At 49.7% G+C, this 144179-nt stretch overlaps 1 long non-coding RNA gene across 1 annotated transcript; it reads right to left on the reverse strand.

The window, feature by feature from the left end:
• Nucleotides 1-53847: 53847 nt before the first annotated feature.
• LOC140384801 (uncharacterized) lies at nucleotides 53848-101223 on the reverse strand. Its single transcript, XR_011933138.1, has 3 exons — nucleotides 101095-101223; nucleotides 61131-61282; nucleotides 53848-54376 (listed from the first exon to the last, which is right to left on the reverse strand). It is a non-coding gene; the product is annotated as an uncharacterized lncRNA (long non-coding RNA).
• Between the last annotated feature and the right edge of the window lie 42956 nt (nucleotides 101224-144179).

A 144179-nucleotide genomic window follows, 5' to 3' on the forward strand; every position in this document is an offset into this window, starting at 1 on the left:
GATTTTCATTTCATTTCATTTCAAATGGCTTTGTAGTCCTTCTTGGTTTGGTATCTAAACTTTTGTGATCTTGTTATTTCTTAAAATCCTGGCTGGGATTCTCCTCTACCCGGCGGGACGGGGGGTCCCGGAGGGATGGAGTGGCCTGAATCACTCCGGCGTCGGGCCGTCCCAAAGTTATGAATTTCTCCGCACCTTTAGGGGCCAAGCCCTCACCTTGAGGGGCTAGGCCCGCGCCGGAGTGGTTTGTGTGCTGCCGGCCGGCGGGAAAGGCCTTTGGAGCCACGCCAGCCGGGGCAGAAGGGACTCCGCCGGCCGGCGGAAGTCCACGCATGCGCGGGAGCGTCAGCGGCTACTGACATCATCCCCGCGCATGCGCAGGGAGGGGGGGTCACTTCTGCATCGGCCATCGCGGAGGCTATGGCTGAGGCAGAAGGAAAAGAGTGCCCCCACGGCACAGCCCCACCTGCAGATCGGTGGGCCGCCGAATTCACCAGCACTGAAAATTCGGCGGGGGCGTGAATCGCGTCGCGCCGGTCGGCGGCCCCCTCCCGGAGCCCGCCCGCGCCGCTAGTCCCGGCGGTAAGGTAGGTTGTTTGATTCACGCCGGCATGACAGGACTGGCATGACAGCAGCGGGACTTCGGCCCTTCGCGGGCCGGAGAATCGCTGGGGGGGGGGGCCCGCCGACGGGCGCGACGCGATTCACCCCCCCGCCGAATTTTCGGTGCTGGTGAATTCGGCGGCCGGCGGGGGCGGGATTCATGCTGCCCCCCGCCGATTCTCCCCCCTATATCAAACACATCTTTTCCACATCTTTATGAGCATCGTCAATTATCTCGTTCCACTGAAGTTTCATAGTTTGTTCTAACTTCAACTCTTTGCATAATTTATGAACTATATCAGGCAAGTCCCCATCAGATTTTGAGTGGTCCACTTGCCTCTATTCTAACTCTAAATCAACATGATTAACTGCCTGCTTAAACATAGTTGTAACTACATTACCATCTCCACAAGCCAAATCATTGCCCACAATAACATCTATCCCTCCAGTAGGTGATTTCAGAACAATTCCTACTGTAACAATTCAATTTACAAAGTCACTTTGTAAAGTAACTTCACACTAAGAAATAGTTTTATCCCTTCCATTGATATCCCTTATTCACACTTTTTTCTTCATTAAACTATCTGAGACGCAAATTGTAAAATCAGCTGCCATCAATATCTCTCATAGTTTGAATTTGTTTATTTAGTATGTTCACTTCTCTCTTTTGAAGCAAAACATCCGGAACTGTCTGTCTTCTTTCACCAGCACTCAAATAATTCTCTAGACTATTCGTAACCATGTCCCCGTTTCTCATAGATTCTGAGGGAACACACTTCACCTGTACCACTGATACAGTTTTAACAACCATTTCATTTTCTGGTGCTACAGTTGATGCTACTGCAATTGGTTTCCCATTTACTTTCTAGCAATCTGCCCGAATATGTCCCACCTTGTTACAATGGAAAAACGTAGGCTTTCGGATAACTTTTTCAATCTCAGCACTTTTCTTTCTGATCCAAGGTGACATTTCCTGACCATTCCCATCTGCCCCTTCTCTTGCTTTGATGTTTGTCTTCCTTTCCCCTTTCTACTTTCCACCCTTCTCTGGTTTATAATGATAACAGAAAAAAGGGTTGCTTCTATGGACCAGCGCATAATAAGCAGCCATTTCTACTGCCTGTCTAGCTGTATCAACCCTCTGTTCTTCTACAATAGTCCTAACCACAGAAGGAAATTAATCTTTCACTTGTTCCAAGAGAATTACTTCCCTAAGAGCTTCGTATGCTGTCTCTGGTGGAGCTGAAGACCAGTTCAGCTATGATTGTATTGAATGGTGGAGGAGGCCCCGACAAGACATGCCGTCTACTCCTGTTCCTATTTCTTGTGTGTTCACGGAGAACAGGCTTCCTACCCACTCCAGTCACGTGCCTATTTCACCTTCGCCACTTGGTCCTCAGCTGCCGCCTGTTGCTGATGGTCTCCCAGTTCTTCCCACCAAACAGCTCATGGGTCAGCTCAGCTGTGGGTGGGTCAAGCTGTTTTAATCGGACATATTCTCAGACTCCCCAGGTTCCACCCCCACCCTATTACTATCCCAGCCAAAGTGTAGGAACATGAACCAGAAGGAGTTGGAGAAGACACCGTTTTTTGCCGTTATTCATTCATGGATGTGGGCTTGCTGGTTAGACCAGCATTTGCTGCTTATTCCAACTTGTCCTCGAGAAGGTGGTGATGAATCACTTTCCCGAAGCACTGAAAAAATGAAATGAAATTCGCTTATTGTCACAAGTCGGCTTCAAATGAAGTTACTGTGAAAAGCCCCTAGTCGCCACATTCCGGTGCCTGTCTGGGGAGGCTGGTACGGGACTTGAACCGCACTGCTGGCCTGCCTTGGTCTGCTTTAAAAGCCAGCTATTTAGCCCTGTGCTAAACCAACCCCTATACTGCAGTCCATGTGTTGCAGATACACCCGCAGTGCTGTTAGCAAGAGAGTTCCTAGTTTTTACTTTTAACTCAGAGATGGTGAGGGAACTGCAAAACAGCTTCCAAGTCAGGATGGCGAGTGAATTGGAGGGGAACCTGGAAGCGATGATGGAACCAACATACCTCGGCATCACACGCAACAGAGGTTGTGCCTTTTGATGGTTCTGTTGAACAAGTTATAATTTGGATTGCACAGAGAAGCTTTTCAAATGGGAAAGGCTGATTGAAAAATGACTTGTACGAAGTGTGCAATTTCTGCAGAGTTTCTGTCCTGTCAGAGCTGGAATGATGGATACACAAGGGAGGGAGCGAAAGACATGCGATGCATGATAGGTGAGATCAGTGAATTTCAGCAAGGGAGCTGAAGAAGACCAGAGGCAATATTTAAACATCCCAAAGGATCCACTTTACAGCATAGAAGACAGTAAGGAACAGATGCAGAGAGCAAAGCAAGTACGGCACATCACTGATCCCCCAGCACTGCATTGTCTCAGCTCTGTTTCGTCACTCACTGGCAGCATTGCAGAGTGACAGGTGAATGTTTACATACATAGGAAAGGACAGCAGGTCCGAAGAAAAAGCTTGTCTCCTTTCAAATGGATGGTGCCGTGTTATGCTTCTTGACGTAGCATAAGCTGCTTCCTTGATGTGCACTCTGACAAAGGAAGGTTCAGACTTGGAGATAGGTTTAACACATTTATTGAACCGTTAACAATTCTCCTGCTTGAGTTTGACTCTCTTGCTAATCTAACTAAAGTAACTATATCTAACTAACCAGTCTGCTCTAATCCATGCGGTGGGTGTGATGCTTTCCTGATCTGCTCCTGTCTCTCTGAGTGTCGCCTATGGAAAGAGCAAGAGCAGGTGTCCCCTGTCCTTTTATATGGGTAACCCCCTTGTGGTCGTGTTACTTCTGGATGTGTCTTGACTGCCCATTGGTCGTGTCCTATCTTACTGACCTATTGGTTGAATGCCTGTGTGTCTTGATGTCTCTGGTGCTCCCTCTAGTGTTTATTTAGTTCTAGTGTATTTACCTTAACCCTTTGTGTATTTACAGCGCCCTAGTGTATCTACATTAACCCCCTGTGTATTTTCAGTGATGCATATCACCACAGATCGATCCCAAAAGGTGCCAACTTGCCAACCTTGTAGAATTGACTTGGCACCTCGAAAAATTAAAGATTAATCTCCTGGACTCTGCTGTGAGCAAAGACCCAGACAGGAAATTCAAAAAGCCATTAAGAGTTGATGTCCTTTCAAAAAAATTTCTTCCCAGTTCTGGTTGTAAAATATTGAAGATGGGGAAACAAAGGTTGTTTGACTGAAAGCTAAATTACCAGATTGAACTTATACTCACACTTTAATTGTCATTAACGGATTCACAAATAATAACTGTTTTATATTACATAGTAGTTACAACTTACTATTCAGCCCAACTTATCTAGGCGTGTGTATATGCCCCAGGTGAACTTCCTCCTGTTCTTTTTCATCTCACACCATCAACATGTCCTTCTATTCTTTTCTCCTTCATGTGTTTATCTGGTTTCACTTAAATGCATCAGTACTTTCATCTCAATTATTCCCTGTGGGTTACACATGCTCAACACTCTCTGGATGAAAGTGTTTCTCCTGGATTCTCGAGTGTTAGTTGTGACATCTTTTGTGAGGGCCACGAAGAATCCAGCATGAGTTTGTAGTCGAAAGAAGTAACTTTATTTGCAATTACATATATACACCAGCAGCAGTACTCCACCACTACTCTCTCCTCTCTCTAGCTGGTTCCACACGGGCCAGCTCTATTTAGGGCAGCACGGTAGCACAAGTGGATAGCACTGTGGCTTCACAGGGCCAGGGTCCCAGGTTCGATTCCCGGCTTGGGTCAAGAACAAAGAACAAAGAAATGTACAGCACAGGAACAGGCCCTTCGGCCCTCCAAGCCCGTGCCGACCATGCTGCCCGACTAAACTACAATCTTCTACACTTCCTGGGTCCGTATCCTTCTATTCCCATCCTATTCATATATTTGTCAAGATGCCCCTTAAATGTCCCTATCGTCCCTGCTTCCACTACCTCCTCCAGTAGCGAGTTCCAGGCACCCACTACCCTCTGCGTAAAAAACTTGCCTCGTACATCTACTCTAAACCTTGCCCCTCTCACCTTAAACCTATGCCCCCTAGTAATTGACCCCTCTACCCTGGGGAAAAGCCTCTGACTATCCACTCTGTCTATGCCCCTCATAATTTTATATACCTCTATCAGGTCTCCCCTCAACCTCCTTCGTTCCAGTGAGAACAAACCGAGTTTATTCAATCGCTCCTCATAGCTAATGCCCTCCATACCAGGCAACATTCTGGTAAATCTCTTCTGCACCCTCTCTAAAGCCTCCACATCCTTCTGGTAGTGTGGTGACCAGAATTGAACACTATACTCCAAGTGTGGCCTAACTAAGGTTCTATACAGCTGCAACATGACTCGCTGTCTGTGCGGAGTCTGCACGTTCTCCCTGTGTCTGCTTGGGTTTCCTCCGGGTGCTCCGGTTTACTTCCACAGTCCAAAGTTGTGCAGGTTAGATGGATTGGCCATGATGAATTTCCCTTGGTGACCAAAAAGGTTAGGAGGGGTTATTGGGTTACGGGGATAGGCTGGAAGTGAGGGTTTAAGTGGGTCAGTGCAGACTCGATGGGCCAAATGGCCTCCTTCTGCACTGTGTGTTCTATTTATGCAGGTGACTCTGCTAAAGATTTCTCCGCGCTCCTCATTGGGGGAGCTCATAGTCACTGAGGATTGTGGGTGCCCCAATAGTCCCCAGCCAATCAGGCAGATTATAACAATGTCAATATTGGTCCAGGATACTGGGGAGAACTCGCTGTCACGCCATGAGATCTGTTACCTCCAAATGTACAGCATCATGACCAAGGATCGTTCGCAATGACAAGAGATGCCAAATGTTGGTTTCACCCTCACCAACAGAGTCCCTCAGTTAAGTCTTGGGACGTGGCAGGGTGGTGCACAGTGGGAAGGGTTTTGGTCTGGAGTGACCACTGGGAGTCAAGTTGAGTTGAGGAGGATATTTGGCCGACTTTGACTCCTTTCCGCTGGCGTTAACAGAGTCAAGGTGGCCTCAAGATGGGATCAGTAGCCTCACTGCGCCCGATATCAATTCCCATCCTGAAATTAACCCAATGAAGTGTGCAGTATCTGCAGCAAGAATTAATGTGTCAAAAATAGTCTGTGTGCCTCAGGGATCTATTTGCTGCTTCATCAGTCCTGCTGATCACACGGAATGAATGATTCAAGGTGATGGATTTTACAATGAGTGGAAAATTCATTTGAGAATTTGAATTCAGTTGTTTCAAAAGAAAAAGTCTGTAAATGGAAAGCTGGTGTGAATAAAAGTTACCTGAAAGCTGTTGGATCTTCAGAAACATCCGACTGATTCACAAACGTCCTTTGGGGAAGGAAATCTGGCATCCTTTCCCTGTATGGCCAATACGTGACGCCAATCCCAATTACTTACCCTCTGATGTGCAAGGTATATTCATTTGTATTGTTCCACTATCAGCAGCTCAACTCAAGGACTCACAGCCACCTTCCCAGGGCTTCTTTGGGATGGCCAATAAATGCCAGCCTTGCTAATGATGCCAAATGAATGGATGGAAATGAACTGGAAGCCTCTTCAAAATGGAGTTCAAACCCAAGATCAGCCATGATGGAATTTAATGGCAGAGCAGGCTCGACTGGCCATATAGTCTAGTCTGGCACCCATTTCTTGTGTCCTTGAGTTTAGTCTGGACTATAAAGATGGTTAAACCTTACAAACTCGTGGCCTCTGCCACCTAGAAGGACAAGAGCAGTGGATGTATAGAGAGTTCCTCTCCGAGTCACACACCATCCTAACTTCATAGCATCATAGAAGTAACAGTGCAGAAGGAGGCCATTTGGCCCATTAAGTCTGCACTGGCCTTTGGAAAGAGCCTACTTAAGCCCATGCCTCCACCTAATCCCCGTAACCCAGAAACCCCACCTAACCTTTTGGACGCGAAGGGGCAATTTAGCATGGTCAATCCACCTAACCTGCACATCTTTGGACTGTGGGAGGAATCCGGAGCACCCGGATGAAACCCACGGAGACACGGGGAGAACATGCAGACTCTCGCACAGTCACCCGAGGCTGGAATTGAACCCGGGTCCCTGGAGCTGTGAGGCAGCAGTGCTAACCACTGTGCCACCATGCTGCCCTTGGAACTACATTGCCGTTCCTTCACTGTCGCCAGGTCAAATTCTGGAACTCCCTCCCTAACAGCACTGTGGGTGTACCTACACCATGTGGACTGCAGCGATTTGAAAAGGCAGCTCACCACCACCTTCTCAAGTGCAATTAGAGGTGGGCAATTAATGCTGGCCTAGCCAATGACACCTACATCCTGTGGATCAATAAAAGTATCCTCAAAAATAAGTAGGCAAAGCTAAAATAAGAGGTGAAAATGCTGTAAAGACTCAGCAGATTAATCCATACCTAAAAGGGAAAAGGCAGGTTTTGACATATCGGCATGAGATCATAGAATTTACAGTGCAGAATGAGGCCATGAGGCCTATCGAGTCTGCATCGGCCCTTGGAAAGAGCACCCTACACCTCCAAACCGAACCCCGTAACCCCATAACCCCACCTAACCTCTTGGACATGAAGAGGCAATTTAGCATGTCCAATCCGCCTAACCTGCACATCTTTGGACTGTGGGAGGAAACCTGAGCACCCGGAGGAAACCCACGCACACACGGGGAGAACGTGCAGCCTCTGCACAGACAGCCACCCGAGGCCGGAATTAAACCCGGGACCCCGGAGTTGTGAGGCAGCAGTGCTAACCACTATGCCACCGTGCCGTGTGCTTCCTTAAGACCATATCCTGCCTTATAGTGTTTCTGTGTGGAAGTGGAATGGTTAAATTATATCTCTGCTTCATAATGACCTTATCCTTAATTACTGTAACAAATCCATTTAGGTTTGCTTCATCTATTGACTGATGTACAAAAAGGGGATGAAATGAATGCAGATTCATACAGACTTTGATTTTTAAAATTGTTTTAAAATTAAGCAAACAATACAGGACGTTCAAAGCCCAATCTGGGTACATGCACCGACTTAATAATATCCTTCTCCACTGACAGCGAGATATGATATCCAGATGTGGTGATGTATGATAATGTGGCAACACAGGACAAATGAATGGTTCTGGTTTAATATTGAACTAATATTCATAAAAACAGATGGAAATGATCAAAGCGGAATGCGTCACAGAGATAAGGCAGGCCGTGATCTCCCCCTTCTGTGCGAATCAACTACCAAAGACTACATTTAACTGCATTTTGAAAGACTCCATACTTCCGGTCTTCGGTCTCCTAATAATTTTGGGTAAGCCATTCCAGGAAATGGGAATATGAAGGGGAAGAGGTGATGCAGAACCGTGGTCAGATTCTAATCTGGAGTACTGTGTTCAGTTCTGGACATGGCAACTCAGGAAAGATATACTGGCCTTGGAAGGGGCACAGTAGATTCATCTGAATGACGACGGTGGCTGACGTTATAAGGTCGATTAAATTTGTTATGCATTCTCTTGACCTTGTGAGTCTCAGCGGTGATTGAGGTGTTTCAAATTTTTTAAAAGGTTCAACCACTAGAATAAACAAACTGTTCCCTCTGATGGGGGTATGGAACATAAAGAAGGTGAATCTTAAAATTCTCACCCAGCCATTTTGGAGGGAAATCTGGCTACTCGGGGTTAATTGGAGTTTTCAAGATCATTATTGATAGTTGCTCGGTGGGTAGGGGTAAGAAGTTGCATGGGGAAAGGAGGATACTTGGAGGTGTGGTGCGGATCAATCATGATTTGATTGTATAGCAGAGAAAATTTGAGGGCTGAATGGCCTCCTGTTGTTACACGTGTTTGCTTTGATAAGATGGTTATGTTTTAAACTGTCTCTTTTAATTCAAGGTAAAGTGAAGCATGTTACCTCCTACCGGTTCTGCCCAGCCATAGGCCATAGTGATCTGGCTGTCATGGGAACTGGGGGCCCTGATCAAGTCCTAATGAACCACTAATGCCATATTTAAGAGCTGAATTCAAAGGGTGAGCTGCTCGTCTTGCTAGTGCAGGCCTACTGACTCAGAGACCCTGGACAGAGGGGGAAAGTGCCCCAATAACATAGAGAGACAGACAAGAACAGCAAATGCCAGTAGCAGGGAAATAAAGGCTGTTCTCTGCTGACAACCAGGCAGAATGCGTGTGGGAGCACCCATTGTGGTCAAAGAGACATTGGAAGATTCACCCTGGCATGGCCTGGGATGGCCATGGCTTTGTTGATAGATGTTGGTTCAGGAATTCTCGGAAGACTGAGGCATACACTGGGAATTGTGACTCAGTGGAATGGGAAGCTTGTTGGATGCTCCTTGTAACTTTGAACTGGTTCTTGGAAAGCTACAATTGTGTGGAAATACAATTCTGTGGAAATACAATGTAACGTATAAATGCAGTGCAGGTTTTTTGGATGTGTTACAAAGTTAAGGAGGGCTAACTTTTATGCAACTTAGAGTATTAGGTGTCTACTAATTAATGTTTAGTTAATGTTGAGATTGGCTTGTTTGGTCACAGCAAAAGCCTGAAAATGGGAAATTTTGTCGCATGATCTTTTGAGTTGATCACTAGGAATCCAATCTCTTTTTACAAGTTATAATAATCTTTATTGTCACAAGTAGGCTTACATTAACACTGCAATGAAGTAACTGTGAAAAGCCATGAGATATTGAAGGGAACCATAACCCGGCTAATGTTTCCATGTCCAGTGGATTTAAAAGCACAGCTTCAGGTTGTGAACCATATCTCCGGCATGGTAACTATGCTGCAGTCTATCACATCTCTCCTTTAGCCATTTCAACACCATTCATTGAGCAATGTTCCCTGTGACACACAAACGGACAGAAGTGATGAGCAAGAAAAATCCTACAGGCCCATCCAACTACGTACGCTATTACGATCCTGCACCGGACCCCAACAGTATCGAGGATACTGGGCAGAAACACCAATTTGTTTTTTTACTTTTGTAAGACTGTGTGGAAAGGATATCTTGCCCCAGGAGTGATTTCTCACAAAAATATGGATAGTACATATTAAAACAAACTTTATTATGGACACAGTATTAAAATATCTTTAAAAAAAATTTTTTTTATTAATTTTTTAAAATTCTCCTCCTTTTTTACATTTTCTCCCACATTTACATCCATCAACAAACAATAATCAGCAAGATATGTCAGTCCCCACAATAACAACGATCCCATCTACCCACCAACCCCCAAACCTCAACCCGCATGTTTACATAAACAAATGACAAAAAGGAATCAGGGATTACCCGTAGTCGCCCTTAATCTTACACAGCTCCCCCCCCGCCCAACCCACCCCAGGTCTCCAGCTCCTCCCGTCCACTGCCTTTTGTAAAACTCCTCCTCCCAACCTCGGTTCCCTCCCCCCAACTTTCCACCCCGGCTAGACCACTCGGACCCTGTTCTGCCAGGCTCCGATGACCGCAGCCCCTCCCCCCACCTCACTCCCGTTCACTGGCCGGCTTAAACCGTCCAACGTGGAGACCCCCGCCCGGATCCCTTTCCCACTTGCCCGGCCCCAGGAAAGCCCAAAGATCCCCTTTTAGCACACAAACCCCGCATATCCACCTACACCCCAAAGAACCCTCATTTCGAGTGAAAGTCCCGTCCTTTCCCTTGTCCAAATATATACCACATTGGCTCCTTTAGCCTCGACACCCGCACGCAGTGATACAAGAAAGAAGAAAATACAGTCATGAGGTTACATCGGCACATGGCCATTCCTCAATTTGTCAGTTCTGCCACAGTCCTTCTGCTTTCGCAAACTCCTCCGCTGCTTCCGCCGTTCCAAAATAAAAGTCCCTGAGCTCGTAAGTCACCCTCAGCTTCGCTGGATATACAATGCCGCTCCGCACCTTGCTAATGTACAGTGCCCTCTTCACCCGGTTGAAGGCAGCCCGCCTCCTTGCCAGCTCCACCGTAAAGTCCTGGTATACACGTATACAAGCTCCAGCCCACTGCACCACCCGCTTCTGCTTGGCCCAGCTCAGGACCTTCTCCTTCACCCTGTACCTACGGAAGCACAGAGTCACTGCCCTTGGCGGCTCACTCGCCTTTGGTACAGGCCTCCACGACCGATGATCCAGTTCATATCGGGAGGGATCCTCCCCCTCCCCCAATAGTTTTGCCAGCATCGCGGCAAAATACTCAGTCGGCTTCGGTCCTTCAACTCCTTTGGGCAGCCCCACAAATTCTGTCGCCTGGATCTGTTTTCCAGGTCTTCCATTTTTCCTCGTAGATCCTTGTTAGTATCCATCACCTTACGCATCTCTTTCCCCATCGAGGCAAGTTGATCACCGTGCTGCAATAACGTCTCCTCCACTTCCTTCAGCGCCTCCCCTTGCTCTCGCACCTCCGCCACTGCGCTCGCCACCTCCGTCCTCACCGGGGAAACCGCCTCCTCCACCAGCACACTCAAAACCTCCCTCATCTCCTTTCCTCACCATCTCCATGCATTTCGCAATCTGCGCCAACTGCTTTTCAAATTCCGCAGCCATCACCTTAGTTATTTCTTCAGCCGTAAGCAGTGCGGCCTTCCCTGGTGCTCCAGCCTCCATTTTCCTTGGTGACCCCGCGGTGAACTTTCCACTCCCCGACGGACCTTCAGCTGTTTTTTTTCCGGCCGTTTTTTTGCTCACCCTCGACATTTTTCTTGGGGTCTTTTTCCCCTCCTGTGTCTTCACTGTGCCTCCTCTGTGCCTTCTCCCTGCTTCTGCTGCCTCCGTGGACCCTGGGACCGGACTTAAAGCCCCGAAAATGCCGTTCCCAAACGGGAGCCCTCCATTGTGCGGCCGCCTCCCGCCCGCCGTCACCGGAAGTCTCCGTATTAAAATATCTTTAACATCACACAAGAAAAATAGCTCATGATTACCTCTTAAACAATGCTAATTAATACCGTGACATAATAACCCTTAACTGCTACCTTTACTTCCACTCAAACAACAGAATCATATCAGATCTGAATCCACTTTTAAATACTTTTAGCAGTCCCAGGCACACTTACTTAAGATAGGCTCTTTGAGACTGTTTTAAGAAGCAGACCTGAATTCTGTCAGAACAATGAAGGATCTCTAGCTGAAGTATTCAGAAACTGTCATATTGTTCAACTTCCAAGAACTAACTGAACAATCTGTTTCTCTGTTAAAGTTCCTGGTCCTCTAACTCCTCCCATTGGTTACATCATCTTACTAACTGAACACAAAAATCTCTAATTAACTAATCCACAGGAAACCCCCTTAATCCAAACACAAATCCATTAGCCCAAGCTTTTACGATGCTTTAATTGCACCTTTGGCTCCCCAAAAAACCGAGCTGTCTTGCAAACCAAGATTTAAAAAAACACTACCGCAGCAGCCACACACACATACTAACCCAGGCTTTTAACCCTTACAGCACCAAATATATACAATACAAGATATCTGAAATTCACACATTCATCTCAGTACACAGTTGTAAAGCCATGTGTATCACGACACATCTACTCCCCATCAGACCATTTCCTGGTTGATTGGGTTTGATTTGATTGGATTTATTGTCACATGTACCGAAGTACAGTGAAAAGTATTTTTCTGCGGCTGAGGAATGTACACAGTACGTACATAGTAGACAAAAAGAATAATCAGCAGAAAACATTGACAAATGGTACATCGACAAAACAGTGATTGGTTACAGTGCGGAACAAGGGGCCAAACAAAGCAAACAAAGCAAATCCATGAGTAAGAGCAGCATAGGGCATCATAAGTAGTGTTCTTACAGGGAACAGATCAGTCCAAGGGGGAGTCGTTGAGGAGTCTTGTAGCTGTGGGGAAGAAGCTGTTCCTATGTCTTGATGTGCGAGTCTTCAGACCTCTGTACCTTCTGCCTGTGGAAGCGTCTGGAAGAAGATAATTCCTGGGTGGGAGGGGTCTCTGATAATGCTGTCTGCCTTCCTGAGGCAACGAGAGATGTATACAGAATCAATGTGGGGGTGGTAAGTTTGTGTGATGCATTGGGAAGAGGTGAAAAACAGACAAAATGATCAATTTCTGCCTTTAACAACTCTAGATGATGGAAACCTGTCCAGGAGGTTGCATTTGTTATCACCACAGCAGATGTTAACTGCTGATTAAATCGACTCGTCTGAGGGGCCATACCATTTTTTAAATATTCTGAAAACGAGAAGAAAACATACTGATCTCAGCTGCAAGAAATCCAGTAATGGGGTCCCTGGTCGTGCACTCAGAGCCTGCGCGGACCAGCTGGCAGATGTGTTTGTGGACATCTGCAACCTGTCCCTACTCTGCTCCGAGGTCCCCACCTGCTTCAAGAAGACCACCATCATACCGGGGAAAAGAAGAACCAGGCAACGGGGTCTCAATGACTACCGTCCGGTGGCCCTGACATCAGTCGTAATGAAGTGCTTTGAGAGGTTGGTCATGAAGTGCATCATCTCCATACTCCCAGAACGCCTTGATCCATTACAATTTGCATACCGTCGCAACCGGTCCACGCAGACGCCATCTCCCTGGCCCTACACTCATCCCTGAAGCATCTCGACAACAAGGACTCCTACATCAAACTCCTCTTTATCGACTACAGCTCCGCCTTCAACACCATAATCCCAGCCAAGCTCATATCAAAGCTCCAAAAGCTGGGGCTTGGCTCCTCACTATGCAACTGGATCCTCGACTTTCTGACCCACAGCCCGCAATCAGCAAGAATAAACAGTAACACCTCCTCCACAATAGTCCTCAATACCCGGACCCGGTAAGGCTGCGTACCTAGCCCCCTACTCTACTCCCCGTACACACAAGACTGCATGGCAAAATTTGATTCCAAGTCCATCTACACGTTTGCTGATGATACGACTATAGTGGGCCGAATCTCAAATGATGACGAGTCAGAATACAGGCGGGAGATAGAGAACCTAGTGGAGTGATGCAGCGACAACAATCTCTCCCTCAATGCCAGCAAAACTAAAGAGCTGGTCCTTGACTTGAGGAAGCAAAGTACTGGACACACCCCTGTCAGCATCAATGGGGTCGAGGTGGAGATGGTTGACAGCTTCAAATTCCTAGGGGTGCACATCACCAAAAATCTGTCCTGGTCCACCCACATTTATGCTACCACCAAGAAAGCACAACAGCGCCTATACTTCCTCAGGAAACTAAGGAAATTCGGCATGTCCACAAGAACGCTAACCAACTTTTACAGATGCACCACAGAAAGCATCCTATCTGGCTGGGTCACAGCCTGGTATGGCAACTGCTCGGCCCAGGACCACAAGAAACTTCAGAGAGTCGTGAACACTGCCCAGTCCATCACACGAACCTGCCTCCCATCCATTGACTCCATCTGCACCTCCCGCTGCCTGGGGAAAGCGGGCACCATAATCAAAGACCCCTCCCACCCGGCTTACTCGCTCTTCCAACTTCTTCCCTCGGGCAGGAGATACAAAAGTCTGAGAACACGCACGAACAGACTCAAAAACAGCTTCTTCCCCGCTGTTACCAGAGTCCTAAACGGCCCCCTTATGGACTGACCTGATTAATACTACACTCCTGTATGTTTCACTCGATGCCGGTGTCTATGTATTTACATTGTGTACCCAGTGTTGCCCTATTATGTATTTTCTTTTTATTTTCTTGTACTTAATGATCTGTTTGAGCTGCTCGCAGAAAAATACTTTTCACTGGACCTCGGTACACGTGACAGGAAACAAATCCAAATAAACAAATCCAGAAAGGCCTGAACTTCAGAAATACATGGCCTGGAAGTCACCTCAGTGTATAAGAGATCCTTATTCATTAATTTTATTAATATTTTCTTTCTTTTTTCACCACCCTTTCCCTTCTGTATTGTTTGTGTGTGCATGCAAGTGTATACAGAGTGGGGTGAGTTAGGAAGTAGAGGGGGGAGGGGTTGGAAAAGGGGTTGTACATCGTCAGTTACAGTTTCTCTCTGTTTAATTATAATACTGTACACAATAAAAGGTTACTTGTGTTTTAAAGTTATAAACCTGGTGACTGTGGTTTAATTTGCCTCAACCCAGGACGTTGGGCATTTGAAGTAAAATCTAATTTCACCTGCGTTGCGACTCAGCGTCAAGTGGGGCTGGAATTGGCCTAAATCAGCTGACTGATACCTCATTTGCCTAAAGATGCAAACAAGTCACTTTCCTCATGTGCAGTGGGAAAGAGCCTAAATATAAGCAGCGGGCCTCTGTTGCCTTTTCTGTGGCTCTGCTTTAACTATGGCAATCAGTGAGGTTGCCCTCTTTCCTTTGGATATCAATATTCTAATGCTCAGAGTCGCCAGGTATCAAATGATACCACCACAAGGTTCAGCCGGCTATCAATCAAAGAGCCAAACACCAGTTAGTTAGTTCAAGGTCAAGGGTACTGTATTTACACACAATTAGTCATGCAATATAAACACTACTAGTTAACTACACCAATCGACCAAGACAACCTGTACTTAACTTCAGGCACCCGGCTTAGGTCAGAGGAACAGTGGCCGCTGTCCGATTCTGGATCTATCGAGCCTGGAGAAGTAACTGCTGCTCAGCTCGGCTCATCCGTCTGGCAGCGAGCGTTGAACTTGGACTTGCTTCTGGTGGTGCTGCGATTGGAGGTGGTCGGTGCCGGGGCGCCAGGTCCAAAAGAGGCCGAACACACGGTGGACTCTCTTCTTATACTTGGGGGTTTTCGCGCTCTTTTGGGCAGCCCTTCAGTTTGGACCACTAGAAGGGCAGCACGGTGGTCAGCACAATCGCTTCACAGATCCAGGGTCCCAGGTTCAATTCCCCGCTGGGACACTGTCTGTGCGGAGTCTGCACGTTCTCCCCGTGTGTGCGTGGGTTTCCTCCGGGTGCTCCGGTTTCCCCCCACAGTCCAAAGATGTGCAGGTTAGGTGGATTGGCCACGCTAAATTGCCCTTCGTGTCTAAAATTGCTCTTAGTGTTGGGTGGGGTTACTGGGTTATGGGAATAGGGGGAGGTGTTGACCTTGGGTAGGGTGCTCTTTCCAAGAGCCGGTGCAGACTCGATGGGCCGAATGGCCTCCTTCTGCACTGTAAATTCTATAATTGGGCGATTCCTGATCATTGCGTTAGATTTGAACCAATAAATGGGCGAGTGCCTGGATGGCTGGGCGTGTCCCACGTGGTCACTGACCCCGCTGTTTACGTTTCCCTAGTACAGGGAGTGGCGCCGAAATGTCTGGGACTGTACAGGTCGCTCGTGTACCAGTCCTTTGTCTGGTGGAGAAGGGCCATCAAATTCTAATCGGCCCATCAAAATGCTAATTGGTCGGAGTTTCGATACCGTCTGGATTCCTCACTCGCAGGTATACATTTCAGGCTCTGAGCCTGCCTGAGTCTTGCTTTGTCCATTTTACCCGCTACACTTTGCGAGTTTCTCTGTTCCTGGTTGGAAGTGGCCATCCCAGATGGCTAAAGCTGTTAATTGCAACACCTTTTATGAGCACGTAGCTCCTCCAGTGCTGCCTTTCTGACCTCCGCACACTCCGGGGTGCCGATGTCCCACCACCTTTTCCTTGTTATTGGCCAAATTCTGAGGGGAGGGACCTAGGCCTGAAGGAAAGAAGGGGAGGAAGAAGGGATGCAGGCAGGGAGGAAGGAAGGCCCGTTGGAAGGGAGGGAAGGAGGATCTCACAGACTCCTCAAGCAAAAGCCTGACGTAGACAGGCTAATGATATTTTACCTTTGAGATAATATGCCAGGCACCATCATCACCATTTCTGGGTATGTCTTTCCTCCTCGGCAGGGTATACACGCCAGAGGTGGTGGCACAGGGGTGTACCATTGAAGGTAGTTCTAGCGGGAATGCTCAACATCAACTTTCGACCCCATGAAGTCTAACCATCTCCCCTTGGCATCACCATCGCTGAATCCCCCACTATCAACATTCTGGTCACTGATCAGAAACTGAACTGGACCAGTCATATTAATACAGTGGCTACAAGATCTGGTCAGAGGCTGGGAATATTGCAGTGAATAACTCACCTACTGACCCCCCCCCTCCCCCACCGCCCCCCTCTCCCCCCCCCCCTCCTCTCCCGCACCAAAGCCTGTTCACCATCTGCAAGGCCCACGTCAGGAGTGTTTGGAATATTCTCCACTTGCCTGGATGAGTGCAGCTCCAACAACACTCAAGAAGCTCGACACCATCCAGGACAAAGCAGCCCCGCTTGATTGGCACCCCTTCCACAAACATTCACTCCCTCCACCACCGATGATCTTGGCGGCAGTGTGTACCAGCTGCAAGATACACTGCAGCAACTCACCAGGGCTCCTTCGACAGCACCTCCCAAACCCAAAGCCACTACCATCCAGGAGGACAAGGGCAGCAGGTTGCCCACCAAGCCATACCCCATCCTGACTTTGAAACATATCGCTGTTCCTTCAGTGCCGCTGGGTCAAAATCCTGGAATTCCCTCTGTGAAAGCACTGTGGGTGTAACTACTCCTCAGGGACCACAGCAGATCGAGAAGGCAGCTCATTTCCGCTTTCTCAAAGACAATTAGCGATGGGAAGTAAACGTTGGTTTCGTCAATGACACCCGCGTCCCTTGAACGAATAAATAAGAAAGGAAGGAAAGAAAGAAGGATGAAATAAGGGAAGAAACAAACAAACAAAGAACATTGGAACACAACGAGGGCAGTCAGCCAATCAATCTTGCTCAACAATTCATGATGATCTGCAACAACTCCATCGGCATTCTGTATCCCTTAATACACTTGGCTCGTGGAAATCTAGTGAAACTGGATAGAAAGAATGAAAGGAAATGAAATGGTAAATGAGCCAAGCTGTTTTCCCAGAAATACCGTCTCCAGAAATCCCTCAATCCTGATTCCTGGCTCTGATTTTCCAGAGTTAGATTCTCAATTACAAGTAATCCACCCACCAATGAATTCCAGTCAAGCCGAATAATTCAGTGGGAGTAATTTTCCGACATCAGGACGCCACTGGCAAGCTTCACTCACTGGAAGCAGCAAAGGAAAGCTTAGGCAAGGGCTGCATCTTAATATTGTGACCATTAAGTTGAAAAAGACATCTGCGAATGTATGTCACAAATTTTCAAATATTCTCTTCTGGCAGGGAAGGCTCGCCTCTGGATTGGTAAACTCAAACTGTTCTTCGATATAATGCTTCAACTGCATGCAAAACCCTACCACAAAAGAGTGAGCAGATCAGATGCACCCAGGCGTGTGGAAGAAAATGAAGAAAGACTCGCATTTTTGTCGGACCTTTCACAGCTTCAGGATATCCCAAAAAACCTTCACGGCCAATCGAGTACTTTTCTGTTGTGCAATCACCGTTGTAATTCGGGACACGTGGTAGCTGCTTTGTGCACAGAAGGCTCCCAGAAACAACGATGCGATTATGAGCAGATCATCTATTTTGGTGAATTGATTAAGTGCTAATCATTGGCTAGAACACTATTAAGAATTTTCTGACTCCCCTTCAAATAGTATCCCTGGGACCTTTCATGCCCAACTAAGCGGGCAGACATGACAGCATTTTAGCATCTCGTCATCATCTTATCTCCCTTCATACAGATAGTAATGGCTTAGATATTGGGCCCAATGCTCTGGAGTGGAGTTTGAACCCACAATTTTATAATTCAGATGTGAGAAAACTACAAAACCATACAGTGCAGAAGAAGGCCATTCGGCCCTTCGAGTCTGCACCGACCCTCCGAAAGAGTACCCTACCTAAGTCCACACCTCCACCCTATGCCCCCCCTAACTCTTTGGGGCAACTTAGTATGGCTAATCCATCTAACCTGCACAGCCTTGGACTGTGGGATGAAACCGGATCACATACAAGTGGCTTTGCGTGTAACGACTGACATGGGAGGAACGCGTGTTTGATCTAGCCCCACTACTTCACAGGATGTGACATTACTGTAAGTGTTTCATTCACTCACCAAAATGGCCAATTATTTGCCTTCTCTAATGTTAGATCCAGAACAAAAGAGACTCTAACCAGTCTTCCTTCAACAAACCCATAACAGAGGGCGGCACGGTGGCACAGTGGTTAGCACTGCTGCCTCACAGCGCCAGGGATCTGGGTTCAATTTCGGCCTTGGGTGACTGTCTATGTGGAGTTTGCACTTTCTCCCCGTGTCTGTGTGGGTTTCCTCCGGGTGATCCGGTTTCATCCCACAGTCCAAAGATGTGCAGGTTAGGTGGATTGGCTATACTAAGTTGCCCTTACTGTCCAAAACGTTAGGGGGGGAGGGGAATAGGGTGGAGGGGTGGACCTAGGTAGGGTACTCTTTCGGAGGGTCGGTGCAGACTCGATGGGCCGAATGGCCTTCTTCTGCACTGTATGGTTTGATTTATTACAAAACTAAACTTTTTTAAAACCAAGCTGCAAGAACACGCACTTTGTAATCTGGAAGTTTAACTATCTGTCACTTATTAAATACCCTAGCGTGTACACACACACAAACAAATAAAGGATAAATAAATAGATTCCCTGCAGAGATTGTCAGTTCAGAAAGATTTTATGAAAACGATAAGGTTCGCAGGGTTGCGATGCTGTTGATCCGGTGCTCACTCGTGTGAAGAAAGATCGCTAGTCCCAGTAGCTCTCTGAAGGCTCTCACTAATGGAGCTTCAGCACGGAGGAGAATAGAGCTGGACCAATCCTTGGGACCTCCCTCTCATCCCAAACTCTCATGTTTCTGAATACAGGCAAGTTTCACTGAGGTGAGGATTCCCGGCTGGATACAGATAACCACACTGTTTCAGGCCAGGAAGGACAAGGGGATTGGGAGTTGGACAACTTTCCTCGCCCTTAGTTTATTCCCATCTGAGTTTGAAGATCCAAGTTCAAAACATAAAGCTCTTCTCCATCAGGTGGTTTCCAGCCATCCGCTCGGGCCTATGCCTTCAACACAGTTCGGGTCAACTACCGACCTTTTTGAAATAAAATCTAGATCAGTTTCCAAGTGTCCGAATAATGCAATGTCCTTCAAAAGAAAACATAGCTCTTGAAGAGATGCTTGTAACAGTGTAATTCCAGGTGACTATTCCCTTATTGTCACTTCTGGGGTTTGGGTTGGGTGGAAGAAGTTTAAAAAAAATTCCAAACCTGCCTCTCGACCTCATGTTTCCAGATTTAACAGAGGCGGTTTGTGGAGCGGGTGGATCAGTCAGTAAAATCTTGTAAGATGCTGCATGAATCCTTAAGAAAAAACTATTCTCAATTCCTGTTCGGAGGTTTCCCGGTGCTCAGCAATCTCAGGAAATAAAGGGAGGAGGAAAGGGCTGAACCCAAGAGGTCAGTACATCCACAGCACCGCTTGTGGGTAAGAAGGGAAACATGGAAACATAGAAAATAGGGGCAGGAATTCGACCCTTTGAGCTAGCTCCAGCATTCATGTGATTGTGCCTGATCCTCTATCTCAACACCACAATCCCACACTCACCTTTAGAGTACAGAGATCTATTTCCTTCTTAAATATATTGATTGACTTGGCCTCCACAGATTTCTGTGGTAGAGTATGCCACAGGTTCATCACCCAGAGAGTGAAGAAATTTCTCCTCATTTCAGTCCTAAATTCCTACCCTGTATTCTGAGACTGCGACCCCTTGTTCTCGATCCCCCCCAGCCAGAGGAATCAACATACCTGCACTCACCCTCGTCAGTCCTTCTGAATTCCAGTGAATGCAGGTCCAGTCGACCCATTCTCTCCTCATACAACAATCCTGCCAACCAGGAAGCAGTCTGGTGAACCTTTGTCACGCTCCCTCTGTGGCAAGTATATCCTTTCTTAGTTAAGGAACCCAAAACTTCCGCACAGTACTCCAGGCGTAGGTTAAACACTGGTTCACCCTCTGATGTTAGTTTCTCTGCTGTTTGGCCTCTCACATCTTTTGTCCTCTCTGGGGACTGCCATTAGCACTCTTTCCCCTTGGTCTCTGTGGCCATTAGCACCCGGTCTCCCTGGGTTTCTGTGGCTATGACTCATCTTTCATTCTCACTCCACAGTATAAATATTTCCCACTTTCTCTGTCTGTTAGCTTTGACAAAGAGTCATCGGACTCGAAACGTTCGCTCTTTTCTCTCCCTACAGATGCTGCCAGACCTGCTGAGATTTTCCAGCATTTTCTCTTTCACTCCAGGCGTGGTCTCACCAAGGCCCTGTACAGCTAAAGTAAGACATCCTTGCTCCTGCACTCAAGTCCCCTTGCAAAGGCCAACATACCGTTCGCCTTCCTAACTGCTTGCTTTCAGTGACTGGTGTGCACGGGCACCCAAATCCCTCTGTCTGTCCAGATTTCCCAATCTATCACCACTTAAATAATATTCTGCCGTTCAGTTTCCCCATCTGAGTGGGTAACTTTACATTTATAACTGAGCAACCTACCTGGATGGGAACAGAGTCCCAGAACGCGCAATTAGCTGGGGATTTCCCGACGCTTGGACGCCAAGAAATACCACCTATCTAACGGTAGATTGGGGGCCTCAGCGGGGAACCTGCGGCTGAGGCCACACTTAATCCCATTTTATGCACGCAGGAGCTCCTCAGTGCAGGGAGAAATCAGGGTGCCATTTTTAAGTGGCGCCCCGATCTCTCGACCCCCACCCCCCCCAACCCAACCCTCCGAACCCTCCCATGTCCCAACTAGAAGGGTGGAAGGGTGGCAGTGCCCGGGTGGCACCAACAGTGCCAAGGTGTCACCCTGCGCAGTGGGCAAACACCTGGGGGCTTCAGATCCCCTGGGAGACACCTGCGAGTGTTCTTTTGTCAGGCTGAGTGCCAAGCTGGCATTTTCCTACAGCGGGGATCAAGCCCGGAGTTTCCCTGTGTGGATGACATTGCCGAGGTGCCAGCCTGGCACTGCCAAGGTGCCTGCATTCCAGGGGGGTAACGGGGTCCACCCTCCCCTATGCCTGACCACCCAGCGGCCTCCAATGGCCTGGGAGACCCTCTCCTGCTGCCAATCCGTCGGGTCCACGTTCGATTGGACCAAGACTGAAAGGTGTCCAGCTGAGGACTCCCTTGGGAGGCCATTAGATGCCGGGAGACTGGTAGATCCTGGGTGAGTACACCTATGTGGGTTTAAAACCTGCTTAGGTGTGTGAGGCTTGGTCACGCACATTTATGGGTGGGATCCTGATTGTGACTCCTCAAGAGATCTGAATAGATCTCGCGAGGCATTCTGGCTGCCGGGAGGCCCGCAGGAGAAGAAAGTTTGGGCAGCACGGCAGCATTGTGGATAGCACAATTGCTTCACAGCTCCAGGGTCCCAGGTTCGATTCCGCCTTGGGTCACTGTCTGTGCGGAGTCTGCACATCCTCCCCGTGTGTGCGTGGGTTTTCTCCGGGTGCTCCGGTTTCCTCCCACAGTCCAAAGATGTGCGGGTTAGGTGGATTGGCCATGCTAAATTGCCCTTAGTGTCCAAAATTGCCCTTAGTGTTGGGTGGGGTTACTGGGTTGTGGGGATAGGGTGGAGGTGTTGACCTTCGGTAGGGTGCTCTTTCCAAGAGCCGGTGCAGACTCGATGGGCCGAATGGCCTCCTTCTGCACTGTAAATTCTATGTAAAAAAACTGGCTCACTTATCCATCCTGTAATATTTTGTCTGTCACTGAACTAACTGAGATCTCAGTAAATTTTGGAGTCGGACTGTGAATAAGGTTATAGATCTGAGTTCCATAAACTCTGCGGAGGATTGCTTTGTAATTCCCGTCCTCCCCTTTTTTCCTTTCTTGGAAATAATACCCAAGGAATTCCGCGTATCCCGTCCAATCCTCCGTGGAGGAGTCAAATGGGTCAATTCTCCCAGACGCATTCTGGTGGGTATTTCTTTTTTAAGACTTTGGTTAAAACATGATACGCACAGGTGTTGGGCCAGAGACAGTGCCAGGACAATTTATCCTCGTCGCCACATGTAACAATGCACTTTCAAAGACTCCATTAGAAACACAAAAAGGTCTTTATTAATAAGAATTGTACAGCAGCCTCATGGCTGCAGCTCACTTCCAAAATGTCTCTGCCTAAGAGGACCCCACTCACTGGCCCATTGGTCACACAGGCCATGTGACCCTTACTCTTTTGTTTTGCTCCCAAAGGGGCAATCAGCACAAGGGGTGAATTAGATAGCACCATAAAGGGCTGTCACTGGTACAATGGGTCGAATGACCTCCTTTTGTGGTATCACATTCTACGATTCCAGGAGGTGCATTATCTGTACCTTGGGCGAGAAAGCAAATCTGAGACACATGAGGAATCGACTGGCTTGTAAAAGATTGAGCTCAAATACAGGATGGTGAAATCATTCTTGATCATTCATGGTTATACTGATTGGGAGAATTGTGAACTGTGAGGAGGGTAGTGTAGAAACTCAAAGGGACATAGACAAATTTATGGAATGGGTGGGCAAGTGGCAGATAATGTAGCAAATTATGAAGTGATCCATTTTGGTAGGGGGAATACGGAGAGACAACACAAAATAAAGAAGACAAGTCTAAAGGGCGTACAGGAGCAAAGGGACCTGGGTGGTGGGGCAGGTTGAGAACAGGGTTAACATAATATACATTATCCTAGGCTTTATTAATAGGGGTATTGACTACAGAAGCAAAGAGGTTATGTTAAACTTGTATAAAACACTAATTCAAACTCAACTGGAGCGTTGAATCCAGTTCTGGGTGCCACACTTTAGGAAAGATATATTTCCAAGCCAGGAAGGTGAGTGGCTTGGAGGGGAACTTCCAAGCGGTGATGTTCCCAGGTATCTGCTGCCCTTATCCTTTTAGATGGTAGTGATCATGGGTTCAGAAGGTGCTGCCTAAGGAGCCTTGGCGAGTCCCTTCAGTGAATCTTGCAGATGGTGCACACACTTGCAACTGTGTGTCAATGGTAGAGGGAATTAATGCTTGTGGAAAGGGTGCCAATCAAGCGGGCTGCTTTGTCCTGGATGGTGCTGAGTTTCTTGAGTGTTGTGGAGCAAATTTTGTCACACACCTGAACGTGCCTTGTGGATCACAGACAGGAGATAGGGATGTAGATGAGCTCCATGCTGCATAATTCCTCGTCTCTGACCTGCTCTTATAGTCACAGCATTTATATGACTGGTCCAGTTAAGTTTCGCAGAGTAGATAGGGAAATATTGCTTTCACTCGTGGAAGCATTAGGAACAACAGGGCACAGTTTTGAGGTAAAGTATTCTGTAATTATTTTTATTACCACTACATAGATTCATAGAATTGCCAAAGTGCAGAAGGAAGCCATTCGGCCCATCGAACCTGCACCCACCCTCTGAAAGAGCACTCTACCTCGACCCACTGCCTCTCCCTATCCCTGCAACCCCACCTAACCTGCACATCCCTGGACACTAAGGGGTAATTTATCAAGGCCGATCCCACCTGGCCTGCACTTCTTTGGATTGCGGGAGGAAAGCGGAGCGCCCGGTGGAAACCCACGTAGACACGGGGAGAATGTGCAAACTCCACACAGACAGGCAAGGCCGGAATTAGAGCCTGGTCCCTGGTGCAGTGAGGCAGCAGTGCTAATCACTGTGCCAGCGGACCGCCAGGTGGGATGGTGTGTAGGAGTGTGTATTTGTAAAGTTATTGGGCAATAAAGTACCAATGAAATGGGCAGCCAACCACCTCACCGAATTGTGGCCCTGGTGGAACCCGGACAATGTTAATGATCTCCGGGCGGTAATTATTCAGCCGGTCGATGTCTGTTCATTTTTATAGATGGGGGTGTTTTCCTCGGAGCAGAGGAGACTGAGGGGGAGGGGGGGAACATGATTGTAGATAGATAAAATTATGAGGGCATCGATAGAGCATGCAGGAGGAAACCTTTCCCCTTGGTGGAGGGATCAATGACCAGGGGGCATGGATTTAAGGTAAGGGGCAGGAGGATTCGAGGGGATGTGAGGGAAAACCTTTTCACCCAGAACTCGCTGCCTGGAAGGATGCTGGAGGCAGACGCCCTCAGGACATTTAAGAAGTACTTAGATGAGCACTTGCGATGCCAGGACAAGTTTATGGGCCAAGTGCTGGGCAAATGGGTTTAGAATAGTTAGGGTGGTTGCTTTTGACGGACGCAGACACGCTGGGCTGAAGGGCCTTTTCCGTGATGTCGGCCTCTTTGACTGTATGACTCCAATTCCTCGATGAGGAAGAAATTTCATCGAGTTTCCACTGCTTATGTGTTTTTTCTAATGTAAGCTGCACTTTTTCTTCTTCATTTTTCTCACCCTGAAGTAACGGCATTCACTCATAGAAGACTTGAATGTAATAACATGCCTCAAGCACTTCTGAAGGAAAAATAAATGACTGGGAGAATATAGAAGATTAAGAGGAACTGGTTGAAGTGAAATGTCTTTGAGGAGGATTTCAAATAGACGAGGAGAGCTTTAGGGTGCAGACATTTAAAGATGGAGTCAGAATGCAGCAAAGTTCCCATTTCATTCTAGGATTGTTAAAAAATAACATAACACACATTTGCTCAAGCACTCACTGATCAATCTTAGACTGTTACAGCGCAACTCTGTTTAAGGCTGACATTCTCATCAGCCTCTCTGGAAGAGGCACAGTTACAATTAAATCTCTTTTGATGTTGAGCTCCTGCCGGAGGAAGGTGTTTGTTTCGGACACCTGGGGCGGAATTCTCTGATAATGGGGCTCATGTCCACACGTCCGCGAGAAAATGGGCGCGAATCACTCTGGACTGACCTGGAGAAAGTCCAGAGTGATTCTCCATTTTGCAGGGGGCCAGCAGGGGCCCTGTGTACTGCTCGCAGCTCTGGCTGATGATTTGGAGTCCTGCACTTCCGACTGCCGGTCCACGCCTTCGCGCGGCAGCGGCCCCGCGCAACATAGCGGACAAACACAGCGGATCGGCCCTGGGAATATAGGCCACCCACCCGATCGCGAGCCTGGCCGTCCTGGAGGCCCCCCTCTGTGACGGATCCCCCGCCCCCCCACCAGAGCATCAGCGGACTGAGTCCGCAGCCGCCACTCCGAGTGCCCGCCGGGTGGGACCATGAGTGACTCACGCTGGCAGGAACTCAGCCAGCTGCCGGTGGAGAATCGCCGCCGGGGCCTCTTTCAATAGCCCCCGACTGGCGCCGCATTGACCACGCGCGCACGTTTGGCGGTGATTCTCCGGTCAATCGCGGGAGCAGCTTCGGACCCGATCGCGGGTCTGACGCCCATTCTCCGCCCCCACGCCAAGCGCGATTGCGCCGTGGAGGCTCGAGGAATCCCGGTCCTGGTGCCTACTGGCCTTTTCCTTCCTGAATCCCCGTCAGGTATTGTCAGGTGGTTTGAGCTTTCATTCAGACCCGGTGGTAGTGCCATGGGTATTTTAGTGCCAGCTTTTTGAGAGTTTTGGATTCTGTGAAAGTTCTAGCTCAGCGCTAGAGGTTTTGAGGAGCTTGAATTTCACAGCTTGCTGTGGAGACAGTGGGCCGAGGTGGGGTGCTTTCTGGAAGGTTGCTAATTGCTAATTGCCATAAAAACCCATTGAGGAATCTGCCATCACTACCTGCTCCGGCTTACACATGACTCCAGATCCACAGCAATGTGGTGAACTCCTATGTGGCCAGCAAGCTTCTCAACCTGGTGCAATAAATGTTGGCACTGCCAGTGATATCCATTATGATGTTCTTGTCGGATGGCCTGATTTATATTACAAGAACACTTGTAGCTAAAGCTATAAATGATTTATTAACATTGACTATATACAAAACACAGATGAATAACTGTATGAACATGCAGAAGCAACCTGTCTCTTCCAGCTCTCCTGTCAGTCTGAGGTCGCCTGACTCTAACATTCACTTATATACTGATGAGACTCCTTTAAAAAAAATTTAGAGTACCCAATTAAGGTTTTCCAATTAAGGGGCAATTTAGTATGGCCAATCCACCTACACATTTTTGGATTGTGGGGGCAAAACCCATGCAAACACGGGTAGAATGTGCAAACCCCACACGGACAGTGACCTAGAGCCGGGATCGAACCTGGGACCTCGGCGCCGCGAGGCAGCAAAGCTAACCCACTGCGCCACCATTCTGCCCTTACTGATGAGACTCCTAGTGGTCAGTCGGTGAATTGCAACACAGCCATGATATCGCCACACCCATGTCCCAAGCAAGGAAAATACAATTAATAGACATTGGCTAGACTGTACTGTCAAATGCTGAAAGTCAGGTGATATGCTGCAGCCACCTTACCAGATTTTGTATTTACTTTTTAAAATTTGTAATATCGTCAAGCGTGTACTGGGCATGACACTGCCTATTTTACTTTGAGGATTAAGTTCCAGGACTAACAGGTAAATGAATGGTACTGTATTTGCACCATCTGGGTTTTGAGCAGTTGCTCCATTTAAAGCTTTAGTACACGGATGTTCTCTAACATTGGTGACAGGACAACACAAAGTGCTCTAGTTTCCTCCCACAAGTCCCAAAAGACGTGCTTTTAGGTAATTTGAACATTCTGAATTTACCTCCGTGTACCCGAACAGGTGCCAGAATGTGGCTTTTCACAGTAACTTCATTGCAGTGTTAATTTAAGCCTACTTGTGACAATAAAAGAGTATTATTAAAGGGGGTGAGGGAACAGTGAGAACTGCAAGGTAGCAGAACAAGTCGATAAAATCTTTGAAGGAGTATGACATGTTAGAAAAAGCACACATCTCCTTGGCTTGATTAACCATACAATAGTTTGGAAGTTTAACTAAACCTTGATAAATCGCTGCTTAAGTCTCAAGGGGAGTATTGTGATCCATTCTGGGCACTACATTTTCCATAGGATGTGAAGGACATGGAAAGGGTGCAGGGGAGATTTCTCAAATGTTGGGCCCAGGGGATGAGGGATTTGGGTAACTTGGGGAGACTGCGCAAACTGGTAATATATATACCCCGCAGCGCAGAGAAGGTTAAAAGGATATTTAACAGAAGCATCCAAGATCATGGGCGAAATTCTCCTACCCGCCCCGCCACATTTCTGCCCCGACCGGCCGGCGGGAGTCTCCGTAACACCGGCCGGTCAATGGGGTTCCCCATTGTGGGGCACCCCCACGCCATCGGGAAACCCCCGGGCGCCGGCAGAACGGAGACTCCCGCCGGCGGAGAATGACACCCCATGAAGGCTGTTGAAAGAGTAAATAAGGAGAAAATGTTTCCACTGGAAGGAGGTAAAGTGGAAAAGAGTTTTGGCACTCATACTAATTTGGCCCCCAGTAACAATAGACAAGATGTTGTTCACTGTTTCTGAAGCCAGGTACACAATGTCATTTCTATTAGAATGCAGCCTCTGAAGACTTTCTCCAAAGCGTTACAATATAAATAGTAAGAGGTCATTAAATGTGGAGTGAAATCCCTTCAGGATGCAAGTGGGGTTGGAAGTAAAACAAACTAAAAATAGTTAACATACTAAACGACGTTAGTATTCACAAGAGGAGACGTTAGCACCATACATCTTGTCAGAGAAGAATCTGCGAGTAAACCGAATGATTCAGACTGGCTGAGTGAGTTCAAAAACAAATAAAACCCCAGGGCCAAACCATAAATAGCCTTGGAAGGAAAGTGAGGCTGCTTATGAAATTGATGAGGTCTTTGGCAGAGAGCTTGAGCAAGTTGGCGAATGCGAGGAAGTCCAACTGGATTGGAACCAAGCCAGATTGATGACTGATTAAATCTTGGGAGCCAATAATTTGGATGAACGGTCATCGATCTGAAACATTAACACTGCTTCTGTCTTCACAGGTGCCACCTAGCCTGTTGAGTTCTTCCAATAATTCCTGTTGATATTTTGGATTTCCTGCTTCAACAGTGTTCCACTTCAGTCATCAATAATTAATGGTTTGGATTTATTCAGAACAAACCTGAGGATGATCTAATGGAAATGATCGAGAAGGAAAATAAATAATTTGTACTTATTTGGTACCTTTCATCATTTCTGGATATCCTAAGGTGTTTGCAGTTAATGGATGCAATGAATGTAAGAATTTGTTATATGTTATATTTTACATTTTGTTGCAGTAATGTTGTTAAAACCTTTGGGTCCAAATACACCCAGGCAGCATGTCTGCTAAAGCTGTGATTAAGGGGTTGTAAAAGGTGGGATAATCATTCATTTTAACCATTTACTTGTGTGATGAATGTAGGAATTTCAGATGGCTTCGTCCCGCCTGATGTGGTGTTGGGAAAAAGCCACTGAATCTCACAAGAAGCCTCTCATGAGATTCGCAATGCTGGAAACCTCTTGCCCTGACAGTGCATGATCCAGATCAGCATGTTTAAATGTGCCACATGGACCACCTCGCCAGGGCGTCATTTAGTACTGGTCCACACAAATATGGACCAGGTGTAACAGCACTTGAGGTGGGGGGGGGTCTCCCAGGCCATTGGAGACCCCCTGGGTGGTCAGGGACAGGATAGGGTGGCATCCTGCCTCTCCTTCCAGCACCCAGGCACCTTGGAGCTACTGGGATGGCAAGGGCCCTGCCAGGGTACCATGCCAGCAGTTCTAGGTTGTCCAGGTGCCAGGTTGGCACAGCCAAGGATCGGGTCCTGAGGGGGGGCGAAGTCTTACCATGTAGAGGGAAGGTGAGAGAAGGGGAGGGGGTGGGTTCCCAAGCTCCTCCCCAAGATTGTGGGGTAGGGGCAGGTCAAAAACTGGGGAGAGCTGAAAGGGAGGGGAAGATCACTGCCGCTTTCCAAAATGGCATCCCGAACTACGAGGAGCCTTTCCTCCAAGTGCGATCTGGGCAGAGAGAATCTCCGCAATGCCAAAAACACAGCAAAGTGCTGTTGAATAGTGAGGTGTTTGGCAGTGCTGCAGGCACCAAGACACACCTGCTAAACACACAATTCAATGGAGTTTTACTCAAGTCGGCTGAATTGCGCCCACGTTAGCACAGTGGTTAGCACTGTTGCTTCACAGCACCAGGGTCCCAGTTTCGATTCCGGCTTGGGTCACTGTCTGTGCGGAGTCTGCATTTTCTCCCCATATCTGCGTGGGTTTCCTCCGGTTCTCCGGTTTCCTCCCCCAAGTCCCAAAAGATGTGCTATTAGGTAATTTGGATATTCTGAATTCTCCCTCTGTGTACTCGAACAGGCGCTAGAATTTGGCGACTAGGGACTTTTCACAGTAACTTCATTGAAGCCTACTTGTGACAATAAGTGATTATTATTATTAGTGTAAGCCTACTTGTGACAATAATGTTTATTATTATTGTTATATTTGGTGCAGAGAGGGTTAAAAGCCCAGGTTAGTGTGTGTATGAATGCTGCAATCATGTTTTAAAAGAATCCTAGTTCAAAAGACAAGTATGCTTTGGGAGCGAAGGATGTAATTAGGGCATCATAAAAAGCTTGAGCCAATGCAGTTTTATTTAGATGAATGGGGGTTCCCTGTGGAGTTAATTAGATTCCAGATTGGTATGATGATGTAGTTGCTGGGTGAAGTTAAGGTATCAGGATTTTTTTGCAGGAAAGCAGATTTTCAGTTGTGAGTTGGGAGTTGGATGGACCTGTGAGGAGAAGTCTGGCATTTTGCACTGATTACAATTCAGTTAAAGATATGTCAGTAGAAGGATTAGCAGTCTTCCCCAGCAGTTCAGACTTCTCCGGTGAGGAGGGAGATGAAACAAGTTGAGAAGCAGCTTCTTGAGAAATACAGCGAGAGTTTCTGCATGGTTCTAACAGGATACTGGTTGTTTCTTTAAAATGGTGACAAAACATCTCTTTCAGAAAGAATTTCTCTGGAAAGCAGGTTTTCCTGGGAGCTACATGTATTTTAATAGTGGATTGAGAGCAGAGATTTTATTTTTGCTCCTTTAGTGGGAATAAAGATAGCAGTTAAGGGTTACGGTGCCACTGCATTCATTAGCATTGTTTACGGGGTAAGAGTAAGCTATTCTTTGGTATGTTGTTCAAGATATTTTACACTGTGTCAGGAATGAAGTTTCTTTTAATAAACCGTATCCTTATTTCTGTGTGAAATCGCTCCTGGCGCGAGGAATCTTCCCTAACAGTCTTCCCAACTTAACAAATTGTTTGGGGTTTCTCGTCCGGAATCCTAACGAAAACTGGGGTTCTGACCGGTACTGAACATTAATTGCGGGATTCTCCCTTTGGTGGACTAAGTCCCCACGCCCGCTGGAAAATGGGCGAGAATCACTCTGGACTTTTTCCTCGAAGGTCCAGGGTGATTCCCTGTTATCCAGGGGGTTAGCAGGCCACCGGCATGCGTCCCGCAGCTCTGCCTGCTGTTGGGGCCCTGCTGCATACGGCGGCAAGTGGGTCTGCGCATGCGCGTGGCGGCCCACCTAGGCGCGGTCACCACTGGCGTGGCGGAGCCACACCGTGGCTCAGAGGAAGATGGATCACTCCCAGATCATGATGGCACGCCCATCGGTGGCCCACAATCGCGGGCCCGCCCCGCCGCTGAGGCCCCCCCCGGTGACCGATCCCCCCCCACCAGAATGCACAATTCACCCCCGGCTCCAAGTTCCCGCCGGGTGGGACCACATGTGAACCATGCCGGCGGGACTCCGCCGGCACTCGGCCCGTCGAGTGCGTAGAATCCCTGGGGGGGGAAGGGGGGGGGTGCAGTTTCCAAAGGCCCCCGACCGGCACCGCGTCGATCGCGTGCGAATGCCGGTGATTTTCCGGCCGCTGGAGAATTGCGTGCCGGCGTGTTGGCCTGTTTTGGGTAATTCTCCGCCCCTGCGCCAAGCACGATTTTGGCGCGGTGTGTTGGAGAATCCCGCCACAAGTATTCTTGATTGCCACTGTTATGTCAGAAAAGTGACAACCACTGACGCAAACAGAAATGAGACAACAACCCCTGACATCTGGCAGTGACAATTGAGTCACGTTGTCACTCCTTATGCCTCGCAATGCAGCTGCTCCTATCTCACCCAACATCTCGACTCAGACAGGTGAGGTCTGTATAGGGACAGTGAGCTCCTGTGGCCCACAGAAGCGGGTTTAAAGGGAATAAGTCACACCTTTTTTTAACTGCGCTAGCTCCTATGAAGGAGGTAACTTCAAATGTTGACTTACGAGAAGCCAGGGAGAAGGTAAGTGCGTGGGTAAGTGGGCACGATGGGATGTGTGGGCGGGAGGGAGAGCATTTGATCTAGGCAGAGGGGGGGGGGGAAGTGCTAGGTATATCAGGTGGTCCGTGACTGGGGCTCAGGTCCTTTGGGAGAATTGTAGTCAGGACCTTTTTTTTGTTATACATTTATGGATGGGCATCGCTGGCCGGGCCAGCATTTATTACCCATCCATGAGGCCATTTAAGAGTCGACCGCAGTGCTGTGAGTGTAGAGTCACATGTAGGCCAGACCAGGTAAGAGCAAAGAACAAAGAATAATACAGCACAGGAACAGGCCCTTCGGCCCTCCAAGCCTGTACCGGTCATGATACCACCCTTGGCCAAAACCCTCATCACTATCCCTCTATGCCCATCCAATCCATGTGTTTGACAAGATGCCGTTTGAACGCTGCTAATGTATCTGTTTCCACAACTCCCCTGACAACGCGTTCCAGGCACTCAGCACCCTGGTGACCAGAATTGTGCGCACCATGCCAGCACCGATCCCTGTGGAACATCATTAGTCATAACCTTCCATTCAGAAAAACACCCTTCTACTGCTTCCCTTTGCCTTCTGTGACCGAGCCAGTTCTGTATCCATCTTACCTCCTCACCTCTGATCCCGTGCGACTTTGCCTTTTGTTCCAGTCTGTCATGAGGCACCTTGTCAAAGACTTTACAGAAGTCCATGTAAACAACATCCACCGCCCTCCCCTCATCAGTCATCTTTGTCACCTGCTCAAAAAACTCAATAAAAGTTAGTGAGGCACGGCCTCCCCTTCACAAATGACAAATTTCCTTCCCTAAAGGACATTAATGAACCAGATGGGTTTTTACAACACTCGACAATGGTTTCATGGTCATCATTTGAATTTTAGTTCCAGATTTTTATTGAATTGAAATTTCACCATCTGCCCTGGTGGGATTCGAACCTGGGCCCTCAGAGCAAGTCCCAGGGTCTCTGGATTACTAGTCCAGTGACAACAGCAGTGTGCCTTTGCCTTCACCTGATGTGGGATAGGGAGCTAGTGGGGGGGGGAGGGTTTGAGCTGTGGGATCAGTGAGAGTGTTGTGGGGGGGGGGGGGGGGGAGATCCAGTGGGGGTTCATGTGGGGTTGAATGGGCGGGGGGGGGGGGTCAGGGAGCGACTACAGGGTTTGGAGGGTAGATGGGTGTCCGATGGTTGGGTGGGGGGTGGGGGTGGGGCGGGGGGGTGGTTCTGGGGAGGTCAGTGTAATATTTACCAGGAATCTAGAAATGGTTTTAATTCATGAAAGCTTAGTTGGGCGAACCAGTGAATACTGCTGTTAGCAAACGCCCAGAGAATTCCAGCTAGTAAGTACTACAAGACAATCAGAACCATTTTAAGTTTTATTTTATTATTTCAATCACATTTCCAGAAGGTGCCCAGCGCATGGCAATTGGCCATTGGAAACTTGATCTTCCCGGGCAATTGCCATGCAAACGCTTACCTTTGAACTTCTGGGAGTGGGGTGGGGGGGGGGTGGGGGGTGGGGGGGTGGGGGGGATGTTCCACAATGCATTTTTGATGTACCCCCCCCCCCCCAGATACGGTGTCTTGGAACTTGGAAGTTACAGGCCAGGGGATTGGCTGATATTGGTGATCTTGGTTGAGGGGTGATTATTGACCGGCACACTGGGCAGCACGCCAGAACGTGTCGTCTAAATAGTGCCATGGGATCTTTTACATCCACTCAGTGAATGCCGTTGAATTATTCTTGTCAGGAAGAGCTGCTGGATTTACTTGTCTTTCCTTGAAGAGGTGATTTCCCAAGTTGATAAAATGATGTAGAAAATTTACGAAAGACTGCTACTGGGAGCCAGAGAGGGAGAGAGCAGGAGAGACCAAGAGAAACAGAGAAAGAGAAAACAAGAGTGACTAACAGATTGATAGATGAAGAGATGGATAGGGAATAGAGAGAAACAGAGGAGAGAGAATGAGGGGAGGATGTTGAAAATGAAAGGCACGTAACAGATCTGATTGTGTTCCCTTGTACTTGCAGGTATTGACCATTTGACCCAAGAGGTCCACACTGGCTATTATATCCCACACAATCCTGAGCTCTGGGACTATTCCTCGCGGTAGCATCAGATCAGAAGCATACATGATACCGACGTAATACTGGTGGTACATCACAAGATTGAGTCATTAAGCGAGATCAGCGAGGAGAAGCTTCAACCTCGTGTCGGAGTACAAGTGTGTAACTACTTGGAGGAACATAACTGCGTAAGGCATGCAATACAGTGGCTGCAGTGCTGAGAACCCCCCTCCCCACCCATCCCGTTATTCAACGTCACTTTGCCAGTTTCTGTGGACTCGGTGAGGAACTCCTCTTCGAGGTCACTTCCTGCTCATCTCACCAAGGCAAGAAGACTTCTCACGGATCGGGGCACCATTTTTAAAGGCAGCCCCGATCTTTCGAACCTCCACCGTGACCTCCGGACCCCCCCCCCCCTCCCCACTTCAATCAACTTACATCTTATGAGGTCCTCAAGCCCCCACTCACCCCCATCTCTTATGAGCAAGGCTCCCATACTCATCCCCCCTCCCTACCCCCCTACTGTGACTCTACACTCACAGCATGTTTGAATGATGCCAATGGACTAAATGACTAAATGAACTAGCGACAGCGGGATCCAGATCGCGACGCTCTCGGAGGTTCCATTGAATCTCGCGAAACGTTTCAAGCGTCGCGAATCCCGCGAGAGTCCGCTTGCAAGATTCAGCGACCTCGTCACGGCACCAAGTCGGGCGGGACGCGGCCGCTGAATCCGCCAAAGAACTAGGAGCAGGCCATTCAGCCACTTGAGTTTGCTCCGCCATTCGATGCGATCATGGCCAATCGAATCTCGGGCTCAACTCCACTTTTCGTCCGTTTGCCGTAATGGTAAATAAAGAGTAATGGTTCTGAGGCACTGCAGACTTGAACATCATACATTACGGAGCGCAGACAACCCCCGAGAACTCCCATCTAGACCCTGGACGCACAAAAAAAGCGAGTTCCGCATTCTAGTCACTTCCTGGATTAAGAAGTACCTCCTGAGCTCCCCAGTGTATTTTGTGTTGGTGACTCTCTTATATTTATAGCCCTAAGATCGACTGGAGCAGAGAGGAAGCGAAGTCGAGAGGCAAAACAAAAGACAGAGAAAGAGAGAAACACTGATAGAAACAGAAAGGGTGACAGAGCCAAATCTGATAAAATTAAATTAACCATGGTTTCATTCGAATAACATTTTACAATTTTGTTCACATTTTCTTCCAATTTGCAAAGTTCATCGGTGCTAAGGGCAGTCTGTTGCCTGTTAGATTCCTCTGTCATGTTTTATATCATTCATACAGCTGATTCTCCTCTGTAATGACACACACATGGTAAGTGAAGCTTGATGCATAATATTTAATAAGATGCTATTCACCCATATATAAAAAGCAAAGTACTAAGTGTTTTTGTTCTGTCATGCAATCATTAAGCCTTCTCGTCCTCTTACAAACTTCAGGCTTCGAAAACCAAGGTTTGGCATCACTCAAACACCTCATTCTTTAATAAGACGTGCTCGCCGCTGGTTAGGCCAACATTTATTGCACATCCCTAATTGCCCTTGAGAAGTTGTCGGTGAGCTGCCTTCTTGAACAGCTGCAGTCCATGTGTTGCAGGTATACCTACAGGGAGTGGAGCTTTGGGATCTTGGCAAAGCACCCATGACGAACAGCGATAAATATTGAAATTCGCAAGTTGTGCGACTTGAAGGGAAACTTGGAGGTGGTGGTATTCCCATACACTTGCTGCCTCTGTCCTTCGAAGCAGCATTCCTGCTGTCAAAGAGGCCTTGGCAATTTGCCTCCAATCTTAACCTTGGGTATTTTTAATTCATGCAAAGCTGAGTCCTTACCACAGGCCTCTTAATTTAAAAATAAGTGGATCAAAATTCTGTTCGGGTTACAAAGCCAATTTATGAGGAGAAGGCCATATATAAGAACATAGGAAGCAGGTGCAGGAGTCGGCCATACTGCCCCGGAACGTGCTCCTCCATTCTTTAAATTAAAAAAAAATCTTTATTGTCACAAGTAGGCTTACAATAACACCCCAATGAAGTTACTGTGAAAATCCCCGAGTCGCCACACTCCGGCACTTGTTCGGGTACACTGAACGACAATTCAGAATGTCCAATTTACTTAACAGCACGTCTTTCGGGACTTGTGGGAGGAAACCGGAGCGCCCGGAGGAAACCCACGGAGAAACGGGGAGGACGTGCAGACTCCGCACAGTCACCCAAGCCGGGAATGGAACCTGGGACCCTGGCGCTGTGAAGCAACTGTGCTAACCACTATGCTACCGTGCTGCCCACAAGGGAGGCAAGGCTTCCTTTGAGCTGGAATTGAACCAACGATGTAATGTTTCATCGCTGATCTTCTACATGCAATCCACTTTCACACCCTACCCCTGCATTGCTTGACCTCCTTGGCGTCTAAAGAATCCATCGCTCTCAGTCTTAAATGTACTCAATAACTAAAAACCAAGAGTCCTCTGGGGTAGAGAGTTTCAAAGATTCACAACTCTTTGAGCGAAGAAACGTTTCCTCGTATCAGTTGTAAATGGCCACTCATCCTGAGAATAAACCCCCTGCTTCTAGTCTCTCAACCAGGGAAAGTAGCTTTGCAGCATCTATCCCCTCAACCTATCGAAGAATGTTATACATTTCAATGAGATTACCTCTAAACTCCATAGAATATTGCGCCAATTTACCCAATCCTCTCTTAATAAATCTTCAGTAATCCCAAGTACTACTTACTGGATTGTTGCCAAGTGTTATCATCCATGATTCAGTTCAAAGAAGGTTCAGTTGACTTATCCTGAAATGAAGGGCTTATCTTATGGAGAAAGATTGAACAGGTTGGGCCTTTTAGAGGAATTAGAGATGATCCTACTGAAGCATATAAAATCCTGAGGGACTTGAACGGCTGGATAGCAGGGGCGGAATTTTCCAGAAGTTTGTGAATTCTCAAATTCTTCCAAGTGAATGATCTCTCTCAGAGCCTCATAGGCAGTTTCAACGCTCAATACTTGCACTCATCTATTTAAATTGTTATGCTTAACCCTTTCGGATTCAGCATAAATCTGCCCCTTTTGTTTCCTTAAATTCAGAAACTTTTGCTTATTTGCCTACAGAACTGATTCATATGCACCCAGAATACTCTTTTTTTCAATCTCATCATAATCCTGAGACATCCCCTTGGACAGGGAACCATAAATTTCCTGTGCTCAGATCATCAGTTCACTTTGCATGGGTAATGTCCACTTTTCCTTCGGCCACTCCATTTGAGTTGCTATTTTCTCAAATGCCATGAAGAATACCTCTACATCCTTTCCCTCAAATTTTGGTAGGGCCTGTACATATTTAAACATATCACCACAAGGATTGCACTTGGAGAGGTTACTCCTCCCTCTTGACTTTCCTCAACTTCTTTCTTTAACTCCAAGTTTTTAAGTTGATATCCTCTCCCTCTCTCCTTTTTCCTTTTTTCTTTGTTAATCTTTCCAGTTCCACGCCAAGTTTCCACAATTTAAGTTCCTTTAGAAAAGCTCTTTCCTCCTCTTTTTCCAACATCTCCATTTAAAAAAATGCCCTCTGATGCTCGAACTGCAACTGAGTTCTCTCCAGATCGGTTTCCCCACCAGAAAGCCCTTCTGATGCTACACAACCTGGACTTCTTGCCCATGGGCTCTTCTGTGGGTCAACCGGACCCAAGCACGAAACTACTACACCACATATTTCTGCATTCTTAACTTTAACTGGCACCTCTGCTTTTAATTCACTTGCCAATTCAATTAACTTGTCTTTTCGATGCCCTTGTATTGAAGCCAAAATCAAGTTCCTCCATCTGAAGAAAGGCCTGAGCAGCTTCCAGAGCCATCCTGTTTGGCTATTACAAACCTGGTGCCTCTTTGATATATACTGTACTACAAATCATCGCTACCTACCATTCCAAAAATCCCAGAACCAATCCTCCAAACTATGTCATGACTCCCTGGGTGGGTGCACGGTCAATTCTAGCTCCACTTGACCCGGAGTCGCAAAGCAGGTGAAATTAGATTTTATTTAAAATACTCGAGATCCTTGGTTGAGTCCAAATAAACTACAATCATCAGGTTTGTATTTTCAAAACACGAGTAACTTTTAAAAATGTACAATACTATAATTAAATGGGCAGAAAATGTAACTGATTATTTACTAACCCTTTTCCAACCACCCCTCCCTAACATGCCTCACTCTCTACACACACACACACATACAGACAAACAACACAGAGGGGAAAGAGGGATGAAAAGGGAAATAAAATACTATTAAAGATAACAGGGCAAGGATCGTTGATGCAAAGGAGTGACTTCCAGTCAATGTCTTTCTGATGTTTAGACTTCTGTTTTGATACTTCTTCCTTCTAGGCCTGAGATGGCATTCTCTGGCCAGGTTATCTGCTATCTCTGCAGACTCAGCGTCATTTCAGGTTGAAGGCACTCACTGCCTTAAAAACAATACAGTGGTTCTTTTGCTTCAGCAAGAAGGAGAGAGAGAGAGGGAGGGAGTGCATTCCTTTCACTTCTAAATCCTAAACGATTGTGCTAAATTCTCTCAGAAAATATCATGCAGGAACCAATCACTGACTATTGTCAGGCAGAATACTGTACCTGGCCAACCCACCGGTTGCCAGTTAACCAATCAAACCGACTCCCTCTACAACCTGGTGCTGAGGATTCTGGCTTCCACTCTCCCAAATACAAAAGCAAGCAACACAGTGTCCTGGCATGCTGGCTGTTTCAACTTTGTGCCTTCTGTTTAAAAGCACTTCCCGATTGTGGGGCCATGGACCAAAATAATACAATAAATAAAAAGAAATTGGAACAAAAGAAACAAACTCTCACAACAGCACCTTCCAAACCTATAGCCTGCACCATCTACAAGAACAAGGACAATAGGTGCAGGGACCACCTGCAAGTTGCCCCGCATGCCATCCTGACTTGGAACTGTATCACTGTTCCTTCACTGTCGTTGGGTCAAAATCCTGCAATTCATGTCATAGCAGCAACATGGGTGCATCTACATTACATAGACTGTGTTGCTCGTTTTAGCCTTAGTTTAATTGCTCTACTTCTGTCACCTTTGCTCTTGAGTCGCCAGGTATCTTTCTGATACCGCCACGTGGTTCAAGTCCGAGTAATGATTAATAATCCAACACACCGCTTAGTAAGAGTTAAATCAACGCTCATTTATTATATACAGCAATTAATACTTATACATGAATTCTATTTCTAAGCTACTTCCTACAACTAACAGGCCAATACTTAACTTTGGAAATGGCCCAACAGGTCAGGGAAATGAATGGCCTTTCGAATGGGTTCTGAGCCTGCGGGATTCAAAAGCTGGTACAGGTCGATAGTCAGGAGTGCCTATCTGGTAGCGATCATTGGAGTAAAACTTACGTTCTCTTGCAGAAGGGTCTCGAAGGGTGCGGAGAGGAGAAGAAGGGTCGATTTGAACTTGGCCCCTATTCTTATAGTCCCCAGGGGCTTCCCGCCTCTCGGGGCAGACCTTGTACCTGGTTCCAAGTGATTGGACTTGGTCCCAATCACTTGGTTCGATATTCTCCAATGCTGGAGCAATTCCTTGATCGAGGGGTGGTCGTTTACCTCTCTTTGTGTCAGCTCCTGCTGGCGCTGAAAGGTCTGGGTTGGCTTTGTGTGTCTATTTTGTATCACTTGTTCCTGGGGATTGCTGATTAATATACAGATGGCTGGGGTGTTGTTATGTTGATGGCTGCAGGTATCGATTCGGTCTGGCTTCCCCAGAGACGAATACGCTGTTTTACCTGCAGCTATTTGTTTGAGTCCTGTTGGCTGATTTTCCCATCAGCCTCTTCCGTTCGACATTTTAAATCGGGGTTTGGCCATTCTAATCGGGAGTCAGCCATTTTACATAGCTACATTCCCTCCTTGTGATCCTAACGCGAAGCGTGAAGGATCACATCATGTTTGTTACTTTCCATTCCCTGACCGGGGGGGGACACCTCCTACATGGCCTCTGCACTGACCATAGCTATGCACAAAAAATTTTAACTAACAATTCTAAGGGCGCTATGTCAGACAGGGACATGCATTACAAAATAACAAACTTGGAACCTCTAACTTATCCTTAATATACTACCCTCGCTAAACATTCTATTATCCTACCTTCCTCAATCACACAACAAAAATCACAACATTTCACGCAGTCTTTCCTGGCTTGGCAGTCAAGCTCAGGATCATACAATTTTTTTTGTTCATGAAAAAGTTTTTTCCATCTCTTTATTTACAACAACAACAATAAACGCAGGTGAATGCACTTTATTATTTTATTATAGATCGCGGGAGTCGGGGGTCTGGTCGTAACCGAACATAGGGGATCTGATCCTATATACCGGGGTTCGAGCGCGGTAGGCTCTCCTTCTCCATTTACATAGGTGCATAGTCTGCACTACACAGCAGAGTATCGCCAACGCTAACAGTGTTTCGACCACGTAGGACAGGGAGTAACAGGTCATGAACCTGGCACACCAGGAAGATTCAGTGTCGCTGGTGACTGGGCTCTGGGTACTGCGGGGCAGTGAAACATTAACGGCTGGGATGTTTGAAGTCATGGGGTTTGCGGTCACGCGCAACCAAATGTCCAAAAACAAAATGTTGATCACGATAAAGGAAGTCCTCATGGTTGTCCTCTTTCCTTCTCTTTCTTCTTTTCTCTTTATTTTCTCCGATCCTGGAGCTTCTGGAGTTCTGTAGAAACAAGCACAGTGTCTGTAACTATCTTTGTTTAATATCTAGTATGCTAGTGTGTCTGTCCTTTGGTGCCAATTATTCCCTTTATAATTGGTCACTCTGTGTGACTCCCTCATTTTTTTCCCAAAAACAAATTTTAGGACATGGCACACTTCCCAATCATGAACCAGTGCTGATTTACCATCCAAATGTTCCAGGATGTAAATAGCAGATGGCGGGCAACCTAAAGGTTCCCTAAACAAACAAAACCTTTTGAAATGAAAAATGCCAAATGAGGTGCGTTTGGGCCGCGACGGGTAAGAGGTGGATGGAGTCCCCGGGTAGGACGGCTACCAATGCCGTGTCTCCCCTTCCTGAGCGTGAATGACCAGCGGGGGGGTCCCCAGGCAGGGCGGGTCCCAAGCCGTTTCTCCACTGCCTGAGCAACCGACAAGAACGGGCAAAAATGTAGTCATCGTGGTGGGGCTGCCGTAGTGGTTCTATCCTTCGAACCAGAAGGGCAGTTACGATCGGGCTTCTGATACCCGAACAAGTATCAGCTGAAAAGCTAGTTCCTCTGAACAAGTGTGTGGTCTGTTGACCAGTATCTGCAGATAAGCTAGTTCCGCTGAACAAGCGTCTGGCAGCGGTGGGTCTCTGAGGGCAGGTCCTCAGAGGTTTCTGCTGAATGGGCGTGTGGCAGTGAGAAAATTCTCCTGTCGGACATACAACATGTAACAAACTTACAAACAACATAAAACATTCTGCAGGTTCCATCAGAAAGGACAACACTTTTCCCAAGCGGTTCCTTTTAAAACATCATCGGGACACCTCAGTTCTCTGTTGCGAACAAGGTCGCAAAGGGGTTGGCAGTTTGGGAGTCAAACCCGAGGTCGTCGCCTTCTCCCGGGTGCCAAACTCTGGAGTGGATTAGGGCTGAAAGGGCTGCGTGGTGTGAGTTGGGGTCGCTCTCGTCGTTGCCGTCGAGTCGGTACGAGTTGTCACGGTGCCAGTAATTTGTGTCTAGTTGTGTGGGGACAAAATCGGGGCCGTCGGTGTGGTTCGGTGGTCGGTATTGGGGTTTATTTAGAAAAGTGATCAGGAGGGGATCGCTTGGATCGAAGTCGGAGTCGCTGGGTGTGGGTCTGGTTGCATGGGGATAGTAGGGAGGCGTGCTGTGGCTATCGTCCGAGTCACGGTTGCTGTCTCTGCTGCTGCAGTCTGTGGGCGTTTCGGGGCAGAGTGTATATTTTGGGGGTGGAGTCGAGGTTGAGTCCGTGGCTGGGCTGGATGTGGTGGGGGTTGGTAGGGTTACGTTGGCTGTGGGCGGGGTGTGGTCTGCTACGTCAAGCATGACGTGGTGTGCGTGGTTCGACTGTGTTCCATAAACCTTTAACTGGTTTATATGAAACCACGCAGTCTTACCATTGGGGTACTTGATTTTGTAAACGGATGGGCTTACTTTGTCCGCAATGGAATACGGACCCGAGTATTTAGGTGACAGGAATGTGCTGGGGTTATATACAGAAAGCATCACTTGCTGGCCGATATCGTACTCCGTCGCATGCACTGTCTTGTCGAAACAAGCCTTGCTCTGTTTCTTTTTGGTGCCCAATTTTACTGCGGCTGCTAACTGAGCCGTTTTAACATTTGCAACTAATTGCTCCACGGCTTTCTCGTGTGTGAGGGCCGTTACTTCAGGGCTGGTCAGGTCTAAACCTAACAAGTATTCTGTCCCTTTCATGGGGCGTCCGGTCATGAGAGTGTGTGGGGTGTAACCTGTGGATGTAGAAATTGTGTTACTCAAAAACATCAGCGCAAAGGGGAGGACTGAGTCCCAAGTGGTGTTGTTCTGCTGGACCATTTTTCTGAGGGTGGTTTTTAGGGTCCGATTCATGCGCTTCACGATACCACTCAACTGTGGGTTTTCATAGATTATCATAGAATCATACAATTTACAGTGCGGAAGGAGGCCATTCGGCCCATCGAGTCCGCACCGGCTCTTGGAAAGAGCACCCTACCCAAGGTCAACGCCTCCATCCTATCGCCACAACCCAGTAACTCCACCTAACACTAAGGCCAATTTTGGACACTAAGGGCAATTTATCATGGCCTATCCACCTAATTGGTATGCAATGTGGAATTTTTGGGTGATGCCAAATATCGTGAGGACGTTCTGCATGACACGTCCCATAAAATGAGAACCTTGGTCTGATTCAATGCTGCGGGGGAGTCCCCATCTTGTAAAGATGTGGTGGGTTAGAATCTTGGCTGTGGTTTTTGCAGTGTTTGTGCGGGCTGGAAATGCTTCCACCCATTTTGTAAATGTGTCTGTGACCACAAGTACATATTTATAGACATTACTGCAAGGGGGCAATGGACCTATAAAATCAATCTGGACGTTAGTCCAGGGGCCATTAACGGGTCGGGTGTGGCTGAGTTGGGCCTTTCTGGCATATCTGTCGGGGTTATTCTGCGCACAGATAAGACAATTTTCTATGTAATGACTTACATCTTCCTTTAAATTTGGCCACCAACAAAGCTGTTTGAGATGGGCTGTAGTGGGATCGATTCCCTGATGTCCATGACCGTCATGGAACAAACAAATCAATTGGTTCCTGTCCTGTTCAGGAACCACATAAAGGGTGTCCTTTAACACCACACCGTCATGTGTGGTCAGTGTATTTCTAAACCTCTCGTAGGAGGCGGGATACTTTCCTTTTACAATGGCCGAGAGATTGCTGTCCTGCTTCTGGGCCTCTACTAGATCCTCGATTCTAGTTTTTGTGACCTGAACTGCACTCACTGGCGCGCTTTCGGGTGGTTTCCAAAAATACCCATGCCTGGAACCTGCCTTAGCCAGTGCGTCGGCTTTCACATTTCCAGGGGGGGAGGAACGATGGTGGCTGCGGACTTTTATGATCCCAAAAGTCCTGTTCTGGGATTTTTCTAAAATATGGCGGAGTAATGGGGCTGAGGGGAGGGGTTTTCCGTCTGCGGAAACAAATCCTCTTGCTTCCCACAGGGGCAGAAACTCCGTGAGGCTGTTACAGACATAGAGGCTGTCTGAATATATGTCTGCTGGGCCGGGGAAGGAATCTGGGTGCTCAACTATGTACGCGATGGCCGCAAGCTCTGCTGCCTGTGCGCCTAAGTGCCCGGGTAGTTTTAACGCTATTTCCTCAAGGGCGCGTCGCTGCGCGTCCTTGACATAAATCCCGCAACGTGTTATGCGCTTCCCATCTAAGACTGTGGAAGATCCATCCACATAAATCTTAATTGGCTCACATGTGTCCGTGTGCGGGGGCTCTGAGATGAATTTCCTATCTTTCTGGGGGTGTTTTAGTGATAAAGGGGCCTGTGTTGTGGTGTGGAGAGATCATCTCACATTCATGGGGGGTTCCGGGGTACTGTAAATTTTCGGCTAAGTAGGTTTGTGTCTTTGTCCTTTTTACTGTGATGTCCCATCCCTGTAAGAGAAGGGTCCATCTGGCTGCTCTTATTTGGCTGACGGTACCGTCCTTGAGTTGTCCGTCCAGTAAAAGTTGGGTGGGGGTGTGTTCGGTCAGAATTGTGATGGGGTTCAGTCTGGTAATATATGAAAAGTACTGGACTGCCCAGAAAACTGCGAGCAGGTGCCTCTCACAGGCTGAAAATCCCTGCTCCACAGCATCTAAAAGTCTGGAGGCGTAAGCTACGGGCCTTAACTGGTCGTGCCGTTCCTGCAGGAGCACGGCTGAAAGGGTGCGGTCTGTGGTCGCTACCTCTATGGCGTAAGGGGAAAGCGGGTCTGGAACTTGTAGTGCGGGGGCTGCTATGAGTGCCTGTTTTAAAGAGTCCACAGCATCCGTATGCTGCGGAAGCCATTCCCAGGGGGCTCCTTTCTTTAGGAGGTCTGAGAGGGGAGCTGCCTTGCTGGCGAAACCGTCAATGTGGTTTCGGCAGTAGCCAACCAGTCCTAAAAATGACCGGAGGGCTGAAACGTTCTGGGGAAGGGGCAATTTAGCGATAGTCAATTCTTTTATGCGCGATCTCGCGTTTACCGTGCGTGATAATTGTTCCCAAATATACCACTTTTTCTTCCAAAATCTGGGCCTTTTTGGGGTTGACTTTACAACCAATTGAATGTAGTAGTTCCAGGAGTTTGGACAGAAGTTCAATGTGCTCTTCCTTGGTGTCTGTCTGCAGTAGTAGGTCGTCTACATACTGTACCAGACATTCGGGGCGAGAAAATTTTGATAAACCATTTGCCAGCTGTCGGTGGAAATTGGAGGGGGAGTTGTGGAAGCCTTGTGGCAGGCATGTCCACGTGTACTGCTGTGATTTAAAGGTGAAGGCAAATTTGTACTGGCACGCCTTTGCCAATGAAATGGACTAGAATCCATTACTGATGTCCAAAACCGTGAAGTAGCGGGAATTGAGTCCCTGCTTGAGCATGGTCTCGGGACTTGTTGCTACGGTGGGGGCTGCTGCAGGGGTGACTTTGTTGAGCTCCCGATAATCAATGGTCAGTCGCCATGAACCATCGGGCTTTCTCACTGGCCAAATCGGGGCATTATTCGTGGAGGCTACTGATCTAAGTACGCCCTGCTCTAATAAGCTCTCTATTACTTTTGAGATTTCTCCCTCTGCCTCTAGGGGAAACCCGTACTGTTTCTGGGGTCTAGGGTCAGGTCCTGTTACTTGTGCTGAGCCAGTCATCCTTCCACAGTCGTGCTTGTGGGTCGCGAATGCTGCCCTGTTCTTTTGCAGGACTGCCCAAACCTGCTTGTCCGTACTAAGTGTGGTCGGGTTGAACCAAAATTCGCCTACGGCGCTAATTTTGTTCATATATTCGCCTATGTTGAGCGTTGCGGGGGCTCTAGCGGATTTTGCCATCTTCCAGACACACTGGTTGACTGGATCGAATGAAAGGTGGTGGAAATTCAAGAAGTCAATTCCCAGAATGTGTTCTGCTGTGTGGGGCAGGTCTACTAAAACTACGGGGTATTTGGTGGTGATGGGTCCGATTTGAATGGGTACAGGGGTTGTGATGTGTCCCTGCTGTGAGTGGCCTGTAAAGCCGCTGAGGGTGACTGTGGCTGTAGTGCGCCACGTGTCTTTTTGAAATAGGGTGGAGGAATTTATGGTGGTGCGGGACCCTCCTGTGTCCCAGAGAAATTCGATGGGCTGTCCCCGAATTTTCGCTGCAACTATGGGTCGTCCTGACCTATCCCAAAGGGTGTCGCAGACCCAACTGGGGGAGCCCATACACCGTCAGTCCGTTCCGGTCAAGTCCGTCTGATCCAAACAGGCGCTAACACGATGAATGGGCTCTGTCTTTTTTTTAATCAGAGTGCCTGTCTGCTGGGCTCTCTGTGGCTTTTTAGGGCCATTGCACTCTTTGGCGAAGTGTCCCAACTGTCTGCAATTGTAACACTCTGGTGACTTGGGTGGGGGGCTGTTCTTTTCCTCATTTACCCAGGCGGGGTTCGGGTGTGTTGTTTTTACTGCCTGCATGTCTGCGGTGGCCTGCTTTTCTTCGGTGTTTTTAACTGTGGGTTTACTCTGAACAGATTGCTCCCAAACGCGGAACAATCTTTTCACCACCCAATTCTCGTTATGGGCCTCCTCTGAGGGATCGTAACTTGTACAGGCTTTCTGTCCTGCATCTGTGGCATGGGAGATAAGGGTGCGGGTCCATTTGGCCATGTTGTCTGGGGACAAATGGGCACGGTCTACGTCTCCGAAAACTGCTGCAAAGTGAATCCACAGGCGTCCAGCGAACGCTGTGGGGTGCTCAGATTTCTTCTGCCTACATTTATTGAGGCCATCTACGGGGTCACCCCGGTTATACCCGATCGCATCCAGGATCGCGGTATGCATTTCTGCAAGGGTGCCTTCTCCTACATTCTATGGGTCGGGAAGGGCTGCTGCTACCGACGGATCTAAACTTAAAACCATGAGCTTTACCTGCTCTCTCTCATCCAGGCCGTACATGTTCGCCTGATGTCTAACTGTGGCAAAGAAATGGTGGGGGTCTGAAGCGGGGAGGAACGGTGTGATCTTATAGCACGCATCCCGTAATTGGGTCACTGTTAAGGGGGTGGAATATCGATATTCCGCATCGTCCGATGTGGCTGTGCAGTGGGTGGTTACAGGGTTCATTGGAGCCTGAACTACCTGCTGTGTGGGGGGTTGGGGTGGTTTTTTTTGTTATTACAGAAATCATTCCACAGGGGCCATTCTTTGCCCTTGAGATATTTCCGGATTTCCTCTTCCCAAATGGTACACTGTCCCACTCTATTGCTGCTGGTCGCTGTGACCGCAAATTCCTCAGTGTTCATGAGGCGCTGCCTTGCCTGCATAGCCATCTCTCCTATCCGACTGCTTCGTTTAAATTTGGAACAGGGGGCTAAGGCGATGTTGTAAGTGCGGGTACGGCTTTCGCTATTTTCCAAAAATACAGACTTCCGACAGTTTTGACGCAACAAAAATCTATCCGTTTTACTTATAGCCCTGTTAGTTACGCATGCATACACACACTACCGAATTATGATTATTAATCAGAACCGCTTGAATACTTGTGGTTTTCTGTTTCCAATTGGGTTTCTAATTCAAATTTCTTGGGTTCTCCCGGAGTGGTTTTCCATTTCTAGATGGGGTCCCGGCGGAGTCGCCAAAATGTTGCTCGTTTTAGCCTTAGTTTAGTTGCTCTAATTCTGTCACCTTTGCTCTTGAGTCGCCAGGTATTTTTCTGATACCGCCACGTGGTTCAAGTCCGAGTAATGATTAATAATCCAACACACCGCTTAGTAAGAGTTAAATCAACGCTCATTTATTATGTACAGCAATTAATACTTATACATTAATTCTACTTCTAAGCTATGTCCTACAACTAACAGGCCAATACTTAACTTGGGAAATGGCCCACCAGGTCAGGGAAATGAATGGCCTTTCGAATGGGTTCTGAGCCTGCAGGATTCAAAAGCTGGTACAGGTCGATAGTCAGGAGTGCCTATCTGGTAGCGATCGTTGGAGTAAAGCTTACGTTCTCTTGCAGAAGGGTCTCGAAGGGTGCGGAGAGGAGAAGAAGGGTCGATTTGAACTTGGCCCCCATTCTTATAGTCCCCAGGGGCTTCCCGCCTCTCGGGGCAGACCTTGTACCTGGTTCCAAGTGATTGTCTTGGTCCCAATCACTTGGTTCGATATTCTCCAATACTGGAGCGATTCCTTGATCGAGGGGTGGTCGTTTACCTCTCTTTGTGTCAGCTCCTGCTGGCGCCGAAAGGTCTGGGTTGGCTTTGTGTGTCTATTTTGTATCAATTGTTCCCGGGGATTGCTAATTAATATGCAGATGGCTGGGGTGTTGTTATGTTGATGGCTGCAGGTATTGATTCGGTCTGCCTTTCCGAGAGACGAATACACTGTTTTACCTGCAGCTGTCTGTTTGAGTCCTGTTGGCTGATTTTACCATCAGCCTTTTCCGTTCGCCATTTTAAATCGGGTTTTGGCCATTCTAATCGGGAGTCAGCCATTTGACATGGCTACAACTGCGCCACCTTTCAAGGATAATGCAAGACAGGTCAGAAATGCTTACCTTTCCAGGGATACCCACATCTGTGGATTAATTCCGGGTGGCACGGTGGCACAGTGGTTAGAACTGTTGTTTCACAGCGTCAGGGTCCCAGGTTCGATTCCTGTTTGGGTCACTGTCTGTGCGGAGTCTGCACATTCTCCCCGTGTCTGCGTGGGTTTCCGCCTGGTGCTCCGGTTTCCTCCCACAAGTCCCAAAAGACGTGCTTGTTAGGTGAATTTAACATTCTGAATTCTCCCTCCGTGTCCCCGAGCAAGCCGGAATGTAGCGACTAGGGGATTTTCACAGCAACTTCATTGCAGTGTTAATGTAAGCCTCCTTGTGACACTAATAAAGATTTTTTTTTTAAAATAAAGACCAGTCAATCTGCTTTATTGACATTGTTCAAAGGATAAATATTGATCAGGACACTTGTGGAGGACTCTGCTGTTCTGCCTCAGAATAGTGCAGAGGGAGCTTACACATTCACCGAAAACAGAAGGCAGGCCTACTCCAAGAGACAACAGCTACAACAGTGCAGTAGTCCCACAGCACCGGAACAACTGGGCCATTATTTTCAAGTGGTACGGGAGCCCACAACCGTCTGAATCAGATATGTGATTGCGACGGACTAAGAGCAGGCAGAAACTCATCAGTAGAGGGGCTAATCCACTTACGAGAACAGGTTAAAATCTCAGATAGAGCCAGAGGAAAAAGGAGCAAATTAAATATGCTAATATCACCAAAGGTAATTTTCTTCCCCCTGAGATGGCTGGGCTTGCCACTGTGACTGGACTTGCGTTTCTCTGATCCAAACAGGATCCGATTGATGTGATGAAGTGATGTTCGTTTGATCTCTGGCTGAAGGCAGATTAGGTAACAGTTTGGGAAATGAGCAGGGGTTGGAGGAGGAAATGATGCTGTGGTCAAGGTCACCATGATACTCCAGTACACATGCTTGACTACTTTAGACACAACATTCTCTGCAGTGGGACTTATTAAAACGTTTTATTAATTTAAGGGGATGCAGAGCTAGACTGTTGTCTGACGTATTAAATTCTTTAACCCGGTGAACAGATCAGGTCAGACCTCCGCCTTCCTAATCGCAACAACCTGTTGAGGTTAATAAATCAGACATGTTGTATCTTTTCATTTGATCTTAGAATCCTGTGAGACATTCGGAAGAACCAAAGGAAAACTTTGCACACACAGATCTTCCAGCCCAGCGCTTCATGAGATGCTACAGCATTAAAGTAGAGGCTTCTCCTGGGCATTCTTTCCTTGCCAGATTTCCACCCTTCAGGAAGTTGTGGGTTCAAAGCCCCATTACGGAGACTTAAGCTGAAAATCTGATGCTGACACTTCAGTTCTGCGCTGCTAGCATAAGTGGATAGGCTCTGGAGAGAGGAGACTGAGCGATTATGGTGGGGAGCTGCAGTTTGATGTAATAAAAAGAGACAGGATTGTCAAGCCTGGGAACAGAGGAAGGCCATTCAGCGATTTGAACATGTTTCACCATTCTATTACCAGTAGGTCACATAGGATTACATAGGATCTACAATACAGAAATAGATCATTCACCCACATCTGTCGATACTGGTGCATATTCTCCACTGTCAACCTTTTGCATCTATACCTATCAGCATAAAGCTCTATTCCCTTCTCCCTCATAAACTTGTCTATAAGACCATAAGGCATAGAAGCAGATTAAGCCACTCAGCTCATCGAGTTTGCTCCGCCAATCATAGCTGATATGTTTCTCATCCCCATCCTCCTGCCTTCTCCCCATGACCCCTGATCCCCTTATTAATCAAGAACCTATCTATCTCTATCTTAAAGACACTCAGTGATTTGACCTCCACAGCCTTCTGTGGCAAAGAGTTCCAGAGATTCACCACCCTCTGGCTGAAGAAACTCCGCCTCATCGCTATTTTAAAGGATCGAACCTTCAGTCTGTGAAGGCTGTGCCCTTCGGTTCTAGTTTTTCCTACAAGTGGAAACTTTCTCGCCACATTCACTCTATCCAGGCCTCGCAGTATCCTGTAAGTTTCAATAATATCCCCCCCATCCTTCTAAACTCCAGTGAGTACAGACCCAGAGTCCTCAACCACTCCTCATATGACAAGCTCTTCATTCCAGGGATCATTCTTCTGAACATGCTTTGGACTCTTTCCAAGGCCAGTAACTTTGGAAAAATAAATTTCCTCTGAATTTCCATTTGGATATTGGTGACTATTTTATGTTGATGGACTCTTGTTCTGCTCTTCCCCAGAAGAGAAAACATTCTCTCTGTAGCTGCTCTATCAAAATCTTTCAGAGTTTTAAATACCTCTATTATGGCGTCTTTATTTAAAATAGTCTTTATTGTCACAAGTAAGCTTACGTTAACATTGCAGTGATGTTACTGTGAAAAGCCCCTAGTCGCCACATTCCGGCACCTGTTCAGGTACACGGAGGGAGAATTCAGAATGTCCAATTCACTGAACAGCACATTTTGGGACTTGTGGGAGAAAACCGGCGCACCCGGAGGAAACCCACGCAGACACGAAGAGAACGTGCAGACTCCACACAGTGACAATGACCCAAGCCAGGAATCGACCCTGGGACCCTGGAGCTGTGAAGCAACAGTGCTACCCACTGTGCTGCCGTGCTGCCCTCTGTTCAACATCTCTGTTCAAGAAAAGTACCAATCGTTTCCTGATTTGCATACCCACACATTTCTGGGATCGCTCTTGTAAACCCTCTCTGCATCTTCACTCACACCTGCATACCCTGTAGCCACCTAAAATGGCTGATTCCCTATTAATTTGGCCAAAATCCGATTTAAAATGGCTACCCGGAAAGGCTGATGGGAAAAGCAGCCAACAGGACACAAACGGACAGCTGCAGACAGAATAGCATATTCGGCTCTGGGGAAGTCGGCCCAGATCGATACTCAAGACCATTAGCAGCACATCAACCCAGACATCTGCAGTTTAATCGGCTATCCCTGGGAACAATTGCAACATATTAGCAATTGAATACCGGGCCAGACCTGTCGGCGCCTGCAGTGGCCGAAACAAAGACAGGTGAACGACCACCCCCCGATCAAGGAATCGCCCCGTTATTGGATGTATCGAACCCAGTGATTGGGAACAAGTCCAATCACTTGGGACTCAGGGTCAAGGGCCGCCCCGAGAGGCGGGAAGCCCCTGGGCCCTATAAAGTGAGGGCCAAGTTCAGATCTCTCTCTCTCTCCCTTCTTCTCCTGCTCGAGACCTTCGCAAGAACATCCACCAGAAACAGTAAGTTTGACTCCAGCGATCGCAACCGATAGAGACTCCTAGCCATCGACCTGTATCAGCCTTTTTGAATCCCACGGGCCAGATCCGATTCAATAAGCCATTCGTTTCCCTGACCTGGTGGGCCCTTCCTAAAGTTAAGTATTGGCCAGTAGTGGTAGGTTTCTATATAGATAGTAGGATTAGTGTGTAAACATTACTTGTTGTATATAATAAATGACCGTTGATTTCAATCTTACTAAGCGGTGTGCTGACTTATTAATCATAACTCGAGCTTGAGCCATGTGGCGGTATCAGAAAGATACCTGGCGACTCGTGAGCAAAGGTGACATAATCAGAGCTAATAAACTAAGGCTAAAAAGAGCAACAACCCTTTTTGTATTGTGGCAGCAGGCAGTACTCTGTGTAGTCTCACCCACTTGATCGACACCACATCCCTCACCCACATCCCCCACCACCAGTGCTCTCCAGCAAGGGTGTGTATCGTATATGAGATGTACTTGTGGCAATTCACCAAAGCTCCTTCCATAACTTCTTCCAAACCCGCCACCTCCACCACTTAGAAGCACAAGGGCAGGGAGATGTATGGGGACACCATCACCTGCAGGTCCTCCCCCAGGTAACTCACTTGGAACTAGATAGCCGTTCCTTCACTGCCACTCGGTCAAAATCCTGGAATTCACCCCCCCCCCCGCCCCCACATCCCCCCCCCCCCACCCACACCCCTAACCCAGTGGGTGAATCTACTCCACATAGTCTGCAGCGATTGAAGGAGATGGCTCGCCGTCACCTTTTCCATGGAAATAATGATGGGTGACCAACACTGGCCTTACCAGTGACACCCCCATCCCATAAAATAATTTTTACAAAGCGTTGGATGCTCGAGAGGTGAGGTGGGGGGGGGGGGGCCGGGGGGGGGGGGGGGGGGGGGGGGGAGAGAATCAATATCATCACAACATCACAATGTTTCTTTATCTTTCAGCTTTTTGGAAATTGCAGTGGGCACTGCTGTAGGAACAATCGTATCCAGGTGCCAAGATAACTCCCAGGGCACACGTTATAAGACTAATCATGTTCCAGCCACAATTCCAGTTCAAAGCACATTGCCATGACACTGTCAGTGTTAAACCTGCATTACTAATTGTTTACAATACACTGAGGCATCGCAATGCTCACTGCCCTGACACAGAGCACTCTCGACATTGAAATGTTATCTTACAATATTTAGAATGGGAGTGACAAGTGACTTGCTTCTTGGATGTAAGAGGACTGCGCACACAATGCCTCCCCTGGCTAATCCTGGGAGCATGTTGAAGTACAGAAAGCAACCATACCATTGAGTCAGAGGTTGACTGCTGCAATTAATTAGAAAAGAATACACAGTGAAGAGCTATAAAAAAAAACAACTCTTTGATGCGTGTCACTGAATTAGAACACCTTCATTTATTTCCTCGGCTTGAGTTCAAATCCTGCTCATGCATGCAAAATGAATGTCTCTTTCCGCCTCCTGAAAAGTCATAAATAAAATATAAAATGGCCAGAGAGTGAATGATCGGCCTTCTTCAGAGTTCATCTTTGATCATTCCAGAAAAAAATGTGTGTTCATTCTGTTCTCGCCGAAGTAAAACAACTCAGAGCGCTTCACAGGAGTGTTTTCAAACAGAAAATTGACGCTACTGACTTCAACAAAATGGAATATACAGGGTTGTGTGACGGGATGGTAAAAAGAGATCAAAATTGGGCAACTTACTATGTCCTGTTATACAGTGGTAAAATTGAAAGCTCCACCTTAAGTACTTTTCCCTGCAGAAAAGAAGGAACTTACATTTATGTAGCACCAGTCACAACCTCAGGATGTCCGAAAGTATGTTGCGGCAATTGAAGAAGAGTAGTAGGGATAAACCAGGAAATTACAACCAGTGAGTCCAACTTCAGTGGTAGGGAAAAGTATCTGAGGGACAGAATTAATCTCCACTCAGAGACAAGGATTAATCAAGGATAGTAGGCATGGCTTTGGCAGGGGAGTTCATGGGCGGAATTCTCCGTTCCTGCGGCTCAGTGCCAACGCCAGCGTGGGACCTGTGGTGTTTCACAACCGGCAAATCGGCGCGGACTGCTCACCGATTCCGCTACCAGTGAAGGGCTAGCACCAGCACCGCGTGAAACGCCCGCGGATTGCGCAGAAAACGGCCGGAGAATGGCCGGGTCCCAGGTCCGCGCATGCCGTACAATATGGCGCCGGACTTGCGCGCAACCTAACCCTCAAACCGCGACCCCACAGCCCACCCCCTGGCTACCCCCCACCATTCCCCCCAGCCCTATCAGACACCTCCCCGGCCAGCGGCACGGATCCCGGCTGAGTGCGGCGGCGCTGGACACAGTGCGTAGCTGGGACGCCGGGTTCCCGATCGCTGCGACCATACGTGTCCTGCGACACGTAAACTCGGCCCATCAGGGACGGAGCATCGTGGGTGGGCCGGTCGATGATGCGCCAATGTCATTGAAACGGTGCGTGGCGCATGTCACGCGTCACGATGCCGCCAGTTTGGAGGGTGCGGAGCATAATGGACTGGCGTCAAACTGGCGGCAGCCCTGATTTTGGCGCAAAAATACGTTCTCCACCCAATCGCCGAACACGATTTCGGCATCGGGCTCTGGAGAATCCAACCCCATGGCTTAGAAATTTGCTTGACTTTTCCGAAAAGGTGAATAGGTGTGTAGATGAGGGCAGTGCAGTTGATGTAGTCTACATGGAGTTTTTTAAAGCTTTTGATAAGGTCCCTCATGGGAAATTGTTCTGGAAGGTAAGAGCCTATGGGATCCAGGGCAAATTGGATCCAAAACCGGCTTCGTGTTAGGAGGCAGAGAGTGAGAGTCGAAGGTTGTATTTCTGACTGGAAGCGGCTGTCCAATGGTGTTCCACAGGGATCGTGCTGGTTCCCTTGCTGTTTGTGGTATGCATTAATGATCTGAAAATGAATGTAAGGGATATGGTCAGTAAGTTTGCAGATGGCACAAAAACTGGTGGTGTGGTAAATTAGATTACAGGGCGACATAGATGGACTGGTTAGACGGGCAGAACACTGGCAAATGAAATTTAACCCTGAAGAGTGCGAGGTGATGCATTTTGGGAGAACTAACAAGGAAAGGGAATATATAATGAATGGTAGGACCTTGGTATGCAAGTCCATAGACCCCCTGAAAATAACAGAACAAGTAGATCAGGTGCTAAGAAGGCATACTTAACAAGGGATACTTGCCTTTATGAGGCAAGGTATAGAATATAAAAGCAGGGAGGCTATGATGGATCGAAACAAGACACTCGTTAGGCCACAGCTAGAATACTGTGTGCAGTTCTGGTCATCAAAATAGGGAAAATGTGGTTGCACAAGAGAGGTGTTATGTTCTAGTGCTTGGCCGGTAGGAATGATGCACAATAGAACATCTAGTTCTTGACTAGTTAAAGTGTTTTGTTGTAAAATAAATGCGTGGTTCACATTATTATGATAAAGTATCGTAGAGCTACTGCAAGTATGACTATTCACTAACACGACTGTCTCCAGACTCCTCGAGGTCGTTTACATTACTATTTACATGATTGATTATGCATATTATCACGAGAGGCTGCAGAAGAGATTCACCAGGGTGTTGCCTGGGCTGGAGCGTTTCAGCTATCAAGAGAGACTGGATAGAACAGAGAACATAGAACATACAGTGCAGAAGGAGGCCATTCAGCCCATCGAGTCTGCACCGACCCACCTAAACCCTCACTTCCACCCCATCCCCGTAACCCAACAGTGCTAACCACCATGCTACTGTGCCGCCCGAAATCCTCAGTACTCATGAAGTAGTAACTTGGATTATGCATTCAAATCTCTGGATTGGGTCTTGAGTCCATTACCTTCTAATTCAGAAGGTAGAGTGTATAGTGCATTGGAGAAACCACATCTAGTGCACTGTGAATAGTTTTGTGCTCCTGATTTGAAGGGAGAGGAGGCCTTGTGGCTCAGTGGGTTGCACCCCTGCCTCTGGGCTAGAAGGTCTGAATTCAAGTCCCACTCCAGGAGTTGATGGCCAAGGAAGGCGTATCCGTAACGTGGCCAGACAGGTGGAGTATCAACTTGCAGATCCTTCCAGCCCATGCTAATGGCAGACAGTAAGATTGGGAGGGAGTCCTACTTGATAGAAAGAAATTGGAGCCCCTACCATTGCTGTCCAGAGCTTCAGACGACAACATTCAAGTAAGGTGTGCCTGTTGCCACAGCAACTTGGATTCGCTGACACCACCATTTAACAAGGGTTTGATTTGCATTGGAGGCAATTCAGGTAACGTTCGCTCGGCTGATTGCTGGGATCAAGTTGTTGACTCGTGACGAAAGATTGAGCAGGCTGGGCTGCCACTCATTGAGTTCAGGAGGATGAGAGGATATCTTATTCAAACACAGAGGTTGAAACTATCAACAAAAAAAAATGACAAACTCTCAGGTTCTGACTGAAAACAGACGTGTTTCTCTCCAGAAACACAGCCAAGTTTTCTGACCCGATCTTCTGGCACCCTGTCAAAAGAAAATTGGGGACGTGATTTGTGCCGTCGCTCCGTTAGGCCGGGGGCAGATAACGCCGGTAAGGCAGACTCCACAGAGATTGGAGCACTGTCTTTAAAGATCTGCAAAAAGAATAGACCTCTTCCATCTCCCCCCCCCCCCCCCGCTCCACCAATGGTTATGGAGGACCCCCAACAAGATTCGGGGAAGCCCCCATCATGGACGTATAGGGGAGCACTTTCCAACCCGAGCTGCCACCGGAGCACCCCTTTCCCCCACCACACATAAGGGGAATACCTCCTTCCCCAAGGATGGAGAGATGCCTCCCTGGATGTACCGCCGACAGTGCCTAGGGGGCAGTGCTAGGAAGCAATGCCAGACGCACTACCAGGGTGCCACGCTGTTAATTATATTTAAATGTATGTAAATTGACGCAAATCATGAATCTGAATACATCATCGGCGGGAGTGGGAGTGGGTAGGAGGAGATCTTAGAATGAGATCTCGCCGACGCAAATCCCGTTATAGCCCTCTTTAGCAGCCTTGACGGAATTTGCATCCATGGCTCATGGGTCATAGAATCATAGAATCATGGACTTTACAATGCAGAGGAAGGCCATTTGGTCCATCAGGCCTGTACCGGCCCCTGGAAAGACCACGCTATCGAAGCCCAAATCTCCACCCCATCCACGGAACCCAGTAACCCCACCTAACCTTTTTGGACACTAAGAGCAATTTAGCATGGCTAATCCACCTAACCTGCACATCTTTGGACTGTGGGAGGAAACCGGAGGACCCGGAGGAAACCCACGCACACGCGGGGAGGACGTGCAGACTCCGCACAGACAGTGACCCAAGCCGGAATCGAACCTGGGACCCTGGAGCTGTGAAGCAACAGTGCTAACCACCATGCTACTGTGCCGCCCAAAATCCTTTCCGTAAGTTTCTGAGGGGGCTTGATAGAATGGAATTAATCATATTGCTGCATGCAGTGACATTGTTAATGTGTTCAAAAGGAATGTTTTTATTATGATTTATTTGCGCCAGTGACAGAGCGTAAGAGAAGGCTTCATCTGGAATTTGATTCTTGCCCTACCTGGGGGCCCGTTGTTGATGACACTGGGTAACCTACGGGAAGGGTTTCTCTCCTTAGAAACTATCAAAATGTGTTTCAAACACGGAAAAAGATTAACTAAACCTGGTGCATTCCATAATTGTAAGTGGTCACTGAACAGACCATTCAAATTGATGCTCGCTATCAGATGGGGGGAATATCTCTTCAGTTCATTTGTGCGTTTATGAACTAATAATGATCTTTATGACCCACGGGCACATGTGCAAGTGATTGGATTCTAATGACAGTGTTTTTATTATTGAGATGATGCTCGCTATAATTAAATTAATCCCCCGCCCCTCCATCCGGCTTAAGGTTCTGAATGTTCCCCAATTCCACAACCCATCAGACAAACACGAAAAGCTGATCCGTGTTTGTGGGAAATCACGTCTCTGCTCCTCTGCCCTGGGAACTGAAATAATGGAAGGTGTTAACGACAGAACAATACAATACAAGATATTGGGCGTGATTTTAATGAGAATGTTTCTAAGTGTCATTTCAGGCGGGTTTGGCTGGGGGTTACCCCCCTCAATCAGTGAGTTCCCCACCGCTTTCTAACTGCACTTAGTCACCTTTTTGGGCCCTGGGGAGTTTCTCTCAGGGTTAGTCCAGACTTCGAATTTTTTTCATTACTGGGGAGCTGAACTTAGTGGCCAGACCGGCTCTGCCGAGATCGGGCCACCATTTTGAAGTGAGCTTAAGACCATAAAGCATAGCAGCAGAATTAGGCCACTCAGGGCAGTAGGGTGGCGCAGTGGTAGCACTGCAGCCTCACGGCGCTGAGCTCCCAGGTTCGATCCCGGCTCTGGGTCACTGTCCGTGTGGAGTTTGCACATTCTCCCCGTGTTTGTGTGGGTTTCGCCCCCACAACCCAAAGATGTGCAGGGTGGGTGAATTGAACACGCTAAATTGCCCCTTAATTGGAAAAAATGAATTGGGTACTCTAAATTTAAAAAAAAAGAATTAGGCCACTCGGCCCATCGAATCTGCTCCACCATTCAATCATGGCTGGTACGTTTCTCATCCCCATTCTCCTGCCTTCTCCCCAAAGGGTCCCAGGTTTGATTCTCGTTCACTGTCTATGCAGAGCCTGCACGTTCTCCCTGTGTCTGCGTGGGTTTCCTCCGGGCGTTCCGGTTTCCTCCCACAGTCCAAAAACGTGCAGGATTGACCACACAAAATTTCCCTTGGTGTCCAAAAAGTTTAGGTGGGGTTGTTGGATTGTGGGGATAGGGTGGAGGTGTAGGCTTGAGTAGAGTGCTCTTTCCAAGGGTCGGTGCAGACTCGATGGGCCGAATGGCCTCCTTCTGCACTGTAAATTCTATGATTTTATGATTCTATGAACCCCTGATCCCCTTTTTAATCAAGAGCTTGAGGGTCCCCTACACACCCCACCCTCAGGCAATGTCACCCCACACCCACATGGAGATTATCTCACCTCCCCACCCCAAGTGAGGACACCCCGCTATGGGGTCGCTGAGGACCCCCCCCCCCCCCATTTCAGGCCTCCCCATGTCTTTTTGGGGCCACCCCTGCTTCCAGGAGCCCCACCCTGCACCCCTCAACCTTCTGGAGGTCCCTTCATACTCTCCCCTCACCCAACCCACCCTTCATGCCCCCCCCCCCCTCATCCTTCCTTTCATGGGCATGCCCCCTCAGGCTCTGGCCCTTGGCCATGCCACCCTGGCACATGGACACCCTGGGCCTGCCACCCTGGAGTCCTGGCAGTGCTCCTGTCGGCCTGGAAGTGCTCGGTACCGGGGCACCCTGTCAGTGACAGGGTGACAGTGCCAAGATGCCAGTCTGGTAGTGCCAAGGTGCCCAGGTGTCAGTGGGAGAGCCAGGTGCCACCCTTCACTGTCCCTGACCACCCAGGGGTTTCCAATGGCCCGGGAGACCCCCCCCCCCCCCCCCACCCCAGGTGCCATTCCATCTAGTCCATGTTTGCGTGGACCAGGACTCCACTGCGCCTGGCTGGGGTCTCCTCGGGAGTCCGAAAGATACTGGGAGCTGGTTGGATTCAGTGTCAGCATGATTAAATAGATTCCTAAACCCGGGATGGTGAAAAGACGCTGGTACATTACCAACTCAAGTGACTTGGAGGGGAACGTGGAGGTGGTGGTGTTCCAACGCATCTACTGTCTTTGTCCTTCCAGATGGTAGAGGTCGTGGGTTTGTAAAGGGCTATCGAAGGAGCCCTACTGAGTTGATGCAGTGCATCTTGAATATAGTGCACACTGATGCTCCTGTGCATTGCTAGTGGAGGGAGTGCATGTTTAAGGTGGTGGATGGGGTGCCAGCAAACCGGCTGCTTCGTCCTGAAAGGTGTCAAGTTTCTTGAGTGTTGTTGGAGCTGGGTGAGATTGGAAACTATAGCGCCGAGCGAAAGAGTCCGTGTTTTAATCACCCCTTTCACAATCTCAGGATGTCCTAAAATGTTTGACAACCAATAAACTGTAGTCACCACTGCAATAAAAGAAACATAATGGCCAATTTCTGCATAGCAAGATCCCGCAAACAGCAAGGAAGTTTCAGCGGGCGGAATTTTCTCTTTTTTTGACCAAGTGTCAAGTCGGGCAGGGGAATCGATGTGCAGCCCCTGGGCTCCATGGCCGGATTTTCTCGCCATTTATTTGACACTGAGGCAGAGCAAATGCTGGAGGCAGGTCCCACGGCATCACGTTAGTTCTGAATGAGCTCGCCCGCCGGGAACCTCGGCTTTCAAGAGATTGAGTCTCCTGCCCCTTTCTAAACACATTTTCAAAAAGGATCCCCCCCCCCACATGACACAGGACCACCCCCCACCCTCAAGATTTGGATTGGTTTATTGTCATGTGTACCAAGGTACAGTGAAAAGTATTTTTCTGCGAGCAGCTCAACAGATCATTAAGTACATGAAAAGAAAAGAAAAAGAAAATCCATAATAGGGCAACACAAGGTACACAATGTAACTACATAAACACCGGCATCAGGTGAAGCATACAGGGGTGTAGTATTAATCAGGTCAGTCCATAAGAGGGTCGTTTAGGAGTCTGGTGACAGCAGGGAACTCTCTCAAGGACCAGGGGCTGGTTTAGCAATTGCTCTCAGTGTCCAAAATTAGCCTTAGTGTTGGGTGGGGATACAGGGTTTTTGGACACCGAGGTCAATTTATCATGGCCAATCCACCTAACCCGCATATCTTTGGACTGTGGGAGGAAACCGGAGCACCCAGAGGAAACCCACGCAGACACGGGGAGAACGTGCAGACTCCGCACAGACAGTGACCCAAGCCAGGAATCGAACCTGGGACCCTGTAGCTGTGAAGCAACTGTGCTAACCACTGTGCTGCCGTACAGCCCATGCGATGTATGACCAAGGTGTGAGGTGGACAGTCTGAATATGAGACTACTTAACACATGAGTACAAATCAGAAAATCACCGATGTTTAAATCAACAAACAGGGGATCCTGCGTAGCGCATCTACCATTTTGTTACAGGCTCCCATTGAACAAGGTATCTCTTTCGGCAGGAGGACTGCTGAAATTTACTTTATCATATCTTTTTATTTTAAAGATATTTATTCAAATTTTTCAACAGATTTTCAACAACCCCCCCCCCAACAAAAAGAAAGAAACAAGAACACAACAATCAAAAATTATACAAAAATTATACCTTGGATTTCCCCCATATACAATAACCCCCCATATGACATTTAAAAGCACCAATAGGGAAGCCCCCCCACCCACCCAAACGTCCCCCCAAAAGAACCCCCCCCCTCCCCACTGCTCCAGGAGATGTTGGCCCAAAACTGCCGGGAGAGGTGGACCCACCTCACTGCAGCAGGGCAGCGGGCAATAGACCTGATCGGTGGGTCCGGGGAGACGGCAGTCACCAAGGAGGATGTCAGCGTCGGGCGAGCAAGTGTGTCACCACCCCTCCCCCTTCACCACCCACCACCATGCCCCCTCCACCGTCACCCCACCCCCCTCTACCACCATCGCCGCCACACCACGAGGCCTCATGCGGCACCTCATTTCCACCTCCTCCTGCTCGGCCTGTTGTGCGACCGGCTCCCCATCCTCACCAGCTGCCTCCTTTTCCTCTGGGACAGGTTCCGCTGCTGCAGGGTCCCCCTCCTCGAGCAGCTCCAGCTCGCACAGCCTCAGTGCATCCCCCCAGGACTGCGGCGACCAGGGTGAAGGCCACCAACCCTGGTTGGATTCCAAAGCCCATTGTCTGTAGGAGGGTAGAAGGCAGACATATTAGCAGTGTGCTTGCCCCCAACTAGGTCCACCAGGCGACACAATGGCCCCGGCCTGCACTGCAGCCCCTGACACCGCCCCCCCCCCCAAGATCCTCTGCCTCTCTTCCTCCTGTCCCATCCCCACGCCCACCCTCAGCCATTCCCCCTGGCACTCTTCCCTCCGCACCCCTGGTGCCCGGCACAGTGGGGGCCTCTGAACCCAATTTTTAAAAGCAAAAGTGAAGCTCGCCATTGGTAATTCCTCCTGGTGGAGGCGGAAAAAGAGGCAAACACGGTTGGTGGCCGGGATTTTCCTCTGCCGCAGAAAGTGAATGGAGTTTTGGCCGGAACGACAAATTTTCCATTCTCACCCGCGATGTGTCCCGCCACAGATAGAGCTGGAGAATCAGCTGATGTGAAAAAGATACAAATGGAGAGAGACAGAGAAATAAAGGGAAAGGTGTGAAACAGAGAAAAGCCGAGATTGAGACGGTAATAGACACGGGTGAAGGGCAACGGAAAGTGAGAGAGATGCAAACTCAACCCAGAAAAGCAAAAAGCTGCGAATGCTGGGAACCTGAGGTTAAAAACCCGAAAGTGCTGGAAATACTCAAGTCAGCCTGGCCGCACCTGCAAACAGAGAAAAGGAGGGTGGGGTTTCCCGGCTCCACCTGCCGGCCGCTGGGATCGTCCTGTGCCGCTGAATGCCAATGGGCTTTGGCTGGGCTGCCGAATCTCCTGGGACGGGGTCCCGCCGCAACGGGGCTGGAAAATCGCGGCCAGAGTCTACGATTCAGGGTCAGAGGCCTATTACCTGAACCCTTCGACAGAGCCTGAATGTTGTCAGGAGGTTTTAGAATAGTGGTCTAAAGCCTGCAGAGCAGAAGCGAACTTGTAGAAAGGACAAAGGGGCCTGAATGCTTTCGCAACACCTCAATGAACTTTCTAGACATTGATTTTTTTTTTTTAATCAGATATTGCCCTCGTGTTTCTCACTGATGATATTGCCATGAAACATTCACACTTCAATCTGCAATCCCATTTAATAAAACTTCCCTTTTCATCTGATTTTGTAAAGAGATATTAGTCCTAAATGACATTGACTATACCCATTCTAATCAGGAAAAAAATGAGATTTAAACCATTTGCTAAACTCCAGCCCTCCCCCCGTGCTCCCTTCTCCTATTGAATCTCAGATGTCACTGAGGAATATTGAAAGCTTACAAAGAGAAAAATGTTGCTGAAATGAAATTGTATAAAATGCAGATTTGTTAATCGTAACCTGGCACAGCCGCCTTGTGGGATTATTTTTCTGAACTATCTTTCAAGGGTGTGAGACACTTCTTCAATAATTCATGAGTATCATCTATTCCAGACAAGTACATCATCCATTATCATTACTATTTATTACCATGAACACGGAGATAAATTATGTCCATTCGCAGCCATTGCCTCAAATGGAGAAAACATTTTGCCTATTTGAAATTCATCTTGAAAGAAAGACATGTATTTCTATAGCACATCAGCATGTCCCAGAGTGCCTTACAGTCAAATAAGTGTAGTCACTGTTGTAATGTGGAAAATGTAGCAGCAAATTATCCCACAGCAAGTTCTCAGAGGCAACAATTTGAAAATGGCCCAATAATATTTACTAGCTACTGTTGAAGCCTATATGAGAACTATGGGATCAGGACCGATTAGGTTCCCCGTGACTCTCGAGGAATACGAATTACCCCGTGAGGGGACGGAGCCCCCACGTTAGCCAGGAATAAACCTGGACAAAATAACCCCGGCCCGAGTGTGGGCCGGTTGCGGGAGACCCTTCGGGGGGAGGTGGTGTATAGAGTTTCCATTCAACGTTTAAATAAATCTTTGTATCCTTTACGCTCCCGTGTGTTGCTTCCTTGGAACCAACAGCTACTTTCACACAGAGGTAACTATTGACTGGGACATGAGGGCTGCTCTTCGTCAAACTAGAGCAATGGGACACTTTAAGTCCACCTGAGAGGGCATTCCAGGCTGCGGTTTCATGTTGCATCCTGGGCGGAACTGACGCATATGGATGAGGACGTTTCCAGACTCCACTGCTGGCCTATCGTGATTTCAGGAGTGGGGGTTGATGTGTTAAGTAAGTTGGTTCAACGTTGACTGCAACTGGATGCAGTGAAACTAGAAACAGGCTTCTGACACAGGAGATGGTCCAACACTGTTTTATTGAACTTCCTGATTGCTGTACATAGTCTGCTGTGAGTTGACACTCTATCAATCTCTCTGATAACCTCCTACTGGCTTGACCAGACTAACTCTCTACCTCATGGTGATAGTGCTCCCTGGCTTGTGCACTCTGACTATCTCAGTAGCTGTGTCCTGTAGAGAGAGGGAGAGTCTTAATGCCCTGTGTGCTTTATAGTGGTGGTGTCCTGTCTGGTGATTGGTTGTTATGTGTCGTGTGTGTTCATTGGTTATCCTGTGTGTCAATCACTGCCTGTCTGCATCTCATTATATACATGAGTGGATATTATGACAGGGGTAAAAAAGCCATAGTTGATCTTAAACTTCCTTATCTCAGCGTGCTGGTATCTCTTCCCTTTTTGTCATCGAGTGACATCTGCTGGAGCAGACGTGGATATGAGTTGAAGCTCTGATTGTTTTGAGTTTTGTTAAATCTGCCAGGCGGTATCTTGTATGGACTCTAGCTTCCAAGGTTCATATACAGACCCCGGCCCCGGATCACTGTCCATGTGGAGTTTGCTCATGAATGAAAAATGAAAACCGCTTATTGTCACAAGTAGGCTTCAAATTAAGTTGCTATGAAAAGCCCCTAGTCGCCACTTTCCGGTGCCTGTTCGGGGAGGCTGGTACGGGAATTGAACCGTGCTGCTGGCCTGCCTTGGTCTGCTTTCAAAGCCAACGATTTAGCCCAGTGTGCTAAACCAGCCCCCCGTGACTGCATGTGTCTCACCTCCACAACCCAAAGGGTAGGTGAATTGGCCACGCTAAATAGCCCCTTAATTGGAATTTTTTTTTAAATGGTTCATATGCAGACAGATTCCCTGGGTGGGATTCTCCGTTTCTGAGACTACGTGCTGACGCTGGGATAGGATTCGTGAACTTTCACAACAGCGAAATTGGTGTGGAACCTGGACCGAGTCAATAACCGTGGAGGGGCTGGCACCAGTACCACGTGGAACACAATCGATTCCAATGAAAAATGGTGCGGGTTTCGCCGGGTCCGTGATTGACACTCGGGAGGCTGACAAGCTGCAGCCACATATATAGGGGCTGGTTTAGCACAATAGGGGCTGGTTTAGCACACTGGGTTAAATCGCTGGCTCTCTTTTGTATTTAACCTCTCTTGTCCGCCATCATATCACAGACTGCCCCTTTTGTTCTTTCCTTTCCACCTATCGTGCCCCACTTTTATCCTTGGTTGTGTATTTTCTTGTAAATTATTAAATCTCTAAATTTAATGATCTAGTAGAATTCTTTAAAATTATACACTTTTTGAGAGAGTAAAGGTGGGGAATATTTATTCTTGCGGGAAAGAGCAAATGAATATATAGTCCTTACCAAGGTATCAAATATTGCTGGAAAAGGAGGCAGGCTGTCAAAACTTTTATTTATTCACCTAATGCCAAATTTCAAAAGGGGGACAGCAATTCATACTGCATGTTGATTGGCATGCAAGTTGGCTCTGATTGGGTTGCAGGTGTTGCCGCAACAAATGCTCCAAGGAGCCATTGCTCCCGTGCTTTTGTTCAATCAAAACAAGGTGCAATTCTAAATACGTAAGCCCACATCCCTATGGCTGCCAAGTCGTATCAAACTGAATGTCCCTTTGGCTATTCGCAAAATGACTGACCGCACTCGATCAGCCCATATCAGACCTCAGAGCATAATATCTAACATTTGATGCGATTCTGCCACCGGGCAGCATCTGCTGAACAACCCTAATAATGATGCTAACAGCCAATTTAAAATTATTAGTCGGACTTGCGATGTTGCTCGCTTAAGCAAGCTAGAAGCCGGATATCTTCATATGCAGGGATCTGTCCTCTACGGGCAATAATAAATATATTCAGACATTGCACCTTTTTTGAATAAACAAAAGCACGATGGACAATATCCCCTGATGCATTTGCATAGCGCCATCTTGATGATCAGAATTGACTTGACAACCAATCAGAATCCCTTTTTTCATGCAGTGTAAATTGTTGCTCTCTTTGAAATTTGGTATTCTTGCTTCTGATGAGCACAGGTTCGACAACACCTCTCTTGGTTCAGAAACACTCAAGTTCTGTACTGCCAAAAAGCTATCTGAAAGCAAGTAGAAAATTCAGAAGGAACATTTGTTTTACCTAGCGAGTGGTTGAACTCACGAGCACCGGGAGCAGTTGAAATGAACAGCATGGATACATTAAGGGAACGTTGAACAAAAATAAGAGGAAGAAGGAAATACAGGGGTTATGTTGATCGAGTTACGCGAAGCTGAATGGGTGAAGGCTCAGGATGAGCAGAAAGGTTGGCATGAACCAGTTTGCCTGAATGACCTTTTACGATGGTGTATAATCGATGCAATTCTGTGCAAATCACTGCAACAACCTCCAGTTCAGATTTAAGGTCATTGACCTGAACTGCTAATTTGGCCTCTCTATCCACAGACACCAGCCGACCTGCCAAATCTGATTTTCTAATTTTCTTTCAAATTTCCCGCATTTGCAGTATTTTTGCTTCAACTGCAGAATATAGATTTGGTTCTGCAGCTTTATAATTAAACGTTGGCACAATGGCTGATGTCGTCTACTCTTAACCGCTCTCTGAAATGGCCTCGCAAGCCACTCAGTAAAATGTGTAATAATGGACAGCCAGCTCACCATGAAAAAATAATTTGGAAAAATACAAGCATTATGAACAGATAGCATGTAGCAATCTGGGTAAAGGTAGTTACCCAAAGAAAGCAGTGCACATGCCTGCACTTTGGAAGCCATTAATCTCAAAATAGACAGAGCTTGGCTGAAGACATTTGTCCTGAGTTCCTGTGTGGCTTTCATAGAATCATAGCATCCCTACAGTACAGAAGGAGGCCATTCGACACCGACCCTTTGACAGAGCACTCAACCTGAGCCCACTCCCCGCCCTATCACTGTAACCCCATAACCCCACCTAACTTTTGGACACTAAAGGGCAATTTAGCATGGCCGAACCACCTAACTTGCACATCTTTGGACTGTGGGAGGAAACCGGAGCACCCGGAAGAAACCCACACAGGCACGGGGGAGAAAGTGCAAACTCCACACAGTCACCCAAGGTCGGAATTCAACCCAGGTTCCTGACGCTGTGAGGCAGCAATGCTAACCAAGTCATGTTGAGGCCCCTATGATTCTGTGCATTCACCAATCTGTTCAATTACTTCAGGGTCAAAAGATAGCCAAAGTAGTTCAAACTCTCCCGTGCACGCTACACTTACCACTTGTCATGTCTCAAATACGCATCTTGTATTTGTAAGTTCCTCTTGCTAATCATAGGAAATATAGCCTTAATGGCAAAGAAATATTGCTGTTCCACACGCTGACCAAGGAATTAACTGTCCCCGACAATTACCTCAACAATACGTAGCTTTGATGTCAAATCAACTCGATGAGAATCATTTACTCCAGCTTACCTGATGTAAAACTGTTCATTATTCAATGGGATTCCGTATAGTGTCTTATTCATAGTGGTCAGCTGGCCTCAGCATCTCAAAGTAATAAGGCTGTGTGTTAATGTCCCACTCCAGAAAGTTGAGCTCAAAGTCCAGGGTAAACCTCCCAGTACAGTACACACCGAGTGCTGCATTGTGAGCGGTGCCATATTTCAGAGGAGATATGAATCCAAGGCTCCTTTTGCCCCTCAGGTATACACAGAAGATCTTGTCATTTCGAAGAAGATCTGACAAGTTCTCCCTTGTGTCCAGGTCAATATTTACCCATTAAATAGCATTGAAACAGATTCTCTGCTCATTCATTTCATTGCTTCCTCTCGGACCTTGCTTACAAGCTAACTGCTGTGTTTGTGGCATTACAACAGTGGCGACATTTAAAAAGTATGTCATTGTCTGTGGAACACATGGGGAAAGCCTAAGGTCTTGAATTATGTTAGAGGAATGTGAGCCTTTCCCTTTTTCTCCTTCATCACCCGACCATTGTGAGCTGGGCTCAATCGTAGTCCCCCTCAGCCTGAAGGAAAATGTTGTAACCATGCTGGGCAGCACGGTAGCACAAGTGGATAGCACTGTGGCTTCACAGCGCCAGGGTCCCAGGTTCGATTCCCCGCTGGGTCACTGTCTGTGCGGAGTCTGCACGTTCTCCCGGTGTCTGCGTGGGTTTCCTCCGGGTGCTCCGGTTTCCTCCCACAGTCCAAAGACATGCAGGTTAGGCGGATTGGCCATGATAAATTGCCCTTAGTGACCAAAAAAGGTCAGGAGGGGTTACGGGAATACGGTGGAAGTAAGGGCTGAAGTGGGTCGGTGCAGACTCGATGGGCTGAATGGCCTCCTTCTGCACTGTATGTTCTATGTTCAAGTGTACTATCCAATCCCTCTGATATTCCCAGTTCAGGAGAAATTCTTTCTCAACTGAATGAAGCCATTAGATGGAGGATCAGACCCTTTTTCATTATCTCCAGGGGCTCAAGGTGGTTGGAAGCGCTGCCGTTGAATTATTCTGATACAGGATGAATGGGAGTGCATTCCGTTAAAGCAATTGACGAAAACCAGGGCGAAGAATCAGAACAATTGCCTCTGCTGCTGCCCTGCTCACCTGAGATTAATAATGTGCCAGATTCTGCTGCAGCAGAGGAGCTAACGGTGTCTGCCTTTCGCAAGACTTGGCCCCAGCACCCAGCAGCTCAAAATAAATCTTTGCCCAGTAAAAATTGCTGCAAGTGCAGACTGATCACATTGCAACCTGGCGAAACAGAGCCGAACAAACACGGCAAAGCGAGAAGGTGTCTCCTTAACCAGTCAGATTCCAGGATTGATGAATAAACAGAAAAAGCACCGGGAAGGAGGGCGAATTTAATGTCAACTCAAAGGGAAATAAAGAGGGTGGGAAAAAGTTTAGATTGAAAAAGAGGAAAGAGGGACAGATAAAATAAGTACGAAAGCAGCATCTTACTTTTATTTTATAAATGTTTTTGTTGTTTTTCACATTTTCATGTTACACATTTCTGTTCGTATGAAAAAGTACAAGTGGTAATGGGGTTGGTTTAGCACAGTGGGCTGAACAGCTGGCTTGCAATGCAGAACAAGGCCAGCAGCGCGGGTTCAATTACAGTACCGGCCTCCCCAAACAGGTGCCAGAATGTGGCGACTAGGGGCTTCTCACAGTAACTTCATTGAAGCCTACTCGTGACAATAAGCGATTATTATTAAGTGTCATAACCACGCATAATGTCAAACAAAATCCAACAAGGCAAAATGAAAATAAGGAAAGCGAGATAGAACAAGGAATGAAAAAAACCCCACAAAGATCACTATAAATATTTATAGCTACATGTCCCCCTCCCCCCCCTCAGTGAATTTTGGCCCCAGTTGTCCTGCCTAGTGATGGCCCTAGCGTGTATTTCCCCGTGTATTGCTGCTCCCTCTGGTTCTCCATTTGACCTTGGGCCTGTCTCCAGCGGCTATGCCCGTGTCAGCATGGTAGCACAGTGGTTAGCACTGTGGCTTCGCAGTGCCAGGGTCCCATGTTCGATTCCCCGCCGGTTTACTGCCACAGTCCAAAGATGACCAGGTTAGGTGTGTTGGTCATGCTAAATAGCCGTTAGTGCCCAAAAAGGTTAGGAGGGGTTATTGGGTTATGGGGATAGGGTGGAAGTGAGGGTTTAAGTGGGTCGGTGCAGCCTCGATGGGCCGAATGGCCTCATTCTGCACTGTATGTTCGATGTGAGGCCTTCAGTCTTTTTTATGGACTTTTTTTCCCGCATGCCCCCCCGACTCCCCTTCCCTCCCCCCCCCCCCCCCTTTCCTTTATGATCTGTGGCTCATCTGTATCCCCCTCCCCCTATTCTCCCTCCCCCTCTGCTCTATTAGTTGCTGGCTACGAACAGGTCATGGAACAAGTTGGTGAACGGTTTCCACATTCTGTGGAAGCCCACTTCCGACCCATGGATCGTGATTTTTATCTTCTCCAGTTGGCACAATTCCGACCTGGCCAGCGAGCCAGTCTGCAGCTTTGGGTGGTGCTGCCGATCGCCAGCCGAGCAGGATTCTTCGGCGGGTGATTGGGGAGGCAAAGGCTGGGGCGTCGGCCCCCTCTCCCGGTAATGAGTTCTGTCTGATCGGAAACCCCGAACACCACCACTTTTGGGCATGGCTCCACCCTCACTCCCACAACCTTGGATATTGCCTCAAAGTCTGGGACAGGCCCAGAATATGTGGGCGTGGTCGGCCGAACCTCCCCAGCACCGTTCGCATTTGTCCTCCGCCTCCGGAAATAACCTGTTCATTCGGAATCTGGTTAAGTGCGGTCTGTGCACCACCTTTAGCTGCATTATGTTCAGCCCTGCGCATGTGGAGGTGGAGTCCACCCTGTGTAGTGTGTCGATCCAGAGTCTCCCCCTACTTCTGTGCCCAGTTCATCCTCTCATCCTTCCCTCGTCTTGTCCAAGGCGAGCGTACCTCGTCTATCAGTCGACTCATAGGTCCCCACAGATCCCCTTCCCTAGGACGACCGCGTCCAGCAGTTCCTCAACAAGCGAGCGTGCCGGTGTCTGGAGGTGCATAGTTGTTTGCCGACGGAGAAAGTTTGTGACCTGTATCGACCTCATTTCGTTCCTTTTAGGTAGTTGGTACCTCTTTGTGAGTTCTTCCAGAGTCACTAATCTGCCTTCTCTGAACATGTTGCTAATCGTCAGTGTCCCTCGTCCTGTCTCGTTGATGGTGGTTATTACAGATAGGGGCTATAGTGGACATTTTGGTCAGCGCGAAGTGTCTCATCTGGTACAACATTCGGGGCATGGCTACTACCACCGGGCTTCTTGTGTGTTTGGTCAGCGAGGATGGGAGTGCGGTAACGATTGGGGCTCGGAGGATGTCCCTCTGCAGGAACTCACCTCCGTCCTCATAGATTCCGATCCCAGGTCCTTCACCCACCCACTCACTCTTTCTTTTTTTATATAAATTTAGAGTACCCAATTCACTTTTTCCAAATAAGGGTCAATTTAGCGAGGACAATCCACCTAGCCTGCACATCTTTGGGTTGTGGGGGCGAAACCCACGCAGGCACGGGGAGAATGTGCAAACTCTACACGGACAGTGACCCGGGGCAGGGATCGACCCTGGGGCCTCGGTGCTGTGAGGCAGCAGTGCTAACCACTGTGGCACCGTGCTGGCCCCCACTCACTCTTTCTGCTGTGGCCGCCCAGTGGTAGAATTGTAGGTTTGGGAGGGCCAGGCCTCCCGGGATTCTTCTCCTTTGTGGGTCCCTTTTTTGGATCCTTGGAGCTCCCGGAGGAAACACGCAGACACGGGGAGAACGTGCAGACTCCGCACAGACAGTGACCCAAGCTGGAATCGAACCCGGGTCCCTGGCGCTGTGAAGCAACAGTGCTAACCACTGTGCCACCCATTTGTGGTGCCTTTGTGTTCCTTGTTGCCACTTGCAATCTGTTGTAGCCAGCTTAGAGCTCTTCCCCCACCCCCTTGTCCGTCTGCTAGCCCCGGAGCCGGTATCCCCCCCTTCCCCCCCCTTGCCCCTGTGAGTGCCCCCCTCCCATTTACCCTCCCATTACCCTCAGTTTGTAGTGTTCTTCCTCCTTTCTCCCCGACGGGAGATGGGCTGTGGACTCCCCCTCGCTCGCATTTCCTGGTTCTAGCTTACCTGCTGGTGTGGTCATCTCCCTCCTGGGGTCAATCTGTACCTCCCCCCTGACCGCTGCATTTCGGTTCCCCCTTCTTCCTCCCCACCCCCTTCTGCGCACTTCTGCTCTTGCCCCCTCCTTTCTGAGATTTAGCTTCCGTGTTCAAAACGAGGTGGTGCAGTCCTGCACAAACAGCTTCACGTTGTCCCAATACACTGGCATATTGTCGAGCAATGTTCTGTTGCTATTTCCCCAACCCATGTTTGTAGACAAACACTTCCGCATTCGCTGCTGTGGTAAGGTAATACTCCCTGCCCTGGAAGGTCACCCAGAGCTTGACTGGGTACAGCATCTGAAACTTCACATTGTTCTTATAAAGGGCTGCCTTGGTCCTGTTGAATTCTGCCCAGCGCTTGGCACATCTGCCACAATGCCCTGATACACCCGGATTGAATGACCCTCCAGTTCAAGATCCTTTCCCAGTCCTGGATTGCCGTGAAACCTTCCTCCCACAGTCCAAAGATGTGAAGGTTGGATGGTGTTACAAAGTTACGGGGATAGAGTGGGGGAGCGGGCCTAGGCAGGATGCCCTTTCAGAGGGTGGTGCAGACTCGATGGACCAATCCATGTACGATAATGTGCCCGCCCCCCCCCCCCCCCCCCCCCCCCCCCCCCCCCCCCCCCCCCCCCCCCCCCCCCCCCCCCCCCCCCCCGCTCCACCCGGCTGAGTTAAGTGTGTTAATTTCCAGCTGTGCACTTCAAAATCACTGAAACGTGAAGGGGGTCATTGGAATGCCCCTAACTCTGTTTGAAGTGGTAGATGTTGTTAGCATTGTGGTTAGAGCACTTCAAAGTTACTGAACTGCGAAAAAGATGAATGAAGCAAAGCTGACAGCTGTATGTGTGTGGAAGCTGTCAATCACAACTCAGAAAGAGAAATGAATGAATGGCTTGCAGCTCAAAGATCTGAGTGAATTTAAACACAGCTCACTACGTTCTCTTTCCATGAATTGACAGGTGCTGCTTCCTCTGTCTGAGCCAGCATGGGCATTGCCCAGGTGAGTGTTAAAGCAGTAATTTGCTTCACTGCCTCTGTCTGGACTGCTCTTTAGCTTCTTGACATGAGGTTCTTTTCTGGTGGGGGGGAACTTTTTTTTGGGGGGGGGGGCGTCTGTAGGGGGCATTTCTCTTTTCTGCAGGGGCTTCCTAACAGGGGTCTCTTTTCTAGGGGGGGTCGGTGGCGGTGTCCCTATTTAGTGGGTCTCTGTGGGGGGGGGGGTCCCCCTATTTAGGGACTTTCTGTGAGGGACCCCCCTGTTTATGGGTCGCTGGGCGGAGGGGGCAGGTCAGTTCACCCCCTTACTTGGGGAAAGGGGGGGGGAGTCCTAGAAATATAGGAGGGATGGCTCGGGTGGCCAGCCACGGAAACTTGCTCGCGGACTGCCTGTTGTAAGGTGGCCCAATAGCGGAATCCCTCATAATAATTGCCATACATAAACTTGCATGGCGAAGGAGAGGGAATTGCTTCCAGAGGTTGCAATTCACCTCCGGAGGGATAGTCGCCCAAACAAAGAATCTTGCCCAATGTTACAATCACAGAATCTGTGTGCAAGTAAATTACCTCTGTGCTTTAGAGACTCATAGATCCTTAGTTCTATGCAATTATGTAATGGTGACTAAACATGACCCTGTATTGTAAATAGCTATACTTCCTTGGAGTGGGGGGGCAAGTATTTTTGAAAAGAAAGGGAGCGTTTTACTCTGCCTTTAAGTATACAGGTATGTGTGGTTCAGCACTTGTTATCCGGGATGGACACTTCGATGCAGTCACGTGGGAGTGCCAAATTAAACGTGGGTCAGCCTGCCTGTTCACAGGGAGGTAAAGTTCCATGACACTATTTGAAGAGCAGGAATGGTCTCCCATTGTCCACACTAACCATTCTTCCTCAACCACCACTCCAAGGCAGTTTAAATGGGCACTCTTCTTATTCAAGCAAACATTTGCTGGGTGTGAGGCCAGACTGCATCATTGACAATGCAGTGCTTCCAATATCGCTCCACAGGTATCAGCCAAGGCTGAGCACTTGTGTCTCTGGAGCGCAGCTTGAACCCAGACTCAGGTGGCACATCTCGGAGAGCTAACCAATGTTCCCTCATTGAATATATTCAAGACAGAAATCAGAGTGGTTTGAACACTGAGAGAAACGAGGGACATGGGGATCAGGAAGAAAAGTGGAAAGGTCCGCAGAACAACCATGATCTTATTGGAGAGTAGGAACCGAAGGACTGTGTACTCGACTCCTGTTTCTTTTTCCCGTGCTAGGTTAACCTGTCTCAGCCTGTTCCGTTTTCAGTGACTGTGTTGAAATTGACAGAAGTGGATAGCCATTTGATGTGGTGATAGTGGTGGCGGCATCATTCAAGCAAAAATGCTGATGCTCCTTTCCAATTGAAAATACGAAACGGCGACGTGCATCTTTGTGGGAACAGCTGAAAACGAATGTGGCAGAAGCAGCACTGGGGTTGTGTTGCTGGGTTCGCCGTTGGCGGGATCCTCCTCTTCGCCGGCAGCCCGTGGGCGTGGGAGTGGCCCAATGGGAAACCCCATTGGCCGGCTGGGAAACGGAGAATCCCGGTGCCGGCAGCGGCACGTCGCGCCAGAAAAAGGGGCTGGCGGGACGGAGAGTCCCGCCGGGGATTTTCATTTGTAATTAAGGCCAATAGGGGTTTCGAATAACATTCAAGATCTTCAAAAGTTAGGCCGCTGTGGCTATAAGAGGAATCTGATGAATAATCTGGTCTTAATTCAATATAGTTACATAGAACATCCAGTGCAGAAGAAGGCCATTCGGCCCATCGAGTCTGCACCGACACAGTTAAGCCCTCACTTCCACCCTATCCCCGCAAATAACCCCTCCTAACCCTTTTGGTCACCAAGGGCAATTTATCATGGCCAATCCACCTAACCTGCACGTCTTTGGACTGTGGGAGGAAACCAGAGCACCCGGAGGAAACCCACGCAGACACCGGGAGAACGTGCAGACTCCACACAGACAGTGACCCAGCGGGGAATCGAACCTGGGACCCTGGCGCTGTGAAGTCACAGTGCTATCCACTTGTGCTACAGTGCTGCCCCTGCAACTCTGCAATTCTCAAATCCAGACTGGTGCTCATTACCCTCCACTGGCAATGTCTCATGAAATAGACCATAATTCCTCTAATTTTGAGTTGAACTGATTGTATCTCTGTCTGAAATCCATTTCCCAGAACAGTAAAAAAAAAAAGAGCCAGTCTTGAAACGTATCCTTTCTCATGTTGAAACATGCTCACGACCCACGCTGTGCGGTTTGTATCACAAGAGAATCTGGAGGCATTTCAGAAAATGGACACCTCCGAGTAGCTTTTCATCCCTGCAGGATCATTAGACGGAATAATAAAACACAGATATGGTTGAACCAGCCCAGAATCAATTTCACCTGATATTTCTGTTGTTAGGTAGATCGCGGAGAGAGAGAAAGCAAATGCACGATGTTAAAGCTTTTCCCATTAATTTTTGGGCTTTGAACATCGCTGTTAAGACGGGAATTTATTGGGCAGGATTCTCTGACCCCCCGCCGGGTCGGAGAATCGGCGGGGGGGGGGGGGGGTGGGGGGGCGGCGGCGTGAATCCCGCCCCCGCTGGCCGCCGAATTCTCCGGCACCGGAGATTCGGTGGGGGTGGGAATCGCACCGCGCCGGTCGGCGGGCCCTCCCCCCCCCCCCCCAGCGATTCTCCGGCCCGCGATGGGCCGAAGTCCCGCTGGTTCTAGGCCAGTCTCGCCGGCGTAAATTGAACTAGGTCCCTTACCGGCGGGACCTGGCGGTGCGGGCGGGCTCCGGGGTCCTGGGAAAGGCGTGGGGCGATCTGGCCCCGGAGGCTGCCCCCACGGTGGCCTGGCCTTCGATCGGGGCCCACCGATCCGCAGGCGGGCCTGTGCTGTGGGGGCACTCTTTTCTTCTGCGCCGACCATCAGCCTCCGCCATGGCCGTGGCACAGGTGACATCCCCCCCTGCGCATGTGCGGGGATGACGTCAGCAGGCGCTGACGCTCCCGCGCATGCGTGGACTCACGCCGGTCGACGGAGTCCTTTCGACCCCGGCTGGTGTGGTGCCAAAGGCCTTCCACACCAGCCGGTGGGGCGCCAACCACTCCTGGGTGGGCCTAGCCCCTAAAGATCCGGGCCTAGCCCCTAAAGATGAGGAATCCGCACCTTTGGGGCGGTCCGACGCTGGAGTGGTTCACGCCACTCCGTCCCACCGGGACCCGCCGCCCCGCCGGGTACGGGAGAATCCCGCCCATTGTTTATCCCTGGTTGCCCTTGAGAAGGTGATTCTTGTGGGGAAGGTACTCTCTCAGTGCTGTTCGGGTGAGTTCCAGGATTTTGACCCAGCGGCTATGAAGGAACAGCCAGTATGTTTCCCAGCCAGCATAGGAAATTGGAGGTGTTCCCGTGAAGCTGCTGCCCTCTCCTCTGAGGGATTGGAAGATGTGAAGACTAGCCTTTGCTGATTTCCTTCTTTTCGATGATACACACTGTCGCTGTAGGATGGCGGATGAGATGCAAAGCAAGTAGTCTGTTTTGAACTGGATGGCGTTGAGCCTTAAAATTTGGAAGAAGGTCATTCAGCCCAGAGTGTCCCTATCGGTTATCAAGCAGCCATGGAACCCAATCCCACTTTTCTGCTCTTGGTCCACACTTTTACATATCCAAATTTTTTTTTAAATGTCATGAGGATTTCTGCCTCTAACACTCCTTCAGGCAGTGAGGTCCAGTTTTCACCACCCTCTGAAGTAGCTCTGATCCAAACACAAATGTGTCTTGTCGGACATGCTATCATATTACATGAAACTGTACAAAGAACAATAAATTGCAACATCACCTCAACGTCCTGGATTAAAAGTATAAAGTTAAGATTGAAATGGTTGAAAAAGGATAAATGTAGAGAAAATTAAAATCGAACAGAACAACACGTTGAGGTGAGACATTTTTGAAGTATTTACAGTTTTTAAAATTTTCATGGAATGCCTACTTAAAATCCTGAAGAAGACCATGGCCCAATCACAAACTGAGGAACTTGGCCGCAGTAAGACCATTCCTGGATCAGAATTTCATGCTTGGATGAACAAAGAACAAAGAATAAAGAAAAGTATATCACAGGACCAGGCCCTTCGGCCCTCCAAGTCTGCGCCGACCATGCTGCCCGTCTAAATTAAAATCTTCTACACTTTCGGGGTCCGTATCCTTCTATTCCCATCCTATTCATGTCAAGATGCCCCTTAAACGTCACTATCGTCCCTGCTTCCACCACCTCCTCCGTCAGCGAGTTCCAGGCTCCCACTACCCTCTGTAAAAAACTTACCTCGTACATCTCCTCTAATGAATATCGGCCAAGATCTCCCATTCTCCAGACAGTCAGAGGTGGGACAACTCCTCCCCCCAGGCCCCCATGATGTACAATGGAACGTCGCACAATGCATTGACTCTATGGGATTGACCTTCCAATGGCTAATTCCTATGTTCAATCTCGCCCATTGTCTGTAAGGTATGGGGCGTCATTCTCCGACCCCCCGCCGGGTCGGAGAATGGCCGTTGGCCGCCGTGAATCCCCGCCCCCGTCCCCGCCGAAGTCTCCGAAGGGAGAAACGTCGGCGGGGCGTTAATGGCGCCGCTGCCGCGGAGAATGTCACGGGTCTGCGCAAGGCAGCCGATTTTCGGCCTGCCGATATTCTCCCTTCCGGATGGGCCGAAGTCCCGTCGACGTAATGACCGTTCACATCGACGTAAATGAAACCTCCTTTTCATCGACGTGACCCGGTGCTCCAGGTTCACGCCGACCAGCGTGGAGGTGAGTGACGGCCTGGGGGGTTGGCTCTGGGCAGGCAATGGCGTGGCCGCAGTCTGAATGCGTGAGGAGAGATGTGTCTCGGCTTGTGTGTGTGTGTGCGGCGGGGGGGGGGGCGGGGGGGCGGTGGTTAGAGTAGGCTGGGCTCCGGGGGAGTGCCGGGAGGGGGTCCGTGCCAGGGAGGTGGATGGGGGGTCCGTGCCGGGGTGGAGGTTGGGGGGGGTACGTGCCGGGGTGGAGGTTGGGGGGGGTCCGTGCCGTGCCAGGGTGGAGGTTGGGGGGGTTCCGTGCTGGGGTGGAGGTTGGGGGGGGGGTCCGTGCCGGGGTGGAGGTTGGGGGGGGTCCGTGCCGGGGTGGAGGTTGGGGGGGGTCAGTGCCGTGCCGGGGTGGAGGGTGTGGGGGGGTCCGTGCTGGGGTGGAGGTTGGGGGGGGTCCATGCCGGGGTGAGGTTGGGGAGGGGGGTCCGTGCCGGGGTGGAGGTTGGGGGGGGGGTCCGTGCCGGGGAGGAGGTTGGGGGGGGGGTCCGTGCCGGGGAGGAGGTTGGGGGGGGTCCGTGCCGGGGTGAGGTTGGGGGGGGGTCCGTGCCGGGGTGAGGTTGGGGGGGGGTCCGTGCCGGGGTGGACGTTGGGGGTGGTCCGTGCCGGGGTGAGGTTGGGGGGGTCCGTGCCGGGGTGGAGGTTGGGGGGGGGTCCGTGCTGGGGTGGAGGTTGGGGGGGGGGTCCGTGCCGGGGTGGAGGTTGGGGGGGGTCCGTGCTGGGGTGGAGGTTGGGGGGGGGGGTCCGTGCCGTGCCGGGGTGGAGGTTGGGGGGGGGGGTCCGTGCTGGGGTGGAGGTTGGGGGGGGGTCCGTGCCGTGCCGGGGTGGAGGTTGGGGGGGGGGGGTCCGTGCTGGGGTGGAGGTTGGGGGGGGGGTCTGTGCCGGGGTGAGGTTGGGGGGGGTCCGTGCCGGGGTGGAGGTTGGGGGGGGGGGGGTCCGTGCCGGGGTGGAGGTTTGGGGGGGTCCGTGCCGGGGTGGAGATTGGGGGGGGCCGGGTCCGTGCCGGGGTGGAGGTTGGGGGGGGGGTGGGGGGTCCGTGCTGGGGTGGAGGTTGGGGGGGGGGTCTGTGCCGAGGAGGGGGATGGGAGGGCAAGTGAGTTGGTCCACCTGGCCAGGTGCCAGCCTCCAACAGTTGGACCCATGCGGTCCATGCCACCTGGCTGGGGGGAGGAGGAGATATGGGCAATGATGACATGTCGTCGTTCCCCTCCCCCCCACCAGGTCGTCATGTTTTCAGATCATCCAGCGATGTTGGCCGCCGTGGTGGCAGCCGCTCATGTCTATGTTGCCCTGGATGAGGAGGAGGAGGAGGAGGAGCGTGCCAGAGAGGCGCGCAGGCTGCCGCAGAGGGGCAGGCGGCAGCCGCCCAGGCTGGAGGGACACCTGACCGACAGGACGAGGAGGGGGAGGGAGGACGTCGCGGCCCCACGGCAACGGAGGCACCCGAGGGTGCCCCGTGTGTACCGGCCCCGGCAGTCATACCAGGACCTCACGGACCGGGAATGCAGGAGGAGACTCCGGATGAGCCGGGAAACCGTGGCACACATCTGCCACCTGCTGGCACACATGTCACCGCGTGGCACTGGCGGAGGACACCCTCTCCCCGTGTCCGTCAAGGTTACGGTGGCCCTGAACCTTTATGCAACGTGGTCATTCCAGGCACCGAGTGGGGACCTGTCCGGCATATCGCAGACATCGGTGCACCGGTGCATCCGGGCAGTGACAGATGCCCTATATGCCATGGCGCACCGCTACATCCGCTTCCCCGTGGACCGGGCCAGCCAAGATGCCCGGGCCGTGGGCTTCTCTGCCGTGGCCGGGTTCCCCATGGTCCAGGGCGCGATCGATGGGATGCACGTCGCCGTGCGGCCACCTGCAGATAACAGGGCCGTGTTCACTAATAGGAAGGGGACCTATTCGATGAACGTACAGGTGGTCTGCGACCACCGCATGATGAGCCTGCACGTCTGCGCCCGTCACCCAGGCAGTGTACACGACTCATTCGTGTTGTCGCGGTCATCCATCCCCGGCATGTACGAGGGACGCCATCCCCTGCTGAGGGGCTGGTTGCTGGGCGACAGGGGCTACCCATTGCGATCGTGGCTGATGACGCCTATACGGAAGCCACGCAATGAGGCGGAGAACCGCTACAATGATGCCCATGTAGCGACAAGGGGAGTGATCGAGAGGTGCTTTGGCGTGCTGAAGATGCATTTCAGGTGCCTGGACCTCTCTGGGGGCGCCTTCCAGTATCGGTCAGATAGGGTCGGCCGCATCATTGTGGTGTGCTGCGTCCTGCACAACATAGCCCAGCAGAGGGGCGATGTGCCGCAGGCAGAGGAGGGCGGAGTGGAGGAGCAGCAGGAAGAGGCCCAGTCCTCCCAGATGAGGGGGATGGGGGCAATGGTCAGGGCAGACGGGGTAGGACACAGGCGGGTGGCTGTCCACCGTTACCGGCTGGCCCAGCGGGCACGGGACAGACTGATAGACGCCCGCTTCACTGACGAGATGGGCGTGGGAATCGGGTAGTATGGCCACAGACCGCACACCATGGCAACAGCCGACCAACCACACCCCCCACCCATCCACCCACCCAGCACCCTCACCCCCCTCCCCAACCCCACCCACCCCACCCGCATGCACACCACCCCCCCCCATTGCCGATCCACCTGCGGCACAACGGGCCGGGCTGACACAGTTGCGGGTGGAATCGTGTCTATCGCAGGCCATGGAGGATGATGACAACCCGCCCTGCGGTGAGCTCCTGGCTCTACATCGTTGGACTATGTCTGACCCATGGCCACAGTACCACCATCCACCCGGACCATCCCTGCATGCGGCTGTGACACTGCAGCGCACGGTCCCGTCCTCTGCCCGGGGGATGTTGATGGTGGCCCAGGGGGAAGGGGGCAGACTCACCTGGGGCTGAGGTAAGACCACCCCTCACACACACACTTGCGCTCAACGTACATGACACCCCCGCACACTTTGGACAGAGCACAAAGGCAGCTTCGGTAGGTGTAACATTGACTTTAATAACCAAAGGAGTTCATGCAAGTGCCCTAGCCCCTAAAACTCATCTGTGCCCTGCACCCGTGCCAACTTACTCAGTGTCTAATTGTTTGGCCTTACGGGCCCTTTGACTACGTCTACGTGGTTCCCCAGACGGTACAGCAGAACTGGAGGTGGACTCCTGTGATTCCTGCCTTCTGACACTGGATCCCTTTGGCGGCCGTTTCCTGGGGCGTCCTGGCCTAGATGGGCCAGGCTGCAGCCCGGGCGACTGGGATGGCGAGCTGCCAGCCTGTCCTGCCCGTTGCCCACCCGATGCACCTGGGACGGAAGAGGGGGAGTCCGAGGTGTCGCGGTGTACCGGGACCTCCCCTACAGAGGGAGCCGGGACGGACCACACCACCTCCTCCTCCCTCGGGGTGCCCGATGGCCCCCCAGGCCTCTACATGGGTGGGGGATGCGACGGACGGACTGGCCATCCAACGCCCCCCCGACATCTGGCGCTGCCAGTCCTGGAGGCCCGTGCTGGTATCGACAGGGGTCTGCAGGTTGGCAGCCATGGAGCCCAGGGGGTTGGCAAACCCTGTCTGTGACAGTGCGACGCCGGCTCGCACATGGCCACTGGCGCCGATGCCTTCAGCGATGGCCTGCAGAGACTGGGCCATGGCCTGCTGAGACTGGGCCATGGCCTGCAGAGACTGGGCTATGGCGTTGAGCGCCTCTGCCATCTGGCGCTGGCACTGGCTCATGGCCTCCTGTGAGAGGGCAGCCATTTTTTGGGCCACAGACGCCGCCTGCACGGAAGGCCCCAGGCCTCGCAAACCGTTCCCCATGTCTGACACCGTCGCACCCATTGCCTCCACCGCGGACGCCACCCGTGCGGTGTCGGCCTGGGTGGCACGCATGACCGGCACCACTCCCAGCTCCTGGACGCGGGTGGACTCCTCCACCTGCAACCGCAGCCGCCGCAAGCCGCCCGTCACCCTCTTCGCTCGTCTCCGGGTCGGTGGTTGCATCGGATCTATGTGTGGGTGTGGTAACTGCAGGAACCCGGGATCCATCTGGGCGGCAGATGTTCGCTTGGGCTGGGCTGCCCTCCGACCGCCCGGTCCCTCTGCTGCTCCTACCTCCACCTGCTGTACCGGGACGGCTGTGTTGTGCGCACCAGTGAGTGTACCAGACGCCTCATCACTAAAGTGCCCAACCGTGGTGAGTGTTTCTGCGATGGTGGAGGGTGTTGGTGACAGCAGTGGCGTTGTGTCGTGCTCTTCGTCCCACTCTGAGTCCATGGCACTTTGGGGTGGGGGTTCGTCTCCACCCATCCACTCTGGGTCACTGTCCCGGTATTTTGTCTTCCTGGGTAGTGCTGTCCCGGGTAGGGGTGTCCTGGGTAGTGGTGTCCTGGGTAGTGGTGTCCTGGGTAGTGGTGTCCTGGGTAGTGGTGTCCTGGCTCGGATGTGACGGGGGCCTGTGGCTGCCTCCCTCGTCGCTGGGTGGTCGCTCCCGCACGTGACGGGGGTGTCGTCTCCCTGTTGCTCCAGGTCTCTCCGTCTCCCGTGGTGTGCGAGGGGCATCCTGCGGGCGTCGCATGCTGGAGGATCCGGGGTCTCTCCGTCTCCCGTGGTCTCCGAGGGGAATCCTGCGGGCATCGCATGCTGGAGGGTCCGGGTCTCTCCGTCTCCCGTGGTCTCCGAGGGGCATCCTGCGGGCATCGCATGCTGGAGGGTGCGGGTCTCTCCGTCTCCTGTGGTCTCCGAGGGGCATCCTGCGGGCGTCGCATGCTGGAGGGTGCGGGTCTCTCCGTCTCCTGTGGTCTCCGAGGGGCATCCTGTGGGCGTCGCATGCTGGAGGGTGCGGGTCTCTCCGTCTCCTGTGATTTCCGAGGGGCATCCTGCGGGCGGTCTGCATCTGCGGGGATGGGTGCCTGGACGTTTGGTCCTGTGATACACAATGAAGCATGCATGGTTAGACATCAGGCAGTGATCAGGTGATACGGGGGAGGGGGATATAGGGGAGGGGGGGATATGGGGACGGGCTGTCGGTGGCTCACTCGCTAGTACGCCCCCGACCTCTGCATCAGCAACCTCCCGGTCCTCAGGTCCGCCAGCCAGTTCCAGGGCCCTCTCCTCGTGTACGGTCAGTGGCCTCTCATCAGCGGGCCCTCCTCCAGTCCTCACATGCTCCCTATTGTTGTGTGCTCGCTTCTCCTGTGCGGGGGGGGGGGGCAGGGGGTTAAAGGCAACAGTGTTAGGCAGGTATATGAATGCACGCCATCGGTTGCGCGTGCATTGCAGAGGTTAAGGTTAGGGCTGGATTCACTTGGGGATATGGGGGATATGGGGGAGGGGGGATATGGGGGGAGGGGGGATATGGGGGAGGGGGGATATGGGGGAGGGGGGATATGGGGGAGGGGGGCTTTGGGGGATATGGGGGAGGGGGGATATGGGGGAGGGGGATATGGGGGAGGGGGTATGGGGGAGGGGGGATATGGGGAGGGGGGATATGGGGGGATATGGGGGAGGGGGGATATGGGGGAGGGGGGATATGGGGGATATGGGGGAGGGGGGGATATGGGGGAGGGGGGGATATGGGGAGGGGGGATATGGGGGATATGGGGGAGGGGGGGGATATGGGGGAGGGGGGGATATGGGGGAGGCTCACCCTGCCTGCTCTGACGAGGTCGTTCACCTTCTTGTGGCACTGGGTGCCTGTCCGTGGTGTCAGGGCCACAGCGGTGACGGCCTCTGCCACTTCCCTCCACAGACGCCGGCTGTGGCGTGGGGCAACTCTGCGGCCGTGCCCGGGATACTGGGACGTCCCTCCTCTGCTCCACCGCGTCCAGGAGCGCCTCCACATCGCGTGACTCGAACCTCGGGGCTGAGCGACGGCCAGCCATCCAGTCGGGTGTTGCGGTCGGGTGTTTCCGGTCGGGTGGGGGGGAGCAGCGCGGCCTTATGAGCTGGTCACGCCGTGCAGCGCGTATGACGCACGTTGCACGGCCGTGAACCACTGCACAGGCGGATCCCGTTACGTCGCTGCTAGCCCATTTCGGGCCGGAGACTATCGACCCATTTTTCCGACGTGACGCAAGTCGGATTTGCGCCGTTTTTTGCGCCGATCGGCGGACTTTCCGCCGATAACAGAGAATTTCGGCCCATGAGTATGACCATGTCAGGTTATTGCTTGATTAATCTATGAGACAGCTCCCCCAACTTTGGCTTGAGCCCCCAGACGTTGGCAAGCGGGACTTTGCAGGGTCGATAGGGTTGGGTTTGCTGCTGTTGGTTCCAGCGCCTTGGGCGATGCCGGGCAGTCCAACCAGCTTTGTTACTCATTGACTTGATTCCAGCGGTTTTATCCAACTGACTAGCTTACTAGTGAGTTCAGAGGGCGTGTAAGATTCAACCGACATCACCCAGGAGGGGGCCACATGTCAGCCAACCAGGTCGGGACAGCAGATTTCCTTCTGAAAGAACATTAATTTATTGTTTCTTCATGAATTTATGATTATTAAATTCCATTACTCTCAATACGCTTTCTTACTATTGGTAAACTTTACTTGTCCTAATAAAACATGATTATTTTTTAAATGTACCTACGTTTTGAAGGGTAAATGAGCAGTCACAAAATACTCACCAATCAATTACTTACCTGTTTCACTGTGATGTCACAATATAATTTATGTCTCCGAATACAGTCAGCTGGCAGACTCCACTGGATTCCCGCTCTCTGATCCCTCCCTCACCGGATTCCCCACTCTCTGATCCCTCCCTCACCGGATTCCCACTCTCTGATCCCTCCCTCACCGGATTCCCACTCTCTGACCCCTCCCCCTCACAGGATTCCCACTCTCTGATCCCTCCCTCACCGGATTCCCACTCTCTGATCCCTCCCCCTCACAGGATTCCCACTCTCTGATCCCTCCCTCACCGGATTCCCACTCTCTGATCCCTCCCCCTCACAGAATTCCCACTCTCTGACTCCCTCTCCCTCACCGGATTCCCACTCTCTGACCCCTCCCCCTCACAGGATTCCCACTCTCTGACTCCTCTCCCTCACTGGATTCCCACTTCTGACCCCTCCCCCTCATTGGATTCCCACTCTCCTCCCCCTCCCCCTCACTGGAGTCCTGCTCTCCTCCCCCTCACTGGATTCCCACTCTCAGACCCCTCCCCCTCACTTGATTCCCACTATCCTCCCCCTCCCCCTCACTGGAGTCCCGCTCGCCACCCCCTCACTGGATTGCCACTCTCTGACCCCTCCCCCTCACTGGATTCCTACTCTCTGACCCCTCCCCCTCACTGGATTCCTACTCGCTGACCCCTCCCCCTCAGTGGATTCCCACTCTCCTCCCCCTCCCCCTCACTGGAGTCCCGCTCGCCTCCCCCTCACTGGATTGCCACTCTCTGACCCCTCCCCCTCACTGGATTCCTACTCTCTGACCCCTCCCCCCTCACTGGATTCCCACTCTCCTCCCCCTCCCCCTCACTGGAGTCCTGCTCTCTGACCCCTCCCCGCACTGGATTCCTGCTCTCTGACCCCTCCCCCTCACTGGATTCCCACTCTCTGACTCCTCCCCCTCACTGGATTCCCACTTGCTGACCCCTCCCCCTCACAGGATTCCCACTCTCTGACCCCTCCCCCTCACTGGAGTCCCACTTTCTGACCCCTCCCCCTCATTGGATTCCCACTCTCCTCCCCCTCCCCCTCACTGGAGTCCTGCCCTCCTCCCCCTCACTGGATTCCCACTCTCAGACCCCTCCCCCTCACTTGATTCCCACTATCCTCCCCCTCCCCCTCACTGGAGTCCCGCTCACCACCCCCTCACTGGATTGCCACTCTCTGACCCCTCCCCCTCACTGGATTCCTACTCTCTGACCCCTCCCCCTCACTGGATTCCCACTCTCCTCCCCCCCCCTCACTGGAGTCCTGCTCTCTGACCCCTCCCCGCACTGGATTCCTGCTCTCTGACCCCTCCCCCTCACTGGATTCCCACTCTCTGACTCCTCCCCCTCACTGGATTCCCACTTGCTGACCCCTCCCCCTCACTGGATTTCCACTCTCTGACCCCTCCCCCTCACTGGATTCCCACTCTCTGACCCCGCTCACTCACTGGATTCCCACTCTCTGGCTCCTCCCCTCACTGGAATCCCGCTCTCTGACCCCTCCCCTCACTAGATTCCTGCTCTCTGACCCCTCCCCTCGCGGGATTCCTGCTCTATGAACCCTCCCTCACTGGAGTCCCACTCTCTGACGCCTCCCCCTCAATTGTGTCCCCTTCTCTGACCCCTCCCCTCACTAGATTCCTGCTGTCTGACCCCTCCCCTCACTGGACTCCTGCTCTATGACCCCTCCCCTCACTGGAGTCCTGCTCTCTGACCCCTCCCTCACTGGAGTCCTGCTCTATGACCCCTCTCCTCACTGGATTCCCACTCTCTGACCCCTCCCCTCACTGGTGTCCTGCTCTCTGACCCCTCCCCCTCACTGGATTTCCACTCTCTGACCCGTCCCCTCACTGGATTCCTGCTCTCTGACCCCTCCCCTCACTGAAGTCCCCCTCTCTGACCCCTTCCCTCACTAGATTCCTTCTCTCTGACCCCTTCCCTCACTAGATTCCTGCTCTCTGACCCCTCCCCTCACTGGATTCCTGCTCTATGACCCCTCTCCTCACTGGATTCCCACTCCTCTGACCCTCCCCTCACTGAAGTCCCCCTCTCTGACCCCTTCCCTCACTAGATTCCTGCTCTCTGACCCCTTCCCTTACTAGATTCCTTCTCTCTGACCCATTCCCTCACTAGATTCCCGCTCTCTGACCCCTCCCCCTCACTGGAGTCCCGCTCTCTGACCCCTCCCCGTCACTGGATTCACACTCTCAGACCCCTCCGCCTCCCCCTTATTTTGAACTCTTCAACCTCTCCCTCTCACACTGGCTCAAACTCCCCGAGCTCTCCCTGCCATTACGGTTTGGAACTCTTGGACATTCGCCATCTTATGTTGGTCTCAGGCTCACGGATCTCCCCTCTCTCTTCCTTTGCTCCTCTGTATTATTGTATTGCTGTACTACCCCAGAAAACAGTTCATCTCTTCTTCTACTTCTCCTTATTAGGTCAGTCTTGAGGAGCTCTCTCTTTGTGATTATCATTGATTTTATCTCTTGGCACCTAATTTCAATCAAGATTCCAAAACGTGCCTGATTTACCTCATCAAGTATCTCCTTTTAATCTTGCTTTTAAATCTGCAATCAGTGCTCTATTGTCACCATACCTGCGTCTGTTTATCAATTTTCCATTGATTTTCAACTAACTTCTAAGACATCCAGATTTTCTCCGATAATGACATTAAGTATATTTGTTGAGCAAGCTAGCTGACAGATAGATCTCTTCTGAACTATCACTTTTAAACACTTTATCATCCCTCGCTTTGCATTAATATTGCTTACTGTTGATTACCATGGGCCCGCTGTTGCCAGAATTGGCTTTAAAACTACCAACATCCTCTCTAACTCACACACCATCCCAACCTTCTTGACAATTTACTTCACAGAATTTGGCCTTGCTGCCAGGGCAGTCATTGCGAGCTGCACACGCATCATAGAATCCCGACAGTGCAGCAGGAGGCAATTTGACCCATCGAGCCTGCACCGACCCTCTGAAAGAACACCCCACCTGGGCCCTGTTATATTACTCTTTGATAATGTATCATTACTATTTGCTTTGTAATCCAGAATAGTCTGATGGTGTTATGCTTAAGAAACCACCAATCTTCAACTGAAAGCAAAACAGATTTATTGAATAACGAATTGATTAATATTGAGTTCGCGCACTCTACAGCACTATAACTAGGATTCAAGTAATCTATATTAAAGTATTAACTAATTTAAACTACACATGCTAACTATGCTGTAATCTATCTGTCGAACACTCTGCTGTCTTCTCACTCCTGATTGGAAGAGACCCAAGATACTTTGAGTTCTCATATATATATTGGAATCTAGTGTTGCCCTCTAGTGGTTGTGTTACACTAAGATGTCATCATTAACCCTTGACTTGTCTCTATATATACATATCACGACACGCCCACTTCCTCGCCCTATCCCTGTACCTAAACTTTGGACGCTAATGTGCAATTTAATATAAACAATCCACCTAACCTGCACATCTTTGGACTGTGGGAGGAAACCGGAGCACCCGGAGGAAACCCACGCAGTCACGGGGAGAACGTGCAGACTCCGCACAGTCAGTCACCCGAGGCCGGAATCGAACCCGGGTCCCTGGCGCTGTGAGGCAGAAATGCTAACCACTGTGCCGCTGGTTTTGGTTGTCCTTCGCCTGGGAGAGCTGCAGCCTGGGTGGTGACAGCGCTTCGCCACCGTGGCTCGATGGGGAGATCCAGGATGCCCGTCCAGCAATGGCGCAGGAATGGGGATATGCTTTCAAATCGGGGTTGTGTAACTTGGTGGGATTTGGTGTTCCCATGTGCCAGCTCTCCTCGTTCTCCTAGGTGATAGAATTTGTATGGTGGCACGGTAGCACAGTGGTTAGCGCTGTTGCCTCACAGCTCCAGAGTCCCAGGTTCGATTCCCGGCTGGGTCACTGTCTGTGCGGAGCCTGCAGGTTCTCCCCGTGTCTGCGTGGGTTTCCTCCGGGTGCTCCGGTTTCCTCCTACAAGTCCTAAAGATGTGTTTGTTAGGTGAATTGGGCATTCTGAATTCTCACTCTGTGTACCCGCACAGGCGCCGGAGTGTGGTGACTAGGGGCTTTTCACAGTGACTTCATTGCAGTGTTATTGTAAGCCTACTTGTGACGATAAAGATTATTATGGTACTCTTGGGAGGAGGTGTTGAAGGAGCTTTTCTGTTTTCTGTGGTGCATTTTGCCCGTGGACGTATATCATCTGTTTCCTTATCATCATTAGGTCAAAATCCTGATACTCTATATCAAACAGGACTGGGGGAGGGAGGGAGGAGGGGGGGGGCTCTTTCGCAGTCTCCAGAGGTTCAATAAAAAAGCCTACCTGCTTCCCCACATTAACTATGGCTGGGCTACAAATGTCACTATATTGCACCAGGTTCCTTATTCGCTGACTTTAGACCTATGTAGACAAGGGCATTCAGCCTCTGATCTCCGGGTAAGCGTTCTCCAAGGCGGCCCTCAGGACGCGTGACTACGCACAATCGCCGAGCAGAAAGTAATAGCCAAGTTCCGCCACATGAGTGTGGCCTCAACCGGGACCTGGGATTCATGTCGCATTACATTCATCCCTCATTAATTACACAAATTAATACGGTAACGGCCATATAGTCTGTTTTTGTGACACTGATTGAGGCGGCACGGCAGCACAGTGGTTAGCACAGTTGCTTCACAGCTCCAGGGTCTCAGGTTCGATTCCCGGCTTGGGTCACTGTCTGTGTGGAGTCTGCACGTTCTCCCCGTGTCTGCGTGGGTTTCCTCCGGGTGCTCCGGTTTCCTCCCACAGTCCAGGGATGTGCGGGTTAGGTGGATTGGCCGTGATAAATTGCCCTTTGTGTTCAAAAAGGACAGGTGGGGGTCACTGGGTTACGGGGATAGGGTGGGGGTGGCGTGCTCTTTCTGGGCGCTGGTGCAGACTCACTGGACCAAATGGCCACTTTCTTCACTGTAAATTCTATGATCTATAAATAAATATTGGCCAGGCCTATGGGGGGAGCTCCTTCGTAAACTTTCAAAGACCCCACGGCCACTATTTCACTCCAGTTGACAGATTAGACAGAATTTCAGCTTAGTATCTCACCTGAGTGATGGCACCTCCAACAGTGCAGCTCCATTCTGTTCTGTACTGGATATCAGGTTAGAATAGGTGCTCAAAGGAGGGACTCTCCGTTACAAATCCGCCTCGTAACTGAGGCCAGCGAGGACAGAGAATTTGGCCAAATCTGGTCCCAAAGGGGCTGGTTTAGCACAGTGGGCTCAATCGCTGGCGTTTAAAGCAGACCAAGCAGGCCAGCAGCACGGTTCAATTCCGGTACCAGCCTCCCCGAACAGGCGCCGGAATGTGGCGACTAGAGGATTTTCACAGTAACTTCATTTGAAGCCTACTTGTGACAATAAGCGATTTTCATTTCATCTCCATTCACTGCGTAACGGAACGGAGAATCCCGTCGGCGTGAAGGAGCGGAGAATCCCGTCGGCGTGAAGGAGCGGAGAATCCCGTCGACGTGAAGGAGCGGAGAATCCCGTCGGCGTGAAGGAGCGGAGAATCCCGTCGACGTGAAGGAGCGGAGAATCCCGTCGACGTGAAGTAGCGGAGAATCCCGTCGACGTGAAGGAGCGGAGAATTAAAGTCCAAGGCCTGGATTCTCCGGTTCTGCAGCTATGCCCGCAGCATCCATCTGACGGCGGCGTCCCCGCACTGTTGCTCTGCCCGGTTGGGGACCAGCAGCCGCGCCTCGCAAAGCCTCCCTGCCGATACGGGCGCAGAACGGCCGGGTCCGTGGCTGCACATGTGCCCAATGACGGCCTGTGGCGGCCGCGCCATACAACATGGCCAAAAACTGCACCACTGTAAATCCCCTCGCCACCCCGGACCACCCCCCACCAGTACCCCCAGCCCCCGCCGAAGCCCCCCGTGTCAGCGGAAGGGCTCTCCCCCCCCCCCCCCCCGACTGTGACGGCGCTGGACACAGTCCGCAGCCCCAATACGAGATACCCCGAAGGTTGTGAGCACACCTGTCCCACGCGGTTGGGGACTCCGCCTATCGGGGGCGGAGCATCGGGGGAGGGCTTCAGGTCACGTCCTGAGGCCTCCCCGACGGGGTGTGGAATCTGCCGTTTTTGAGGGGCCGAGGCATCGTAAAAACTGCACCGCTCCCGATTCCAGCTTAAAAACGCATTCTCCGGCTGATCGCAGAACGCGATTTCGGCGTCGCCGATCAGACAATCCAGCCTCAAATCTCTGGAGTGAGACTTGAATGCGCAACCTCCCGACTCAGAACCCCGAGTAGGCACACCGCCAGGAAGAATAGCAAACAGGGAAGAGTGTGCAGATATAGACCTTATTGAGTTATTTGAGAAGGTGACCAAACAGGTGGATGAGGGTAAAGCAGTTGATGTGGTGTATATGGGTTTCAGTAAAGCGTTTGATAAGGTTCCCCACGGTAGGCTACTGCAAAAATACGGAGGCAGGGGATTCAGGGTGATTTAGCAGTTTGGATCAGAAATTGGCGAGCTGGAAGAAGACAAAGGGTGGTGGTTAATGGGAAATGTTCAGACTGGAGTCCAGTTACTAGTGGTGTACCACAAGGATCTGTTTTGGGGCCACTGCTGTTTGTCATTTTTATAAATGACCTGGAGGAGGGCGTAGAAGGATGGGTGGGTAAATCTGCAGATGACACAAAAGTCGGGGGAGTTGTGGACAGTGCGGAAGGATGTTACAAGTTACAGAGGACATAGATAAGCTGCAGCGCTGGGCTGAGAGGTGGCAAATGGAGTTTAATGCAGAAAAGTGTGAGGTGATTCATTTTGGAAGGAATAACAGGAAGACAGAGTACTGGGCTAATGGTAAGACTCTTGGCAGTGTGGATGAGCAGAGAGATTTCGGTGTCCATGTACATAGATCCCTGAAAGTTGCCACTCAGGTTGAGAGGGTTGTTAAGAAGGCGTACGGTGTGTGAGCTTTTATTGGGCGAGGGATTGAGTTTTGGAGCCATGAGGTCATGTTGCAGCTGTACAAAACTGTGGTGCGGCCGCATTTGGAGTATTGCGTGCAACTCTGGTCACCGCATTATAGGAAGGATGTGGAAGCAGTGAAAGGGTGCAGAGGAGATTTACCAGAATGTTGCCTGGTATGGAGGGAAGATCTTATGAGGAATGGCTGAGGGACTTGAGACTGTTTTCGTTAGAGAGAAGAAGGTTAAGAGGTGACTTAATTGAGGCATACAAGATGATCAGAGGATTGGATAGGGTGGACAGTGAGAGCCTTTTTCCTCGGATGGTGATGTCTAGCACGAGGGGACATAGCTTTAAATTGAGGGGAGATAGATATAAGACAGAAGTCAGAGGTAGATTCTTTACTAAGAGAGTAGTAAGGGCGTGGAATGCCCTGCCTGCAATAGTAATTGGACTCGCCAACACTAAGGGCATTCAAATGGTCATTGGATAGACATATGGACGATAAGGGAATAGTGTAGATGGGCTTTAGAGTGGTTTCACAGGTCGGTGCAACATCGAGGGCCGAAGGGCCTGTACTGCGCTGTAATGTTCTATGTCTATGTAATAATGTGGCCAGGCTACTGACTCAGTTGATAGAACTCTGTCTTCTGTTAGAAGGTTGAGGGTTCAAGCCCAACTCCAGGAAATGTACTGAAAAGTCAAGCTCATGCTGTAATAGTGAGGCAACGTATTTCAGATGACCAAGTTCCTCTCAGGTGAATGTGCAAGATCCTATGATGCTATTTTGAAGAAGAACAGGGACGTTCCCCCTGGTGTTCTGGCCAATACTTATCGATCCAGCATCATCACAAAATAAATTATCTGGTCATTATCGCATTGCTGTTTCTGGGAGGCGCCTGTGTGCAGCTTGCCTGTGTTCAAACAGCGACTGGACTTCAAAAATGCTTTCATTAAAGCTCTTTGAGGGTTCCAGTAGTCTGGAAAGGTGCTAGATAAATGCAGGCCTTTTTTTAATACCAGGAAATTAGGTTGACCCCAGCAGAGGAGTTTGATACTCCTTCCATGCATTATGCCCAGGTAATCCTAACACCCAAGGAAGAAATCTGTAGAGCAAACGAGGCAAAAGCAAGTTAACAGCCTGTCTTTACATGGATAAAAATACAGCACGGAAACAGGCCATTCGGCCTATCGATTCCTCACTTGATTGGATGTACTGTTAAATAGCCTACGGATTCCCTCTTGCCTCCCTAGCACCATCGTTGAAATAAAGAACAAAGAACAAAGAAAAGTACAGCACAGGAACAGGCCCTTCGGCCCTCCAAGCCTTCGCCGACCATGCTGCCCGTCTAAACTACAATCTTCTACACTTCCTGGGTCCGTATCCCTCTATTCCCATCCTATTCATGTATTTGTCAAGATGCCCCTTAAATGTCACTATCGCCCCTGCTTCTACCACCTCCTCCGGTAGCGAGTTCCAGGCACCCACTACCCTCTGTGTAAAAACCTTGCCTCGTACATCTCCTCTAAACCTTTCCCCTTGCACCTTAAACCTATGCTCCCGAGTAATTGACCCCTCTACCCTGGGGAAAAGCCTCTGACTATCTACTCTGTCTCTGCCCCTCATAATTTTGTAGACCCCTATCAGGTCGCCCCTCAACCTCCGTCGTCCCAGTGAGGACAAACCGAGTTTATTCAACCGCTTCTCATAGCTAATGCCCTCCATACCAGGCAACATCCTGGTAAATCTCTTCTGCACCCCCTCAAAAGCCTCCACATCCTTCTGGTAGTGTGGCGACCAGAATTGAACACGATACTCCAAGTGTGGCCTAACTAAGGTTCTTTCCAGCTGCAACATGACTTGCCAATTCTTATACTCAATGCCCCGGCCAATGAAGGCAAGCATGCCGTATGCCTTCTTGACGACCTTCTCCAGCAGTGTTGCCCCTTTCACTGACCTGTGGACCTGTACACCAAGATCTCTCTGACTTTCAATACTCTTGAGGATTCTACCATTCACTGTATATTCCCTACCTGCATTAGACCTTCCAAACTGCATTACCTCACATTTGTCCGGATTAAACTCCATCTGCCATCTCTCCGCCCAAGTCTCCAAACTATCTAAATCCTGCTTTATCCTCTGACAGTCCTCTTCGCTATCTGCAATTCCACCAACCTTTGTGTCATCTGCAAACTTACTAATCAGACTAGTTGCATTTTCCTCCAAATCATTTATATATACTACGAACAGCAAAGGTCCCAGCACTGATCCCTGCGGAACACCACTAGTCACAGCCCTCCAATCAGAAAAGCATCCTTCCGTTGCTACTCTCTGCCTTCTATGGCCTAGCCAGTTCTGTATCCACGTTGCCAGCTCACCCCTGATCCGGTGTGACTTCACCTTTTGTCCCAGTCTACCATGAGGGACCTTGTCAAAGGCTTTACTGAAGTCCATATAGACAACGTCCACTGCCCTACCCGCATCAATCATCTTTGTAAAATGGTGAGGAGAGAAGGAAAGAAAGTTGTGTAGATCAAGGGTGTGAAGGTAATAGAGCACAATGTGGCAAACTTGTCCACTTAGGCAGGAAAAATAGAAAAACACCAAAATTATTAAATGGGGTAACCTTTCAGAACTCAGCATTACAGAGGGGTTTGGGAGTCCTGGTACATGAATCGTAAAAAATGAGTATACAGGGCGGCATTGGTGGCACAGTGGTTAGCACTGCTGCCCCTTAGCACCAGGGACCCGGGTTCAATCCCGGCCTCGGGTCACTGTCTGTGCGGAGTCTGCACGTTCTCCCCGTGTCTGCGTGGGTTTCCTCCGGGTGCTCCGGTTTCCTCCCACAGTCCAAAGATGTGCAGGCTAGGTGGGTTGGCCATGCTAAATTGCCTCTTAGTCCCCAAAGGTTAGGTGGGTTGATGAGGTTGGGGGAATTAGGGGTGAGGGTGACGAATGTGATATAAAATAGTTACTTTAGAGTTACTAGTTAATGTAATGTAGAAATAAGCCACTTTGATTTTTGCAGTTAGGGACAAAGGAATTTGAGACCGCATGGAAAAAGCAGGAAGAGGTGTGTCTATGAGGGTGATGCTTCATTGATAGGGGCCAGAGAAAGGGATTGGAAGTGAGCCAATCAGAATAGATCGAACAGGTCAGGAGGGACATAGGCTGACCTATGTCCGTCGAGTATGTGAAACTTGATACCATTTGAACTGATTTTGCAGAGATCCCTTTGTCTGTTAGTTCAGTCGTTTTCTGGAATGAAAGAGGCTGGATGTCTCTTACATTTCTGTAAGATGATTAAGCTTGCAAGCTAAATAAATAACTTCTGTTTACGTGCGAATCCGTCTCAACTTTTATTGAGGCCAGACTGACAGAGAAAGAAATTTGGAGATCAACATTTGGTGCCGAAAACCGGGATTTCTCTGGGCGATCCTGTTCCAACTGCGAAATCAGAATTAGACTGATTATGAACAGGAGGACGGGAACAAAGGGCCCTCAATGTAGAAATGGAAAACGACCAGCATTGATTGTTCCCCTCTTCTTATCGTCTGATTAGTCTGGTCACTCGCGGTTGGCACAGAAAGACCGCCTCGACGAAATCACAGGTCAGTCTGGGGATTAGCACTTTAATTGATGGGATTTCATATTGTTGTTTCGGCTTGGGTTAGGGTTTTGGGCTGATGGGACTTTAAATAATAAAGGTTCAGTCTATTATCGGGGTTCAGAGGCTGATGTGACTTTAAATAATAAAGGTTCAGTCTATTATCGGGGTTCAGAGGCTCATGTGACTTAAATAATAAAGGTTCAGTCTATTATTAGGGTTCAGAGGCTGATGGGACTTTAAATAATAAAGGTTCAGTCTATTATATGGGTTCAGGGGCTGATGGGACTTCAATAGATGGGGGTTCAGTCCAGTATAACTGTTTTTAAATCTGAAGATGGTTCAACTCTATGTGTGAGTGTTTTAAATATATAGTTGATTAAGCTAAAATTGTCTCCTTGGACTGTAAAGTTCCGAGGTCTAGTTGAGATTGTGAGGTTGAAGCAGAAGTCTCTCAAAGGGTTAACAGCAGCAGGCGGAGTTGAAAACAGACAGTGCTTCTCACTCAGGCCTTGAGATAACAGTCTGCAGTGTAATCGGATACCTTTCCTTTGAGTCAGTGAACACCAGCAAAGTTACGTTTTGAATTAATTAAAGGAAACCAGTGGGTTTCTCCACCTCTTTGATAAAAGTTATTATTTTCGAAAGCAATTGATTGAAATTGCCAGAATCTTAAATTTTACTTACTTGAAATAAGGTTTATCTCATTTTATCTGGAGATTAATAGAAACTTAAAGAAGATCATGGACACCATTTTAAAAAGTGTCAATCTGAAGATGATAATTGATTTTGCTAATACTTATGATAGTTGATTTTGCTAATACTTATGTGTATGTAACAGAAAAAAAAAACTTGTTAAAAGAAAAAATTGTTAAGATAAAGAAATAATTAAGTTGTAAATGTTATACAAGTTTGTGTTAAGCAAATTGTAAATTTAGTTCTGAGTTGAGATCAGAGCTAAGCTTGCAAGTTGCAGTAATTCAATTTGAATTTTCAAACATTTTTAAGTTTTAAAAAAAAAGAGAGCAAATAGAGAAAAGAAGGACACAGATCTTGAATGCGTTGAATAGCACATTTCAAAGGCCCATAAATCTTTCTGTTATCTTAGACCTAAAACCTAGGAAGATTGATGAGCCATAGGAATGTCTGGGGCGTTTTAATGAAATCTACCGGGGGCAGTCAGGCGATTTGCTGTATCAAAATGGTCAGAATTCCCCTCAATACTGTGCTATGTTAATGCATTGCCTACCACCTTCTGTGGTTACTGCTGTGAAATGTAATAACATGAATTGGACAGAGAACGACCCTTCCCAGATGGCAAGGGCAGTCAGATTTTACTGGAAGGAGGGTGTAGGCCAAGAAGGAGGCTCAGTTACAAAGGTTAAGACTGAGTATGTAATGAAAAAGGATGATCTGCGATCCCAACAAGCGGCAGAAATGGTAGTTTACCAGCAGGAGCTCCAATATAGTGACTTTGGGTGGGTGGATCAGCGAAGAGGAGGATGAGACAACAGTGCTATATTTCTATCACCCCCCAGTGGTGGACGTTAGACATTGAACAGCCACTATCACTGCATCACGTTACCCTGGCCTATGACAGAACTGGACGAAACAGGGAGTTGGAGGACAAATACTGGCCATTACTTGAGACCGAATGGCCAGTCAAGGTTACAGCCACAGTCACGGGAAAAGAAGGTACAGCCGATTTTGTTACAATATCACCACATTTATGGCCACAGTCAGCTTCGGTAAGCCCTCATATTACACGTCAGGTCCATGACCAGTACCATGCCAGGGATATGGGGCGAATGGTCAGCATCTTACCGCAGCTCGTCAGAATAGGTATGAGATATACCTTTTGAACAATCCACGTCTGACATTTAAATACTGTACCACTATCAATCCAGCCTGTTTTCTTAGTGGTCCCCCTGTCCATGAAGACGCACCTGGCCACGACTGTTTAGCCTTGATTCAGGAAACTACCACAATAAGGGGCGATTTGAGTGACATTTCGTCAGAACAACCTGACATGATTATGTGTGGTCAAATATCCCACCGGGGTTTAGTTAATGACCTACTGCAGGCCCTCCTTCTGCCAGCGCAGATTTCCGTTATTAAATGTGCTGCCCACACGAATGGTACAACCCCAGTTGACGTTGGTAATGAACGAGCAGATTGTGCAGCGCGCACAGCCGCACAAATTCAGCAAGTGATGGTGCCTAAAATGTTAAGTCAGACTAAACGATCTACTATGAATGTGTCTGCTTCTGACAAGCCAATGCCAACCATCCAAGACGTCATAAGGTTACAGGAGGACGCTCCTGAGAGTGATAAACAAATGTGGAAACGGTTAGGTTGTACATATGATTCTGTTTCCTCTTTATGGACCACGCCTGCACATCAGACTTGTATGTCTGATGTACTGGCTTTATGGGTCATCGAATGTGTACACTTTGCAACTCATTGCGGGGCTCGGGGGACTAGTGATTTGTTGCTGGACACTTGGTGGCACCCTAAAATGCAGGGGTTGGCCCAAAGTATCAGTAATCGGTGTTTGATTTGTCAGCAATATAACACCGGAAAAGGTATCCCTTGTGGGAAGGGGCAAACCCCGTTGCCCAGTGGTCCCTTTGAGACGCTCCAAATGGATTACATTGAGTTGGAAAGGTGTCAATGTTATAAATATGTTTTGGTCATTGTGGATGTGTTCAGCAGATGGGTTGAGGCGTATCCGACTATCTATAGTAAAGCTGCTACTGTGGTTAAAGTCTTGATGAGGGAAATCATTCCCCGGTACGGTATACCAGCTCAGTTAAGTTCTGATAATGGGCCTCATTTTATTGGACAAATTAACGAGGAGTTTTGCTCCCAGTTGGGCATACGCCAGCAGTTACACTGTGCTTACAGACCACAGGCAGCCGGGGTGGTTGAAAGACACAATCAGACCCTCAAAACTAAATTGGCTAAATTAAGAGCAGACACGGGACTGACATGGCTTAAGTTGCTCCCCGTTGCCCTCTTCCAGCTGCGGGTTACACCTGCGGGACCGGCCCGGCTCTCTCCCGCCGAGATTCTTTATGGCAGGCCTCTTAGAACTCCCTGGAGCCTGCAGGTTCCCAGACGGGTTCAGTTTCATCAGATGACTGAGGAAATGACCACCTATGTTCTAGCCCTTACGCAAGTGCTCAAGGAACTCCATGGCCAAGTCCGCGCGGCTCACGAGCCATTGCCCCCAGTACCTAGCTCACTTTCAGTCCAGCCCGGTAGTTATGTAATGGTCAAAAATTGGACTAGGAAGGGGTCGGAGCCGCGATGGGACGGGCCCTTCCAAGTTCTCCTTACCACCCCCACAGCAGTTAAAGTGGAGGGGCGAAGTGCTTGGGTCCACCTACATCACTGTAAATTGAGCCCATCTCCACTACTGTAAAAGGTCGGATACTAACCTGCCTCCCTTCTCCAGTGCTATTTTACAGGTGTGGAGCATGATGGAGTGGCTACGCATCGTCTGTCTGATATTTGGCCTCACTTCGCTTGGCGTGTTATTGGCGATGGACATGGAAAAGGGGAATATTATGTATCTGTGTAGCCCCAACCAATCTACAAGGATACATCACCTATGCACAGGTGATGTTCTTCACTGCCCCCATATACGAGGACATGGTATCGACTCATGGAAGGTCATCAAAGTTAAGGAGAATGCGGGAGTCATGAAGCAGCTGCACCGGCCCCGGCGATGGGAAGGGAACATTATATGGACATTGCCTTGTTTTTGGAATACATGTAAATTTGATTTTGGATGTGTTAAAAGTGGTACAATAAAGGTAACATCAGGCTGTCAGAAGAGTGTAGGAAGAGACCATGAGAAAGAGAAAGGGACTAGAGAGAGGACGGGGCGTGTGAGAAGGGAAGTACAGCTAGAACGTAGGTTACCGGGAGATGCACTTAAGTTAATTAAAGGCCAAACTGAGGAAAACCCGGGTAGTATGAATCTCTTCTACCAGATTTACCACCGTCTGTATGGCCAGGGACGGGTTGTCTGCTACCCAAACCCCGCAGCGGTGTCTAGGTTATTTTCTGTTTCACCGCTTTGGGGCACTCCCCAAACGGTGGTTCATTGTCAGCGTTCCGAGCCATTGCCCGAGCAAGTCACTCTTCCTTACGATCCGGATTCAGCACCACCGGCTATTTGCCTTCCCCTCCCTCGGGATAATTCCCATTCACAGTACGATAGGCTGCGACGGTGGAGGGCGTACATACCTAGCCACTTCACTCCCAATAGGGATTCCCGGTCGTACGAGAATTGCTTCAGCAGTGAAGGATATGGCTGTTTGCTGGTAGAGGTGGACACAAATATAACATGTCTGTTTCCCACCTGTACGGACAGGAGGTGCCATATCACCCAGGCGTCTGGCCAATGCGTTTGTTATAGCACCACTTGCGTTCCATTGAACGCTGGCCTCCAGCTCCTTTGTGGCTGGGCGAATGTCTCTCATATCACTGTTGGGAATAGGGCTTTCTGCATTGCTGGGCGGCCCGAATGGGCATTTCAAAATTGGATAAACTGGGCTACTGGGAGGTCCTTACGCAACCGGTATGCTCTTGACTATCTTCTGGCCCGTGAGGGTGGGGTATGCGCCATAGTACAGGGCAAGTGTATTATGGGGATTCAGGACTTGACTGCTAACATTACTAAATTTATGGATCGCATACGGGATCACTTGGACGGGATGCAGGATCCTGACTCTTGGGGTAACTGGGGATTTGGAGGATGGAAGGACTGGTTGATAAATATGGCCATGTATCTAGTGGTAGCTATCGGCTGCATCTTTGTGGGCCTGGCCATCCTTAAATGTGTGATGGGTAGAATGCTGGGTGCACTGGATCAGATCACCGCCCCAATCACCGAGAAAAAAATTTAACTGTTAAAATCCATGAGGGTGAAGCAGATGAAGGGGGGCTAAGACAGGAATTGGAAATGCAGCGACGAATCTTTTTAGATGAGGAACCGTAGCTATAGATTGGATAGTTCGGTTATCATGGAATGATAAAAGGAGGGAATGACGAATGTGATATAAAATAGTTACTTTAGAGTTACTAGTTAATGTAATGTAGAAATAAGCCACTTTGATTTTTGCAGTTAGGGACAAAGGAATTTGAGACCGCATGGAAAAAGCAGGAAGAGGTGTGTCTATGAGGGTGATGCTTCATTGATAGGGGCCAGAGAAAGGGATTGGAAGTGAGCCAATCAGAATAGATCGAACAGGTCAGGAGGGACATAGGCTGACCTATGTCCGTCGAGTATGTGAAACTTGATACCATTTGAACTGATTTTGCAGAGATCCCTTTGTCTGTTAGTTCAGTCGTTTTCTGGAATGAAAGAGGCTGGATGTCTCTTACATTTCTGTAAGATGATTAAGCTTGCAAGCTAAATAAATAACTTCTGTTTACGTGCGAATCCGTCTCAACTTTTATTGAGGCCAGACTGACAGAGAAAGAAATTTGGAGATCAACAAGGGAGGGGGGGATTGGAGGGTGACTCCAGGTAGGGTGCCCTTTCAGAGCGTCAGTGTGGACTCAATGGGTCGAATTGCCTCCTTCTGCACACTTCGGATTCTGTGAAGACACAGCAAGCAATTCGGAAGGCAAGTGGAATGTTGTTTGTTGCAAGGGGAATAGTATAGAAACATTTTGGAAATCTTTGCTACAGCTGTACAGGGTATTGATGAGACCCCATTTGGAGTACAGCATACAGTTTGGTTTCCTTATTTAGGAGAGGATATAATTAATTGCATTAAAGGAATTTCAGAGGAGGTTCACTCGACTGATGTGTGGGATGAAGCGGCTTTCTTATGTGGAAAGTTTGGACAGGTTGGACCTGTATCCATTGGAGTTCAGACCAATATGCGGTGACCTTATTGAAACGTATAAGATCCTGGGGGGGGGGCTTGACACGGTGGATGCTGAAAGGGGGCTGGATTCTCCATTTCATGGACTATGTCCCCACGCCGTCGTAAAAACTGTGGCCTTTCACACCAGAAAAAACCTCGCACTTCTGGGTCAGAGGCTGAGCATTCGCATGGTGGCAACCTCCAGCGGCTGCACTGTTCTCCATGGCAGACTCAAACCACTAAGCTGGAACACCTAAATAGTATCCCTGATCGGCCACGCGCCCGACCCGGACTGCACGCCCAAAAATAGTCCGGTCCCGTACGAGGGACCCCCCACTCTCCGATCGGCCCGCCCCCGACCATGGCGGCAGCGGACTGAGTCCGCAACCGTTACGTGAGTAACCCGAATGGCAGGACCATGGTGATCCACGCCATCGAGACTTCGGCCGGTCAGGGGCGGAGAATGGTGGGACAGGCCTCCAGCAATGGCCACAGGTAGGGGATTCCTGACTCGCTTTTCGGGGGCCGGAGAATCAAGGAATCCGATTCCATGCCCGAAAGTGGATTCTGCGCCCCGGCGCTGGACGCGATTTCGGTGTCGGGGTACGGAGAATCCAGCCCAGGGTGTTCCCCCTTGTGGGAGAGACTGGAGCGGTTTCAGATGGAGATGAAGAGTTTATTTTTCTCTGCCAAGCAGCCGACTCCTGCTCCTAATTCATCTCTGATCATCGGAATTAGGAGCAGAATTTGGCAATTCAGCCATTCAATCAGACCATGGCTGATCTCTCTCGGGTCTCAAAGCCCCCTCCATACCTGTTCCTCATATCCCTTTAACCTATTTTTATCAGAAATATATCTATCTCCCTCTCGAAACAATTGAAGGATTTGTACTTCACCTCATTATGCTCCTATGTCCGTTTGCAAGGAGGGGTTTGGTTCTGTAAACCGGCAACGATGTCGTGCGAGAGAATATACAGAGACACAGTGAAAGAGCTGATGAGAAGAACCCTCCGTTATTGATGTGCAGGAGAGAGGTTGGGGAACTTGGAAGCCGTGAGCAGTGGGGAAGAGATGAGTGATATGCTTACAAATTGGAATGCCTGATTCTGCAAAATTTAAATAAAGGATCACTTCAGGGAGGGTTATTTCCTGGTTCTCCCTCATCCTTTATGAAGCAACTTGCCAGCCATTAACTATTGCAACATCCACTAATGCCTCAACCTCTGTGTCACGCTGCTCACAAACAATCTGTTGTTGGACTTAAGCAGCAGAGTACTTCATTAAAATGCCATCATCCCAAACGCCTTCTGTATCTTCTAATTCTAAATGGGAAGTCATGCAGTTTAACAGTTGGTTTATTACTGTTACATTTTCAGCATTGGCATGAGTTGTTGTCTAGCAGAAGGCAGTCAGAGTAGTTCCTAACAAGCACCAGCATTGGTTCCCCTCCTCTCCCAGATCCAACAGGACTACCAGATTAGTGGAGACGCAGTGTGGCCAAGAATTATTGGGACTAATTCTTCATCTGTTTGGTGGATTGGAACGTCTGTCAACACATTTAGTGCAATGGCCAAGGATCCAGGAAGCTACAGGTGGAGGTTATGTTGGGGGAGGTGAGGATGCGGAGGTTGTTTGGCCCCTATTAAAGCTCAGGCAACGAAACCTGCATGTCCTGTGGCGGGAGTTGGGACTGGTAGTGCTGGAAATATCTTCAAGGACCTCACCAGGTTTATCAAGGTAAGTGCAGATGCTGAGATAATGCTGAACATGTGATTCATTCCCACATAACCCAAGGCCACACAGAGATACATGAACCCATGAGAGCCGTGACATATGAAATCGGATCAGGAGGAGATGATTGTCCCTTTGAGCATGCTGTTATTTAATACCAAAGCAACTCTAAAGCAACATACTTTATGGGCACCTCTTATCCCAAAGTTCCCAAAAACATGGATACCACTTTTGGATTTGCCATGGGGAAAGTGGTCCAGGAATACACTTGTGAAAGTGGAACCACCCTATTACTATATTTCGCAACAGGGTCTGGCTGATATTGAAGAAAAGATGAATGGAGATGTAAAATAGGTCAAATTTTAGGGCTGAGATTGATAACATTTTCTTGCTTTTTATTGGGTCAACCATATTCAAAGAGTAAAAGGAAGAAAAAAACAGAGTTAATACAGATCCACCAGGATCTAACTGAATGGCAGATCAGACTCGAGAGGCAGAATGGCCTCCTCCTGTTCCTGTGTTCTGATGATTGAAGTTGAGACATCACAGAAGATCTTTATTCTTTTCGCACATACCAGCTGGTCTTTAAGGGCCGTGTGTGGGTTTCTCTTCACGGCTTTGCTTCAGAGAGCTGTGCTGCCCTCTGGAGACAATTTGGGAGATGTTGATGGACTTACACCCACGTGGTGAGAGAGGGAAGAGACAATTAAAGGAGAGTGTTGGAATAGGAGATAATAATAATCACTTGTTGTCACGAGTAGGCTTCAATTAAGTTATTGTGAAAAGCCCCTAGTCGCCACATTCCGGCACCTGTTCGGGTAGGCTGGTACGGAAATTGTCGATAGTGTGGAAGGAAGTAGCAGGGGATTGGAGAGTGGCGAATGTCGTGCCCCTGTTCAAAAAAGGAACTAGGGATAACCCTGGGAATTACAGGCCAGTTAGTCTTACTTCGGTGGTAGGCAAAGTAATGGAAAGGGTACTGAAGGATAGGATTTCTGAGCATCTGGAAAGACACTGCTTGATTAGGGATAGTCAGCACGGATTTGTGAGGGGTAGGTCTTGCCTAACAAATCTTATTGAATTCTTTGAGGAGGTGACCAAGCATGTGGATGAAGGTAAAGCAGTGGATGTAGTGTACATGGATTTTAGTAAGGCATTTGATAAAGTTCCCCATGGTAGGCTTATGCAGAAAGTAAGGAGGCATGGGATAGTGGGAAATTTGGCCAGTTGGATAACAAACTGGCTAACCGATAGAAGTCAGAGAGTGGTGGTGGATGGCAAATATTCAGCCTGGATCCCAGTTACCAGTGGCGTACCGCAGGGATCAGTTCTGGGTCCTCTGCTGTTTGTGATTTTCATTAATGACTTGGATGAGGGAGTTGAAGGGTGGGTCAGTAAATTTGCAGACGATACAAAGATTGGTGGAGTTGTGGATAGTAAGGAGGGCTGTTGTCGGCTGCAAAGAGACATAGATAGGATGCAGAGCTGGGCTGAGAAGTGGCAGATGGAGTTTAACCCTGAAAAGTGTGAGGTTGTCCATTTTGGAAGGACAAATATGAATGCGGAATACAGGGTTAACGGTAGAGTTCTTGGCAATGTGGAGGAGCAGAGAGATCTTGGGGTCTCTGTTCATACATCTTTGAAAGTTGCCACTCAAGTGGATAGAGCTGTGAAGAAGGCCTATGGTGTGCTCGCGTTCATTAACAGAGGGATTGAATTTAAGAGCCGTGAGGTGATGATGCAGCTGTACAAAACTTTGGTAAGGCCAGATTTGGAGTACTGTGTACAGTTCTGGTCGCCTCATTTTAGGAAGGATGTGGAAGCTCTGGAAAAGGTGCAAAGAAGATTTACCAGGATGTTGCCTGGAATGGAGAGTAGGTCTTACGAGGAAAGGTTGAGGGTGCTAGGCCTTTTCTCATTAGAGCGGAGAAGGATGAGGGGCGACTTGATAGAGGTTTATAAGATGATCAGGGGAATAGATAGAGTAGACAGTCAGAGACTTTTTCCCCGGGTGGAACACACCATTACAAGGGGACATAAATTTAAGGTGAAAGGTGGAAGATATAGGAGGGATATCAGAGGTAGGTTCTTTACCCAGAGAGTAGTGGGGGCATGGAATGCACTGCCTGTGGAAGTAGTTGAGTCGGAAACATTAGGGACCTTCAAGCAGCTATTGGATAGGTACATGGATTACGGTAAAATGATATAGTGTAGATTTATTTGTTCTTAAGGGCAGCACGGTAGCATTGTGCATAGCACAATTGCTTCACAGCTCCATGGTCCCAGGTTCGATTCCGGATTGGGTCATTGTCTGTGCGGAGTCTGCACGTCCTCCCCGTGTCTGCGTGGGTTTCCTCCGGGTGCTCCGGTTTCCTCCCACAGTCCAAAGATGTGCGGGTTAGGTGAATTGGCCAATGATAAATTGCCCTTAATGTCCAAATTGCCCTTGGTGTTGGGTGGAGGTGTTGAGTTTGGGTAGGGTGCTCTTTCCAAGACCCGGTGCAGACTCAAGGGGCCGAATGGCCTCCTTCTGCACTGTAAATTCAATGATAATCTATGATTAATCTAGGACAAAGGTTCGGCACAACATCGTGGGCCGAAGGGCCTGTTCTGTGCTGTATTTTCTATGTTCTATGTTCTATGTTACAGAGGGATATAGATAAGCTGCAGAGCTGGGCTGAGAGGTGGCAAATGGAGTTTAATGTAGAGAAGTGTGAGGTGATTCACTTTGGAAGGAATAACAGGAATGCGGAATATTTGGCTAATGGTAAAGTTCTTGGAAGTGTGGATGAGCAGAGGGATCTAGGTGTCCATGTACATAGATCCCTGAAAGTTGCCACCCAGGTTGATAGGGTGGTGAAGAAGGCCTATGGAGTGTTGGCCTTTATTGGTAGAGGGATTGAGTTCCGGAGTCAGGAGGTCATGTTGCAGCTGTACAGAACTCTGGTACGGCCGCATTTGGAGTATTGCGTACAGTTCTGGTCACCGCATTATAGGAAGGACGTGGAGGCTTTGGAGCGGGTGCAGAGGAGATTTACCAGGATGTTGCCTGGTATGGAGGGAAAATCTTATGAGGAAAGGCTGATGGACTTGAGGTTGTTTTCGTTGGAGAGAAGAAGGTTAAGAGGAGACTTAATAGAGGCATACAAAATGATCAGGGGGTTGGATAGGGTGGACAGTGAGAGCCTTCTCCCGCGGATGGAAATGGCTGGCACGAGGGGACATAACTTTAAACTGAGGGGTAATAGATAAAGGACAGAGGTCAGAGGTAGGTTCTTTACGCAAAGAGTAGTGAGGCCGTGGAATGCCCTACCTGCTACAGTAGTGAACTCGCCAACATTGAGGGCATTTAAAAGTTTATTGGATAAACATATGGATGATAATGGCATAGTGTAGGTTAGATGGCTTTTGTTTCGGTGCAACATCGTGGGCCGAAGGGCCTGTACTGCGCTGTATTGTTCTATGTTCTATGTTCTATGAACCGTGCTGCTGGCATTGTTCTGCATCACAAGCCAGCTGTTTAGCCCACTGTGCTAAACCAGCCCCTGCTGATCAGCAATTCAGGAAGTTTTTGGATACACATTGAAGCATTCTGAAACATATGAACGTTAAAATGAACAGATGGTAACATTGCCCCTCAATAAAAATGTTGAGGGGTCCACCCTCACTCCAGAGAATTCAGCACATCGTGCAGGATTCTCCATTTGTTCACTCCGGCGGGACCTTGCTGCAGGGAATAAATTTTTGGCGGAGCGCCAAATTCTCCTCACCCACCGACAGTGATACCGGGACGAACTTGGAATGGAGAATCCCGGCCATAATCTCCGCAGACTCTTCAGTTCAATGCAGAGGGGATGCTGTGCTGTCAGAGGTATTGGTGCCGGAAATTCCCGTCCGAGGTCAACGGACCTTCTGCTGGTCCGGCAGATTTTCCATCCCGCCAGTGACAATTCCTGCAGTGAGCAGGACTAGAAGAATTAGACCGTTGTCGCTCAGATAAAACTTAATGCCGATACCCTGCCTGCCATCTCACATGTGTACAGGAGCTCCATTCAAAGAAGTGCAGTGAAGAAACTTTTCACTGTACTTCGGCCGTTGTGACAATAAATTAAATCAAATCAAGGTAATGAATAACAGGAAGACAGAGTACTGGGCTAATGGTAAGATTCTTGGCAGTGTGGATGAGCAGAGAGATCTCGGTGTCCATGTACATAGATCCCTGAAAGTTGCCACCCAGGTTGAGAGGGTTGTTAAGAAGGCCTACGGTCTGTTAGCTTTTATTGGTAGAGGGATTGAGTTTCGGAGCCATGAGGTCATGTTGCAGCTGTACAAAACTGTGGTGTGGCCGCATTTGGAGTATTGCGTGCAATTCTGGTCGCCGCATTATAGGAAGGATGTGGAAGCATTGGAAAGGGTGCAGAGGAGATTTACCAAAATGTTGCCTGGTATGGAGGGAAGATCTCATGAGGAAAGGCTGAGGGACTTGAGGCTGTTTTCGTTAGAGAGAAGAAGGTTAAGAGGTGACTTAATTGAGGCATACAAGATGATCAGAGGATTGGATAGGGTGGACAGTGAGAGCCTTTTTCCTCGGATGGTGATGTCTAGCACGAGGGGACATAGCTTTAAATTGAGGGGAGATAGATGTAGGACAGATGTCAGAGGTAAGTTCTTTACTCAGAGAGTAGTAAGGGCGTGGAATGCCCTGCCTGCAACAGTAGTGGACTCGCCAACACTAAGGGCATTCAAATGGTCATTGGATAGACATACGGGTGATAAGGGAAGAGTGTAGATGGGCTTTAGGGTGGTTTCACAGGTCGGCGCAACATCGAAGGCCGAAGGGCCTGTACTGCGCTGTAATGTTCTATGTTCTATGTAGGGAACATGGTATTAAGCGGGTGATTCTATGGTTAAGCTTCGGAGGCACTGGTGCCCTACTTGACCCAAAAAGACGAACTACTCTGTGAAGGCGGTGTGACCTCCTTTGTGGGTCACGAATGGCTGTTCCCAATCCCGGAAGACAATTATGATTGGAGGAATTGCTTGGCACCCACTAGGCATATCTTAATTGAAAATGTTGGCAAGAAGCTACGTTTGGTAGCCCAGCATCGACTGCGATATAACGAATATAGTCAAACAATGTGACCAATGTCAGGAACAATGGAGCTTGCCCGCTGCTGCCCACTGCGCCCATGGGAATGGCCGGTCGGCATTGGGTAGGAGCACACATTGACTTTTCAGGTCCTTTCATGGGCTCAGTGTTTTTTTATTTAGTGGACACACACTCAAAATAATAATAATCTTTATTGTCACAAGTCGGCTTACATTGCAATGAAGTTACTGTGAAAAGCTGTGAAAATGGATTGACACACACCAGATGAACTCTACTAACACTTATGTGACGGCCAAAAAATTAGGTCAGAGTTATTTCATTCATGGAGTACCCAACGTCCTGCTTTCAGATAACTGAACTGCTTTTACCAGCATAGAGGGTGCGGTTCACCCCAATCGGTTCAAATTGTCATCTTGGGCAGGTTTGGCAGGGTATTTCCTGCCGTTTTAAAAATAAATTTAGAGTACCCAATTCATTTTTTCCAATTCAGGGGCAATTTAGCCTGTCCAATCCACCTACCCTGCACATCTTTCTGTTGTGGGAGCGAAACCCACGCAAACACGGGGAGAATGTGCAAACTCCACACGGACAGTGACCCAGAGCCGGGATCGAACCTGGGACCTTGGCGCCGTGAGACTGCAGTGCTAACCACTGCGCCACCGTGACGCCCATCCTGTCGTTTTTTTGCCTGAGATCCAGATCGGTATTCACCCACACGTAGTTGATTTTGGGGCCATGGGGAGTTTCTCCAGCAATGTGGAAAATTACCCGGGTGTGTCCTGCACACAAGAAACAGGACAAATCCAACCCAGCTAAATACTGCCCAATTAGTCTACTCTCCATCATTAACAAAGTGTGGAAGGAGTTATCCACAGTGCTAGCAAGTGGCACTTACTCAGCAATATTCTGCTCACAGACGCTCAGTTTGGGTTGGGCCAGGGTCACTCAGCTCCTGACCTCATTACAGCCTTGTATCAAACATGGACTAAAGAGTTGAATGCCAGAGGTGAGGTGAGAGTGACTGCCCTTGATATCAGGCAGCATTTGACGAGTATGGCATCAAGGAGCCCCAGCTAAACTGGAGTCCATGGGAATCAGGGGGAAAACTCTCCGCTGGTTGGAGTCATACCTGGCACAAAGGAAGATGGTTGTGGTCATTGAAGGTAAATCATCTCAGCTCCAGGACATCACTGTAGGAGTTCCTCAGGATAGTGTTCTAGGCCCAACCATCTTCAGCACCTTCATCAACGACCTCACTTCCATCAGATTGAAGCAGTCCATGTTCAAATGCAGCAAGACCTGGACAATATCCAGGTATGGGCTGACAAGTGGCAAGTTACATTTTGCGGCACATAAGTGCCAGGCAGTCACCTTCTCCTACAAGAGAAGATCTAACCATCGCCCTTTTACATTCAGTGGTATTACCATCGCTGAATCCCCCACAATCAATATGCTGGGGGTTACCCCAGGTCAGAGACTGAACTGGACTAGCCCCGTTAATACTGTGGCTGTCAGAGCAATTCAAAGACTAGGAATCCTACAATTAGTAACTCACCTCCTGACCCCCCCCCCCCCCCCCCCCCCCCAAAGCCTGTCCACCATCTACAAGGCCCACGTCAGGCGTGTGATGGAATACTCTCCACTTGCCTGGATGAGTGCAGCTCCAACAACACTCAAGAAGCTCGACACCATCCAGGTCAAAGCAGCCCCACTTGATTGCTCCCCCTTCCACAAACATTCAAACCCTCCACCACTGACAAACAGTGCCAGCCGTGTGTACCATCTACAAGATGCACTGCAGGAACTCACCAAGGTTCCTTAGACAGCACTTCTGAACCCACAACCACTGCCATCTCGAAGTATAAGAGCAGCAGGCCCCATCATACCACCCTTCAGCCCCCTTTCATCGGCATGGTCCCCTCAGGCTCCTTTGTCAGTGCCAACCTGGTACCCTGGAGATGCGAGCCTGGCACCCGGACAGTGCACACGGCACCCTGGCACTGCCAACTGGGAACCCTGGCAATGCCAGTTTGGCATTGCTAGGGTGCCCAGTTGGTACTACTCGGGTGCTTGAGTGCCAATGCGGGTGCCAGATAATACCCTGCTGTATCCTTAGCCACCTGAGGGACTCCAATTGCCCCGAGACCCACTGAGTTACCAATATGCCTGTTCCACGCTTGTGAACACCAGTACTAATCAGCGCCTTGTTGAGGCGTTACCGGTGCGGCTGGTTACTCCCGGGTGCCGGGTGAATGTGGCGTTGGCATATTTAAATGTGCGCTTAAATATAATTATCTGGATTGTACCCAGTGAGGGTGTAATCCAGATTGTGCCAGGTTTTAGATCAGCCTGGTGCAAAGCCCGGTTTGGGCCTGTCCCGGGAGTCAGCCTTCGCGCCTTGCTCCTCGCCGGGCCCAAAGCTGTGGCTGAATCACGTCCACAGTTTCACCAATTTGTGGTTTTCAATGGCATTAAGCACATCAAACTATCGCCACGTCACCCGCTGCCCAACGGTTTGGCCATCCCTTGAATCGTTTCATCGCTCCAGCCCTCCACCCTATCAGACATTTTTCACTTTTCCCCCTCTCATCTTCACTTGTTTAAAACCTGTCACATCTCCAACTTGCAACTTTGGTGAAAACCCCATGGGCCTGAAATGAACATCTCTGTTTCTGTCACTTTCCGTGAATGCTGCTTAACCTGCTGAATGTTTACTGCATTGTTGCTGTCGGCAACTGGCGGCCACCAAGTAGATTAATGAATAATCGGTTTATTTAGGACAGATAACTATTTATAGAGAGTGTGATAAAGGCGACCGTACTCTATGCGTTCAAACTCCTAACTGGCAGTAAAACTGACGTTCATCCCCAGAATTCGCTCTGGACTGATTGGGGAATGAATACCCACTACTCCGTGTTAGGATCAAATGGCTCAAGTTTCCCAAAGAAGGGCATCTTGGCCCTCATAGACTGCTGAGCGAATATGCCTCAAAGGAAAGGCTTCCACAAGTTTCTGCAACAGTAGTTAGATCCCCATCCCCAAACGTAGTATCTTGAAAGACTGATGACCAACAAGCAGATTAATGAATAATTAGTTTATTAAGGCAAAGAACGGGGCAGCACGGTGGCGCAGTGGTTAGCACTGCTGCCTCACGGCGCCGAGGTCCCAGGTTATCCCGGCTCTGGGTCACTGTCCAGGAATGGTTGTTGCAGGTGCCGGGGTTTAGATATTTCAGTAAGCTCAGGGAAGGTGGTAAAAGAGGGGGAGGCGTAGCATTGTTAGTCAAGGACAGTATTACGGTGGCAGAAAGGACGTTTGATGAGGACTCGTCAATTGAGGTAGTATGGGCTGAGGTTAGAAACAGGAAAGGAGAGGTCACCCTGTTAGGGGTTTTCTATAGGCCTCCGAAAAGTTCCAGAGATGTAGAGGAAAGGATTGCAAAGATGATTCTGGATAGGAGCGAAAGCAACAGGGTAGTTGTTATGGAGGACTTTAACTTTCCAAATATTGACTGGAAACGCTATAGTTCGAGTACTTTAGATGGGTCCGTTTTTGTCCAATGTGTGCAGGAGGGTTTCCTGACACAGTATGTAGATAGGCCAACGAGAGGCGAGGCTGTATTGGATTTGGTCCTGGGTAATGAACCAGGACAGGTGTTAGATTTGGAGGTAGGTGAGCACTTTGGTGATAGTGACCACAATTTGATTGCGTTTACTTTAGTGATAGAAAGGGATAGGTATATACCGCAGGGCAAGAGTTATATCTGGGAGAAAGGCAATTACGATGCGATAAGGCAAGACTTAGGATGCATCGGATGGAGAGGAAAACTGCAGGGGATGGGCACAATGGGAATGTGGAGCTTGTTCAAGGAACAGCTACTGCGTGTCCTTGATAAGTATGTGCCTGTCAGGCAGGGAGGAAGTGGTCGAACAAGGGAACCGTGGTTTACTAAGGCAGTCAAAACACTTGTCAAGAGGAAGAAGGAGGCTTATGTAAAGATGAGACATGAAGGATCAGTAAGGGTGCTCGAGAGTTACAAGTTAGCTAGGAAGGACCTAAAGAGAGAGCTAAGAAGAGCCAGGAGGGGACATGAGAAGTCTTTGGCAGTTAGGATCAAGGATAACCCTAAAGCTTTCTGTAGATATGTCAGGAATAAAAGAATGACTAGGGTAAGAGTAGAGCCAGTCAAGGACAGTGGTAGGAAGTTGTGCTTGGAGTCTGAGGAGATAGGAGAGGTGCTAAATGAATATTTTTCGTCAGTATTCACACAGGAAAAAGACAATGTTGTTGAGGAGAATACTGAGATTCAGGCTACTAGACTAGAAGGGCTTGAGGTTCATAAGGAGGAGGTGTTAACAATTCTGGAAAGGGTGAAAATAGATAAGTCCCCTGGGCCGGATGGGATTTATCCTAGGATTCTTTGGGAAGCTAGGGAGGAGATTGCTGAGCCTTTGGCTTTGATCTTTAAGTCATCTTTGTCAACAGGAATAGTGCCAGAAGACTGGAGGATAGCAAATGTTGTCCCCTTGTTCAAGAAGGGGAGTAGAGACAACCCCGGTAAGTATAGACCAGTGAGCCTTACATCTGTTGTGGGCAAAATCTTGGAAAGGTTTATAAGAGATAGGATGTATAATCATCTGGAAAGGAATAATTTGATTAGACATAGTCAACACGGTTTCGTGAAGGGTAGGTCGTGCCTCACAAACCTTATTGAGTTCTTTGAGAAGGTGACGAAACAGGTGGATGAAGGTAAAGCAATTGATGTGGTGTGTATGGATTTCAGTAAAGCGTTTGATAAGGTTCCCCATGGTCGGCTACTGCAGAAAATACGGAAGCATGGGATTCAGGGAGATTTAGCAGTTTGGATCAGAAATTGGCGAGCTGGAAGAAGACAAAGGGTGGTGGTTGATGGGAAGTGTTCAGACTGGAGTCCAGTTACTAGTGGTGTACCACAAGGATCTGTTTTGGGGCCACTGCTGTTTGTCATTTTTATAAATGACCTGGAGGAGGGCGTAGAAGGATGGGTGAGTAAATCTGCAGATGACACAAAAGTCGGTGGAGTTGTGGACAGTGCGGAAGGATGTTACAAGTTACAGAGGACATAGATAAGCTGCAGCGCTGGGCTGAGAGGTGGCAAATGGAGTTTAATGCAGAAAAGTGTGAGGTGATTCATTTTGGAAGGAATAACAGGAAGACAGAGTACTGGGCTAATGGTAAGATTTTTGGCAGTGTGGATGAGCAGAGAGATCTCGGTGTCCATGTACATAGATCCCTGAAAGTTGCCACTCAGGTTGAGAGGGTTGTTAATAAGTCGTACAGTGTGTTAGTCTTTATTGGTAGAGGGATTGAGTTTCGGAGCCATGAGGTCATGTTGCAGCTGTACAAAACTGTGGTGCGGCCGCATTTAGAGTATTGCGTGCAATTCTGGTCACCGCATTATAGGAAGGACGTGGAAGCAGTGGAAAGGGGGCAGACGAGATTTACCAGAATGTTGCCTGGTATGAAGGGAAGATCTTATGAGGAAAGGCTGAGGGACTTGAGGCTGTTTTCGTTAGAGAGAAGAAGGTTAAGAGGTGACTTAATTGAGGCATACAAGATGATCAGAGGATTGGATAGGGTGGACAGTGAGAGCCTTTTTCCTCGGATGGTGATGTCAAGCACGAGGGGACATAGCTTTAAATTGAGGGGAGATAGATATAGGACAGATGTCAGAGGTAGGTTCTTTACTCAGAGAGTAGTAAGGGCGTGGAATGCCCTGCCTGCAACAGTAGTGGACTCGCCAACACTAAGGGCATTCAAATGGTCATTGGATAGACAAATGGACGATAAGGGAATAGTGTAGATGGGCTTTTGACTGGTTTCACAGGTCGGTGCAACATCGAGGGCCGAAGGGCCTGTACTGCGTTGTAATGTTCTATGTTCTATGTGTGGAGTTTGCACATTCTCCCTGTGTTTGCGTGAGTTTCGCCCCCACAACCCAAAGATATGCAGGGTAGGGGGATTGGACATGCTAAATTACCCCTTAATTGGAAAGAAAAATAATTGGGTACTGTAAATTTATTAAAAAGGAAAAGAAAAATTAAGGCAAAGAACTCTTTCCAGAGAGTGCGATAAAGGCGACTATACCCCATGATGCCAAACTCCTAATTAACAGAAAAACCCGCACTCAACCCCTGAATTAGCACCCAATTGGCACTACGCATCACATGAAACCCCCGACCCACCTCCCGGGGAACTCACCCCCTTAAAGGGGTACATTACCACAGTCTGTTTCTATTGTCAGAGGCCTGCCAAATTTCAAGATGAATTCTTATTCCCAATGGAGAAAACGTACTTTAGCCCATGTTGGCCAGAGATGATTTGAGACATCACCAGTGACGGGTGTAACGTGTCAGGTTGGCACTGCCAGGTTGCAACTGTCAGGGTGCCGGGGGGCAGGGTCAGGGGGCAGTCTCAGGTTGGCACCGCCATGGGGTATGGCCTGATTGAGCGACCCCACAGTGGAGTGTCTCTCTCTCTCTCTCATTGGGGGAGGTGAGTGGAATGATGCCTCTGACTAGGAGGGGGGTGGGCGAAGCAATACTCCTGACTGGTGAGGGGTGGGGGGGGGTTTGTGTCACCCTCATGTCTGCGTGGAATGGGGAGTTGGTGACCCGATCGTTGAGTGGTGTGTATGAGTTAGCCCTGCTGTGGTGAACGGCTGGGGGCCCTTCCCTTGTCTGTGTGGGGGGGGGGGGGGTGGGGCAAGTTCACAATGCGCTTTTGGGAGGGTGGAGGTGGGCCCCATCACTTTCCTCCGACATCAGGCCGCCCTCTTTTGAGAGAACCCCCCCCTCCCCACCGGACCTTCTCCCACTCTGTGCTTAGGCTTGTTGGAAATTAATTGTTCTGGAATATCCGTAAGGTTACCAAGAAACTCTATTGCCATTGGAAGAGGCGAATTGCAGAATGGCAGAAGGCTAACTCGATCGACCTTGGTCTTTCATCGTCTCACAGTTCCTATGTTTCTAGGTAACAGGCCTGCTTTCTACCAGGGTGAAGCATTCATTACTGAGGTGGAGCAGCTTTCTGAAATTTGAATGCCTGACATTGAATCTCCAAGTTAGTTTAGTACGACAGGGTTTAGATAGGCATTGTACACTTGATAATGGACAGCCTTGGCTGCAGCAAAGACGATTGATTCCATTCTTCCCCCATATTCCCCTGTGCAACCGCAATATGAAGGGAAACTATTTCATTTTATTGAAGGTTAATTACAACACCGTTGCGGTCTCTCCAGCGGTGTGGAAAATTGTTTGCACAGTTTAGCTCCATAGCTCTCTATCTCGTCACTGTTGGCAAGCTGTATAAAAGCACTGCAGTTCTGTCAACCCTGCACAACCTAAACACTGACATAGCCCGGCGATGCAGCCCACAAAAATGACCCAAAACAAAACTTAATTTCACGTATGCAGGACACAGGGATAGGGCGGCAACGTTTGAGTATCACTTGATCTCACTCTGACCATTCTTCAAATCCTCTCCACAGCTCAAACTTAGTTTCTACTTTAGTTACTGTCATAATATACATCAGTACATTATGGTGCAATCACATACACACGCTGATGGACATACAGTAGGACCAACCAGCATACATAACACCACAGCCAATCACCAGTGAGAGAACAAGCACTATAAAGACAGGGGACAGGGGAGTTCCCGCTCATTCTAGCAGCAGCCAGCTCAGAGCACAGAGCTCACAGCCTGCATCGCAGACATTCACCATGTGCTGAGTGTCTCACCATAGCTAGTGATAGGAAAGGGTCCACAGTTAAGCTGGTATTGCTTATACCCACGTTTACAGTATGTTAGCATAGTTGAACAGTTAATACAATAGCGTTACACCACTTCCAGCATTGTTGGCTTGTTTGTGAACCAGAACACCCAACACGACATGGTTAGGCCGCAATCTATCCCTTGTGAGACCGACCTGCAACTTCTCAGCATTCCGGTATCCTACAGCATGGAGAACATCAACCCGCCGCCGCCGCTCCGCATCGCTGGCATTCTCGGGGTAAATTGGAAGATATTTAAACAGCGCTTCCAGCTCTTCATCGATGCCACGGACAGGGAGAATGCATCGGACACCAGGAAGATAGCCCTTCTTCTCTCCATGGCCGGGCAACATGCCATCCACATCTTTAACTCCTTGACATTCGCGGATGACGAGGACAAGACGGTGCTCCTCAAATTCGACACACACTTCAGTGTTGAAGTCAACGAAAGCTTTGAAAGGTATCTGTTCCAGCAGCGCTTGCAGGGTAAGGACGAGCCTTTCCAATCCTATTTATCACACCTCCGCATCCTCCTGCAATCCTGCGGCTACGGGCCCACCTCCAACTCCATGATACGCGACCAGATTGTTTTTGGGGGTCATGTCGGACACCCTGCGTCAGCAGCTCCTTAAAGTTAAGCAACTAACCCTCGCAACTGCCATCGAGGCCTGTGTCCTGCATGAGAATGCCACCAGCCGGTACTCCTACATACAGGCAGCTGAAACGGCACGGCAAGGGCCCCATGAGGCGGAACGGGTCCAAACGATCGAACACCTCCCGGGCCGCAGTCTGGAGGAGGGAGGCCATTTTGCGTGCTTTCCGAGGCCTCCCGCGCTTGTATGCCCCAAACGAGGGGACGGTGACATGGAGGAACGCGATGCGCAGGCCCGCACCATGCAAGACCGTACCGCGCATGTGCGGTGGCGCAACGAAAGCACTGACGTCACGCCGTGCGGCAACTGTGGCTCCGCCCACTTAAAGCGGCAATGCACTGCAAATCGCGACAGTGCCTATGCTGTGGCAGGCTTGGTCACTATGCTGCCTGCTGTCGAGCAGCAAAGCCTGATTTCACCAGCCTTGCAGGAATGTTCGGGCAATCCAACCCACCTTCACCGAGTCCGATCCTGACTTCATGCAGACCATTGACACCGAGGACAGGGAGTCTTTACGAGTCGCTGTCATAACCAAGAACAAGCTGTCCCCGAATCGAAAGCACCAGCCGCTGTCGGTGCACAGCATTGATCCGGACGACGAGTGGTGTGCCACCCTGACGGTCAACCGATCACAGATCACATTCCGTCTGGACACTGGTGCTTCCGCCAATCTCCTCGCGTGGTCAGCAGTTCAAACCCTGGGGGTCAAACCAATTCTTCCATCCAATTGCCAAATGGTCGACTATAATGCTAACGTCATCCCCACCACCGGGTCATGCCAACATAAGGTGACGCATAACTCGCGAAAAGTCACCCTACACTTCGAGATCGTGGGCTCCTCAAAGGACTCCCTCCCTGCTAGGCGCACAGACGTGCAAGCTCCTCAACCTCGTGCAGCGCGTACATTCCCTCTCTCCAGAGGACACGTCTGACTTCCAAGATGCGGTCTTCAGGGCGCAACTAAGTGCCATCATCACTCAACACCGAGATGTCTTCGAAGGCATGGGCACACTTCCCTACACATACAAACTCCTGCTCAAACAGGACGCCACGCCTGTGGTTCATGCACCTCACAGAGTCCCAGCACCCCTCAAGGACCGCCTCAAGCAGCAGCTGCAGGACCTCCAGGACCAAGGAGTGCTTTCCAGAGTGACGGAACCAACCGACTGGGTCAGTTCCATGGTGTGCGTCAAGAAGCCCTCCGGCAAGCTCCGGATCTGTATCGACCCGAAGGATTTAAATCGTAACATCATACAGGAGCATTACCCTATCCCCAAGCGTGAGGTGACCACGTGCGAGATGGCTCGAGCCAACATATTCACCAAGCTGGATGCATCAAAGGGCTTCTGGCAGATTCAATTGGACAAGTCCAGCAGGAAGCTGTGTACTTTCAACACCCCATTTGGCAGGTACTGCTACAATAGGATGCCATTTGGAATCATATCAGCATCTGAAGTGTTCCACCGCATCATGGAGCAGATGATGGAGGGCATCGAGGGTGTGCGTGTCTATGTGGACGACATCATCATCTGGTTCACCACCCCGCAGGAGCACATCAGTCGCCTCCAACGCGTTTTTAAGCGAATACGGGACCAAGGCCTGCGCCTCAACAGAGCCAAATGTTCTTTCGGCCAAACCGAACTCAAGTTTTTAGGAGACTACATCTCCCGGTTGGCTGTGCCGCCGGATGCGGACAAGGTGGCAGCCATCACGGCCATGCAGAAGCCGGCAGAGAAGAAGGCGGTGCTCCGGTTCTTAGGAATGGTCAACTTCCTAGGAAAGTTCATCCCTAACCTCGCTTCCCACACCACGGCTCTCCACAACCTAGTTAGGAAGACGACGGACTTCCAGTGGCCTCCCGCCCACCAGCGTGAATGGGAGGAGCTCAAGGTCAAGCTGACCACCGCCGCGGTATTGGCGTTTTTCGATCCTGCAAGGGAGATGAAAATATCAACGGACGTTAGCCAATCTGGCACAGGGGCGGTGCTCCTGCAACGAGATGACGCCTCGTCATGGGCCCCTGTTGCCTATGCGTCACGGGCCATGACCCCCACAGAGCAGCGCAATGGGCAAATCAAGAAGGAGTGCCTAGGCCTGTTGACCGGTGTTGACAAGTTCCATGACCACGTGTATGGCCTTCCCCAGTTCACTGTGGAGACCGACCATCGCCCGCTGGTCGGCATCATCCAAAAAGACCTCAATGACATGACCCCTCGCCTACAACGCATTCTACCGGAGATACGATTTCCAGCTCGTGTACACACCGGGTAAGGACCTGATCATAGCCGACGCTCTGTCCAGGGCAGTCACCACTCCGTCCGACCCAGAGGGGTTAGTTTGCAAAGTCGACGCCCATGTGGCCTTCGCGGCTGCCAATCTGCCGGCCACGGATGAACCCCTAACCCACATTCGCCGTGAGACTGCGGCTGACCCCCTGCTACAACGTGTGATGCGCCAAATGACTGACGGATGGCTCAAGGGACACTGCCCGCAGTTCTATAATATTCGAGACGATCTGGCAGTCGTTGATGGCGTCCTCCTGAAGCTGGACCGCATCGTGATCCCACACAGCATACATCACCTGGTTTTAGAGCAGCTGCACGAGGGATATCGCGGCGTAGAGAAGTGCCGACGGAGGGCCCGAGAGGCTGTCTATTGGCCTGGCATAAATGAGGACATTGCCAACATTGTGCTCAATTGCCCCACCTGTCAGCGGTTCCAGCCGGCCCAACCACGGGAGACCCTTCAGCCCCATGAGTTGGGCATGTCCCCTTGGTCTAAGGTAGGCGTAGACCTGTTCCATGCACTTGGCAGGGACTATGTTCTCATAGTTGATTATTTTTCCAGCTATCCCGAGGTTGTACGCCTGCACGACATCACGGCATCGGCTGTTATCCGTGCCTGCAAAGAGACCTTTGCTCATCACGGCATCCCACTCACTGTGATGTCGGACAATGGCCCCTGCTTCGCGAGCCAGGAATGGTCTAACTTCGCCAGCAGGTACAACTTTGTACACGTGACGCCCAGTCCCCTGCACCCCCAGTCAAATGGCAAAGCAGGAAAGGGCATCCACATCGTAAAGAGGCTCCTCTGCAAGGCTGCTGATGCAGGATCCAACTTCTGCCTCGCCTTGCTGGCCTATCGTTCGGCCCCACTGTCCACGGTCCTGTCACCAGCCCAGCTGCTGATAGGTCGCACCCTCAGGACCACTGTACCATCCATTCACGTCCCAGACCTTGACCATGCTCCGGTCCTTCAGCAGATGCAACAGTCTCGCGCGCAGCACAATGTAGAGGGTTCCATCTCTGCTACTCCACTACTGGGCCGATATCTGGGGTTTGAGTATCTGTGTGTGTCTCTCTCCAGCTGGCCCTGAAACTTCAGAGGCCAGGGGATGCCGCACTGGGACACCTCCACGGAAGAGAGCACTGAATCAAGCCTGCCATTTATCCCTAACCGGAAGCCTGAGGCTTATATCACACAGATATCCAGACCCCCACCAATGCCCAGGTGATTCTCTCTCTTGCCGGTGGTGCAACACCCACCCGGTTCCTACTTCGCTGGAGTAGCTTTCCCAAGAGAGAGAATAGGACACCGCTGTTTATTACCTAACCAGCAGCCTGTCCTGAGTGAATGGGTTCGAATCGTTCAAGATGACCCTAGATTCTCGACCCCGGAATTAAGGTGAGGAATATCTTAACAATGACTTGGTCAGAGATCGCTGGTGAGAGATTGAAGAATTGAAACGACTGCAATTATCAGCAAATCGAGGTTTATTGCAAAACCCAGGTCAAAATCATCAAACAGAAGAAATTATAATAAAATCTTAAACTCTAACACAAACTAAGACTATTCAGGAAGTACTATAACGGACACAACGTAAAATCTTATTGTTACACAATTTTAGCAATGACATGGAACACAAATCAAGCCCCCTGCCCAAAGCCTCAACCACTATCAAAGTCAAGGGAGTTTCGCAAGCTGCTGCAGGGTACTTACGGTCACAGGCTGCGAGAGGTCAAGTCGAAGGTGGAGAGGTCAAGCCAAGAGACCCTCAATCGAAACACAGCCCCTTTTATATCCGTTTTACCTGGCTTTTTCCTGTGTTCGGCCAGCCCCTTTTGCATTGAATCCATAAGGTTTAAAGTTCCCGCTGGTCCTGCCCCCTTTGAGCCGGTCAGACCTGTCAAAATGGGAGTACCTCCCCTAGGTCCGCCTCCAGTCTGCTTTTTGAGATAACGAGGTTGAGCTCCCTTGTGAAAATTTTCAAAGTCTTCCATCTGCTCCGGAGATCGCTGCTGTGTTGATGGGGTGTTGATTGGATTCTGCTCTGGTGGAGGCAAAGTCATTTACATCTGCATGGGGCTATGACCATCCCATTGTCTTGCTTGCAGGCAGGCCCCTTGTGTATTCCCGTGCCCCTTTGTTTGTGTTTTAATCTTATCTAGTTGTCTGGCTCCTTCTTCCTTGTAGCTCCTGGGGGGGGGGGGGGGGGGTTTGTAAATACCTATGCCCCTACTCGGCTCAGCGGACCAAGCCTGCTGGGAAATTTGGTTACGTTCCCTTGGCTGAAAAGTGTCCAGTTTACAGTCTCTGGGTTTTATTCTTGGGCAGTCCAAAAAGGGCCGAATTGCCCGGAAACCTTACAACAAGGCGGCGCATGACGCTCGAGCGACTGATCTCCCTGCTCTGGCGCCAGGTGACAACGTCCAAATCCATCTTCCGGAGGGTGGCTGGTCTGCGACTGCTGTGGTTCTTCGGCTGGTGGCTCCCCGCTCACTCCTGGTTCGTCTGCCTGATGGCTCCATTCGCCGCTGCAATCGGCGTGCCCTTGGTCTGTTTCCATGCTCGCTCCGCGATCCTCCACCGGTGCCACGCCCTCCTGTTGTCCCCAACCTGGACTTTGTAGAGCTTCCGGATACTCTGCATCCTCCTCACTCTGCCGTAGCCCGGCCCGATCCTCAGCCGGTGGCTCCTGACCCACCCTTGAGGCGGTCAACCCGAATTCGTCGCCCACCTAATAGACTTAGATTTATGAGCCTTACAATGTTGGACTCAATGCTTTGTTCTTTCATCCTGTTTCAGCATTTCACATGTTTGTTTATAGCATCCGGTGTTAGTTTTGTTGTTGGTGTAACACCTTGTTTTTCTTTTCTCTGCACCAGGCACCTTCCCGTGTATATAGACTAGCCTCATGTACATAGTTATGTAAATACTGCACACACATGGTCAGATACACTCATTACACATTATTTATTCTCACATAGGCACATGTTCCTTGTAAAGAAGGGGGGATGTCATAATATACATCAGCACATTATGGTGCAATCACATACACACACTGATGGACATGCAGTAGGACCAACCAGCATACACAACGCCGCAGCCAATCACCAGTGAGAGCACAAGCACTATAAAGACAGGGGACAGGAGAGTTCCCGCTCATTCTAGTAGCAGCCAGCTCAGAGCACAGAGCTCACAGCCTGCATCACAGACATTCACCATGTGCTGAGTGCCTCACCATAGCTAGTGATAGGAAAGGGTTCACAGTTAAGCTGGTATTGCTTATACCCACGTTTACAGTATGTTAGCATAGTTGAACAGTTAATAAAATAGCGTTACACCACTTCCAGCATTGTTGGCTTGTTTGTGAACCAGAACACCCAACACAACAGTTACGAGTTGAAGTACGGTGTCCAAGTCTGGGCACTCAAGTACAGGAAGAGTGCCAAGGCCTTGGAGGAGGTAAGACGAGATTTACGGGATTGGCACAAGGGAGAAGTTGGGGTTGTACCCCATGGAGCAGAGAGGGTTCAGGGGAGATTTGATAGAGGTGTTAAAAATTACAAATGCGATTTTGATACAAGAAGAAACTAGCTGAGGGCCAGCAATCTGAGGACACCGATTAATAATAAGTGGTAAACGAAACCGAGGTAAATAACGTTTTTTTTAAAAATGTATTAACGGGATGTGGGCGTCGTTGAGTGGGCCAACATTGATTGCCCATCTCTTGTTTCCCTTGAGCTAGTGACTTGCTGGGCCATTTTGGAGGGCATTGCTGTGGAACTGGAGTCACTTACAGGCCAGACCAGAGAATTCAGAATGTCCAATTCACCGAATAAGCACGTCTTTCGGGACTTGTGGGAGGAAACCGGGGCACCCGGAGGAAACCCACGCAGACACGGGGAGAACGTGCAGACTCCGCACAGGCAGTGACCCAAGCCGGGAATCGAACCTGGGACCCTGGCACTGTGAAGCAGCAGTGCTTAGGCATTTGAATTCCAGATTTTTGTTTCAGATTTAATTACTCAACATGCTGGCATTACCCTGGGTCTCTGAATGTCTAATGACAATACCGCAATGCTATCACTTCCCCTGAGGGAGACGGAAGGGGCTGGGAAATAGAGAAGGATCACTTTGGGACAGCCCCCCACCACATTACAGCCTCCGGGGAAGTTTCCTGGGCATGGGTAGGAATGCGGGTTGTGTGCCCGCACCATTGAGGCAGGAACGCTAATTTACATAATTAATGCCCCAATTATGAGTGAATTTCTGACCTCACCAGCATTTTCCCAGCAGCAGAACAGCCCTGCTAAAGGTGCAGAGACCAATATCAAATCATCCTTAACGTTCTGAATTCTACGATTACAATCCTAACGTTATCTCCCTTTCTTAATTTAACCCTCGGAGGTGAGGGCCCGGAATTTCCTGTGGTCTCAGGAACATGCGACCTGTGAACTTTTCCACCTTCCAAAATGCACACGCAACCCATGTGGGAATTTACCTGGGAGTTGTGTCCTCTCACACAGGGTTCGAGCTGGACTGGAGAGTAGGAGCAGTGTGGGTACGGAGGCTGGATGATTACAAGGCCCATCTCTGTTCACGGAGACAGAAGTCCCCCACCTCACAGCATCACCTAAAAGCCCCCTGAACCTCACACATTACCTCCGAGGTAGGGTGCTCTTTCAGAGGGTTGGTACACACCCGCTGGGCCAAATGGCCTCTTTTGCACAATAGAGATTCTCTGATCCACCATGTACAATTCTTGGGAGCCATGCAAAGTTTAGGGAATTCTTTCAACTCTTGGGAGCCATGCAAAGCAATGGTAATTCTTTTAACTGAAGGTAAAATAACCTGTGACAATCTAATTGTTGAATCCATGATAAGCAGAACGCATAGATGATGCACTATCAATTACGACGAGACGAGAGTAGAATGTAATCGAGGCTTTATTACACAGAGATGTGTAGCCTTCTACAGTAGCTGATGAAATGGCTGCTGTACTGAGAGGACACATATTTATACTCCATCGGGCGGAGCCAGCATGCATGGATCTACCCCCGTACCTGTAGTACAGGGGCCTGACCGTAAAATCCATATATACACAGTATAATACATCAGTGGTGACTACCACATTCACCCCCTGTTAAAAATGAGTCCAGCGGGGGTGGTGGAGAACTATATACAGACAAGTTGCTTTTAAAAATCACAGAGAATATTACAAATTTAGGTGGTCCGGTGCCTTGATCTGTCGTTGAGAGCGCCGCAGTGCTGGTGGCGACTCAGGCATCGGCTTGGTCTTCGGTGACTCCAGGAGCGTGTCGAAATCCTCTTCATCCCCAGGTGGGAGCAAGGGGAGGATGGATTGTCCTGGAGCGGGGGCTGCGGTGGGGTGCGCCGGGAGAGGGGAGGGTGGTGCCGGGGCAGGGGGGGGGTGGGTGTGTGGGGACCCAGCTGGTGCCAGGTCCCTGAGGGAAACTGTGTCTTGGCGGCCGTCGGGATACGCTACGTAAGCGTACTGCGGGTTGGCGTGGAGTAGCTGTACCCTCTCAACCAACAGGTCCGCCTTGTGGAGTCGCACGTGTCTACGGAGGAGAATGGGTCCTGGGGCTGCCAGCCATGTTGGGAGCGAAACCCTGGAGGTGGACTTCCTGGGGAAGGCAAAGAGACGTTCATGGGGGGTTTCGTTAGTTGAGCTGCACAGGAGCGACCGAATGAAGTGAAGTGCGTCGGGGAGGACCTCCTACCAGCGGGAGGCCGGGAGATTTCTGGACCGTAGGGCCAGCTGGACGGCCCTCCAGACTGTCCCATTCTCCCGCTCCACCTGCCTGTTTCCCCGGGGGCTGTAGCTGGTCATCCTGCTCGAGGCAATGCCCCTGTTGAGCAGGTACTGGCGCAGCTCATCGCTCATAAATGAGGATCCCCGGTCGCTGTGGATGTAGGCGGGGAAACCGAACAGAGCGAAGATGGTGTTGAGGGCTTTGATGACGGTGGCAGACGTCACGTCGGGGCATGGGACGGCGAAGGGGAATCGCAAATATTTGTCTACCACACTGAGGAAGTACGTGTTGCGGTCACTGGAGGGGAGGGGCCCTTTGAACTCCACGTTGAGGCGTTCAAAGGTGCGGGAGGCCTTCACCAGGCGCGCATGGTCTGGCCGGTAGAAGTGCGGTTTACACTCCGCGCAGACCTGGCAGTCTCTGGTGATAGCCCTGACTTCCTCGATGGAGTAGGGCAGATTGCGGGCCTTAATGAAGTGGTAAAAACAGGTGACTCCTGGGTGACAGAGATTGTCGTGCAGGGTCCGGAGTCGGTCCACTTGTGCGTTGGCACATGTGCCTTGGGATAGGGCATCGGGGGGCTCGTTGAGCTTACCGGGGCGATACAAAATCTCGTAGTTGTAGGTGGAGAGCTCGATCCTCCACCTCAAGATTTTAGCGTTTTTGATCTTGCCCCGCTGTGTCTTATTAAACATGAAGGCAACCGACCGTTGGTCAGTGAGGAGAGTGAATCTCCTGCCGGCCAGGTAATGCCTCCAATGCCGCACAGCTTCTACGATGGCTTGGGCCTCCTTTTCGACGGAGGAGTGCCGAATTTCGGAGGCATGGAGGGTGCGGGAAAAGAATGCCATGGGCCTGCCTGCCTGGTTGAGAGTGGCGGCCAGAGCGACGTCTGATGCATCGCTCTCGACTTGGAAGGGGAGCGTCTCGTCGACCGTGTGCATCGCGGCCTTGGCGATGTCGGCCTTGATGCGGTCGAAGGCCTGGTGAGCCTCAGCCGTCAGTGGGAAAAGGGTGGATTGAATGAAAGGGCGGGCCTTATCCGCATAGTTTGGGACCCACTGGGCGTAATACGAAAAGAACCCCAAGCATCGTTGGAGGGCCTTGGGGCAGTGGGGAAGAGGGAGTTCCATGAGGGGGCGCATGCGATCGGGATCGGGCCCCAGAACTCCGTTCTGGACCACATAGCCAAGGATGGCTAAGCGGTTCGTGCTGAACACGCACTTCTCCTTGTTATACGTGAGGTTGAAGAGAGTGGCGGGGTAGAGAAATTTGGAAAGGTTAACACCATGGTTGACTGCTGGTCGTGGCCGCAGATGGTGACATTGTCCAGGTACGGCAAGGTGGCCCGCAGTCCGTACCAGTCAACCATTCGGTCCATCTCCCGTTGGAAGACCAAAACACCATTGGTGCCGAATGGAACACTAAGAAAGTGGTAAATGCGGCTGTCTGCTTCGAACGCAGTGTATGAGCGGTCCGCCTTGCGAATGGGGAGCTGGTGGTAGGCAGATTTCAGGTCCACTGTCGAGAAAACCCGGTATTGTGCAATCTGATTGACCATATCAGATATGCGTGGGAGGGGGTACGCATCGAGCTGTGTGTACCGATTGATGGTCTGACTGGGCAGCACAGTAGCATTGTGGATAGCACAATTGCTTCACAGCTCCAAGGCCCTAGGTTCGATTCCGGCTTGGGTCACTGTCTGTGTGGAGTCTGCACATCCTCCCCGTGTGTGCGTGGGTTTCCTCCGGGTACTCCGGTTTCCTCCCACAGTGCGAAGATGTGCCGGTTAGGTGGATTGGCCATGATAAATTGCCCTTAGTGTCCAAAATTGCCCTTAGTGTTGGGTGGGGTTACTGGGTTATGGAGATAGGGTGGGGGTGTTGACCTTGGGTAGGGTGCTCTTACCAAGAGCCGGTGCAGACTCGACGGGCCGAATGGCCTCCTTCTGCACTGTAAATTCTATGATAAACGACCATCCTCTTTTTCTCCCCAGTTTTCAGCACTACCACTTGGGCTCTCCAGGGGCTGTTGCTGGCCTCAATGATACCTTCCCGCAGCAGCCGCTGGACCACAGACCTGATGAAGGTCCTGTCCTGGGCGCTGTACTGTATGCTCCTGGTGGCGACGGGTTTGCAATCCGTGGTTAGGTTTGCAAAAAGGGAAGGCGGGTCGACCTTAAGGGTCGCGAGGCCGCACACAGTGAGGGGTGGTAGGGGCCCGCCAAATTTCAGGGCTCGGCTCTGGAGGTCCAGGCCGAGTAGCAAGGCAGCGCAGAGGTTGAGGAGGAGGTAGAGGAGGAAGCTGCTGAACTCCGCGCCCTGGATGGTGAGGGTGGCGATGCAGTACCCCCGGATCACCGCGGAATGGGATCTGGAGGCCAGGGACATTCTCTGGTTAGCGGGGTGCACCGCGAGGGAGCAGCGCCTTACCGTATTGGGGTGGATGAAGCTCTCAGTGCTCCTGGAGTTCAGAAGGCAGGAGATCTCGTGCCCGTCGACCTTCACCTTTGTCGAAGCAGTCGCGAGGTTGTGCGGTCGAGACTGGTCAATCGTGACCGAGGCGAGACGCGGCTGGTCATCGGCGGTTGCAGGCGATGAGCGGCCTGATGAGGTGCCCGACAGGCAGGGGTCCTGAGGCGGGTAAGATGGCAGTGCCCACGGGCCGCACGTGTTGTGAATAGAGCAAGATGGCAGCGCCCACGGGCCGCACATGGTCCGAGGAGGGGAAGATGGCAGCGCCCACTGGCCACACATGGGGGGTGCCGGGACAATAGCGGCGATTGAGCAGGCCTTGCACACTGCAGCGAAATGTCCCTTCTTGCCATAGGCCTTGCAGAGGGCGCTCCGCGTCGGGCAGCGCTGCCGGGGGTGTTTTGACTGTCCACAGAAGTAGCATTTGGGTCCCCCGGGGTTGATTGGCTGCCGTGCGGCGCAGGCCTGGGGTTGGCTGGGGGCTGTCACTGATGGGGACCACGATGGGGTGGCCGTCGGCGGGGTCCACGATGCACAGGGGTAGGGTGCTGCACGGTCGGGGGCATAAGCCTGAACGTGGCGTGATGCGACCGTAAGCGAGAGCGCTAGTTTTTTGGTTGCCGCGAGGTCAAGCGTGGCCCCTTCTAAGAGGCGCTGACGAATGTAGTCAGACCCTATGCCCGTAACAAACGCATCTCTCATCAGTAGGTTTGAGTGTTCAGTGGCCGAAATGACCTGGCAGTCACAGTCTCTCACTAGGGCGAGCAGGGCACGCCAGAAATCTTCCACAGACTCACCGGGATGTTGGCTGCGCGTGGATGGGAGATGCCTGGCATAGGTTTTGTTGGTCCGCTGAGCGTAATTTTCCTTCAGTAGCGCCATGGCTTCTGCATTGCTCGGCGCGTCCTGGATGAGGAGACAACTGTTGGAGCTCAGCAACGTGTACAGAATCAATGTAGCCAATGTTCAAAGTCCTTTTTGCCATTGTCTGCTTGAGGATGCAGCTGCAAGCGATCCGGTTTGATGCGGAGGTCCATCTCTGAAAAATCTCTGTGTAATAAATTGATGCACTATCAATTACGACGAGACAAGAGTAGAATGCAATCGAGGCTTTATTACACTGAGATGTGTGGCCTCCTACAGCAGCTGACGAAATGGCTGCTGTACTGAGAGCACACATATTTATCCTCCGCCTCCTGGACGGAGCCAGCAGACAGGGATTTACATCCGTACCTGTAGTGCAGGGGCCTTACAGTTAAACTCATATATATATACAGTATAATACATCAGTGGTGACTACCACAATAGACAATGGTAGAAATCAAAGAACAAGGTTTATTCCAATACAGTTACAACACTCCTCCATTCCCCTAAGGGTCTTCTTCTCCGACTTGCAGCTAGGTTGGGTTTTTATACAGATAGGCCTCTCCTTGTAATGGGGAAACCCTGCCCCCTTAAAGGGGAAGTCCTGCCTGCCTTAAAGGGTACTTTCATGGGAAATCGCATAGTCCTGATCCCGGGACCTCCATTGGGGTTATAACACGATTACAACTTTAATTCACACATGCCGCCATTGATATTGCCTGAATAACTCCTGCATTTAAATTAAATCTTTAAATGTCCATTAAGTTGTGTAAAGAAAACATTTAATCTGAAACCTCATCAAAGGCAGATTATATTATTAAAACCTCATAAATTGTCATTTATTCCTCTGCACAGCTGTGCCAACAGATCAGTAACTTTTGAAACTCTGGCAAGCATTCTTAAAGGTCACAGCTATGAAAATGCATTTGTTTCCCAACTCCAAATGCTGAAATTTAATGGACAGATGATGTCTTCTGCATTTCAAAATAAATTGGTCTGGCAATTAATGGATGAAAACAGATGCTTGAAAATTTTTAACTTTCAAAATCAGGGGCTGTTTTATTTAGGGTGAGAATTGGCTGTACATTTATCTCCCTGTATCAAACATGACAGGAAATGTTTTACAAAACATTTCCCCACATTTTTGAATGCATTATGGCACTTTCCTCAATGGAAAAAGTGCTGTAACATTACCCAATGGTGTACAATGTAATACAAAGAACAAAGAACAAAGAAATGTACAGCACAGAAACAGGCCCTTCGGCCCTCCAAGCCCGTGCCGACCATGCTGCCCGACTAAACTACAATCTTCTACACTTCCTGGGTCCGTATCCCTCTATTCCCATCCTATTCATGTATTTGTCAATGTGCCCCTTAAATGTCACTATCGTCCCTGCTTCCACCACCTCCTCCGGTAGCGAGTTCCAGGCACCCACTACCCTCTGTGTAAAAAACGTGCCTCGTACATCTACTCTAAACCTTGCCCCCCTCACCTTAACCTATGCCCCCTAGTAATTGACCCCTCTACCCCGGGGAAAAGCCTCTGACTATCCACTCTGTCTATGCCCCTCATAATTTTGTAGACCTCTATCAGGTCGCCCCTCAACCTCCTTCGTTCCAGTGAGAACAAACCGAGTTTATTCAACCGTTCCTCATAGCTAATGCCCTCCATACCAGGCAACATTCTGGTAAATCTCTTCTGCACCGTCTCTAAAGCCTTCACATCCTTCTGGTAGTGTGGCGACCAGAATTGAACACTATACTCCAAGTGTGGCCTAACTAAGGTTCTATACAGCTGCAACATAACTTGCCAATTCTTATACTCAATGCCCCGGCCAATGACGGCAAGCACGCCGTATGCCTTCTTGACTACATTCTCCAGCTGTGTTGCCCCTTTCAGTGACCTGTGGACCTGTACTCCTAGATCTCTCTGACTTTCAATACTCTTGAGGGTTCTACCATTCACTGTGTATTCCCTACCTGCATTAGACCTTCCAAAATGCATTACTAATTGTCAATGTACCTGCCCAAAGGGGGTGAAAACATTTTAAATAAAAATATGAAACGGTGAGCCTCACGTCTGTTGTGGGTAACGTCTTGGAGGGAATTATAAGAGACAAGATTTATAATCATCTAGATGGGAATAATATGATCAGGGATAGTCAGCATGGCTTTGTGAAGTGTAGGTCATGCCTCACAAAACTTATCGAGTTCTTTGCGAAGGTGACTGAACAGGTAGACGAGGGTAGAGCAATTGATGTGGTATATATGGATTTCAGTAAAGCGTTTGATAAGGTTCCCCACGGTAGGCTATTGCAGAAAATACGGAGGCTGGGGATTGAGGGTGATTTAGAGATGTGGATCAGAAATTGGCTAGCTGAAAGAAGACAGAGGGTGGTGGTTGATGGGAAATGTTCAGGATGGAGTTCAGTTACAAGTGGCGTACCACAAGGATCTGTTCTGGGGCCGTTGCTGTTTGTCATTTTTATAAATGACCTAGGGGAGGGCGCAGAAGGGTGGGTGAGTAAATTTGCAGACGACACTAAAGTCGTTGATGTTGTCGACAGTGCGGAAGGATGTTGCAGGTTACAGAGGGACATAGATAAGCTGGAGAGCTGGGCTGAGAGGTGGCAAATGGAGTTTAATGTAGAGAAGTGTGAGGTGATTCACTTTGGAAGGAATAACAGGAATGCGGAATATTTGGCTAATGGTAAAATTCTTGGAAGTGTGGATGAGCAGAGGGATCTCGGTGTCCATGTACATAGATCCCTGAAAGTAGCCACCCAGGTTGATAGGGTTGTGAAGAAGGCCTATGGAGTTTTGGCCTTTATTGGTAGAGGGATTGAGTTCCGGAGTCATGAGGTCATGTTGCAGCTGTACAAAACTCTGGTACGGCCGCATTTGGAGTATTGCGTACAGTTCTGGTCACCTCATTATAGGAAGGACGTGGAAGCTTTGGAACGGGTGCAGAGGAGATTTACCAGGATGATGCCTGGTATGGAGGGAAAATCTTATGAGGAAAGGCTGATGGACTTGAGGTTGTTTTCGTTAGAGAGAAGAAGGTTAAGAGGAGACTTAATAGAGGCATACAAAATGATCAGGGGGTTAGATAGGGTGGACAGTGAGAGCCTTCTCCTTCGGATGGAAATGGCTAGCATGAGGGGACATAGCCTTAAACTGAGGGGTAATAGATATAGGACAGAGGTCAGAGGTAGGTTCTTTACGCAAAGAGTGGTGAGGCCGTGGAATGCCCTACCGGCAACAGTAGTGAACTCGCCAACATTGAGGGCATTTAAAAGTTTATTGGATAAGCATATGGATGATAATGGCATAGTGTAGGTTAGATGGCTTTTGTTTTTTGACTTCCCATGTCGGTGCAACATCGTGGGCCGAAGGGCCTGTACTGCGCTGTATCGTTCTATGTTCTATGTTCTATATAAATAAATGAAGGAGATTAATAAATTGCGAGAGTAGTCATAAATATCATCCTAGACCTGGACATGTGTACCGTATCCCAGAGCCTGGCTGCAATGAGCTACACATGAACTTCTCTTTAAGCTCTTCATGCATTCACCCTAATAAGGGATAGAGTCAATCTAAACAAGTGTCTACTCAGCTATAAATTATTATGTTCTGTGATGTGGCCGTGGTAAAGGTGCACACAGAACAGCCGTTCCATGACTAGTAAGATCATTTATTAACAATATGAACAGATGGAAAGATAACTAATGAACTATAATACAAACGGTAACGAATAAGTGAATTCCCCTGGAGCTACCTCGAATGCGACTGTCCTCCAGTGTGACTTACTACTAACTGCTCAATCTGTGGAGTCACATGGTGGAACACCATCCCCCACCTGCTGGTCGGAGATCGTACATGCAACTTTGTACTTTGATATGCATAGGCATATCACCACATAAATGTGTCTTTTTTTATTTTAAATAATATTGAATTTAAAGGGGCTGATTGAGACATGCAATAGAAGAAAATTAAAAACAGATTGTTGGCAGAAGGTTTCTGAAATGCATTTTGGGGAACATTGCAAAGGAAAAGAGAGAGTTTTGGCGGCGGCTCAGTGCAAATTGCCCTAAGCTGCAAACAATTACAATCCCACAATATAAATAAATGGACCAAAACAGTGAACCACAGACAGAGCACAAATCTAACACTCAACAGCAGTCAACAAAATGCTAGGTTTGTGACTTCAGTACTTGACAAATACCGGATGGCACGGGGTAAAATACTGAGACTCTGCTCCCAATGTGGTCCCTCACGAGATGAGAGGTTGAGCCTCAGAATCTGCCCTGCAATCTCAGCAAGTCATTGCCAACTCGCGTCTGCACCTCGTGAAACTCCAAACCAAGAACGGGCTCACAGAAGAATAGGCTGTGTGTGCTTGTTTGTGAGTACGCAGGAATCCTTGAACATGTGTCCATACTTTTATCCATTCATGCGACCTGGGCATCCCTGGCTTGGCCAGCATTTATTGCCCATCCCCGATTTACCCTAGAAAAGATGGTGGTGTTGTGTCTTCTTCAGCTGTTGCAGACAACGTGATGTAGCTACACCCACAATATTATTGTATATTTCTGTGTATGTGTGTCTACCCATTTGTGCATGCATGTATGAGTGGGTGCACATCCGTGTGAGTCTGTGTGAGGTATGCCCATTGTGTGTGCACCTGTGTGTGTTTCTGTGTGAGTGTATACATGTCTGTGTGCCCATTTCATACGCATGTGAGTATTCATGTGTGCCCATGTGCAGAAGTACTGTTCATCGTTGCATAGTTTATTTCCAATGTACCTGCGCGTGTTCATCTGTCTTGGTTAGAATGAGTTTAAGGACCACAAGGGGGTTAGCTGTTCATTCTGGTACTTTGCTGAAATTAGTTGAATGTTTTGGTATGTTTGCTGTCACTAGAAAATTAATCCGATGGTGTTTCTAATGAGGAAGCCTTCCCTGAGAATATCTGTTTCATCACTTTAAAATCTGTTACCATGATTGAACCCCAACCCACACCAAGCCCCATTTAACTCCCCAGCGCATCACATTTTGTCCATTACAGCGAATCCTAGATCCCTCTACATCGACAAAGCTTTAAAAAGACGCTGACAATCTAAAAAGTGAGTCAGATTTTACACGGCTGGCAAATTATGAATTGGGCACTTTATTGTACAAACACCGTGCTCAGTGCTCTAGCGTAACGTTGACCTGAATCTTAATTTAAGTTAGTGTCTGCATTAAAATAGCTGGCCAAGACACCGGATAAGAACACGTCAAGAGATTGTGCAGTAATATGGCTATAGAAACATACTTCGAAAACAGAAGCAGGAGGAGGCCATTCGGCCCTTCGAGCCTGCTCCGCCATTCATTATGATCATGGCTGATCATCAAGTTCAATACGCTGATCCCTGGAGTCCATCGCTTTCTGAGTATCAGCCATGGCTCAGCCAGTCGTGCTCTTGCTGGGTCAGTGGATCATAGGTTCGAAGTCCCATTCCAAAACCTGAGTGCAACAATCCAGGCTGGGAAGGCAGTGGAATAGTGGTATTGACACTGGACTAATAATCCAGCGACCCAGGCTAATGCTCTGAAGATCTGGGTTCAAACCCCACCACGGCAGATGGTGAAATTTGAATTTAAAAAATAAATAAATCTGGAATTGAAAGTCTAATGATGACCATGAAACCGCTGTTAATTGTAGTAAAAACCTGTCTGGTTCACTAATGTCCTTGAGGGAAGGAAATCTGTCGTCCTTACCTGGGGTCTGGTTTACATGTAACTCCGGTCCCATAGAACATAGAACATAGAAAAATACAGCACAGAACAGGCCCTTCGGCCCACGATGTTGTGCCGAACCTTTGTCCTAGATTAATCATAGATTATCATAGAATTTACAGTGCAGAAGGAGGCCATTCGGTCCATTGAGTCTGCACCAGCTCTTGGAAAGAGCACCCTACCCAACGTCAACACCTCCACCCAACACTAAGGGCAAGTTTGGACACTAAGGGCAATTCATCATGGCCAATCCACCTAACCTGCACATCATTGGACTGTGGGAGGAAACCGGAGCACCCGGAGGAAACCCACGCACACATGGGGAGGATGTGCAGACTCCGCACAGACAGTGACCCAAGCTGGAATCGAACCTGGGACCCGGGAGCTGTGAAGCAATTGTGCTATCCACAATGCTACCGTGCTGCCCTTAAGAACAAATTAATCTACACTATATCATTCTACCGTAATCCATGTACCTATCCAATAGCTGCTTGAAGGTCCCTAATATTTCCGACTCAACTACTTCCACAGGCAGTGCATTCCATGCCCCCACTACTCTCTGGGTAAAGTACCTACCTCTGACATCCCCCCTATATCTTCCACCATTCACCTTAAATTTATGTCCCCTTGTAATGCTTTGTTCCACCTGGGGAAAAAGTCTCTGACTGTCTACTCTATCTATTCCCCTGATCATCTTCTCAACCTCTATCAAGTCGCCCCTCATCCTTCTCCGTTCTAATGAGAAAAGGCCTAGCACCCTCAACCGTTCCTCGTAAGACCTACGCTCCATTCCAGGCAACATCCTGGTAAATCTCCTTTGCACCTTTTCCAAAGCTTCCACATCCTTCCTAAAATGAGGCGACCAGAACTGTACACAGTACTCCAAATGTGGCCTTACCAAAGTTTTGTACAACTGCATCATCACCTCACGGCTCTTAAATTCAATCCCTCGGTTAATGAACGCTAGCACACCATAGGCCTTCTTCACAGCTCTATCCACTTGAGTGGCAACTTTCAAAGATGTATGAACATAGACCCCAAGATCTCTCTGCTCCTCCACATTGCCAAGAACTCTACCGTTAACCTTGTATTCCGCATTCATATTTGTCCTTCCAAAATGGACAACCTCACACTTTTCAGGGTTAAACTCCATCTGCCACTTCTCAGCCCAGCTCTGCATCCTATCTATGTCTGTTTGCAGCCGACAACAGCCCTCCTCACTATCCACAACTCCACCAATCTTCGTATCATCTGCAAATTTACTGACCCACCCTTCAACTCCCTCATCCAAGTCATTAATGAAAATCACAAACAGCAGAGGACCCAGAACTGATCCCTGCGGTACGCCACTGGTAACTGGGATCTAGGCTGAATATTTGCCATCCACCACCACTCTCTGACTTCTATCGGTTAGCCAGTTCGTTATCCAACTGGCCAAATTTCCCACTATCCCATGCCTCCTTACTTTCTGCAGAAGCCTACCATGGGGAACCTTATCAAATGCCTTACTAAAATCCATGTACACTACATCCACTGCTTTACCTTCATCCACATGCTTGGTCACCTCCTCAGAGAATTCAATAAGACTTGTAAGGCACGACCTACCCCTCACAAATCCGTGCTGACTATCCCTAATCAAGCAGTGTCTTTCCAGATGCTCAGAAATCCTATCCTTCAGTATTCTTTCCATTACTTTGCCTACCACCGAAGTAAGCCTAACTGGCCTGTATTTCCCAGGGTTATCCCTAGTCCCTTTTTTTTTAGCAATGTGGTGGGGCTGGATTCTCCGTTTCAGCGGCTAAGTGAATGAAACGGAGAAGTCCCGGGCGTTTTACGACGCCAAAAGCAGCGGGGAACCCTCCCCGATTCCGGAGCAGCGGTGGCAGATAAAACCTCCGGCTCCCGCGCCAAAAACAGCCAGACAATGGCCGGGTCCGTCACCACGCATGCACACGGTGACGACCTGCAGCGGTCACGCCGTACAACTTGGCGCCGGCCGTGCTCGGACCCGACCTGACAAATATGGCCCTACAGGCCACACCCAGCCACTCCCTGGCCACCCCCCACCAGTCCCCCCAGCCCACACGGAAGCTCTCCCCACCCCCACCCCCCCCCGCCCGCGCGGTGAGCGGCATGGCTCCTGGCTGACTGTGGCAGTGCTGAACACAGTCCGTGGCCGCCACGCTGGGACCCCAACCACATAAACCACATGTCAACCGTGCGGTCCGGAACTCGGGCCATCGGGGACGGAGCATCGGGGAGGACCTTCTGGTAATGCGCCAACGCCGTTCCAATGGCGTGCCGCGAGCAATGCGTTGATGAAATTTCAGAGGGGGCGGAGACTCAAAAGCCAGCTGCAAACTGGCCCCCCCCCCCAATTTGGACATCAGAAGGGATTCTCCGCCCAATCGGCGATTACGATTTCGGCATCGGGCAACGGACAATCTCGCCCATTGACCCTTAAATACCCTAAGGGGGGGGGACAATAAAGTCGACCCAACCAGCGACGCCCACATCCCACGAATGAATAAAAGCCGTTATTCTGGCCAATATTTATCCCTGAATCAACAGCACAAAGACATATCAGCTGGGGCGGCACGGTAGCACAGTGGTTAGCACAGTGCCTTCACAGCTCCAGGGCCCCAGATTCAATTCCCGGCTAGGGTCACTGTCTGTGCGGAGTCTGCCCGTTCTCCCCGTGTCTGTGTGGGTTTCCTCCGGGTGATCCGGTTTCCTCCCACAGTCCAAAGGTGTGCAGGTTAGGTGGATTGGCCATGATAAATTGTCTTTAGGTTACGTGGGGTTACAAGATGTGGGCTTGGGTAGGGTGCTCTTTCCCAAGGCCGGTGCAGACTCGATGGGCCAATTGGCCTCCTTCTGCACTGTAGATTTTATGATTCTATGATCATTGTCACGCTGCTGTTTGTGGGAGATTGCTCCGTGAAAATTGGCTGCCGCCTAACCTTAAAAATGATTTTTTTTTGGCTGTGCAGTATTATGGGATGTCTGGTAGTCTGTGCTGAATAAATGCAAGCGCAATTACTTTTTTTATTACTTGAAGGATAACTGGACAAACAACAGCAGTTTCAAAGATGAGGAACACCAGTTGCATAGATAGATGGGAGAAGTTGGACTATGTCCACCTAGGAGGAGGAAAGGTTGAGAGGTGATTCTGTAGCGGTATTCAAATTCATTAGGGCTCTGGGCAGAGTAGATGGGGATAAACTGTTCCCATTGGGGAAAGGATTGTGAACCAGAGGGCACTTGAGGAGAAACATTTCTGTGTAGTGAGTGGTTAGGATGCGGAATGTGCTGCTGAACAGGTTGGGTCTGGAATCCTTGGACTTCAGAAGAATGAGAGGTCATGTGATTGAAATATATAAGTTTCTTCAGGGGTCAGAGAGGGTTAATGTTGGGAGGGTGTTTCCACTCATGCCAGAGTGGAACGGGGTTGCACATTTAAGATGGATTCGAGGAAAAATCTCTTCTCCCAAAGGGTGGTGTATCTTTGGAATACTTTACTCCAGGGAGATTTGGAGGCTGAATCCTCCAACATTTCAAAGCTGAGGTTGATCGGTTTTTGTGAATAGGGGAATTAAGGGTTATGGAGATAAGACAGGAAAGTGGATTTAGTGAGTGTTAGATCAGCCAGGACCTTATTAAATGGAGCAGACTCCAAGCGCTGAATGGTCTGCTCCTGTTGCCATTTCTCCTTTCGTATGGTCAAACCAGAGCTGGAGACTTAGTTTCATACGGATCCACTGTCCCATTAACAGTCCCACTGGGGCGATTGATTTGATTTGATTTATTGTCACATGTACCGAAGTACAGTGAAAAGTATTTTTCTGCGGCCGAGGGAACGTACACAGTACGTACATAGTAGACAAAAGAATAATCAACAGAGAACATTGACAAATGGATTCCTGTTGTTGTGTGAGGAGTGATCCTATAATCTCTGTAGATGCTGCAGGTTACTTTTTCATGCCAATTTTAACGGTCAACACCACCCGTTCCGTCTGGGTGATAAGGAGCCGTTCTATTGTGTCTGATGCCATTGGATAACATCAAGCTTTGTCACTCTCCACGGGTTAAGGCAGTGCTGTTGTTGGAAACCAGGACTTCTGGTATGTCATACGTGCAAAAACGCTGTTGTAGCTTCCCGATGGTAGCGGGAGATGCTGTAGAACCCGTGTGGTGTATCTCCAACCACTTGGAGTGTGCATCCACCAGGATCAAAAACATGGAACCCATAAAAGGCCTGGCAGAGACAACGTGCCCTGCCACCCATGGCCTGCCTGGCCACTCCCATGGATATGGAGGCTGAAGGAGGGAGTTTATGACTCTCATGAATCGCACTGTTTCACCAAGTCCTTGACGTCTGAGTCAGGACTGGATCACCAGATCAATTTTCATTTTAGCGACTGCAGGGTGATCATTGTGTAGCTCCAGTAAAATCGGGTACCTCACTGGGCGGGGGACCTCCAAATAATGGTACCGCCCTCAACTCTGAGTTCTTCTTTTTGGTCAGATAGTGTTCCATGCCACCTGAGGGTTGTCCTCAGACTTTGCCGTTCAGGATCATGGGCGGGATTCTCCGGCCCCCCGCGATGGGCCGAAGTCCCGCCTGTCTGTTGCCAGTCCTGCCGGCGCAAATTAGAGTAGGTCCCTTACCGGCGGGACCTGGCGGCGCGGGCGGGCTCCGGGGTTCTTGGGGGGGGCGCGTGAGGGGATCTGGCCCCGGGATGTGCCCCCACCCTGGCCTGGCCGTGGGGGCACTCTATCCTTCCGCACCGGAGGCCGTGGTCCTCTGCCATTCCCGGTGCGGAAGCGAATCCCTCTGCGCATGCGCGGGAATGACGCCAACACGCGCTGGCGCTCCCGCGCATGTGACGACTCACGCCAGCCAGCGGAGGCCCTTCGGCGCCGGTTGGCATGGCGCCAAGCCCCTTCCCCCGCCGGCCGGCGGGGCACAAACCACTCCGGGGCAGGCCTAGCCCCTGAAGTTTGGGGCGGCCCGACGCCGGAGTGGTTCACGCTACTCCGTCCCGCCGGGAACCCCCGCCCCGCCGAGTACGGGTGAATCCCGCCCCATGTGCTTCAATTTTGACAGTGTTGGAAGGGTTGGCTTCTGGGGAAAGACTGAGTAGACTGGGACTATACCCATTGGAATTTAGAAGAATGAGGGGGGGGATCGTGTAGAAACATATAAAATTATGAAGGGAATAGGTAGGATAGAAGCAGGGAGGTTGTTTCCACTAGCGGGTGAAACTAGAACTAGGGGGCATAGCCTCAAAATAAGGAGGAGCAGATTTAGGACTGAGTTGAGGAGAAACATCTTAACCCAAAGGGTTGTGAATCTGTGGAATTCCCTGCCCAATGAAGCAGTTGAGCCTACCTCGTTGGATATTTTTGAGGCAAGGATAGATAGATTTTTAAACAGCAAAGGAATTAAGGGTTATGGTGAGCGGGAGGGGTAAGTGGAGCTGAGCCCACCAAAAAGACCTTATAGAATGACGCCGCAGGCTGGATGAGCCAGGTGGCCTACTCCTGCTCCGAGATATTATGTTCTGATGTTCTTTTGCATCAAAGTCTTGTTTTGCTTTGCAAGCACTGATAATGTCTCTAAATAATTTAGGGTCATTGTGACCTCTTCCAATATTGAAAATGGAGGCAGGCTTGTGGACAGTGGCAGTCGACTCTGTAATGTTCCCTGTATGCACGGATGGCAAAACCTTTGTAGCTGAAGCGACCAGAGAATGTACGGCTTTGTAAATGAACAAAACGTTTTTAATTAACTAAAAAACTAAAGGGTTTCTATGATGTAAGATCACTGTTGGATATTACGGCTAAATACAAACAACTATGGTGAACTCTTATTAACTACTGTTAACTCAGGAGCTGCTCGATATGCGACTGGACTCTGAGCTCCAGATTCCTTGAGTGGATTCTCTGGTTTGGAGACTATGTCCTGATGCCAACATGGGAACGGTGGCATTTTATAACCGAAGATTTGGTGCAAACGGCCACCGATCCTCCGTCTGGTGGGGGGCTCGCAGGCAGGCAGTGTAGAGCATCCAGCTCTAGCTGCCGATCCGGCCGAAGAACTGCCGTGTCCATGGCCGCGCATGCACACGGCGGTGGCCTGCAGGGGCTGCGTCGTGCAACATTGCGTCGGCCGAGCGCGGACCCGGCCTGCCAAATAGTGCCCCCTTGCCCCCTTTGGCCAGGCTCGCCACCCCCGGACCACCCTTCACCAGTGCCCCCAGCCCCCCCTGCCCGCAAATCAGCTCTCCCCCGACTGTAGCTGTGCTGGACTCAGTCCACAGCCGCCATGCCGAGGTCCCGAAATGGAATAGCATGAGAGACCCATGCAGTTGGGAACTCGGCCAATCGGGGGCGGAGCGTCGGGGCGAGGGCTTCAGGTAGCGTCCTGAGGCCGTCCATGCGGCGTGTGGCGTGCTCCTCGAATACAGCATGTTGGAGGCGGCAGAGCATCGCAAAAGCGGCGCCACCCCCGATTTCGACACCAACGTGGATTCTCCGGCCAATCGCCGAACACGATTTCGGCATCAGAGACCGGAGAATCCCGCCCCTTGTCTGCGTGCTGTCCAGGAGATTACGTCCTATCTCCATGCAGCCTGTCTTCCAGTGACCTACTCCTGTCACTACCGCCACCTGTGGTCGGATGCAAGAATCTCAGTCTACGCATACAGCACCTATCTTTACTTGCAGTTTGGTTATTAAGTTAGACACAAATGATATTCTACATATCATTACAGACTCAAGGCATCAGCGTTTGCTATTCGGGCTCCAGGGCGATGCGCCAAGAGATATTCATCAGCTGTAAGTAACAAGGCCCAATGCTGTATCCTGGAGCTGAGATGATTGACCTCCAACCACCACAACAATCTCCCTTCATGCCAGGTATGACTCCAACCAGGGGAGAGTTTCCCCCCTGATTCCCATTGACTCCAGTTTAGCTCGGGCTCCTTGATGCCACACTCGGTCAAATGCTGCCTTGATATCAAGGGCAGTCATTCTCACCTCACCTCTGGCATTCAACTCTTTTGTCCATGTTTGAACCAAGGTATTGCACCAAGTCCATGTTTGAACCAAGGTATTGCACCAAGTATTGAATTCCAGCATGCTATGGGTCTGTGTTGGCGTTGGCCTCTGCCTTGACTGGCACGCGTTTCACCTATTCCGAGAGCTTAACCTTGGCTGTGCCCTTCGGAAGTGCTTACAATTGGCCATCGTCTGACATCTGCAACCTGCCTGAAAATCTCTCGCCAGTTCAGCCTGGTCCGCTGGAGCCAATCTCACCACTTAAGGCCTGCTCCCTGTCCCTGCACAATCATGATTGGGAGTCAATCTGATTGCTGCCTCTCGGTCACCGGAGTCATTGGCATCCTTAGGACTGTCATAATATTTCCTTGACTCCCAGGGGACGCGAGCTGAGCTCTGGTTTGGTGATTTACACAGGCGCCTTGAGTTGAGGAATGGCGACTTTTGCATGATCCCCTCCCCCCTAACCAGAGGACTTTGCTGCCTGGTGCCCCTTGTCGCTTCTGTGCTCCTTTTCCTGTGTTCTCCAGGGTTCGGGTTATCTTAGTGGCTTCTACCTGCCGTGTTAAAGTGATTCCTCCGGAGGATGAGAGAGAGCTCAAGGTCATAATGATTTCCCACCAGGTCCACAAGCTCGTCAAACGTTTTCGAGTGGGGGAACCTGGGTGCATCAGGCTTTTTATCACGCTGAATGTCGCGGCCCCGCATGCTGTCAGCAGGATCGTCTTCTGCTTCTCACCTCCCACAGTGCCAATCGCCCAGAAGAAGTCATGCAAATGCTCCGCGTACTGGGCCCAGACTCCTCTGCTAACGCCATATGGTTTGAGTTTTCTGAAGAGTGGTATTTTATTTCTTACCGGAATAGCCGCTCTTTTTTGATTCTGAAGACTTGTTCTTACTTCTCATTGCCAATATATTAACTTTGCCAAAGCCAGTCTTCCAACACCAAACCCTTTATTACAGTAATGACAAATACCACTGCCACGGCTTACAATACACACGACCAAGCCCAGGGACCTACTGAGGTGACGGTTTGCTTTGGAACAGCAGTTTTCAAGCTCCTGCCATCCATTTCCTATTGGGCAAGATACCATCCATTTAAGCGGGGAATTCATATTCCATGAGGCCCATGGGGAGATCTGTTGATGATTCCCCGTGTCCTTCCTAGCCACCATGACAGCACAAATGCAAGGCGTTCTACTTTTTTTCTTTCTCTCACTCTGTTTCTTCCTGTTTTCCACCAGGGTGACAGAAAATGGACCTTGGTACCTTCCAGGCCACGTACTTTAATACCACACTGACTGGTCCGTCTTTCAGGATTCCTGATGATCATTCACCCTTTGATGTTGGTTTTAACTCTCTCAGCTTTGACCTGTGGCGAAGGGTCAAGGGTGAAGAGTGAAGAGAAGTTCAATATGAGATTGAATGCCTGTTGCCGAGATTGGTTACACATGAAAGACTTGACTTTTAACCATAGCTTTAAATCAATTATAGGGTAACACAACACCAAACAGTTAGTACTGTGGCCCCATTTTAGTGAAAGTCACTTTGTAAGAGTACACCCCGGTTTATAAGAGCCATTTTATTTTAATTTAAAAAATATAAATACTGACCTTTATCCCCTTCTGAAGTGTTTGGTTTCAGAATTTAATTTCCTTAATGTCTGTCTCTCAGGTAATCAGTGGTGGAGGCCCAAGAAGAGGTTTCCAGACTTTCCTTTCTGTTATAACATGTAAAATCAACGTTTGGTGTCTAACAGAGGCCTACTTTGCTCTTGGGAGTTCAATCAGGAGGCTTCTTGGCGCAGACGCTGGAGGAAATCTCACAATCTCTTCCCCGAATTTGGACGCTGGGTCAATTTGCAAGGTGGATATTGATTGTTTTGTTTGTTGGGAAAGGTGACCATCGAATCCCGGAGGTCTTGTGGCTCAGTGGGTAGTGTCACTGGCTCTAAGTCGGGATCTGTGGGTTCAAGTCCCATCCCAGGACTTGATGGAAAGTGTGTTCATAACGTAGCAAAAAGGGTAAGTATCAACCTGCAAAATCCATCCATCATCGTCATCGTAGAATCCCTACAGTGCAGAAGGAGACCATTCGGCCCATCGAGTCTTCGCCAATCCTCTGAAAGAGCCCCCATCCCAGGCACACTCCCCTGTTACCCTACCTAATCTTTTGGACACTAAGGGTCAATTTAGAATATCCAGTCCACCTGACCTGCACATCTTTGGACCGTGGGAGGAAACTGGAGCACCCGGACGAAACCCACGCAGACACGGGGAGGAAGTGCAAACTCCACACAGACAGTCACCCGAGGCTGGAATTGAACCGGGGTCCCTGGAGCTGTGATGCAGCAGTGCTAACCACTGTGCCACCATGCCACCCAGCATGCCAATGGCTGGCAAAAAGAGCAGGAGGGTCACCTGGTCAGCCACGCTTGATGTGGCGTGTTCCTCATCAAGCTGTAGGCATCTGACGACAGGCTAGTGTCCCATCCAAGGAAGTATTAGCTATGGAGACAGACAAAAGTCTGCCTGAGTGCACCTCTTGGTGTGGGAAGAGGATTGGAATTGGAATTATAGAATCCAGGCCAATTGAGATAGGCATGGGCTTGAACATGATCTGAATGAATGTATAATAGCTCCCATTCCTTTGTGTCTTCATCACAGGTCTTCAGAATTCAAGTATCATTGCCCAGTCGCACAGCATATAGCATGCTTAAATCCGGCAGAGAGAGGAAACTTCCTGATGCACGATCAATGACCACTAAAGCGAGGCTGTAGTCCAACTGAAGGCTTTAATAAGCTAGATGTTTCCCCCAGCAGCTCAGGTACAGAATGAAGGCTGCTGGGGCGGCACGGGCTCTTATACCCCGCCTTGCAGGGTGGAGCTACCATACAGCTTGACTAATAGGAAACATACAATATCTACCAATGGTGTTCCAGCATTACCAGGTACCGTAATACCTCTACACAGACTACCACATTCACCCCCTGTTAAAAAAAGAGTCCGGCGGGGGCGGTGGCTTGATATTACAACATGGTAACGTGGCAGAAATTGTAGTTATGGAGGTACTGTAATACCTCCGTACAGCGTTTTGTAACTATTTACAATTTATGATTCATAATTAACTACACATTTTAAAATGAAGGAATCAGTCGATCGGGGGCCCTGGTCGTCCTCTGTGATCGTCGAAGCTTCGGTGGTGACTCCGGTGGAGGCTCGTTGTCTGTGACTCCAGGAGCATGGCCTCGATCTCTGTGGCAGCTTTGACACCCCTAGACGGTGCTGGCGGGGAAAACGGTTGACCTGGGAAGGGAGCGTCTGCGGGGTGCGTCGGTGGGTGGGGGGGCCTAGACGGGGCCGGCGGAAGGACCGATCCTCCTGTAAGGTGCACTGGTGGGAGGGAGGATGGAACTGGTGGCTGGGGTGTGCGTGGGGATCCGGCGGGCGCCAGGTCTCATAGGGAGACCGTATCTTGTCGGCCGTCGGGGTACGCCACGTAGGCATACTGGGGGTTTGTGTGGAGAAGGTGGACCCTCTCGACCAACGGGTCTGACTTGTGCGCCCGCACATGTTTTCGGAGCAGGATGGGTCCGGGAACTGCCAGCCAGGTCGGGAGCGAGGTCCCAGAGGAGGACTTCCTGGGGAAGACAAGGAGACGTTCGTGAGGTGTTTGGTTGGTTGTGGTACAAAGCAGTGACCGGATGGAGTGGACGGCATCCGGGAGGACTTCCTGCCAGCGGGAGACTGGGAGATTCCTGGACCGTAGGGCCAGTAGGACGGTCGTCCAGACCGTTCCGTTCTCCCTCTCTACCTGTCCGTTACCCCAGGGGTTGTAACTGGTCGTCCAGCTCGAGGCGATGCCCTTGCTGTGCAGGAATTGATGCAGTTCGTCGCTCATAAAGGAGGACCCCCTATCACTATGTATGTAAGCGGGGAACCCGAACAGTGCAAAGATGCTATGGAGGGCCTTGATGACGGTGGTTGCGGTCATGTCAGGGCCGGGGAAGGCAAATGGGAACCGGGAGTACTCGTCAATCACGTTCAGGAAGTACGTGTTGCGGTCGGTGGAGGGGAGGGGGCCTTTGAAGTCCATGCTGAGGCGTTCGAAGGGACAGGAAACCTTTATCAGGCGCGCTTTCTCTGGCTGGTAGAAGTGCGGTTTGCACTCTGCGCAGATTTGGCAGTCCCTGGTGGCTGTCCTGACCTCCTCGATGGAGTAGGGCAGGTTGCGGGTCTTGATAAAGTGGAAAAAGCGAGTGACCCCCGGGTGGCAGAGGCCCTCGTGGAGGGCTCGGAGGCGGTCCACTTGTGCGTTGGCACATGTGCCGCGGGACAGGGCATCTGGAGGCTCATTTAGCTTCCCGGGACAATACAAGATCTCGTAGTTGTAGGTGGAGAGTTCGATCCTCCACCGCAAGATCTTATC

Source organism: Scyliorhinus torazame, chromosome 10 (assembly GCF_047496885.1).
Source record: "Scyliorhinus torazame isolate Kashiwa2021f chromosome 10, sScyTor2.1, whole genome shotgun sequence".
Lineage (NCBI taxonomy): Eukaryota > Metazoa > Chordata > Chondrichthyes > Carcharhiniformes > Scyliorhinidae > Scyliorhinus > Scyliorhinus torazame.